General features: G+C 41.6%; 3 protein-coding genes across 3 annotated transcripts; 1 reads left to right on the top strand and 2 right to left on the bottom strand.

Annotated features, from left to right (window-relative positions):
- Positions 1 to 54761: 54761 nt before the first annotated feature.
- On the bottom strand, positions 54762 to 106892 carry LOC139443960 (DNA repair protein XRCC3-like). The gene is made up of 7 exons (XM_071224846.1): positions 106774 to 106892; positions 102340 to 102477; positions 101563 to 101649; positions 97428 to 97550; positions 66627 to 66778; positions 63539 to 63751; positions 54762 to 55255 (listed from the first exon to the last, which is right to left on the bottom strand). Exons 1-7 carry the CDS (start codon positions 106886 to 106888, stop codon positions 54989 to 54991), a joined length of 1095 nt encoding a protein of 364 aa, XP_071080947.1. The 5' UTR covers positions 106889 to 106892; the 3' UTR covers positions 54762 to 54988.
- A 3223-nt stretch (positions 106893 to 110115) lies between these two features.
- LOC139442812 (tyrosyl-DNA phosphodiesterase 1-like) lies at positions 110116 to 139408 on the bottom strand. Its single transcript, XM_071223708.1, has 16 exons — positions 139353 to 139408; positions 137423 to 138251; positions 136724 to 136900; positions 135564 to 135607; positions 134666 to 134721; positions 133653 to 133749; positions 132966 to 133000; positions 132113 to 132205; positions 120767 to 120949; positions 117688 to 117766; positions 117173 to 117349; positions 114375 to 114490; positions 113653 to 113760; positions 113208 to 113310; positions 112117 to 112228; positions 110116 to 110396 (listed from the first exon to the last, which is right to left on the bottom strand). The coding sequence occupies exons 1-16, from the start codon at positions 139401 to 139403 to the stop codon at positions 110320 to 110322; spliced, it is 2337 nt and encodes a 778-aa protein (XP_071079809.1). The 5' UTR covers positions 139404 to 139408; the 3' UTR covers positions 110116 to 110319.
- A 201-nt stretch (positions 139409 to 139609) lies between these two features.
- On the top strand, positions 139610 to 143957 carry LOC139444283 (B9 domain-containing protein 2-like). Its single transcript, XM_071225210.1, has 4 exons — positions 139610 to 139753; positions 140930 to 141017; positions 142267 to 142392; positions 143333 to 143957. The coding sequence occupies exons 2-4, from the start codon at positions 140930 to 140932 to the stop codon at positions 143644 to 143646; spliced, it is 528 nt and encodes a 175-aa protein (XP_071081311.1). The 5' UTR covers positions 139610 to 139753; the 3' UTR covers positions 143647 to 143957.
- Positions 143958 to 144179: the final 222 nt, after the last annotated feature.

Genomic DNA, 144179 nt, shown 5'->3' with positions numbered 1-144179 from the left:
ACAGTTTGACATGAATACCCCACTCAGACATAGTATACGGACTCCGAGCTGACCAGTCCTTGTTTTAGCCCCTTAATGCCGAGCGCCAGACAGGGTAACAAGTACCATCTTTTAACGTCTTTTGGTATGACGCGGCCGGGGATCGTACCCCAGACCTTCTGCTCTCTGGGCGGACGCTCTACCACTGGACCACGGACGCGGTTTGTGCCCCGTAGCACCTAGCCTAAGGTGAGACCTCTGATTTCCATCTCTGGACGAGGCTTATAACCAAGGTCACCTGACATGGATTAAGTCATAAATATAAACAACAGTCATTAATCAGTGACATAGTGTCACAGCTCATTCAGAATGGCAGACCGTCAATGTACAACAAAATTGGATTTACAATGGGGATTAGCATCTTAAAGTAATGGCTATTAAGTGATGTAAGACATATTCATGTCGTGGCTACAGGGTAATTATGACAAATGTTACATTTGGGATAACACTTTTTGAGTAAAGTACAGATTCTCGTACTTTTTTGGGTTGAGTCCCATCTGGGATTCGAACCCACACTGCCAGAGTGAGGCACCTAATCGCCAGCACACAAAGTCAGCGATCTAACCCACTCAGCCACAGAGGCTTCCACAAAAATGAAAGTCTTACGACTGGTAGTCTAGAACAAGTACTTTGTGTACCCCTCTGACAAGTGTTATTTGGCATGGCTCCCATTGCCGAAAGCTATGAACACACAAGGCCATTTAGAAAGTGATCAAATGTAACAAATGTTATATTTAGGAATAACACTTTCTTAGGTGCCTCACTCTGGGGGTGTGGGTCCGAATCCCGGACAAGACTCAACCCTAAAAAGTACGCGAATCTGTACTTGACTCAGAAAGTGTTTTTCCAAATATAACATTTGTTACATTTGACCACTTTCGAAATGGCATTGTGTGTTTACAGGGTAATTAGCCTTTGGAAATATACGATCTTTCAGACAATGGTTGTCCCCTAGTGGTCGCTATGACAGTATATGGCAGGTTAAGATTAGAATGTAGACACAATTTGATGTATTGATAACCGAGATGATGATGCTTGTTGATGAAGACACCCTAGGGATCACACTCACATCGTTTTAACGCAGTACTTATTCACATGGGAGACAGAGTGAGTGAATTGGGTTTAACGCCGCTTTTAACAGTGTTCCAGTTATATCACGGCGTGTCAGCTTAATGTAGGAGAAAAGCCCGAAGTGATGCAGGTCTAAGACGTTTACCACTTCGATGAAACCCACGAGCACGGGTATGGTGCTGACAAACTTAGAAACATAATCGGGGCGAATCGGGATTTGAACCCACAATCATAGGTTTCTGGCGTGCCCAGAGGGATGCGAATTGCAGCTCCTTAGACGACTGGGCCACCCGTGGTCCCCATGGGAGGCAGAAGTAGTACTGCTGTACCATTGGTTGTAACTTAGGGCTGGTAGAAAATTGATACCTGGGAAGAGAATTTATAGATGTCAACTTTATTATTATGAGGAACACAATCCTTCATCAAGTGATAGGAGTTAGCATATACTCCGAAACATTGTGTTCCTCATAATAAAGAAGTTGACATAAAAAAATTCTCTTCCTTATGTGTATCACTTCTAAATGCCTTTGGAATACGTAGGTACCCAGAATACTATTACCGACCTGACAATTTATATGGAAACGACATTTCAGATTTTGTTTCTTTTCTTCAAAAATCTATCTGAATACATTACAATGGATGTCATGGTTATGTTGATCTTACTGTATTACATACTGAGTGAGTGAGTATGGTTTTACGCCGCTTTTAGCAATATTCCAGCAATATCACGGCGTGGGACACCAGAAATGGGCTTCACACATTGTACCCATGTCGGGAATCGAACCCAGGTCCTCGGCGTGACGAGCGAACGCTTTAACCACTAGGCTACCCGACCGCCCTGTATTATATATATACTGAATTGGGGTAGGACATATATTGGAATTCATCAGAATAAAATATTTTTTTTTCCATTTTGTTAAGGTTAGCAAATCTATAAATTAATTTTTAAAAGTATCGCTTTAAAAAGACACACCTTGAAGGGACAAGGTTACTAATATATGTTTATGTGATCAATAGAACATGAAAAATATTAACAAATATTTTTAATCCCCCTCCTTTTGCACAAACAAGAGGAGGTAGATTAGAAATACAAATGACTCAAGTTAATAAAACAGTATTGTAGATTTGACTTCCTTGGGATACTGAATGATTCTCTGAGTCACACCAAACACTAGAGTGTTTGTATTGGCAGGCTTTGTGTGGTGAGCTTTAGCGGAGTTTGAAGGTGATATTGAAAGGGGTATAATGACATTTTGTCATATCCCATTTCAGGTTTGTCTAAAGGATGTCTATGTATTAGATCAGGCCTTTGTAAAAAGGGAAGGATTTCATTTACTGATGTACTCGTTATTGAGGGTCCTTCTCCAGTGATGTTATTGCCTTTACAACATGCGGAATACCGGAGATGATTACAAGAATTGGATACAAGGTAAACATGACAGAAAACATGCTTGACTGATGAATAGCGGGACCGAATAGCCATGGGATGGAGTCCCATCATTGTCTAATCCAGTGAGACAGATTACGATTGGTGAGTCGTGACTAGGAAGGCTTGTATGAAAATGTATTGTACATGCATCATGGAGTGAGTGAGTCAGTCAGTCAGTATGGTTTTATGCCAGAAATATTCCACCAATGTCATGGCTGGGGACACAGAAATGGGCTTCACACCATTGAGATAGGATCTTGAAGCATTAATGACATTTTTCATGTTATAGTGAGTGAGTGAGTGAGTGAGTTAGGTTTAACGCTTTTAACAGTATTCCAGTTATATCACGGCATGTCAGCTTCATGTGGGAGGAAAGCCCCAAGTGATGCAGGTCTCAGATGTTTACCACTTAGGTGAAACCCACAAGCATGGGTATGGTGCTGACAAACCTAGAAACATAATCAGGGCGAACTGGGATTTGAACCCACAGTCATAGGTTTCTGGCGTGCCCATTGGATGCAACTCTGCTCAGCGAATCGCGGCGCCTTAGACAACTGGGCCACCCGTGCCCCCTCATGTTATAGACACATGTGAATTTGAAAGTGAACCTAAATGTAACCTAATTTTTGACAAATCAGTTGTTGGTTTAGAGAGAATGTTGGATTACTCATGTTTTGGTTTAGAGAGAATGTTGGATTACTCATGTTTTGGTTTAGACAGAATGTTGGATTACTCATGAGTTGGTTTAGAGAGAATGTTGGATTACTCATGTTTTGGTTTAGACAGAATGTTGGATTACTCATGTTTTGGTTTAGAGAGAGCGTTGGATTACTCATGTTTTGGTTTAGAGAGAATGTTGGATTACTCATGTTTTGGTTTGGTCAGAATGTTGGATTACTCACATGTTGGTTTAGAGAGAATGTTGGATTACTCATGTTTTGGTTTAGAGAGAATGTTGGATTACTCATGTTTTGGTCAGAATGTTGGATTACTCATGTTTTGGTTTAGAGAGAATGTTGGATTACTCATGTTTTGGTTTGGTCAGAATGTTGGATTACTCATGTTTTGGTTTAGAGAGAATGTTGGATTACTCATGTTTTGGTTTAGAGAGAATGTTGGATTACTCATGTTTTGGTTTGGTCAGAATGTTGGATTACTCATGTTTTGGTTTAGAGAGAGCGTTGGATTACTCATGTTTTGGTTTAGAGAGAATGTTGGATTACTCATGTTTTGGTTTGGTCAGAATGTTGGATTACTCACATGTTGGTTTAGAGAGAATGTTGGATTACTCATGTTTTGGTTTAGAGAGAATGTTGGATTACTCATGTGTTGGTTTAGACAGAGCGTTGGATTACTGATGTGTTTGTTTAGACAGAATGTTGGATTACTGATGTGTTTGTTTAGACAGAACGTTGGATTACTCATGTGTTAGTTTAGACAGAATGTTGGATTACTCGTGTTAGTTTAGACAGAATGTTGGATGGTATTCAAATGTTGATTTGAACAGAATGTTGGATAACTCAGTTGATGGTTTAAACAGAATGTTGGATAACTCAGTTGATGGTTTAAACAGAATGTTGGATAACTCAGTTGATGGTTTAAACAGAATGTTGGATAACTCAGTTGATGGTTTAAACAGAATGTTGGATAACTCAGTTGATGGTTTAAACAGAATGTTGGATAACTCAGTTGATGGTTTAAACAGAATGTTGGATAACTCAGTTGATGGTTTAAACAGAATGTTGGATGTTACTCATGTTACTTGGATGTTGGTTTTAGGCAGATTGTTGGTTTAGAAAGAATTATGTATTACTCAGGTGGTGGTTAGACAGAAGGTAGGATTACTGATGTTGGTTTAGACAGAATGTTTTATTACTCATGTATTGGTTTAGACAGAATGTTTGATTACTCATGTATTGGTTTAGACAGAAGGTTGGATTGCTCAGATGCTGGTTTAGACATAATTTTGGATTACTCAGATGGTTTAGATAGATGATGGATTATTCACATGTAGGTTTGGACAGAAGGTTGGATTACTCAGGTGTTGGTTTAGACAGAATGTTGGATGCTACTTGGATGTTGGTTTGAACAGAATGTTGGATAACTCAGATGATGGTTTAGACAGAATGTTGGATGGTACTTGGATGTTGGTTTTAGGCAGGTTGTTGGTTTAGAAAGAATTATGCATTACTAAGATGTTAGTTTGGACAAAAGTTTGGTTTTGAAAGATGAAGAGACCATATTGAACAATATAATTTGATGTCATAATTAGATAATAGCATCCTGAAATAGATGTAGAACCTTTGTGAAGGAAAAGTTTCATTTTGTCATCGGAACTCCCTGTTTTGGAGCTTAACAGGACATGTACCAGCAATTCCAAGTCTGTTATTTGAAGGAGAAATGGGCTAAAATGCAACAGAATTACCAGATCAGTTCTCGAAAATATCTTGGTGAACAGTAAATATTTGATAGTGCTTGTCTGATACCTTTCACAGAGCAGGGTAGACTCAATTAGGCTTTGTGTAGCTCCAACCAGACTGGAGGCTCCAGGCTCCCCACGCTCTGTTAAAGGCACGCTCCTCAAAACATAGTGTTGTACACTTGAATCCTACTGGTGGATTATTAAAGGCATACTACTCAAAACACAGCATTGTACACTTGAAGCCTGCTGGTGGATTATTAAAGGCACAATCCTCAAAACACCGCAGTGTACACTTGAAGCCTGCTGGTGCATTATTAAAGGCACACTCCTCAAAACATGGATTTGTATACTTGAAGCCTGCTGGTGGATTATTAAAGGCACAATCCTCAAGCCACAGAAATTGTACACTTGAAGCCTGCTGGTGGATTATTAAAGGCACGCTCCTCAAAACATGGATTTGTACACTTGAAGCCTGCTGGTGGATTATTACAGACACAATCCTCAAGCCACAGCATTGTACACTTGAAGCCTGCTGGTGGATTATTAAAGGCACACTCCTCAAAACATGGATTTGTACACTTGAAGCTTGCTGGTGGATTATTAAAGGCACACTCCTCAAAACATGGATTTGTACACTTGAAGCCTACTGGTGGATTATTATAGTGAATTAACGGTTGTAAGAACATGACTATTCAGCAAAAAATGCCAAAACAGTTTTTTAAAACTTTCAGCTTACCTCATTGGGATTCCAGGTAAGGACTATGGTTCCCAGCAACTTATGCTTGTCGTAAGTAGAGAATTTATTGATATGGTGGTCAGATTTGGTGACCTTTACAGAGTGGATCGATGCTCATTATTTCAGTCACTAGATTTTCTGGTCCAGACTTGAATTATATTCCGCTGTTACCAAGTAAACTGGAAATAATTACTTCCAAAACTTAATCATTTTTCTACCTTGTGAATATTGAAAAACAGACAATAATACAGAAAATAATATTTTATGTAATGCCCAGCTGAATACAAAGCCAAGTGATTTACTGACACCTGATAAGGCTTTGGGTGAGGTTTGTAGAGCTATAAAATGACAACCTGTTAAATAAGTGGAATGGTGTAAACAAAATAGTCACTTCCCAGTTGCTGACATCATCAATTTTGAAATAAGTTGAAATAAACTTTAATGGCCTCATTATGGAAGCATCTGTTGTTTCATGACGCCTCGGGGGCGGTCGGGTGGCCTAGTGGTTAAAGCGTTCGCTCGTCACGCCGAAGACCCGGGTTTGATTCCCGACATGGGTACAATGTGTGAAGCCCATTTCTGATGTCCCCCGCCGTGATATTGCTGGAATATTGCTAAAAGCGGCGTAAAACCATACTCACTCACTCACTCATGACACCTGGCTCGATACTTATATTAACTAGGAAGTAAAATATACAGGGATTGTATTTATTGCACACAGAATTTATTCATTGAGGCAGAGGTGATTATGATGTAGTTCTTACAAATTTTGCACTAAACTAAAGGTTTTTTAATTTTCTGAACAGTTGAAAAATCAGGCTCTATTTATTTGACATTATAACATTGTTTTGTTAGATGATCATGTTATAACAAAATATGGTAACATTTTGAAACTTGTGTCACGCCGAAGACCCAGGTTCGATTCCAGGGTACAATGCGTGAAGCCCATATCTGGTATCTTCTGCCATGATATTGCTGGAATATTGCAAAGGTGGCATAAAACAATACTCACTCATTTGTACAGAGCAACACAAAATATTATGCCCTGATAAAAATAGTTTTACAGATGATATTGGCCAGTGAAGAAAACAATAGCAAAAAATGTTTGCCACGATTGTCATTTAAGGATGTCCTCTATTGAACCGTATTCTGAGATAGTTATTTCTAAGATCTTCTACATGTAAATCTAACTGTCCAAGTGACACACTTCTTCCCGAGGCAAGAGAGTTAACTGACTTTAAAAGTCCAGTTTCCACACTTGCCGAACTAGGCTGGAATTCCTGGGCTCTATCGTAGCGCCACCAGTGGCTAATACCAGTTATGTCCTTTCTATGACCCTCCTATTGACCAATCAGATTCAACCTCTCGTATCACTTGCATTTGTTTCAAACAAAACGGTGGCGCCCAGTCAAAAAGATCTGATCGATTATCAAGATCTATATTGTGATAAGACGAGTCTTACATCGCAAAGTGCATCAAATCACGTGAGCACCTTGATTAAAAACATGAAAAGATTGAGAAAATATCTGTTGACAACGAGTTAGCGGTGCACATGCTTTGCAAATCCTGCAGTCGACTGAAATCTGCATGACACTCTACGAACCGGATTTCGATTTCGGTGTGCGATTTTGATTGGACTATGCATAGACTCGTTAATCCAGCCAAAATCTAACTCCATAATACCAGCCTAGTTCGGCAAGGGTGGAAAATGGACTTTTATAGTCAGTCAACTCTCTTGCATCGGGAAGATGAGTGACACAAGAACGGGGTTAGTGTGTATTTCATTGCATTAGGCACATTTGTTAGCCACAACACTAAATTCACACTTTACCAGACACAGAGGGAAATCTCACCCCTTGAGTTTGCCTGAAAGTAAAGTTTATAGTATCTAACTTTTTAAGATATTTTATCCACATATGGATAATACATCTGTGATACAAAAGTCATAATATTTATATGTTAATGTTATGATAGAAACCTGTGTATTTAAGTATTTACCATTCAATGATGTCATGCCACATTGTTACCATACAATGACATCATGCCACAATGTTACCATACAATGACATCAGGCCACATTGTTACCATACAATGACATCATGCCACAATGTTACCATACAATGACATCATGCCACAATGTTACCATACAATGACATTATGCCACATTGTTACCATACAATTACATCATGCCACATTAATACAAAGACATCATGCCACATTGTTACCATACAATGACATCATGCCATATTGTTACCATACAATGACATCATGCCACATTGTTACCATACAATGATGTCATGCCACATTGTTACCATACAATGACATTATGCCACATTTTTACCATACAATTACATCATGCCACATTAATACAATGACATCATGCCACATTGTTACCATACAATGACATCATGCCACATTGTTACCATACAATGACATCATGCCACATTGTTACCATACAATGACATTATGCCACAATGTTACCATACAATGACGTCATATGCTTAAAGAACGTTTGCAGCTCTGTCCCCGCTCTTGTTCCTGTAAGTAATAAGCACATGTCAGAACATGGGGATTAATTTCCTTTTTTGTGTTTGATATACAATGCAGCTTCAGCACTTCAAATTGCGACTAGATTAACTTTATTATACCTGCAGACATCATTAAGAAGGAAAAGACATGTGAAGGTAATAACAATATTATTTTACAGAATGTGGAGTAGGTTCAAAAGAAATAAAAGTGGCCTTGTATAATAATGGCCATATGTGTCGACATTACATGATGAAATGGTCTGTAGCTTCAATGTGAATCTCTCGCACACAGCCAGACAGATAATTTAACCATCATATCATGTGTCTGTTAAAGTGGAATAAAACTAAACAAAAAACAAACTTTTCTTGAGTGCAATAAATTAATCAACATTTACTTAATTTTTTGTCATAGTGAGGTAAACTGACTCACTTGAAACTGCTGTAAAAAAAGTTAGATTTAATACCATCCCACGTAGACAGCCTCAAGCTGTGGAAGACGAAACTTAAACACCAGGATACAGTTATTAAACAAACACTTATGGTGATGCTTGTTAAAGTTAATGTTGTTTCTCATTGCTTGCCTGCCCTAAGTATTTATTTTCTTTTTTGAGCACTTTTAAGAAACAATTATTTCAATTCAAATTTGTTTTTGTCACCTTATTCCAACCTTTTGCGCCTTAAATTTCGGGGCGTGTCAGTATAAGGTCATGTAGATTAGAATAAGTTTTCTTCTGAGATTCTTACCTACTGAAGAAATTTTAAAATATATATATAAAACCCTCCATCCCTACCCTATGAGTTTTGAAAGAAGGAACAAACAATATTTTTAAAAGTTGACTTCTCTACATTGACTTTCATGTGGGATGTAAAAAATGTCACAGAAAGATAGATGAGGGTACATTAAACCTTTGCAAAAAATAAGATGACATCTGAGGTGAGGTGAAATGGGGTTCAACGGCGCGTCCAAGATTATTGCACTTATAAAGCAACATGCATGCACGTGTATGTATGTGTGTGGCTGCTTGTACTAGTCCGGACTGATGCCGATTTATAGTGCTAGCCCACTGAGATACCATGCCGCAGTTTAATATAAATACCCCTCTCAGACACAGTATACTGACTCCGAGCCGACCAGTCCTTGTTTTAGCCCCTTAATGCCGTGCGTCAGGCAGGGTAACAACAAGTACCATCTTTCAACGTCTTTTGGTATGACGCGGTCGGGGATTGAACCCCGGACCTTCCGCTCTCCAGGCGGACGCTCTAGGCCACGGAGGCGGTTTAGATGACATCTGATGATATATTCAGTGTGAAAAACATACATACCAGTCAGTTAATGTGAGAATCTGTATTTACAACAGACATCACCTGTCATTCAAGTCTCATGTGATCTCACGCTTGAACGATATTGCTCTGTTGGTTTGGTATGTAACAAAGCTGAAGGAGTTGTTAAATTCAACTTTTAGCATGTTAGGTGTCACCAAACTTTTTCACCCTTGATTCTTCTTTGATAGCTCACCTGGATTTGACATGTTATGTCTAGGCAGGTTGTCCATCATCTGTTTGCTGTCATCTGCAGAGACTTCTGCATGTTGTATTTATCATATAGCAAAGCCAGGTGAGCTATATGTCTCTGGGGCTAATTTGTTTTCACCCCTTCCAAAGGCATTTTATACATTAATTGTTTTGTCCATAAAATAAAAGGGCCCTGATGGGGTGTCACAAGTTAGTTGTCAGTAAAATTTTCGGCCTTTAGTCACTTGTGGTTTTTTCTTGCTTAGTGAAGAGGTAGTGAAATATTTAGTCAGTATAAAACATCGCATGCCAAAATCTAAAATTTGAAATAATCTCTATGCGGATGCAGATCGTCAGTTTGTAAGGAAAACAATGGGACAACTGGTTCCGCTTTCGTTTCATCACTGTAATCCATGTTTTGCAAACACCAAACACTGACTGGTGTTATTTCATTAAATCTAGTTATATTCGACTTTTACGAAATTTTACCTCGATTATGATAAACCGTAAAGTGAAATTTACAACAAAGTAGATTTTTATTAACCTTTTACATTAATCACTTCAACAAACATTTGATTCATCTTCTGTTTACAATAGTGTTGTAGCTGTTTTACGCTAAACAGAACACCCCGTGAGGACCCTCATTAGATACAATGGATTTGAAAACTGCCTTTATATTTTTAAACTGTGAATCCCAGCTGGATAGCAATAGGATCCAACTTAAAAAAAACATCGGCGTAATGGTAATTATTATGGGTGTTAGTGCAACGCAGGTAAGGTCATGGAAGGTCATGGAAGGTCAAGGTAACCTTTAAGTGTAACCATGCCTTAAAGTGATGAGTGAGCGTGGATGTCTTGGGGCTGATGCAACCTTGGTCTGGGCTAGGACCTGATAGCTGTTACGTTGTTCAGTAGGTAGAGTCTGTCGCCTTGTGAATCAACTACATGGCTATACCGGCTTCACACTGATGGAAAGAATAGATTTGTGTTTAATCTAGCCCTTGTGAATGACTCATGTTTTGCTGATAGGGAACAGTGTGTACAGGTACACACACTATCATCATCATCATCATCATCATCATCTTCATCATCATCATCACCACCATCATCATCATCACCACCACCATCATCATCCCCACCACCATCATCATCATCATCATCATCACCTTTATCATCACCTTCATCATCATCATCATCATCATCATCATCATCATCATCATCACCTTCATCATCATCACCACCATCATCATCATCATCACCATCATCATCACCACCACCACCACCACCACCACCATCATCATCATCATCATCATCATCACCTTCATCATCATCACCACCACCACCATCATCACCATCATCATCATCATCACCATCACCTTCATCATCATCACCACCATCATCATCATCATCATCATCACCTTCATCATCATCACCACCACCACCACCATCATCAACATCATCATCATCATCATCATCATCATCATAATGATGCTGCAATTTACCTGAACTGTTGCTGATAGGGAACAGTGTGTTACCGGTAAACACATCATCATCATCGTCATCATCATCATCATCGTCATCATCATCATCATCGTCATCATCATCATACTAATGACGCTGCGATGTACCTGAACTGTTAAGACAGCATTAAGCCCATCTCGTAATGTCAGTATTTACTGTTGCATTTGTTTTTTATATAAAAAGGATGCATGTTAATCTCAGAACACATGGTTAGGGATTTGTTATGTAGGCCAGATAAACCTAACTACTTGTAACACAGATTATCTTTGTCAACATGTCAGGAAACGCAGAACAAAATTCATGAAGTGGTTTCAGGGTTTAACTATGATTTCTGGTAATATTTTAAAAAATCTTTAAAAGTTCAACAAAAAATACAAAAATAATGTTAATAAAACAATTTTTAATTTAGTTTTATAACAAATTTTAGCTTGTCCATGAAACAAAAATATAATGTTTTGGCCTTTATGTGTTTTATTTTTTCATGGGTAATCTCTCAGACTGAATGACACAAAAATAATCTGAAAATAATTTGTGAATAGTTTCCTTGTAATTCAGTGCACAGTGAGTCAAATCGCAGTAATGGCCATTGAAACAAAATATTCTTGCCAAAGGGAAATATCGAGATATGTTCCTTTTGTTCATGTTTTTTAGCTGATCAATGTTTGTGTATGTGATATGATTATGCTGTGTAGATAGCGGCCAGGAAGTTAAACTAACATGAGGGCTGAGCAGAGACCTCAACCTGGGCAGTCCACTTTCAGCTGGAGCCTTGGGTAGGAGATGGGTGGTGGGTCAGTTGGTGACTTCTATCAGTAACAGCTCCTCTAAATATGAGCCACAGCTGTCAATCATATGCTGGGAGGACAGAGGTGCACACACTAAGGCTTTATTCCTGTCACTTGGTATATTTATTCAATTACCTGTAAATGTTCGTTCAATTACCTGTAAATGTTCGTTCAATTACCTGTAAATGTTCGTTCAATTACTTGTAAATATTTATTCAATTACCTGTAAATGTTGGTTCAACTACCTGTAAATGTTTATTCAACTACCTGTAAATGTTCCTTCAACTACCTGTAAATGTCCGTTCAACGACCTGTAAATGTTTGTGCATCACGAGAGATGTAGTGATGATCACTGGATCTTGGGTCCCAACTTAATTTTTAGAAAATTGGAAGGTTTTACTTCTTCCTTTTTTAGCAATGACTTAAGTGTTTGAGAAGAAAATCAGTGAACTAATTAAAAAATATAACACTATAACTACAACTACTACTACTACTACTACTACTTCTACTACTACTACTACTACTACTACTACTACTACTACTACTACTACTACTACTACTATTACTACTGCTACTACTACTACTACTACTACTACTACTACTACTCTACTACTACTACTACAACTACTACTACTACTACTACTTCTACTACTACTACTCTACTACTACTAATACTAATACTACTCTACTACTACTACTGCTTCTACTTCTACTACTACTACAACAACTACTACTCTACTACTACTACTACTCTACTACTACTACTCTACTACTACTACTGCTTCTACTACTACTACTATTACAACTACTACTATTACAACTACTACTACTACTACAACAACTACTACTACTACAACAACTACTACTACAACTACTACTACTACTACTACTCTACTACTACTACTGCTTCTACTACTACTACTACTACTACTACTACTACTCTGTCACAAGGACACATGGTTTAAGTCCAGACAAATAACTTGAGGTAAGCACATTTTTCACAAGTGTAAGCACATCTTTGAAAAACTGAACTGCACTAATCAGCATGTTTACCTGCCAACATTCTCTTTGTTTATTTACTGTGCTCATAACTAGCAGGATCGCCACGCCGCCAGCATGTGCGTTGTTTGTGTATCGGGGTTTACTTCTACTGATAGATCAGTTTCCTGGCTTGTGCCAGCAACAGGAGCTACCTTCCTTCTTACTCATGAACAACACTACTACTACTGCTGCTACTGCTCTTGACACTACTACTACTACTACTACTACTACTGCTACTACTACTACTACTGGTGACCCATGAAGATCCGGGGTAGAATTGGTCTTCAGCAACCCATGCTTGCCGTAAAAGCCGACTATGCATGTCTTTCGAGGTGACTAACGGGATCAGGTGGTCAGGCTTGCTGACTTGGTTGATGCATGTCATCGTATCCCAATTGCGTGGATCGGTGCTCATGATGTTAATCACTGAATTGTATTGGCCAGACTTATTATTTACTGACCACTTTCATATACCTGGAATATTGCTGAGTGCGACGTTAAACAAACAAACAAAACCACTGCTGATACTGCTACTCCCAACACCACTACCACAGCTACCACTACCACTACCACTACCACCACAACCACTACCACTACCACTACCACTACCACCACCACAACCATTACCACTACCACTACCATTACTACTACCATTGCTGGTACTGCTACTCCCAACACCACTACCACAGCTACCACTACCACTACTACTACCATTGCTGGTACTGCTACTCCCAACACCACTACCACAGCTACCACTACCACTACTTCTACCATTGCTGGTACTGCTACTCCCAACACCACTACCACAGCTACCACTACCACTACTACTACCATTGCTGGTACTGCTACTCCCAACACCACTACCACAGCTACCACTACCACTACTACTACCACAACCACTACCACTACTTCTACCATTGCTGGTGCTGCTACTCCCAACACCACTACCACTACTACTACCACTGCCACTACTACTTCTACCATTGCTGATACTGCTACTCCCAGCACTACCTAACTACCACTGTTAGGCAGTTACTCCAGCAGTGTGTCCGGCTCCACATCAAAGTGACCGAGTGGTCCGGTCAGCAGGGTCAGTATCTCCAGCCATGGTGTTCCTTTTGCTACAGCACGGCCCAGGTCAAGATCACCAGAAAATGAAGCAGATAATAGCAATACTATTACTTTAACTGATTTAATGTCAACATGGCTAAGTGTGAAACTGTTTGCACAGCTCACTAGCCTATTGCCAGCTGAGTGATAGACCGTCACGCCAACACATGGACTTGCCAGGCTGCGTGTGCTAACATCTGCCTGTTGTAACGAACTTCATCAGCTTGCTGTTTCCGATTATTTAGCTCCAGATAATTATGTACATCAGAGGCTGGGAGATTATGTGAGAAAAGTTGTAAAAGAAACTGTTTGAAAGAACTTTGAACGTCATTACCGTTTTATAGATAATCATGGTGTGGAAATATAACAACATTTTCCTAAGAAACCAACCAGTTTAAGACCAGGTAAGAGTTGGGAGGGGGGGGGGGGGGGGAGTGGGGGGGGAGGCGTCCTGGGGTGGCTGTATCGCTCTTCTTTTCAAAGAAAAACATTGTATGTTTTATGAGAAAAAAATGTTGTCGCTTAGAATACTCCAGACAATCGTACAGACAAACAAACAGACAGACAGACACGGGAACAATGTCGATGTATAGTGATTTTAGAATAGTGAAACCATGGCATGGATGTCTTCATGAAAAAAATACAACTTGGCACCACCCCAGATTCCTACTCAATCTAAACACAAGACGAACATTGCCATACCTTGCAATAACATCTTTGCTTTCATGTATAAATTGGCATCAAGCATTTAAGATAAATATTTTATAAAGTTAGAAATAAGTTCCAGCATCATAAATGAGAGTGTATTTTAGATATCATCAGACTCATATTTTTACCCATATTGAAATCTCCATCACCTTTATCAACTGGTACAGGCTTATGGTATGTCCATTCGGATTGGCAACTAATTGCAGACAGATGGCAGCAGCAGAAATGAAATAATGGCCAAGGCCTCTAGGCCTGTATGTTCCGTTCCGTACAAGGTCTGCTGCAGGGAGATGAAATCGGTCCTGTACTGTTTGGGTAAGAGCCTGAAAATCTGGAAACCAGTTAATAATCCGCATATCCACATTGAAAACTTCACTTGTTGGAGTGAAAGTTCACTATTAGGTAACAAGTAGTACACAAAATAAAATGTCATGTTTAATAGTATTTATTGATTGACAGTGCCACAATATAAACGGATCCATGCGGCCTTCACAACAGTATGGACCTGATAAGTAAACCGTGGACGCATTAGGGTTACGGATTGACTTCTCATAAAAGAAATGTCTGATGGTTCCGTGGCCGCATGGTGGCCCTGTAATAAGGGATGATTGGCGCCGCCATTAGGATTATGGAGCCAAACAAACCGGTTTCAAGATTAACAAGTAATTCCTTTAGAATCATTTCCAGTTCGTTGTCATATTCATTCAGAGGGCCAAGTCTAACAAGATCTCATTGCATCACAATGTTAACAAATAGGGTTGGTTTGGTTTGTTGTTTAACGCCGCACTCAGCATTATTCCAGCTATATGACTGCAGTCTGTAAATAATCAAGTCAGGACCAGACAATCCAGGGATTAATATCATGAGCATCGATCCACGCACTTGGGACCGATGACATGCATCAACCAAGTCAGTGAGCCTGACCACCCATTCCTGTTAGTTGCCTTTTACGACAAGCATGGGTTGCTGAAGACCTATTCTAACCCGGATCTTCATGGGTCTAACAAATAGGGATATGCTCAAGAGTTAACTTGACAAAATGGAGCTTTGGGAATTAAATAATACTTACATAGATATTTATTTTATCGGTAAAGCAAAAACTAAAAGTGCTAGCAAAAGTAACACTCATCATATTATGATTTTAAGAGTCACATAATGACAAACGACCCTCTTTTGCTTGGAAGATTTAAGGAGTAAGGAGTGTTTTGGGGGGCTAAAAATGGACCACATATCTTTTCTAAAAAATATTTTGCAATATGTTCAAAATTTCAGCTTGCATCCTTCACATCAGTCTCGGTAAAGTTTCTGATTATTTTCTCCCTTCACGTTTCAGCAGTTTGAAAGAGAATGAAATTCAGACATATGACTTTTAACTTTATAACTGTATTTCAGGGACTATATGTTATCAAGATAATATTGTCTCTTTCAGATGTGTGAAATATACACTGAATGATTGATCTACATGGATTGTCAGTGCTGATTAATAGAGAGTACTTGGTCAAAGGATCCACAGAGGTTAAGCCTGACAGGCTGTGTACCACAGTTAGGCAAATGTGGGACTGCTTGCTGCCTGGGTATCTTTGTCACACCTAGGGTTAAGGAGGGGATCAGATAAATGTGTATGTTAGTGGAAGGGTTATTGCTGGCAGGTGTTGATGTTAATGATTCCCCACCTGTTTTCGGTATTGATCAAGGCTTCAAGCTCCTTATACTGCTTGGTAAACACAAGCAAGCTGGCAGATATATGGCACAGTATGATATACAAGGCTACTGACACTGTGTAATACAACCAGACCCTGACACTGCTTGACACATATGACTCCTGACACTGCATGACACAGAGACCCTGACACTGCATGACACATAGGACTGCTGACACTGCATGACACACTGCTCCTGACACTGCATGACACACAGACTCTGACACTGCATGACACACAGACTCTCACACTGCATGACATACAGCTCCTGACACTGCATGACACACAGACTCTGACACTGCATGACATACAGCTCCTGACACTGCATGACACACAGACTCTCACACTGCATGACACACAGACTCTGACACTGCATGACACACAGCTCCTGACACTGCATGACACACAGACTCTGACACTGCATGACACACAGCTCCTGACACTGCATGACACAGAGACCCTGACACTGCATGACACATAGGACTGCTGACACTGCATGACACACTTCTCCTGACACTGCATGACACACAGACTCTGACACTGCATGACACACAGCTCCTGACACTGCATAACACACAGACCCTGACACTGCATGACACACAGACTCTGACACTGCATGACACACAGCTCCTGTCACTGCATGACACACAGCTCCTGACACTGCATGACACACAGACTCTGACACTGCATGACACATAGGACTCCTGACACTGCATGACACAGAGACCCTGACACTGCATGACACACAGACCCTGACACTGCATGACACACAGCTCCTGTCACTGCATGACACACAGCTCCTGACACTGCATGACACACAGACTCTGACACTGCATGACACACATACTCTGACACTGCATGACACACAGCTCCTGTCACTGCATGACACACAGCTCCTGACACTGCATGACACACAGACTCTGACACTGCATGACACACAGACTCTGACACTGCATGACACACAGACTCTGACACTGCATGACACACAGACCCTGACACTGCATGACACACAGCTCCTGACACTGCATGACACACAGCTCCTGACACTACATGACACAGAGACTCTGACACTGCATGACACACAGACCCTGACACTGCATGACACACAGCTCCTGACACTGCATGACACACAGCTCCTGACACTGCATGACACACAGACTCTGACACTGCATGACACACAGACTCTGACACTGCATGACACAGAGACTCTGACACTGCATGACACACAGACCCTGACACTGCATGACACACAGCTCCTGACACTGCATGACACACAGCTCCTGACACTACATGACACACAGACTCTGACACTGCATGACACACAGACTCTGACACTGCATGACACACAGACTCTGACACTGCATGACACAGAGACCCTGACGCTGCATGACACACAGACTCTGACACTGCATGACACAGAGACCCTGACACTGCATGACACACAGACTCTGACACTGCATGACACACAGCTCCTGACACTGCATGACACACAGCTCCTGACACTGCATGACACACAGCTCCTGACACTGCATGACACACAGCTCCTGACACTGCATGACACACTTTTCCTGACACTGCATGACACACAGACCCTGACACTGCATGACACACAGACCCTGACACTGCATGACACACAGACCCTGACACTGCATGACACACAGACCCTGACACTGCATGACACACTTCTCCTGTCACTGCATGACACACTTCTCCTGACACTGCATGACACACAGCTCCTGACACTGCATGACACACAGACCCTGACACTGCATGACACACTTCTCCTGACACTGCATGACAAACAGCTCCTGACACTGCATGACACACAGACCCTGACACTGCATGACACACAGCTCCTGACACTTTCATGACACACAGACTCTGACACTGCATGACACACAGACCCTGACACTGCATGACACACTTCTCCTGACACTGCATGACACACTTCTCCTGACACTGCATGACACACAGCTCCTGACACTGCATGACACACAGACCCTGACACTGCATGACACACAGACTCTGACACTGCATGACACACAGCTCCTGACACTGCATGACACACAGACCCTGACACTGCATGACACACAGACTCTGACACTGCATGACACACAGCTCCTGACACTGCATGACACACAGACTCTGACACTGCATGACACAGCTCCTAACACTGCATGACACACAGACTCTGACACTGCATGACACACAGACCCTGACACTGCATGACACACAGACTCTGACACTGCATAACACAGAGACCCTGACACTGCATGACACACAGACCCTGACACTGCATGACACACAGCTCCTGATACTGCATGACACACAGACCCTGACACTGCATGACACACAGACCCTGACACTGCATGACACAGAGACTCTGACACTGCATGACACAGAGACTCTGACACTGCATGACACACAGACTCTGACACTGCATGACACACAGACTCTGACACTGCATGATACACAGACTCTGACACTGCATGACACACAGACCCTGATACTGCATGACACACAGACCCTGACACTGCATGACACACAGCTCATGACACTGCATGACACACAGACTCTGACACTGCATGACACACAGCTCCTGATACTGCATATGAATCACACACACACACACACACACACACACACACACACACACACACACACACACACACACACACACACACACACACACACACACACACAGAAATGAGGGTACCAAAAATATATTTACAATATATTTGTTGTTTAGAGTGAAAATGAATCACCAGTTTCAACTTTTAAAGAAACAGCAGGGATCAGTGACAAAAATGACTGATTATACGTCCAATTCATAAATGAAAATATTACTAATATGATTATAAGACTACATGGTTATACAAGGATCAATCTTCCATGTACACCACAAACCACAAGGTATACTGGGTAATTTGATGCTGTTATGAACTGATATTACCGTATTCGACATAATAAGCGCCCAGGGCACTCTCAAAATTAGAAATAGGGGGCTCTTATTCGAAATATTATTTTGGTGAAAAAAACAAAGATGAAAGATATCAAATTTTAGTGCTTTATGCTGACAGCCGGACATGTATACATACAACAGACATATTTTTCCAGAATTTAATTGCCCATAATTAAGGGTGCATATAACACACGAGTGCGTGTTTTACACGAATAAATAAGTCTTGTGTACATTGATTAATTGGAAGGGGTGCTAATTGGGATTGTTCCCTAGCCAATATATTAGCAAATAGCACCGTGGACGCTTATTATAGTGGGGCGCTTATTACGTTGAGTACGGTACATTATGGTGTATAAGAACATGAAGATAGTTACTTTTGTCGTTGAGTATATGTCTCACCTGATCCTAAAGGGGTTAAAGCTGGCAGGTGGGGGGTAATATCTGGCATGCTATTTGCACACATCCTCCCAGGTGTGTGGTGGTAGACCTCAGTCCCTGCTGTTTGAGGCTTCATCCCAACTGGAACTGATACAGAGCTTAATGGCGAAATGCCCCTCTGAGACGGAGCCCTTGATGATGGTTTATCACTGGAAGCATGACCCTCTATTAACCTTGCTTGTTATGATGCTATTTGAGATAAATTCATGTGTGGTTGATTTTTACCACTAAGTATTTTTTTTTTAAATGTTTTTTTTTAACTCTAATATATGAATGGAGGTTTTTGGATATGGGCAGAAAATATTTTGCATAGATCTTCAAAATTTGAATGAATTTTGTTTAACACTGCTTTGAACAGTTAATTTCAGTTATATCACAGCATGTCAGGTTGATGTGGGAGGAATTCACGAACTGATGCAGACTTTAGACATTTAATATATAGTTTAATACATGGTTTAATGTATGGTTTAATGTAGGGTTATATATATGGTTTAATGTATGGTTTAATATATGGTTTAATGTATGGTTTAATGTATGGTTTAATGTATGGTTTAATATATGGTTTAATGTATGAGCACATCTATGATGCTGAAAAACCTAGAAAGATAATCAGGGCAAGTCTAGGATTGGAACCCATGATCATAGGATTCTGTCACCTCTAAGGGACGCAACTCTGCATGGAAAATTGTGGCATTTTGCCTGTGCCTAAAGACATGGGGCACTTTCACTCAGCCCTGTGTGGATTCTGGGTGAGGCTTGGTCCCCAGTGACCGATGCTGGTCATATGAGGCAACTCTATGGATCGAGTGGTCAGACTCGATGACTTGGCTGATAGAGTGTTTTCGCACCTGTGATAATCCTGGGTAGAATAGGTCCTCAACAACCCATGCTTGCCCTAAATGACGACTATGCTTGTCGTATTAGGCGGCTAACAGGATCAGGTGGTCAGGCTCGCTGACTTGGTTGATGCATGTCATCGATCCCAGTTGCGTGGATCGATGCTCATGATGTCAATCACTGGATTGTCTGGTCCAGACTCGATTATTTACAGACTACTGGAATATTGCTGAGGCGGCGTTAAACAACAAACAAACAAACTTTCAGGCAGCTATCATGCAGCTTGAATCTTTCTGAGTGCAGTGTTCAATAATACACAAACACTCAAAATCCCCTCCCCCCCCCCCCCAATAAATCCCCATCAATGATAGCGTAAAACTTTAACAAATAATAATTATTTTTTCTATCTTAAAGGATTCCTAACATATGTCTCATTTTAGAATGTTATAATGAATCAGACTCATTAAACATATGCACTTATGAGCGTGTGACATTTAGTAGGGGCTTCATCACAGTCTTGTCACATAACCTGCGTCGTCGGTGCTGACACCATATTCTTCCAACCAGCGACTCATATTCTACACACTGGGATTCAATTAGTGCCTTAGGCTTACAAAAAAAAATGTTGGTTCTCAGGCACCGACTGCGTCATCATAAAGTTCGAGACACGTTTCGTTTTTATTTCCATTTGAAAAAATCCACCAAAAAAATCCTTAAATATTCCAAGTCCAACGGTAGTCCAATATTGTATTCCAGTATTTTATTCATCAAGGAATACATTTATGTCGGGAGGCCCTTTCCCAGGTTGATTGTACATAACTGTTTCTGTTTATTTGGTTACACATCTGTTTATTTGGTTACACAACTGTTGATTTGGTTACACAATTGTTGATTTGGTTACACGAATGTTTATTTGGCTACACAACTGTTTATTTGGTTACACAAGTGTTTATTTGGTTACACAAGTGTTTATTTGGTTACACAAGTGTTTATTTGGTTACACAACTGTTGATTTGGTTACATATCTGTTTATTTGGTTACACAAGTGTTTATTTGGTTACACAAGTGTTTATTTGGTTACACAAATGTTTATTTGGTTACACAACTGTTTATTTGGTAACACATCTGTTTATTTGGTAACACATCTGTTTATCTGGTCACATACTAATTTGAACACCCATAAAAAAAGGACTAAAAAAGACAATGCCCGCACTATATTTTCGAAAGTCATTGCCTGAGAACCAATTCTTATATTTATTTAAGCCTTACATTCATACGTCTCATGTTTTTTTCATGAAATATATATGAACTTCCTGATTGTCAGAAATGTGATGAATCATTTTCTAGATTTGTGTAAAAATTCTGTAAGTTTTAAGTTAAGAATGTTGACCCATAGGATAAAATGTCAACTGTAGGTGCTGAATTGAATTTCTTGTTTCATTCATATATTGTCATATTTTCTTCAGTTTAATTCTTCAACCTCAAGACATTTATTGTGTTAAGACATTATTTCTCTGAAAGTAATAATTAAAAACCTATTTTAAATACTTGTACATACAGAAATTTGCTTCTGGAAGAGTGAATATTTGAAAAAAGAAATCAAGCTGTGAGGCTTTGTAGCTCACCTGATTTTTTTATGAATTAATTTAAAAATTCTTATATGAAGAGGCTGCTGGTTGAGAAGTCGTTCATGGTTTGTGCGAGTATGTATAATTTTCTTAACACCAGTCTTTGATCTTGAGCTGGAGGCAGGACCTCCTCAAACAGTGGTTGCCACCACACAAGTCCATACCAGTCTGCCGTCATGTCTTCTTCTGATTATCTCACAGCCCTGGGATGTGGCAGATGTTCCCCAGTCTGTGCTGTAAAACCCCCTACAACAGCCTCAAGGTCTGCCAATGGTTTCCATTAAACCAGACCACCTGCGTGGTCTCGCAGAAGGTCGGTGATCGATCCGCATCTGCGTCTTACCAGAAGAAAATATAGTACTGGAGAGAGGAAGGTCCGGGGTTCGATCCGTGGCTGGGTCATACCAGAAGAAAATATAGTACTGGAGAGCGGAAGGTCCGGGGTTCGATCCGTGGCTGCGTCATACCAGAAGAAAATATAGTACTGGAGAGAGGAAGGTCCGGGGTTCGATCCGTGGCTGGGTCATACCAGAAGAAAATATAGTACTGGAGAGCGGAAGGTCCGGGGTTCGATCCGTGGCTGCGTCATACCAGAAGAAAATATAGTACTGGAGAGAGGAAGGTCCGGGGTTCGATCCGTGGCCGCGTCATACCAAAACACATTAAAAGATGGTACTTCTTGTTTCCCTGTCTTGCGCTCGGCATTAGAAGATAAAACAAGGACTGGTCTGCTCGGAGTCAGTATATTGTGTCTGAGTGGGATATCCATGTTAAACTGCGGCATGGTATCTCAGTGGCTAGCACTATAAAACCACTTTTTGTCTACACTAGTACAAGAAGCCACGCACAAAGATTTGTTTAAACATACACACATACATGAATATAAATGCAATAAACTTGAGTGTGAAGTTAAACCCCATTTCACAACCTCCACTCTATCAGACAGTGTGTTGGGGTGGAAGTAGCTGTTAGGGATGTGCGGTTTTATCGGTATATTGCAATACAAATTCATCACGATACGTATCAGGATACGTTTTTGGCGTATCGGTTTTTCCCTCATTATTCAGATTGTGACTGACATGTATATGCCATGATGTATAGTCTTACCTTACTAAATCAAAACAAAGACAAAACAAATGCTTCATACTCTTTTTTTGATTGTAGATAAAAATAATAGTACAATTTATTGAAATTGGTTCATAATTTTGACCAAATTGTTAACATTGCAGCTTTCATATAAGTATTTGTCAAAGGGATATGAAAAAAAGCTTTTCTCTTGGTAGAAATTATTTCCCAATATATTGCAATTATATTGCAATATGTTTTTGAAATATTGCAATATATCGCAATACACTCTTTGGTCCAATTCCCAACCCTAGTAGCTGTAGCTAGGTGGAGTGCAAGCTTATTGCTGGTTAGAGTGAGTGAGTGAGTATTGACTTACACCTCCATCAACAATTCCCAGTGATCAGGCAGCTTATCGAATCAAGTCTCCCAGTGGTTGATACAATGAGCACAGATCCAAGCAGCAGGGGTAGTATGTCCCATTTTCATCACATATTGTTACCATGATATTTTATCTATGGCTTTCTGGTTTTGGACCCATAGTTATCCCAAGAGATGAATAAATTAAGGATTGGATGGTCACAATGTGTGACCTATGTGGGTCAATGTACAAATCAACAACTCATCGGTGTGGTCCAGACTCCGTTATTTAATAATCTCATTAAAATCCGATCTTAGTTCTCGCTACCGCTAAACAAAGATCTGAGGACATCCCATTACGGGTCACGTCAGACCGACCTTGTGCGAACTTTGACCGACCAATGGAATGACCAATCAGAAGGCAGCTTTCTCGTGCTTTATGGCACAAATTTCAAATTGGCGACCACGCTTCGAGACATATTTTGACAAATTCTCGATTACAATTTTGAAACCTGAACAAAAAAACATTCTGGAATGGCTAATAGATGTCTAGATTGTAAGGTTTAAGTCGTTAAACCCATAACTATCGTTTGGAATATCCCATGTTAAAGTTTTCAAGATTGCATGATTAGAAATCACATTCCGACTGTCACTTTCATAATCTGGTAAGCGACGCACTGATTGGTCAGATGAAAAGTCATTCTGACGTGACCCCTTATGTGCTGTCTTCGGATTTTTGTTTAGTGGTAGCAAGAACTAAGGTCTGATTTTCATGAGATTGGTTATTTAGAGGCTGCCATTATATAGCATGAATATTGCCGAATGCTAAGTAAAACATTTACTTACCGGAACATCCCGTATATAAGCCCCAGACCTTATTACGTAAAATAGCACTTTCTTATTTAAAATATTTTATCCAAAATTAATCCCTAGGCTCAATTTTAGAAGCTTACACTTTCTTACTTAAATTGGGGACGCCTTTCGCTGATAAAATCAGAAACTGTTAAGTTGTATCAACTGAGAAAATATGATCCATGGATTTTATATTTAATCAGGAAATAACTCAAAGAGTGCAGAAGTTGAACTTGCACTTACTGTTGAATATATATTAAAATTTCACATGTCTAGTGATTTGCGACGTAATAACTTTCGAAGGGAGTAAGGTATTAATTTAAGGAAGATCATTCCAAAATTAATATTCAAATTTAAGAGCTGAAATACGGAAATGAGCTAGAGTATAATTCTGCCTTTTGCCTAACTAGGGGAGTCCTGGTAACTGTTTTGTGAGTGAGCAGATTTTGTTTAACGGCAGTTTGAATATCATTTTAGTTGAATCAGGCTTGTCAGCTTGGTGCTGACAAACCGTGAAACCAGCAGGGCGAACTTGGGAGTCGAACCCATGATTATTCTTTTCTCACGTCCAAGGGACACAGCAAATTATGGTGGACGGCATGTTTAGAGATATGGCAGTATCCAAATATGTTTGTTTATATGTAGAGGGGATTAGTTGATGATATTATCATGGTATAACATTTATACTAAGTTATCCTATAATAATTAGAGGGGCGGTCGGGTAGCCTAGTGGTTAAAGCGTTCGCTCGTCACGCCGAAGACCCGGGTTCGATTCCCGACATGGGTACAATGTGTGAAGCCCATTTCTGGTGTCCCCCGCCGTGATATTGCTGGAATATTGCTAAAAGCGGCGTAAAACCATACTCACTCACTATAATAATTAGATCCACATCAAGTGCTTTTAGGAGTTATCATGGTGTAATATTTATACATCATTTCATATAATAGTTTAGCAAGTAATACTTATCATCAGGTAAAATGCATATATAAAATATCAGTAGTTTAAGCTTTTTAGATTGATGCTAGCCTAAGGTAACGGGAGCGCATCTCCTAGACATACTATTCAATAAGACAAGAGTAATGTCTACATTGTTTAATAGATTTGAAGCATGATATAACATTTATACTAAGTTATCCTATGATAATATGATGATTCAGTATTTGTGTCAAGGCTACCTCAAGTTTAAATACACTGTAAATCATGCAATTAATGTGTTGCTAAATTGATGTCGTCCCATTGCTGGAACTGCGTCATGAAATAAATGTGTGTACCCTTACTAATTTCCTATAAATTCCCATATGGTATGCGTAATAGTAGTTTGATTGAAGAATATAATTTGTGATGTTCATAAACCTATGCAAATTGGTCAGAGGTTCAAGTTGTGTTAGTGCAATCCTTTGACAATCCTCTGAAAATAATTGACCAGTGTTATGTGTGTGTATTAAACAATCTGGTCATTCATACACTGAAATTGAATTAAGTTATATCTTTATTCAACCATTTGAAAAATCAGGAGGAATGGGTGCATAGTCAGAAAGAAATGCGAACATTGGTGACTTGTAGTGTAACCATAGAGTTCTAGATAATTTTTGTCATTAAACAACATATCACGTGAATAACAACGGGTCCGGGTAGTCCTGGGGGTACCGGGTCCTACTCAGTACCCACCCGACCTGGGTACCCGAGTTACCCATCCCAGCCCTACTAACCATGGGTCCGGGTAGTCCTGTGGGTACCCGGGTCCTACTCAGTACCCACCCGACCTGGGTACCGGAGTTACCCATCCCAGCCCTACTAACCACGGGTCTGGGTAGTCCTGTGGGTACCCGGGTCCTATTCAGTACCCACCTGACCATGATACCCGAGTTACCCATCCCAGCCCTACGCCCCTCTGAACTGGGTGGCCATGATTTTCAGTAGCCATTTTACCAATTTCCAAGCCAAGCAGCCATGTTGTAAATGTTTCCTGAACCAGATCTCATGACTACAGACGCTGATTGTGGTGTTTGTGTCAGACAAGACAACCAAGAATGACTAAAAGATTGCCGGAGTGATGTGAAAGCAGCCTTGATGGAGCAATGTGGTTCCTTAATTAGACAGTGAAGTGATGGCACTCCCATCTTGATGATCCTTGTTGACTGCAGTACGTACTTGTATACCAGCTGGGAAGGCAAAAACATGTCTTTTAGGGGTTTCTGGGAATTGGGTTTTAAATGTATGCCTAGACAAGTACCTCCAGTGTGTGTGATCCCCATGAATATCCGGGCTAGAATTGGTCTTCAGCAACCAATGCCTGTCAGAAGTGGGGACTATACTTGTCGTTAGTGGTGACTATGCTTGCAGTTAGAGGCGACTAACGGGATTAGGAGGTCAGGCTTGCTGACTGGGTTGAAGCATGTTATCATATCCCAATTGCGTAGATCGATGCTCAAGATGTCAGTCACTGGATTGTCTGGTCCAGACTTGATAACTTACAGACCATGTATGTCTTGAAACATAAAGAATTAATTTTTAACATCAAACTTGCTCCCTGATAGTACCATTGATGGCTTATTGGTGTCCTGGGTGGGTTTTCTTTAGTCAAAATCGAAACTTATGAATCGAGGTGGTATTATGATAAATGAAGCCAAATCATTTTAGAAATCTGAAATCTGATGGGCCCACACTTTCTCAATTTAGATTGGGTGGTCAAAGGTCGCTCAGGTGTGACTTCCTATGGCGGTGTCCTCAGATCTTAGTGCATATCAAGCGATTCGCTGTGCAGAGTTGCGTCCCTTGGGCACGCCAGAAACCTATGATTGTGGGTTGGAATCCCGGTTCGCCCCAATTATGTTTCTAGGTTTGTCAGCACCATACCCGTGCTCGTGGGTTTCACCGAAGTGTTAAACGTCTGAGACCTGCATCACTTCGGGCTGTCCTCCCACATTAAGCTGACACACCGTGATGTAACTGGAATACTGTTAAAAGCGGCGTTAAACCCAACTCACTCACTCACTAGTGCGTATCAAACGTGTAAAAGTTCTGATTTTAATGAGATTGCAAAGAGGACACTGTGCATGCATCTAGCATATGGTAGAACTTTGTGTCAAGGGAAAGTGCCGAGTCAGCATTTGTATACCTGTTACCGCCTCCGTGGTCTGGTGGTAGAGCGTCCGCCCGGAGAGCGGAAGGTCCGGGGTTCAATCCCTGGCCGCATCATACAAAAAGACGTTAAAAGATGGTACTTGTTGTTACCCTGACTGGGGCTCGGCATTAAGGGGCTAAAACAAGGACTGGTCGGCTCGGAGTCCATATACTGTGTCTGAGTGGGGTATTCATGTTAAACTGCGGCATGGTATCTCAGTGGGCTAGCACTACAAATCGGCATCAGTCCGGACTAGTACAAGCAGCCACACACACACACACGTGCATGCACGTCGCTATATAAGTGCAATAATCTTGGACGCGACGTTAAACCCAATTTCACCTCACCTCACCTCACCAGGCTGAATGTCAGTTTGCCAGATGCTCCTAATAGATTCTCCGTGCACAGGAAACATCCACTTCATCACTGTTGTACCTTCCTTCAGTTGCTGCTGTTGGCCTGCGGAAGGGCACCCGTGAATGATCACATCATCAAAACACAAAGGCCACACATATATATATTTTCAAGATTTTCTAAAGAAAACAGATCGTGTTAGATTTAAAAAAACTTTAGACAAATTTGTATCTGAACATCTTTATTTTTGTTGGCATATCTTTGTGAGTTGTGTCAGTTGGATTAGCTTGAAAAATAAATGTGAAATCTGCTTAAAGTGTATGTTTACTCACTGTACAAGAATGGAAATCCCTAATCCCCTATTCTTATATAGCGCTAAACTCCATACTCATGTATGCTCATTAAACACATGGGGGCACGGGTGGCCCAGTCGTCTAAGGCGCCGCGATTCACTGTGCAGAGTTGCGTCCCTTGGGCACACCAGAAACCTATGATTGTGGGTTTGAATCCCGGTTCGCACCAATTATGTTTCTAGGTTTGTCAGCACCATACCTGTGCTCGTGGGTTTCATTGAAGAGGTAAACATCTGAGACCTGCATCACTTCGGGCTTTCCTCCCACTTTAAGCTGACACGCCGTGATATAACTGGAATACTGTTAAAAGCGACATAAAACCCAACTCACTCATTTAAACACATACCATTTTTACACCAAACTCAATGGATCACTGTGCACACGATTTTTCATTCTCAGCTCCCTGGGGAGTATACAACCAAGGCTGCATGTGAGGCGCTAGATTAGGAATAAGAGCTATTCCCATTCTTAATTATGCATGTGACATTATTTAAAAATTTGCTTTTAACTCCATTTTCAGCTACCTATTTTTAATGAATCCAACATATTTTCATAATATTTTTTTTTTTTTCAGGTGATGAGATTCAACAAACTACACACAAGAAGCTAGACAGTTGTCATGGTTACCTGTTCATCAGCTGATCTAAATTGAGAAAGGTAAATATAAGTGAAACTATATTGAACACACGATGCCTTTTAGAAAGTGGTCAAATGTAACAAATGTTATATTTGGGATAAAACTTTCTTGGTAAAGAACAGATTCTAGTACTATATTGTTAGTTAATATCTTCTTGATCCAACTTCCTTTTCTAGCAATACAAAATAATGGCTGTGAAAAGAGAACAGACTTGTCCATTAGAACCTGTGGTAAGAATGTAAACCCTAATTTTACAAAATGTACCGTAAAAACTAGACATATCTTACATGTCATGGAAGTGTTTGGAAATCAGTCTTCCCAAACCAAGCAATGCATAAGGCTGTTTCAGTCATATTTGGTGAGTATTGGTTGGTTTGTTGTTTAACGCTGCACTCAGCAATATTCCAGCTACATGACAGTGTTCTGTAAATAATCGAGTCTGGACCAGATATTCCAGTGATTAATATCATGAGCATCGATCCACGCAATTGGTATCGATGACATGCATCAACCAAGTCAGCGAGCCTGACCACCCGATCCTGTTAGTCGCCTCTTATGACAAGCATAGTCGTCTTTTACGGCAAGCATGGGTTGCTGAAGACTTATTCTACCTTGGGTCTTCATGGGTCATTGAGTGAGTTAGGTTTTATGCCACTTTATCAATATTCCGGCAATATTATCCTTCAGGGAATCGAACCTTGGTGATGAGCGAGCGCTTTAACCACTAGGCTACCCTACTGTCCTCATATTGTCGGTCAATGCAAGTATTACACCTGTAGAAACCCTCTGTATGTTACACAGAATAAACCATGGTTGATCTAAACATTGTGTTGGTCGTTTGTCCCGATGTGCATGACACAGTGGAGACAGGACACAGTTCCACGTAATGTCCTGGGCTCGTTCCACATGGCGATCTTAGCATTAACATGGCGATCTTAGCATTAACATGATGATCTTAGCATTAACATGATGATCTTAGCATTAACATGGCGATCTTAGCATTAACATGATGATCTTAGCATTAACATGGTGATCTTAGCATTAACATGATCATAACTCCAATGTTTTGACATAGATTAAGTTTTCCTCAACATGTATACTATCACTTTCTGGAACGAGGTCTCGGAGCTGCGTTTATCCAGAGCATCTTTCTCCTCTGCTTCTCCAATCTCATTAAAATCAGATCTTAGTTCTCGCTACCGCTAAACAAAGATCTGAGGACATCCCATTCTGGGTCACGTCAGACCGACCTTGCGCGAACTTTGACCGACCAATGGAATGACCAATCAGAAGGCAGCTTTCTTGTGCTTTACGGCACTAATTTCAAATTGGCGACTACGCTTTGAAACATATTTTGACAAATTCTCGATTACAAATTTGAAACCTGAACAAAAGAACATTCTGGAATGGCTAATAGATGGTCTAGATTGTAAGGATTCAGACGTTAAACCCGTCACTATCATTCGGAATAAAATCTTCAAGGTTGCATGATTAGAAATCACATCCTGACTGTAACTTTCATAATCTGGTAAGTGACGCTCTGATTGGTCGGATGAAAGGTCGTTCTGACGTGACCTCTAATGAGATTGCTGCTTCTCCGCAGTAATGGGAAATATAAAACGTCGACGCCAGAGAACAACCTGAGCCATGGTTATCTGCCAAAACAGATTCCACGTGACGCTAAAGACAAAATAGGACTATGAGTGATGACACTCGTGAAAAGGGTAATGGCATCCTTGCCTACTTGTAGCACCGGGTAGCAAGGCTGGTTGATTGGACAAATCTCATCCAATGGTTGGGCTTCAGGAATCCCACAGGGCACCCAGCAACACAGGGTGGGAGTTAGATTATACACTTATACACTTATACATTATCTTCTCTCCAGACATGCTTCATGGCAACAGATGGCACTCCAGTTAAGGTCAACTTGGCTTGGTGCATACTGTTTCCATGTTGTTAAACCACTTGTTAATAAATCCCTTGTTACAACTATTCATCCTTGTCTCCCACCCTATCGAACAAGCCCAGTTGTTACAGAGGGTGAGTCAGGTGAGTAGCGAGTGAGTGAGTGAGACAGGTGAGGTGGAGCGAGTGAGTGAAACAGGTGAGGTGGAGCGAGTGAGTGAGTGAGACAGGTGAGGTGGAGCGAGCAAGTGAGACAGGTGAGGTGGAGCGAGCAAGCGAGTGAGACAGGTGAGGTGACGTGGAGTGAGTGAGTGAGACAGGTGAGGTGGAGCGAGTGAGTGAGTGAGACAGGTGAGGTGGAGCGAGTGAGTGAGTGAGACAGGTGAGGTGAAGTGAGTGCGACAGGTGAGGTGGAGCGAGCGAGTGAGTGAGACAGGTGAGGTGGAGCGAGTGAGACAGGTGAGGTGGAGCGAGTGAGTGAGACAGGTGAGGTGGAGCGAGTGAGTGAGACAGGTGAGGTGAAGTGAGTGCGACAGGTGAGGTGGAGCGAGCGAGTGAGTGAGACAGGTGAGGTGGAGCGAGTGAGACAGGTGAGGTGGAGCGAGTGAGTGAGACAGGTGAGGTGGAGCGAGTGAGTGAGACAGGTGAGGTGAAGTGAGTGCGACAGGTGAGGTGGAGCGAGCGAGTGAGTGAGACAGGTGAGGTGGAGCGAGTGAGACAGGTGAGGTGGAGCGAGTGAGTGAGACAGGTGAGGTGGAGCGAGTGAGCGAGTGAGTGAGACAGGTGAGGTGGAGCGAGTGAGTGAGACAGGTGAGGTGGAGCGAGTGAGACAGGTGAGGTGGAGCGAGTGAGTGAGACAGGTGAGGTGGAGCGAGTGAGTGAGTGAGACAGGTGAGGTGGAGCGAGTGAGACAGGTGAGGTGGAGCGAGTGAGTGAGACAGGTGAGGTGGAGCGAGTGAGTGAGTGAGACAGGTGAGGTGGAGCGAGTGAGTGAGTGAGACAGGTGAGGTGGAGCGAGTGAGTGAGACAGGTGAGGTGGAGCGAGTGAGTGAGTGAGACAGGTGAGGTGGAGCGAGCGAGTGAGTGAGACAGGTGAGGTGGAGTGAGTGAGTGAGACAGGTGAGGTGGAGCGAGCGAGTGAGTGAGTCAGGTGAGGTGGAGCGAGCGAGTGAGTGAGACAGGTGAGGTGGAGCGAGTGAGTGAGTGAGACAGGTGAGGTGGAGCGAGTGAGTGAGTGAGTGAGACAGGTGAGGTGGAGCGAGTGAGTGAAACAGGTGAGGTGGAGCGAGTGAGACAGGTGAGGTGGAGCGAGTGAGTGAGTGAGACAGGTGAGGTGGAGCGAGTGAGTGAAACAGGTGAGGTGGAGCGAGTGAGTCAGGTGAGGTGGAGCAAGCGAGTGAGTGAGACAGCTGAGGTGGAGCGAGTGAGTGAGTGAGACAGGTGAGGTGGAGCGAGTGAGACAGGTGAGGTGGAGCGAGTGAGTGAGTGAGACAGGTGAGGTGGAGCGAGTGAGTGAGTGAGAGAGACAGGTGAGGTGGAGCGAGTGAGTGAGACAGGTGAGGTGGAGCGAGTGAGTGAGTGAGACAGGTGAGGTGGAGCGAGTGAGTGAAACAGGTGAGGTGGAGCGAGTGAGTCAGGTGAGGTGGAGCAAGCGAGTGAGTGAGACAGCTGAGGTGGAGCGAGTGAGTGAGTGAGACAGGTGAGGTGGAGCGAGCGAGCAAGTGAGACAGGTGAGGTCTGAGACCTGCATCACTTCAGGCTTTCCTCCCACATTAAGCTGACACGCCGCGATATAACTGATATACTGTTAAAAGCGGCGTTAAACCCAACTCACTCTCTCACTTTTGGACATAACAGATTTCAAACTATCAACATGAAAATACATGGTACATCAGGCCTTACATATTTTTAGCTTGGTCTACGAAGCTGCTGACATAAAAATTAAAAAAATCAGAAAAAAACATTAAAGCAGAAGATAAAGTTTATAAACGTTTAAAACATTTCCTGTAAAATACATTCCTCCACCCCTTCTGACCAAACTTTCACTATCAAAACCAAGACCACAAAGAAAAGTCTGTTCTGAGCTGGAAACACATCATATCTTTGACCCTGATTTGGTTGTGACCTAAATCAGTAGAACTTACTAGTGGAACTCCCCGAGTCTCAGGGTTGTACAGGGGAATATATCAAGCAACTGACGTGACTTTTCACAATAATTATGAATGACCTTGATCTTTGACAGACATGACAGGGTGTTGCTAGTTGAGATGACTTGATAATTAGTCTTCAGACTTCTAGACATTTCCTTAAAAATTGACATTCATATGACCTTTCTTGAGTGTAGAATAATGTAAAAATTAAACTATTTGCTTTTTCAAAACAGAGCCTACCGTATTCGACGTAATAAGCGCCCCGCTCTAATAAGCGCCCATGGCGATTTTTGCTAATATGTTGGCTAGTGAACAATCCCAATTAGCACCCCTTCCGATTGATTAAGGTACACAAGACTTATTTATTTCCCCTATAATATGCTCTCGAGTGTTATATGCACCCTTAATTATGGGAAATTAAATTCTGGAAAAATATATCTGTAGTATATAAACATTTCAGGCTGTCAGCATAAACCACAGAATTTATCTTTCAACTCTTTTTTCACCAAAATAATATTCTAATAACAGCCCCCTATTCCTAATTTTGAAAGCGCTCTGGGCGCATGTTGCTTCGAATACGGTATATCCCAAGAAGGGAATCACCAAGTTTGGTAAGTGAGTGAGTGAATGACATTGTTTAATGCCACAGTCAGAAACATTCTAGATCAAGCTCCTCACAGCGATAGTACGTTCCCGGAGCTCTCTATACTATCGCTGCCACCATTCAAAACTCCCCACTGTGAATAGGTGGCCACAACCATGCTTGGAGTTGAACTCGCAACCGAATGACCGTTATGTTTACAAACAAGTGACAACTGTCGTGACGCCGAATACACTTATCGCTGCTAAATTATTTTCTTCGTTTGTCAATTTGAATTTCTGTTTCATTAAAACTATCGTGTTATTGATATAGTAAGAATGTAAGGGAGAAGTTGGTTGATTTTCCGTTAGTCTGCAATCTCGAACCAATCTGATTATCAAAACAACAAAGTAAATTCATCTGGAAAACATGGTCAGTCGTAAACCTTTTCAAATTGAAATATGATGGCATTCCCAAAGACATAAACAAAAGTATCAACGTTACTACATATGGGGTTGGAGGGCAAATTTCAAGATTCTTGAAATAGCCGCGCCTACACTGGTGGCAGCGATGTTACCGAGAGTGTAAGGAAGGTGTCACGCACTGGGAAGGAGCTTGATTCTAGATGTATATCAATGGAGTCTTGATCAGACAACCAGTGGTTGACAGCATGTGTAACAATTCACGTCATCAGGTCAGAATGACACCCAATCAACCAAGAAACCAAATCTGGCCACCAAACCCACTATAGCCTGCTCTTACATCATGGGACATTTGGACATTGATGACCAGTTCTTCTGTGGCATTGAGGCCCAAGTTGGTAATAATTGCCTTGCAATAATACTGCTTAAAAAAGAGTAACCACAATTTTAGGTGAGCTTTTTCATCTAGTATCCTTGACATTTGACCTTCTCATGACGCATGTCAGAACCTTTCCCCCGGCCATTAGGAAGTTATCCAGGGAAGAATATCTTCTAATGTCAATAGTCTTTGTATGGTGCAGACAAGTCACCAGCGGCAACGTCAGCAGACTCTTTATAATGCAGTAATTAACAGCATATCATCTCAAGTTATGCTGTCCTCAGTCACATCATCTCACTCCTAATGCTAGAATATCAGAACCATTGGCGCTTGTGTTGGAAACTGGTCATGAAAACTTCAACATCCTCTATATATATCCATACATATGAGGCATCGTTTGACTTTATAATCCGTCTTTTATTGTATCAAAAATTCATATACTCATACAACAAATTTGGCATGTGATTGAAACGGATGTATGTACGGATATTAATAAATCTGATCAGTGATATGAAAAAAATGAATTATTGATAAAATGAAATTGATATAACAAATTTAATTATTTTTTCCATCAATTAATTATTTTTGGATTACACAAATTTAAAATGCATATATTGATATTGGAAAAGGTATACTACAGTAAAAAAACTATCAGTTAACAATATTTTCTGTCATGTCTCCCCCATTTCATTTTTTGGATATATTCCCTGTGTTTGTGTGTTAATTATTAAAATACTTTTTAAGACAACAACAACAACAATAATAATAATAATAATAATTTAAAAAAATATATATATAAAATAATAACAATAATAAAAACATGAAATTTTAATTTCACAACATTCCAAATCCAGTCAAGGGAGCAGTTATTAAAAGGGAATTGATGATATCACACATTTAACTGATTTATTAATTTCACCATGATTGTAAGATGTCACCAGAACGAATAATTGATATCACAAATTAAATTGAGATATCATAAACCAACAATTGATATCACAAATTGTATTGAGATATCATAAACGAATTGATATCACAAATTTTATTGAGATATCATAAACGAATTGATATCACAAATTTTATTGAGATATCATAAACGTATTTATATCCCAAATTTTATTGAGATATCATAAACAAATAATTGATATCACAAATTTTATTGAGATATCATAAAATGAATTATTGCTTCATAGTTCAGGTGAGCTTCAGAGCCTTCCTTGTGGATTCAGTTGTTATATCAATACATTTTAGATATCACAAAATGCATTTCAAAATATCATAAATTCATTTATTGACATGTAAAAATAATTATAATAAATATTTTATGATATAATACATATTTATCATAAATCAACTGGTATAATGCATTATTTGTATAATTCAATAGGGAATAAATAGTAAAATGGAACCAAATGCACATGTATCAAGAAATGTGAAAATACATGTGACTTGTACATAACCTTGTCGTGTTTATAGACTATCTGGGCCTGATGAAATGTACACCTTCATCTAACTGTTGTACAGCTATTGCAAGATTAAAAACGTTGTTTTGAAGTAGCGATTACTCATCCTTATATAGTACAGGATATAATCTATTGATCACATGAGCCTCGGGGCAGGGCTTCCTCCTTTGTCATCTGCACACACTAATGCATGGCCATGCAGCTTTCTTATAGGTGAGGTGAAATTGGGTTTAACGTCGCATCCAAGATTATTGCGCTTATATAGCGACGTGCATGCACGTGTATGTGTGTGTGTGGCTGCTTGTACTAGACCGGACTGGCGCAGATTTAAAGTGCTAGCACACTGAGATATCATGCCGCAATTTAACATGGATACCCCACTCAGACACAGTATACTGACTCCGAGCCGACCAGTCCTTGTTTAGCCCCTTAATGCCGAGCGCCAGACAGGGTGACAACAAGGACCATCTTTTAACGTCTTTTGGTATGACGCGGCTGGGGATCAAACCCTGGACCTTTCGCTCTCCGGGCGGATGCTCTACCACTAGACCACGGAGGCTGTCCAGCCTTCTTATAAGCTAGTGAGTGAGTTCAGTGGAAGCATCAGTTTCATTGTAACAGTGGTCTGGTTGTAGGGGGAGGGAGGCCAGCAACACTTCATGGAAGAGTGAGTAAGTGTGAGTTGGGTTTAACATCGCTTTTAACAGTATTCCAGTTATATCACAGAGTGTCAGCTCAATGTGGGAGGAAAGCCCGAAGTGATGCAGGTCTCGGATGTTTACCACTTCGGTGAAACCAACGAGCATGGGTATGGTGCTGACAAACCTAGAAACATAATCGGGGCGAGCCAGGATTCGAACCCACCATCATAGGTTTCTGGCGTGCACAAGGGACGCAACTCTGCAAAGCGAATCACAGCGCCTTAGACGACTGGGCCACCCGTGCCCCACTTCATGGAAGAACATGTGAACGCGTTTGCACTTAGGAATTATCTTCAATATTCATTTATGGAGGTTTTTACATAAACAATTTAAGTCATTTGTTATAAATGACATCTGTCAAAAATAATAACTTCTCAGACTGCTTATTTATTCAATAACACTAAAAAACCTGTAGATAACAATACGAAATCAGTGACTTCCTTCAGTGCAATAATGCAACAATAAGCCCCGCCCATTCCATTATCAGCCAATCAGGAAACTGTAGTCCATTTGAGGCCATGGCTGAATCCTTTTTCGTTTTACAGGAACTAAAACGCATAATTTTGCTTGGAACAAATCAACTGCCCACAGCATCATTTGCAATTTATTTATGAAGTTATGATAGTGAGACAACCGATGTAAATGTTTTTAAATGTTTAGTCTGAAACTTAGTCTTTTTTTCTTCAATGATTATATAACTGAAAAATTTGGTTGGTAGGTGCAAATACAAAATAACATAAATGCTTTCAAAAGAATTCTTGGAATGTCTTTGACATTTTATTGGGTTGGTATGTGGAAATAAAAAAGAAAGGCCTGAATGTAGTACCATGATGAGTTGAAGGCCTTAATGTAGTACCAAGATGAGTTGAAGGCCTGAATGTTGTACTAAGATGAGTTGAAGGCCTGAATGTAGTACAAAGATGAGTTGAAGGCCTCAATTCAGTAGTAAGATGAGTTTAAGGCTTCAATTCAGTAGTAAGATGAGTTGAAGTCCTTAATGTAGTACCAAGATGAGTGGAAGGCCTGAATGTAGTACAAAGATGAGTTGAAGGCCTCAATTCAGTAGTAAGATAAGTTGAAGGCTTCAATTCAGTAGTAAGATGAGTTGAAGGCCTCAATTCAGTAGTAAGATGAGTTGAAGGCCTGAATGTCGTACTAAGATGAGTTGAAGGCCTGAATGTCGTACTAAGATGAGTTGAAGGCCTGAATGTCCTACTAAGATGAGTTGAAGGCCTGAATGTCGTACTAAGATGAGTTGAAGGCCTGAATGTAGTACCAAGATGAGTTGAAGGCCTCAGTTCAGTAGTAGTGAGTGAGTATGATTTTACACAGCTTTTAGCAATATTCCAGCAATATCACGGCGGGGGACACCAGAAATGGGCTTCACACATTGTACTCATGTCGGGAATCGAACCTGGGTCTTCGGCCTGACGAGCGAACGCTTTAACCACTAGGCTACCCGACCGCCTCAATTCAGTAGTAAGATGAGTTGAAGGCCTGAATGTAGTACTTAGATGAGTTGAAGGCCTCAATTCAGTAGTAAGATGAGTTGAAGGCCTAAATGTAGTACTTAGATGAGTTGAAGGCCTGAATGTCGTACTAAGATCAGTTGAAGGCCTACAAGGGTTATACTTATTATTAGTAAGTGAATGTTGTTTTACGATGTCAGCAATATTACAGATTTATCACAGCTGTAAATAATCCTGTCTGGGCCATGAGACCAATGGGTGACAGCATGAGCATGCAGTAGTTGCTACTGACACACAACCACATCACAGACAGTAACAAGCCCATCCTTCTAAGAGATTTCTTATACTGTGCTAACCTCCACGCTACAACACATTCTCAAAGCGCTGACAACACACATACATGAGTTCACTTAAGCCAAGTTCGGGGCGGTCGGGTAGCCTAGTGGTTAAAGCGTTCGCTCGTCATGCCGAAGACCCGGGTTCGATTCCCGACATGGGTACAATGTGTGAAGCCCATTTCTGTTGTCTCCACCATGATATTGATGGAACATTGCTAAAAGTGGCGTAAAACCATACTCACTCACTCACTAAAGCCAAGTTCCTGAGTTGTCAAACAGAAATGTTTTAAATCTTGACTTGAAGGGGCGGTCGGGTACCCTAGTGGTTAAAGCGTTCGCTTGTCACGCCGAAGACCCGGGTTCGATTCCCGACATGGGTACAATGTGTGAAGCCCATTTCTGGTGTCCCCCGCCGTGAAATTGCTGGATTATTGCTAAAAGCGGTGTAAAACCATACTCACTCATTCACTCACTTGACTTGAAAATATCAAGTGATGGGACTGTTCACAGGGATACTGGAAGAATGTTCAATGTTGCTGCAGCAGTTATTTCCAAAGTTTGGGCAGTGAATGATTAAAGTTTCCATGTGTGGAGGACCATCTGAAGGACACAGGGAAGAGGTCGTTGAAATAAGACACACTTGTACGTAACCGTTAGCAACTCATCTTCCTCCTATGACACTGTGGGTCCTAGGGACCTATTCTACCCCGCAGTGAAGCACACCTGAAGTAAATTGTATGTACTGGGTATGATTTCACCTCAGTTCTGTTGTAATCAGATTGGGGTCTTACTGGTAAGCCCAAACAGTTTTATCCAGAAGACGTTGTTTAAAAGTAAGATAAAACAACATAAGATTTCACTTAGAGGACTATTAGGAACATGTAGTTCCTGTTTAAATTATGTAGGGAGATGTTTAGACAGAAATAGAAAATTTCATAAAAAATAGGGTGACATTAAATAATGGCCCAAGGGAGACAACTCCATTAACATCTAGGCTTGAATATTCTGGTCACGTTAATTGGTCATATATTCAAGAGATTAAATGAGGAGGAAAATGAGCCATAAAGGTGAAAGATTAGATATCTCTGGGAGATTACAAAACACATTTAAAAATTCACACCACATGACACACATAAATACTGCACACAACTAGGCCATCACCAGGGTGCTATCTTAGTGCAGTGTGACACATAAAACCCCACAAAGCGTGATATACTAATGAGTTGCCAGTTGAAAGACCAAGCACCTGCTGGAAGGGCTGACAGATCAAGGTCAGGGCTCAAGCTGGTTTACTTCATTAAAGTTGTCTCTGTGGCCGAGACTTACTTACCTGACTTTAGTGCTGCTTTATAAAGACCATCCTGCAGGCACTTGGTCTGAGTGGGTGAGTTAGGTGAGTGGGTAGTGGGTGAGTGGGTGGATGAGTGGATGGGTGAGTGGAGGAGTGGATGGGTGAGTGGATGAGCAGGAGTGGATGGGTGAGTGGATGAGTAGGTGAGTGGATGAGTGGGTGAGAGTGGATGAGTGGGGGAGTGGATGGGGGAGTGGATGGGTTAGTGGATGGGTGGGTGGGTGGGTGAGGGAGTGGATTAGTGTATGAGTAGGTGAGTGGGTGGGTGGGTGAGGGAGTGGATGAGGGAGTGGATTAGTGTATGAGTAGGTGAGTGGGTGGGTGGGTGAGGGAGTGGATGGGGGAGTGGATGAGGGAGTGGGTGAGTGGATGGGTGAGTGGGTGAGTGGAGGAGGGAGCGGATGAGTGGGTGAGTGGATGGTTCAGTGGATGGGTGGGTGAGTGGATGGGTGGGTGGATGGAAGAGTGGCTGAGTGGATGGGTGGGTGGATGGGTTAGTGGATGGGTGGGTGGGTGGGTGGGTGAGTGAATGGTTGAGTGGATGGGTGGGTGGATGGAGGAGTGGCTGAGTGGATGGATGGGTGGGTGGGTGGGTGGGTGGATGGAGGAGTGGCTGAGCGGATGGGTGGGTGGATGGAGGAGTGGCTGAGTGGATGGGTTAGTGGATGGGTGGGTGGGTGGATGGAGGAGTGGCTGAGTGGATGGGTGGGTGGATGGAGGAGTGGCTGAGTGGATGGGTGGATGGGTGGGTGGGTGGGTGGGTGGATGGAGGAGTGGCTGAGTGGATGGGTGGGTGGATGGAGGAGTGGCTGAGTGGATGGGTGGATGGGTGGGTGGGTGGGTGGGTGGATGGAGTGGCTGAGCGGATGGGTGGGTGGATGGAGGAGTGGCTGAGTGGATGGGTGGATGGGTTAGTGGATGGGTGGGTGGGTGGGTGGGTGGATGGAGGAGTGGCTGAGTGGATGGGTGGGTGGATGGAGGAGTGGCTGAGTGGATGGGTGGGTGGATGGAGGAGTGGCTGAGTGGATGGGTGGGTGGATGGAGGAGTGGCTGAGTGGATGAGGGAGTGGAGGAGTGGCTGAGTGGATGGAGGAGTGGCTGAGTGGATGGAGGAGTGGCTGAGTGGATGGGTGGGTGGATGGAGTGGCTGAGTGGATGGAGGAGTGGCTGAGTGGATGAGGGAGCGGAGGAGTGGATCAGAGTGGATGAGTGAGTGGATGGAGGAGAGGCTGGGTGAGTGGATGAGGGAGTGGATCAGAGTGGATGGGGGGATGGATGGGTGGGTGGATGGAGGAGTGGCTGAGTGGATGGAGGAGTGGCTGAGTGGATGAGGGAGTGGAGGAGTGGATCAGAGTGGATGAGTGAGTGGATGGAGGAGCGGCTGGGTGAGTGGATGAGGGAGTGGATCAGAGTGGATGGGGGGATGGATGGGTGGGTGGATGGAGGAGTGGCTGAGTGGATGGGTGAGTGATTGAGTGAGTGGGTAGTGGATGCGTGGGGAGTGAGGTGAGTGGATGAGTGAGGTTGGTGAGTGAGGAGGGTGAGTGAGTGAGCAATCTGGATGAGTGAGTGAGGGGTAGGCAAGTATGTAGTGTGTGAGTGAGTCTGAACTTGAAAGTGAGTAGGTGAGTGATTGTAAGAATGTTAGAGTATGTGAATGAATGAAAGTGTGAGAGTGAATGAGAGAATCGGATGGTGAATGAAAGTGTGAGAGTGAATGAAAGAGAATCGGATGGTGAATGAAAGTGTGAGAGTGAATGAAAGAGAATCGGATGGTGAATGAAAGTGTGAGAGTGAATGAAAGATAATGGGTGGGTGAATGAAAGTGTGAGAGTGAATGAAAGAGAATCGGATGGTGAATGAAAGTGTGAGAGTGAATGAGAGAATCGGATGGTGAATGAAAGTGTGAGAGTGAATGAAAGAGAATCGGATGGTGAATGAAAGTGTGAGAGTGAATGAAAGATAATGGGTGGGTGAATGAAAGTGTGAGAGTGAATGAAAGAGAATCGGATGGTGAATGAATGTGTGAGAGTGAATGAGAGAATCGGATGGTGAATGAAAGTGTGAGAGTGAATGAGAGAATCGGATGGTGAATGAAAGTGTGAGAGTGAATGAGAGAATCGGATGGTGAATGAAAGTGTGAGAATGAATGAAAGAGAATGGGTGGTGAATGAAAGTGTGAGAATGAATGAGAGAATCGGATGGTGAATGAAAGTGTGAGAGTGAATGAAAGAGAATCGGATGGTGAATGAAAGTGTGAGAGTGAATGAGAGAATCGGATGGTGAATGAAAGTGTGAGAATGAATGAGAGAATCGGATGGTGAATGAAAGTGTGAGAGTGAATGAAAGAGAATGGGTGGGTGAATGAAAGTGTGAGAGTGAATGAGAGAGAATCGGATGGTGAATGAAAGTGTGAGAGTGAATGAAAGAGAATCGGATGGTGAATGAAAGTGTGAGAGTGAATGAAAGAGAATCGGATGGTGAATGAAAGTGTGAGAGTGAATGAGAGAATCGGATGGTGAATGAAAGTGTGAGAGTGAATGAAAGAGAATGGGTGGGTGAATGAAAGTGTGAGAGTGAATGAGAGAGAATCGGATGGTGAATGAAAGTGTGAGAGTGAATGAAAGAGAATCAGATGGTGAATGAAAGTGTGAGAGTGAATGAAAGAGAATCGGATGGTGAATGAAAGTGTGAGAGTGAATGAAAGAGAATCAGATGGTGAATGAAAGTGTGAGAGTGAATGAAAGAGAATCGGATGGTGAATGAAAGTGTGAGAGTGAATGAGAGAATCGGATGGTGAATGAAAGTGTGAGAGTGAATGAAAGAGAATCAGATGGTGAATGAAAGTGTGAGAGTGAATGAAAGAGAATGGGTGGGTGAATGAAAGTGTGAGAGTGAATGAGAGAGAATCGGATGGTGAATGAAAGTGTGAGAGTGAATGAAAGAGAATCAGATGGTGAATGAAAGTGTGAGAGTGAATGAAAGAGAATCGGATGGTGAATGAAAGTGTGAGAGTGAATGAAAGAGAATCAGATGGTGAATGAAAGTGTGAGAGTGAATGAAAGAGAATCGGATGGTGAATGAAAGTGTGAGAGTGAATGAGAGAATCGGATGGTGAGTGAAAGTGTGAGAATGAATGAGAGAATCGGATGGTGAATGAAAGTGTGAGAGTGAATGAGAGTGAGTGAGTGAGTATGGTTTTACGCTGCTTTTAGCAATATTCCAGCAATATCACGGCGGGGGACACCAGAAATGGGCTTCACACATTGTACCCATGTTGGGAATCGAACCCAGGTCTTCGGCGTGACGAGCGAACGCTTTAACCACCAGGTTACCCGACCGCCCCTAGAGAGAATGAGAGAGAATGGGTGAATGAGAGTGGTGAGTGTGACTGATATAATGAATATTCAACAACCTCAAGGTAAACTCACCGATTCTGACCACCTCTTTGTTTTCATAGCCTCTTATGATGAGGTGAAATGCTTGAGGCAGGATAGCTGGAGTGCTTGAGGTAGGAGAGCTGGAGTGCTTGAGGAAGCAGAGCTGGAATGCTTGAGGCAGGAGAGCTGGAGTGCTTGAGGAAAGCTGGTGTGCTTGAGGCAGGAGAGCATGTGTGCTTGAGGCAGGAGAGCTGGTGTGCTTGATGAAAGCTGGTGTGCTTGAGGCAGGAGAGCATGTGTGCTTGAGGCAGGAGAGCTGGTGTGCTTGAGGAAAGCTGGTGTGCTTGAGGCAGGAGAGCATGTGTGCTTGAGGCAGGAGAGCTGGTGTGCTTGAGGCAGGAGAGCTGGTGTGCTTGAGGAAAGCTGGTGTGCTTGAGGCAGGAGAGCTGGTGTGCTTGAGGCAGTAGAGCTGGTGTGCTTGAGGCAGGAGAGCTGGAGTGCTTGAGGCAGGAGAGCTGGTGTGCTTGAGGCAGTAGAGCTGGTGTGCTTGAGGCAGGAGAGCTGGAGTGCTTGAGGAAAGCTGGTGTGCTTGAGGCGGGAGAGCAGGAGAGCTTGAGGAAGCAGAGTTGCTGAGCTTGAGGCAGGAGAGCAGGAGTGCTTGAGGAAGCAGAGTTGCTGTGCTTGAGGCAGGAGAGCTGGAGTGCATGAGGCAGGAGAGCTGGAGTGCTTGAGGAAGCAGAGTTGCTGTGCTTGTGGCAGGAGAGCTGGCCATCACGAGACCAGATTAACTAATGCATGAGGGTGTACAAAGTTGACAGTTTTAAGTTCAAATGAGTGTTCAAGTTCATTTCAGCTGATAGACATCCAAATCTTCTAAATCAATTGAAGAGTTTGCCAATAAATAGGCATTATTTTAAGTATTGATAGCAATTACTTGTGGAATAATATGTTTAGAATTCAAAACAGACCCTTTGTCATGTTGGATACCGAAAGTTAGCTTTGGCCATATTACTTGGTTTCCAAGGTCAAACAATTTCAGAAACAAGACCAGTACTCTCAACACAGAATCACTTATTCCCAAGTTGATGTGGTCATCAGGCAACAGTTTACACTTGACATGGATTTGGTATTTGTAACATACTTCAACAACAAAACCTCAATATTATCATTAAGCCATGTTTGTTTGTTTGTTGTTTAACGCCGCACTCACCAATATTCCAGCTATATGATAGCGGTCTGTAAGTAATCAAATCTGGACTAGACAATCCAGTGATTGACAACATGAGAATCGATTCACGCAACTGGGATACGATGACATGAATCAACCAAGTCAGCGAGCCTGTCCACCCGATCCCGTTAGTTGCCCGTTCGACAAGCATAGTCGCCTTTTACGGCCAGCATGGGTTGCTAAGGACCTATTCTACCCCGGATCTTCACGGGCCATTAAGCCATGTAATCTGCACCAGAGGGATAGTTCTATGAATCACCCAGTGACTGTCACACACATGCAATGGCAGATCTATGCATACATTATAGCCACAAAAAATGCCTGAATTAAAATGTCACACAATAATCTACACAAATAATATTCACCGACTGTGACATAACAGTATATCCTGACCAGAGGCTGCCCCAACCAGCCGTCTCCCTGGTAACCTGTGTCCAGCTTTACATCAAAGTGAACCTACTCTCAATACAGCAGTAGAGGAAGATGACCGATGTGCTCACCCCTGTACCACAGCAGTCAGCATCTGCTGAATAAGCACTTTTTACTAGGTGAATGCTGTGAAAGACAGACCGATGTGCTCCCGCCAGTACTACAGCAGTCAGCATCAGCTGAATAAGTACTTTTTTCACTTGGTGAAAGATGTGAAAGACAGACCGATGTGCTCACGCCTGTACTACAGCAGTCAGCATCTGCTGAGTAAGCACTTTTTTCACTGAGTGAATGCTGTGAAAGACAGCCTGGTGTGCTCACACCTGTACCACAGCAGTCAGCATCTGCTGAATAAGCACTTTTTACTAGGTGAATGCTGTGAAAGACAGACTGATGTGCTCACACCTGTACTACAGCAGTCAGCATCAGCTGAATAAGCACTTTTTACTAGGTGAATGCTGTGAAAGACAGACCGATGTGCTCACACCTGTACCACAGCAGTCAGCATCTGCTGAATAAGCACTTTTTACTAGGTGAATGCTGTTAAAGACAGACTGATGTGCTCACACCTGTACTACAGCAGTCAGCATCAGCTGAATAAGCACTTTTTACTAGGTGAATGCTGTGAAAGACAGACCGATGTGCTCACACCTGTACCACAGCAGTCAGCATCTGCAGAATAAGCACTTTTTACTAGGTGAATGCTGTGAAAGACAGACTGATTTGCTCACACCTGTACTACAGCAGTCAGCATCAGCTGAATAAGCACTTTTTACTAGGTGAATGCTGTGAAAGACAGACTGATGTGCTCACACCTGTACTACAGCAGTCAGCATCAGCAGAATAAGCACTTTTTACTAGGTGAATGCTGTGAAAGACAGACCGATGTGCTCACACCTGTACCACAGCAGTCAGCATCTGCAGAATAAGCACTTTTTTCACTGGGTGAATGCTGTGAAAGACAGACTGATGTGCTCATGCCAGTACTACAGCAGTCAGCATCTGCTGAGTAAGCACTTTTTTCACTGAGTGAATGCTGTGAAAGACAGCCCGATGTGCTCACCCCTGTACCACAGCAGTCAGCATCTGCTGAATAAGCACTTTTTTCACTGAGTGAATGCTGTGAAAGACAGACTGGTGTGCTCACACCTGTACCACAGCAGTCAGCATCTGCTGAATAAGCACTTTTTACTAGGTGAATGCTGTGAAAGACAGACTGATGTGCTCACACCTGTACTACAGCAGTCAGCATCAGCTGAATAAGCACTTTTTACTAGGTGAATGCTGTGAAAGACAGACCGATGTGCTCACACCTGTACCACAGCAGTCAGCATCTGCTGATTAAGCACTTTTTTCACTGGGTGAATGCTGTGAAAGACAGACTGATGTGCTCACACCAGTACTACAGCAGTCAGCATCAGCTGAATAAGCACTTTTTTCACTAGGTAAATGCTGTGAAAGACAGACCGATGTGCTCACACCTGTACTACAGCAGTCAGCATCTGCTGAATAAGCACTTTCTTCACTAGGTGAATGCTGTGAAAGACAGACCGATGTGCTCACACCTGTACAACAGCAGTCAGCATCAGCTGAATAAGCACTTTTTTCACTAGGTGAATGCTGTGAAAGACAGACCGATGTGCTCACGCCAGTACTACAGCAGTCAGCATCTGCTGAATAAGCACTTTTTTCATTGAGTGAATGCTGTGAAAGACAGCCCGATGTGCCCACACCTGTACAACAGCAGTCAGCATCTGCTGAATATGCACTTTTTTCACTGGGTGAATGCTGAGAAAGACAGACTGGTGTGCTCACACCTGTACTACAGCAGTAAGCATCTAGCATCTGCTGAATAAGCACTTTTTTCACTGGGTTAATGCTGTGAAAGACAGACAGGCTTGTGAAAGTGGGATGCATCCATATTTATGGAGAAAACATGCAAGTGTTATAAGGCATGGAATACTATACATATTACTCAAAAGAAGTTAAAGAACACCCAATGTCATGAAAAGATTTGAATGTTCTTTAACTTCTTTTGAGTAGTATATTACTTATGGAATATAAAGATTATTCATGTAAATAATTTGTTTGTTGACTATGTGGAGTTCTTTTAGTTTGTGCTTGCAGTTAAATATTACATAGATAAGAATCAACAATATTCGATCTTTTAACTTTATCTGGGGGTAGGGTGGCCCAGTCGTCTAGGGCGCCGCGATTCGCTGTGCAGATTTTGCATCCCTTGGGCACGCCAGAAACCTATGATTGTGGGTTCGAATCCCGGTTCGCCCCGATTATGTTTCTAGGTTTGTCAGCACCATACCCGTGCTCGTGGGTTTCACCGAAGTGGTAAACGTCCGAGACCTGCATCACTTCGGGCTTTCCTCCCACATTAAGCTGACATGCCGCGATATAACTGGAATACTGTTAAAAGTGGCGTTAAACCCATCTCACTCACTCACTTTAACTTTATCTTATAATCAGGGACTTACAATGGTCTAGGGCTCTCGTAATAATACATTTTGGGTGCACTTCATGCACATGGGGTCCTAAACGGTTCCTCTGTAGCATGTTAATTAATAGTAATCACTGCACATGCTCTGAAGCCTTAAGCCTACTATAGATGAGGGTTTCAATCTAACTATAGCAATCTACAATTTTGATAAATTTAATGATTCAAACTCCAATACAAGTTTGCGTCCCACAGGGCTTGCAATGAAAACTGTTTGTATATTTTCTCAATGTGTATGCGTGTAGGTCAAACTATATTGCGTTGGATAAAACCATGATATAACGGATAGTGTAATGCGATACACTAAATCCTATAAACTTGGTATCACAATCTAATAAATATGCAAATGAGGTCACCTGTCCCAACTACTTTCCATAAATATGCTCAATAAACTTTTGCCTGTCATTCATTCTAAATATAGAAAGGGGTTTCCCGATATGGTTGTGCTTATGTAAACATGCATATAATTTACTTTAGTGAATGAAAATAGACTTAAACTTAGATTATTTTACGAATGACATTACATGATGAAGAGAGTATTACCTGATTTGTTTGTTTGTTTGTTTGTTGTTCAACCCCGCACTCAGCAATATTCAAACTATATGACAGCGGTCTGTAAATAGTCGAGTCTGGACCAGACAATCCACTGATTGACATCATGAGCATTGATCCACGCAATTGGGATCAATGACATGCATCAACCAAGTCAGCGAGTCTGACTACCCAATCCTGTTAGTTGCCTCTTACGACAAGCATAGTTGCCTTTTAAGGCAAGCATAGTTGCCTCTTACGGCAAGCATGGGTTGCTGGAGATCTATTCTACCCCGGATCTTCACGGGTCGTATTACCCCAGTGTGTAACTGTGTTATAAATAGAAAAGGAAATATGTAGAATCCTTACAATAGGCTTGCATAGTACAATTTGTATTCCTAACATATAATATTAATGATACAGAAGTCGGTTAGCTAACAGCTCTCCATATTAAATGTCTCTTTAGAGCTGAACAAATGTTTTTGGCTTTTCCTTGGGAATAGGTGGTCAGCAACCTATAGTTGTCGTAGGAGGTGACAAAATGGATTGTACAGTGTTGACTTCATTCGTCACCACTCGCCCCTTTCCGTAACCTGCAAGATTTGTCCCCCTATCGATGAATGTTACGTGCGAACATACGACAAACCAATCAGAATGTGCGTATGAATTCAAGTTCTTCGTCAAAGAATCCCTCAGAAATATTTTTTGATTTTACATATGTCTTGCATCTAAAAATATACCCAAGGCACAGTTAAATGTGTTCAATCATACTGTATAATTCCGCATGTCCAGATGTGCTTTAAACTGCATCTTAGCGCAAACGGGCATACCTAAAATAATTGTCAACTCGTCGCGTTATGGTTCACATGTATTTGCCCATATATTATATATATTTCAGATCCTAAATCAATTTCCCATCAACAAAAACATTGACAACACAAAACAATTAATTATATTTCTCAATATCAATGATTGAACCAGTATTTGCACTGAAACACATTTAGATACATACCTTAACAAACCTCATGTCAATCTTGTGAATATACTACTCAAAAGAAGTTAAGCACCACCGGATTCTTTCATATTTAATTGGTCATGCCAAAACAGATTAACTATAGTAATATGAAAGAATCGGTGGTCTTTAACGCTTTTTTGAGTAGTATTGTCTAATATCTTAATTGAATAATCAGACTATTTGTTCTTCTTATTTTTTTCACTTACCATATTCAACACATATTAAGTGCCCTGTTCTAATACGCGCCCACTGCGATATTTGTTAATATATTGGCTTGTGAAAATCCCAATTAGCACCCCTTTCAATTGATCAGTGTACACTTATTCATGTATAATACGCACTCATGTGTTATATGCACCTTAATTATGGGCAATTAAATTCTGGAAAATATATCTGTCGCGTATATTACGCACAGAATTTTCTTTTGTATCATTTCAGGCTGTCAGCATAAACAACGAAATTTACGATCTTTCAACTCTGATTTTTCTCTCACCAAAATTATATTCTCTTTATTTTTTTATTTGATTGTTTTTAGAAAGACGCACCTGTTACATAAATGGGCTTCCGCCCAGGGTAGCAGAAAGCCCGTGACATAAAGCACAACATATCAGTACATCTTACTTTGTTGTTTTTTTTACAGAAAATAACATACTTCTCACTCACACATTCACTCTTGTTTTTATATCATATTGCAGTTTAGGAAAGTACATGGTCTCAAACATTAAAATCTTAAGTACAAAACTAAAATTAAATTGAAAGCTGCTCCTCATTTTCGAAAAGTCCAAAATCATATTCTAATAAGAGCCCCCTATTTCTAATTTTGAGAGCGCTCTGGGTGCTTATTACGTGAAATATGGTCTATAATTTTGTCACTTTGTCAGTTTCCTAAGCACCATGGCACTTATTATGGGGAATACGGTAGCTGAACACTGTAAATACTTTGTAGCCCTTTCACTTGAAGGCCATCCCCCGTACTTTGGTTCTTATGAATACATACAACATGGGGTTAACGTCCTGTCAGTGTACATACTTGTTAAGGGTGGCTGACATGACAGGTTAAACATACCCTCATGTCTGGCGGCCACTGTTCAATTGTCCAAAGTGCTTGTAATAATTTACATCTAAATACTCCAAGTCAGTGGGTGCCACAACCACACAGTACTTCCCACTCCTGACTTGCTGTCATTACCATGAGAATACTGTCAGTCTGTGTGTACAGTTCACGTGTACACACTCAGGTTAAACACATCGACAATAGCACTGTCACTGCAAGGTCACACCATGGACAACAGTGTTCTAGGGATTATACTCACGTTAACAGATGTTCGGATCTTGCACATATACCATATCTGTCTGATTACGTATTCATATATACTGTAAATCTTGAGATTAATGCGAGCGTGAATTAAATGCGAAAAATGCAAGTGGCCTTTGCTCGCATTATTTACCTTCGCATTTATATCAACAATAAGACTTTTTAGGTAGCAGAAATACCTACTTAGACATACGCTGAAAACAAGCAACTATGTATTCCACATTACTGTTTATTGAGCAGTATTTGTAAAAAATGTCATTCAAACTCAAATTGCATCCTGTGAATTGTCACTGCTGGGGTCATGACAAGAGTTCTACTCACTTATGTCATCACTGATCACACCTGCAAGTCCAGACAGACGCCACCCACGCAACACAGTGTCTTTGTTCTTTGCGACTGCATCAAAGGCTGACACGAGCCAGCGCGCACGTATTGTTTTAGCATAAGTCCTCTACTCAGCGCTAGTAAGCGGTGCGATTTGGTGTGTGATTGGATTAATGTAAGGTTGGATTAAAGTGAGGTTTCTCCTGTAAACCTGACTGAGGACATTTTCTTTAGATATCCATCTACTGATGCTTGAGAGGAGGGGGTGTCGCATTCATATTGAGTAGCATTTGTGGCTAGGGGCCAGCGGTCACATTCTATTGGAGGCGCTTTAATTTCACGATTTACGGTATTTGGTGTTTGTACTGAATTAATTGGTTACGGGTATGAGGTGAAGAGACAGCTAGGACATCTGACCACAGACGTGACCAAACAAACAGAGTAATAAGGTGCAGTATATTGCTTGTTCATACTCAGTAATATCCCAGCTATGTGGTGAGTGAGTAGGGTTTAACACAGCTTTTAGCAACATCCCAGCAATAATCCAGCTATGTGATGGGGGTAGTGGGTGAGTGAGTAGGGTTTAACACAGCTTTTAGCAACATCCCAGCAATAGTCCAGCTATGTGATGGGGGTTGAGGGTGAGTGAGTAGGGTTTAACACAGCTTTTAGCAACATCCCAGCAATAGTCCAGCTATGTGATGGGGGTTGTGAGTGACTGAGTAGGGTTTAACACAGCTTTTAGAAATATCCCAGCTATGTGATGGGGGTTGTGGGTGAGTGAGTAGGGTTTAACACAGCTTTTAGAAATATTCCAGCTATGTGATGGGGGTTGTGGGTGAGTGAGTAGGGTTTAACACCGCTTTTAGAAATATTCCAGCAATGTGATGGGGGTTGTGGGTGAGTGAGTAGGGTTTAACACAGCTTTTAGAAATATTCCAGCAATAGTCCAGCTATGTGATGGGGGTTGTGGGTGAGTGAGTAGGGTTTAACACCGCTTTTAGAAATATTCCAGCTATGTGATGGGGGTTGTGGGTGAGTGAGTAGGGTTTAACACAGCTTTTAGAAATATTCCAGCTATGTGATGGGGCTGTAGGTGAGTAGGGTTTAACACAGCTTTTAGAAATATTCCAGCTATGTGATGGGGGTTGTGGGTGAGTGAGTAGGGTTTAACACCGCTTTTAGAAATATTCCAGCTATGTGATGGGGGTTGTGGGTGAGTGAGTAGGGTTTAACACAGCTTTTAGAAATATCCCAGCTGTGTGATGGGGGTTGTGGGTGAGTGAGTAGGGTTTAACACAGCTTTTAGAAATATCCCAGCTATGTGATGGGGGTTGTGGGTGAGTGAGTAGGGTTTAACACCGCTTTTAGAAATATCCCAGCTATGTGATGGGGCTGTAGGTGAGTAGGGTTTAACACAGCTTTTAGAAATATTCCAGCTATGTGATGGGGGTTGTGGGTGAGTGAGTAGGGTTTAACACAGCTTTTAGAAATATTCCAGCTATGTGATGGGGGTTGTGGGTGAGTGAGTAGGGTTTAACACAGCTTTTAGAAATATCCCAGCTATGTGATGGGGGTTGTGGGTGAGTGAGTAGGGTTTAACACAGCTTTCAGCAACATTCCAGCAATAGTCCAGCTATGTGATGGGGGTTGTGGGTGAGTGAGTAGGGTTTAACACAGCTTTCAGCAACATTCCAGCAATAGTCCAGCTATGTGATGGGGGTTGTAGGTGAGTGAGTAGGGTTTAACACAGCTTTTAGACATATCCCAGCTGTGTGATGGGGGTTGTGGGTGAGTGAGTAGGGTTTAACACAGCTTTTAGAAATATCCCAGCTATGTGATGGGGGTTGTGGGTGAGTGAGTAGGGTTTAACACAGCTTTTAGACATATCCCAGCTATGTGATGGGGGTTGTGGGTGAGTGAGTAGGGTTTAACACAGCTTTTAGAAATATCCCAGCTATGTGATGGGGCTGTAGGTGAGTAGGGTTTAAAACAGCTTTTAGAAATATCCCAGCTGTGTGATGGGGGTTGTGGGTGAGTGAGTAAGGTTTAACACAGCTTTTAGAAATATCCCAGCTATGTAATGGGGGTTGTGGGTGAGTGAGTAGGGTTTAACACAGCTTTTAGAAATACCCCAGCTATGTGATGGGGGTTGTGGGTGAGTGAGTAGGGTTTAACACAGCTTTTAGAAATATTCCAGCTATGTGATGGGGGTTGTGGGTGAGTGAGTAGGGTTTAACACAGCTTTTAGAAATATCCCAGCTATGTAATGGGGGTTGTGGGTGAGTGAGTAGGGTTTAACACAGCTTTTAGCAACATTCCAGCAATAGTCCAGCTATGTGATGGGGGTTGTGGGTGAGTGAGTAGGGTTTAACACAGCTTTTAGAAATATCCCAGCTATGTGATGGGGCTGTAGGTGAGTAGGGTTTAACACAGCTTTTAGCAGCATTCCAGCAATATTCCGTCGGGTGGACACAGGATTGGGGAATAAAACCTGGGCCTTCAGCATAATAATAGGAAAATACATATCTGAACCTACATCACACAAATCAGTGGTTACCCCCACTTCTGCTTCTGTCTTATCCCTGTGTCGTGTTTTACGCAGCTCTTGGCAATACTCCAGCTATATGACAGCAGCCTGGAAATAATCAAGTCTGGACAAGACAACCCAGTGATTGTTATTACGAGCAACGAACCATGACGTTGGGTGCGTTGACACGCCATCAACCAAGACTGAAGTCAGGGAGTCTGACCACCGATCCATCTCATCGCCTCCTACAACAAGCATGGGTTGCTATGGACTTATTCTAACCTGTAATCTGAATGTAAGGGTTAGTGGAGTAGACAGGTCATTGTGTGACAAGACACTGCGAGAGCAAAGAGGTCATTCCCTGTCTGTATTGATTAGATCTGAGGAAAAGAAAAGACATGGAAGAAGGATTTCTATTCATTTATGAACCAAAGACTACCTATGTACATTGAACTAGTCACAATGTTTACAAATCAGAACAAGACTCCAGTCTCCAAGAATCACTGGAACAGATTCTTGTTTCATTTCTTGTTTAACACTTCACTTAGCCATATTCCATCTATATATGGTGGTCTGTAAATAATCAAGTCTAGACCAGACAATCCAGTGATTGACATCATGAGCATTGATCTAGGGAAGTCACAATATGTACAAATCAGAACAAAACTCAGGTCTCGAAAGTTCAACAGAAACAGATTCTTGTTTCATTTCTTGTTTAACACCGCACTCAGCCATATTCCATCTATATATGGTGGTCTGTAAATAATCAAGTCTGGACCAGACAATCCAGTGATTGACATCATGAGCATTGATCTAGGGAATTGGGATATGATGACATGCATCAACCATGTCAGTGAGCTTGACCACCTGATGCTTCTAGTTGCATCTTACGACAAGCATAGTCGCCTTTTACGGCAAGCATGGGTTGCTGAAGACCTATTCTCTACCCGGATCTTCATGGGTCAGGTTTCATTGCATGTTTTCTCACCATGAGTACTGTGAATGCACATACATAATATTAAACTTCAAAGACATGGAAATAACCAGTCTCAATTATCTGCTGAAACATATTCCATTGGGCATAAAAGGCAAAATAGAGGTCACAATTATATGAATGGATCACTGAACAATAGTGATGACACCAGGCTTAAAAACAGAAAGATAAACATTTTTAGCTGCTGAGCTGACTTAAAGATGTGGGTGGCTGGTCGATTCCATGCAGTAGAGCAGGCAGTACTTTATTCTCCCTGGAGGTGTGATTCAATTTGTTGAAAGCTACCAATTATTTTATTAAACTTTAAATGTCAAATTCTGTGTCATGAATTATGAATTTGTTTAACATCCTTGCAATTATATTTTAAGCTGAGGGGGCGGTCAGGTAGCCTAGTGGTTAAAGCGTTCCTCGTCACGCTGAAGAAACCGGGTTTGATTCCCGACATGGGTACAATGTGTGAAGCCCATTTCTGGTGTTCCCCGCCGTGATATTGCTGAAATATTGCTAAAAGCGGCGTAAAACCAAACTCGCTCACTCAATTTTAAGCAGAGGGCTTAAATATCAATAAAATATCACTCAAAAAGAATGGGTAAAACTCATGATTAAGCCCAGTATTTTAGCAGACACATTCTCAGTACACTTTAGAGGCCCATACACCTACACTGACATATAACAACAGGACTGTCAATACAAGTGGACACAAGTGGCTTTCATACACCCTCTACAGTAAATGATCACGCACACACAAGCGACACGCTGTCCCTACTCCAGCCCAGAGACACCCTGATGGTCAACAACAAAAGCACAGGCTCCAGGTGGAAGATGGGGGGCAAACATGACTTCCAACATCCTCACTGCACACTCGATGTCATCACTCTGCCGCCCCCCACTGGCTGGCTGAACTCGCACGGCCACCTTCTTGTGAGTCCGTCGCAGCATCAAGCGGCATGTGATGTGATTGGCCCAGGACAATCCCAGCGCAGGGAGGACCTGGCTCCGGCTGCTGTTTGAGGACAGGTTAGCAGACACCTGGAAAATACAAACAAAACTTAATGAATGTGGATTCTTACAATAACAAGGTGCTTTCATCGGGAGGAGCACCTGCTTGGAATCGGATTAGGCAGGATGGAGGACATTTTTTAACCTCAAGATTATTGTCCACTGTGGTTTTTGAACATGGGTAACAGTGTTGGGATTTAAGGACTGTTCTGGTGTACAATTTCTTTGACAAAAAAACAAACTGAAACCAACATGACATATATATAAGTATTGAGATAGAAAGGTAATTACAGTGTAGGGAAACAGACTCTTTTTTCTATGCACTCGATCAAATAGTTTGTTTGTTTGTTGTTTAACGCCGCACTCAGCAATATTCCAGCAGTCTGTAAATAATCGAGTCTGGACCAGTGTTTCATTTCTTGTTTGTCTGTTGTTTAACGCTGCACTCAGCCATATTCCATCCATATATGGTGGTCTGTAAATAATCAGACAATCCAGTGATTGATATCATGAGCATCGATCCATACAATTGGGATACAAAGACATGCATCAACCAAGTCAGCAAGCCTGACCACCCGAACCGTTAGTTGTCTCTTATGACAAGCATAGTCGCCTTTTACGGCAAGCATGGGATGCTGAAGATATGGTTATAGGGAGCTGTAGCGGGGACTAGGTGGGGGTCAATTCACAGTCCTGGCATGTTGGATACAAGTCAGTTACTGGTAACACCCATTCTATTTGCCTTACAGTGATCATACACAAATTGCCTGACAATTTTCCATGAATTTTCCCAGGCAATGATGCCAGTTTTCCATGACATTATGTCAATAAACAGACTTTGGGAGGTATTAAAGGTCTGATGGTGGAGTTATATTTATTTCCCTGTCGCTGATTTGTCACTAGAAAGACAAATAATAAACATTACACTTCCATGACGTTTTCATGACTTTATCACAATTTTCTAGTTTACAAAACTATTCCAGGCCTGGGAAACTCGAACTGAAATTCCATGATGTTTCCAAGGTTTCGTGACCTGTATGAACCCTGTGTCTACTAACACGCATGTTACAGATCATCCTCGTGCTACTCAGGTTAACCTGATTACACAGGCACCATGTCCCAGTTTCACACAAGACACTACAGATTGACCAACTGGAGCCTTGACCCTTGTGCCCTCGATCAGTATTATCATGTGATGTCATTCTTCACGCTTGACAACACATTATCCATTATGTATGGCCTGAAGAGGCTCTCTGGAGCTGAAAACACGATCCTATGGGAGGATTAATTTACTCCAAGTGTATATTTTGTACCTGTATACCGATTGTGAGTTGAATTTTGTAAACTTTGTTTATATACTGCTCAACATTTGCTGAGGACTACATCTTTGACTGAAGATGACATTTGGTCTTTAGCACACACTCCTATGGGAGGATTAATTTACTCCAAGTATATATTTTGTACCAGTATACCGATTGTGAGTTGAATTTTGTAAACTTTGTATATACAACTCAACATTTGTTGAGGACTACACCTTTGACTGAAGATGACATTTGGTCTTTACCACACACTCCTATGGGAGCATTAATTTACTCCCAGTATATATTTTGTACCAGTATACCGATTGTGAGTTGAATTTTGTAAACTTTGTATATATACAACTCAACATTTGCTGAGGACCAAACCTTTGACTGAAGATGACATTTGGTCCTTAGCAAATGTTGAGTAGTATATATTGTATTCCCTAGACTGTTCTACATTTGAGCGGGCGACACAAGAAATGGGCTTCACACATGGAACTAATGTGGGAAATTAAACCCAGGTCTTCGAGGTCCAGCATAAACCACGAAATGTATCTTTCAACTCTGTTTTTTCACCAAAATAACATTCCAATAAGGGCCACCTATTTCTAATTTTGAGAGCGCCCTGGGCGCTTATTACGTCAAATACGGTAGTTTGAAATAGAGTTCAGTATAGTGTCCATTGTACACATACTGTATTCGACGTAAAAGGCGCCCAGGGCGCTCTCAAAATTAGAAATAGGGGGCTCTTATTATAATTGTATTTTGGTGGGGAAAAAACAGAGTTGAAAGATAAATTTCGTGGTTTATGCTGACAGCCTGAAATGCATATATATTTTTCCAGAAATTAATTGCCCATATTTAAGGGGGCATATAACACACGAGTGCGTATTATACACGAATAAATAAGTCTTGTGTACATTGATCAATCGGAAGGGGTGCTAATTGGGATTGTTCACAAGCCAATATATTAATAAATATCGCTGTGGGCGCTTATTACGTCGAATACGGTATTCAGAAACAAAAGTGTGTAATTTTTGTAACAAATACTGTAAATTATGAATTTTTAAGTTAGGTTTACTTGTTTACAGATGAGCCTTACTCGGAGGAGTAAAATTACTCAGTTTGATTGAGAACATACATACTTTTAATTTTTTAAATGATTTTAACTTTCATTTTAAGATTTGTTATTTTTATTTTTAAAATTAAGCTGGCAGCTCTGACAATGTATTCCTACTTTTGCATTTTACCTCCTGTCTTTTGTCATTTTGTCTAAGAATATCTGATAAACAAGAACATAAATTCAGTATTTTAAACTAAGAATTAATCTGGGGTTGTTGTTATATCCCTAATGTTAAGGTATAATCTTAGGGCTTTCTACATTCCAATACACCAAACCTCACGTACCCCAAAATCCTCCTTAATGTCTAACCCTGAAACTGTTTGTTTGTTTAACGCAGCACTCGGCAATATTCCATCTATATGACAGCAGTCTGTCAATAATCAAGTCAGGACCAGACAATCCAGTGATTGGCATCATGAGCATCAATCCACGCAATCGGGATCCCATGACATGCATCAACCAAGTAAGCGAGCCTGACCACCCGATCCCATAGTCCCCTTTTGCAACAAGCATAGTCACCTCTTACGGCAAGCAGGGGTTGCTGAAGGCCTATTCTACCCCGGATCTTTACTTGTCCCCTGAAACTGGTCTAATCTAATAATCAAAATTCAAATTACTTCAGTCTCTATGACAACTTTCACAGTTACTTATAAAACTTCAGTCTTCTGTATTATTTATTACACTAGTGATACAAAACATGTATCAACAACTCTGTCTCAAAGACGTCCTTTCGACTGGTGACCTTGGAACGACAACACATGACATTTCCTGGACAAGTGCCCCTATCTGCCTACTGCTTCTCACTGCACCCAAGTGCATAACACGGCCATCAAGTCGGTAGTCGTGACACCCACAACAACGGTAGACTGTAATGACACCTGAAGGCTAGCAGCGACAGAGCTTGACAGACAGGGGCCAGAGTGACTCATTCACACTACAAATAGATGGCCAGCAAACCGATGTAAAAGGGCAAGTGTGCACAAACGTAACTTGCATGTCACTAAACTGATGTGACAGATAGACAAGGACCATTACCTATCAGTTGAATATAAACATGAAAAATGTAACAAAAATTGAATTTAACTTTTTAGGATTTAAGTGTGGAAGCCTTTTAGGGCCATTTGATTTTAAATTTTTTTTTGACACTATCTTTAAAATTTGACTTTGTATGTATCTTAAAATTTCACTTTATTTTCTTTAAATTTCAAGAAAAAAATTAAATAACAAATGGCCCTAAAAGGCTTCCGTATTAAAGATTCATGAGATCAAAATTAATTAATTATTAGATTTTCATCCACACCTGCGTCTCTGCCAAAGACTGCCTCATATTATGTTTTCAACTTGGATCCCTTGCAGAAAATGACTGTGTGTGTTGTTTGGCTATGCTAGGTACTCGTTTACCAGATAACGGGTCAGGAATAGATGGTCTCAGGTCTGTTTTTAAGGACTCAAGAACCTGGTGTTGACAAGGACATACAACTCTCGTTAGCAGTGCAGGTGACTGCGATATGCTGATAAAATGGAAAGGTTCTCTCATTGTATGGTTTCACTTTAAAAAGGATCCGTCTAAAATGAAAAGAAAATGCTGTTTTCGGACATACTGCTTAGATACACAAGAACTTCAACCAGCTCAATACGTAAACATCTTAGTTTGAAATACAAATCGATCTTTATTTCTGCCGGTCAAAGTAAGACAGAAACGCACTTTGTGACTTTGGTACATTTAAACTGAAACCACTGGACAGGAAATCCTATGAGCTTTCAAACGTCAATGCAATGCTTTTGCATGTGTGAGATCCACAGACATATCATCCCTGTCTGGTCCGAGAACAGATACATATCATCCCTTTCTGGTCCGAGAATAGATACATATCATCCCTGTCTGGTCTGAGAACAGCTACATATCATCCCTGTCTGGTCCGAGAACAGCTACATATCATCCCTGTCTGGTCCAAGAACAGATACATATCATCCCTGTCTGGTCCAAGAACAGTTACATATCATCCCTGTCTGGGCCGAGAACAGCTACATATCATCCCTGTCTGGTCCGAGAACAGATACATATCATCCCTGTCTGGTCCGAAAACAGATACATATCATCCCTGTCTGGTCTGGGAACAGATACATATCATCCCTGTCTGGTCCAAGAACAGATACATATCATCCCTGTCTGGTCCGAGAACAGATACATATCATCCCTATCTGGGCCAAGAACAGATACATATCATCCCTGTCTGGTCCGAGAACAGATACATATCATCCCTGTCTGGTCCAAGAACAGATACATATCATCCCTGTCTGGTCTGAGAACAGCTACATATCATCCCTGTCTGGGCCGAGAACACATAGATATCATCCCTGTCTGGTTCGTGAACAGATACATATCATCCCTGTCTGGTCCGAGAACAGCTACATATCATCCCTGTCTGGTCTGGGAACAGATACATATCATCCCTGTCTGGTCTGGGAACAGATACATATCATCCCTGTCTGGTCTGAGAACAGATACATATCATCCCTGTCTGGTCCAAGAATACATAGATATCATCCCTGTCTGGTCCGAGAACAGCTACATATCATCCCTGTCTTGGCCGAGAACAGATACATATCATCCCTGTCTGGTCCGAGAACAGATACATATCATCCCTGTCTGATCCGAGAACAGATATATATCATCCCTGTCTGGTCCGAGAACAGATACATATCATCCCTGTCTGGTCCGAGAACAGATACATATCATCCCTGTCTGGTCCGAGAACAGATACATATCATCCCTGTCTGGTCCGAGAACAGATACATATCATCCCTGTCTGGTCCAAGAATACAAAGATATCATCCCTGTCTGGTCCGAGAACAGCTACATATCATCCCTGTCTTGGCCGAGAACAGATACATATCATCCCTGTCTGGTCCGAGAACAGATACATATCATCCCTGTCTGGTCCGAGAACAGATACATATCATCCCTGTCTGGTCTGAGAACAGATACATATCATCCCTGTCTGGTCCGAGAACAGATACATATCATCCCTGTCTGGTCTGAGAACAGATACATATCATCCCTGTCTGGTCCGAGAACAGACACATATCATCCCTGTCTGGTCTGAGAACAGCTACATATCATCCCTGTCTGGACTGAGAACAGACACATATCATCCCTGTCTGGTCTGAGAACAGCTACATATCATCCCTGTCTGGACTGAGAACAGACACATATCATCCCTGTCTGGTCTGAGAACAGCTACATATCATCCCTGCCTGGTCCGAGAACAGATACATATCATCCCTGTCTGGTCCGAGAACAGATACATATCATCCCTGTCTGGGCTGAGAACAGCTACATATCATCCCTGTCTGGTCTGGGAACAGATATATATCATCCCTGTCTGGTCCGGGAACAGATACATATCATCCCTGTCTGTCCTGAGAACAGATAAAGATATATCATCCATCTGGTCCAACTTGTATTATGTAGTAGCTGCCATGTGTTATGTACCTAGATGGATCATTATCAAGTTTACAAAACCAGTATAGTCCAGACTCAACTATTTAGAGTGGTATGAGTGAGTGAGTGACCGAGTGAGTGAGTGAGTGAGTGAGTGAGTGGTTTTACACTGTGTTTAACAATATTCCAACCATTCAATCAGTACTGAGGCTTCTGAATTCTCAGTATGAGTGAGCATTTGGAGCAGCATATCTGATTAATGTATTTCTAAAAACAGAACTTAAATGGACAGATTGGAATGTAAATAATAAAGGCCACATCATTATATTGTTGTGAATATTGTATACACCCTCTTATCATAAGAAACATTGTTGATGCATGTTATCGTATCCCAATTGCATGGATCGATGCTCATAATATTGATTATTTACAGACTGCTGTCACATCTGGAATATTACAGAGTGTGTAGTTAAACAACAAAGAAACAAACTATATACTCCATGTTGTTTCTGAGCACAATGGCATCTACACTGAAAAGGCAGTTCCTGCCTGTCTAACAGGCTCCTTGATACATCACAAGTAACCAATAAATACAACCATGTGTCACATCCAACTTATATATACCGCCATACCATGTGTTACATAACATAAATACCACCATACCATCAGTATTATAACATATACAACCATACCATGCATTGTATAACATAAATACCTCCAACCATCAGTATTATAACATAAATACCACCATACCATCAGTATTATAACATATACCACCATACCATGTGTTGTATAACATGTACCACCATACCATCAGTATTATAACATATAACACCATATGATATGTTGTATAACATAAATACCACATACCATCAGTATTATAACATATACCACCATACCACCATTGTAAGCACTGCAACTGTCAGTCATGCAGGGCTCTCTGCTATATTTGAACATCAAGAGCTTACATCATACCAATCTGATACACTTACCCAGACCCTACATATTCTCTAGTGTTTTATTTGTATATTCTCAACTACAATTTGTCACTCAAATGGTTTGGCTTAAATATATTTTCCTTCAAAAGGTGTTTATTTCTTCAGAAAAGTACATCATTAAAAGTTTAGACAGATTTCAAGATAGATGCATGACCTTCACATATTTATTATGAGAAAAAAGATAAGAAGACCGGAATTTTTGTAACTTCAGGGGTAATTTAATTTTTCTTCTGTACTTGTGTACTTTGGGACCTTGGCCATCGTGTTCAGGCCACCCCCCTTCTATAAGGGGTCGGGTCATCAAGTTACGACTACAAAACATATCTAACGACAACGAATGGCACGTTACTACGAATGGCAAGTTGTGGCTACAAATAGCAAGTATTGGCTACGAATGGCAAGTTACGATTACAAATGGCAAGTAACGATTACGAATGGCAAGTTACAATTACGAATGGCAAGTTACGATTACGAATGGCAAGTTACGATTACGAATGACAAGTTTAGATTACAAATGGCAAGTTTAGATTACAAATGGCAAGTTTAGATTACAAATGGCAAGTTATTGTTACAAATGGTATTTAAAACTACGAATGACAAATAACATCTAAAAATGGCAAGTTACGACTACGAATGCCAAGCTACAACTAAGACTGGCAACTTATGATTACAAATAGCAATTACGACTACGAATGACAAGTTAGGACTACGATTGCTATTTACAGCTACAAGTGGCAAGAAACAACTACAAATGGCAAGTTATAATTATGAGTGAGTGAGTTGGGTTTAACGTCACTTTTAACAGTATTCCAGTTATATCACGGCGTGTCAGCTTAATGTGGGAGGAAAGCCCCAAGTGATGGAGGTCTCGGACGTTTACCACTTCGGTGAAACCGACGAGCACGGGTATGGTGCTGACAAATCTAGAAACATAATCGGGGTGAACTGGGATTCGAACCCACAATCATAGGTTTCTGGCGTGCCCAAGGGACGCAACTCTGCACAGCGAATCACGATGCTTTAGACGACTGGGCCACCCGTGCCCCCAGTTATGATTATGAAAGGCAAGTTACGATTACGAACAGCAAGTTATGACTACCAACACAGAGTTAAATATTGGCACTAGTCCTATAGTCCTTGCCAAACTGCCCAATAGTTGAGGTATCATAAGCACAAGTAGCAATTTGCCATGTTTTAGGGTTTTGCTATATGTTATCATTATAAGGAGTGAGTGAGTATGGTTTTACGCCGCTTTTAGCAATATTCCAGCAACATCACGTCGGGGGACACCAGAAATGGGCTTCACACATTGTACCCATGTCGGGAATCAAACCCGGGTTTTCGGCGTGGCGAGCGAACGCTTTAACCACTAGGCTACCCGACCGCCCCTATCATTATAAGGACTAGTGGACTAAAAGTGTTAAGACTTAGAGTGGCAAGTCCTACCTGATTGACACAGACAATGGGAACATTGTGTTGATGCCCAAGCTTGTGGAGTTGGGCTGCGAAAGAAGCCATGTGCTTGGCTCGCTTCACCGTCTCCCCCTGGCCGTACTCACAGCGGAAGAGAGCGGCGACGGAGTCGATGACCACTAACTTCACCATACCCTTAGCCAGCAGGATGGGGATCTTCTTGTGGACACAGAACATCAGCCCCTCCTGGAAGATTCAGAAACATCCAGGATACATGAACAGACGTAGCTCACGAACTGAATACCATATTCGACGTAATAAGCACCCCGCTCTAATAAGCGCCCATGGCTATATTTGCTAATATTTTGGCTAGTGAACAATCCCACTTAGCCCCCCTTCCAATTTATCAACGTACACAAGACTTATTTATTCGTGTATAATAAGCACTTACTTGTGTGTTATATGCACCCTTAATTATGGGCATTTATATTCTGGAAAAATGTATCTGTCGTATATAAACAGTTCAGACTGTCAGCATAAACCACGAAATTTATCTTTCAACTCTGTTTTTTCCACAAAAGAAATAGTCTAATAGTGAGTGAGTGAGTGAGTATGGTTTTACGCCGCTTTTAGCAATATTCCAGCAATATCTCGGCGGGGGTCACCAGAAATGGGCTTCACACATTGTACCCATGTCGGGAATCAAACCCGGGTCTTCGGCGTGACGAGCGAACGCTTTAACCACTAGGCTACCCGACTGCCCCTAAATAGTCTAATAAGAGCCCCATATTTCTTATTTTGAGAGCACCCTGGGCGCTTATTACGTCGAATACGGTATATAGCAATTCAGCCTTATGATAAATAATAAGTTAAAGCTAAAATTGGAAACACTTTTCAGGCATCAGCGCATCACTTTAAATCCTACGCGTCAGTCATTTTTATTGCCAATAAAAAATATACTTTTCAAATTTCCTGAGTTATACAATACGTTGTTATCCATTAAATAACATGCTTGACAACTGACATAGTATATCTAGTTCAGTGTGTGCCCAGTGTGTTTTTTGTTTTCTTGGTGATAAAAAATTAAAAAGTGTTCCTCTCACATCACTTTTGTTTCCAATAAAAACTAAAAGTATAGTCCTACCACCCTCAATCACTGGATTTATGGTTGCCGTTTCGTCTCACATCTCTCCCCAACTAACCCTTACATTCAGATACAGGTTAGAGTAGTCCCCAGCAACCTATGCTTGTCGTACGAGGTGACCAAATTGTTCGGTGTTTAGACTTTGTGACTCTGTCCTGGTTGCAGGCATGTTGATGTACCCAACGTTCATAAAAACAATCACTGGACTGTCTGGTCCAGGCTTGATTGTTTACAGAATTGTATCTTATAGCTGGAATATTGCTGAGTGTCGAGTTACACAATAAAGAAATAAACAAACAATTTGTAAGACATGTTAATTCTCTAAGATACAAAGTAATAATTCCACCCTATACAGTAAATGGGTTTATAACGAACACTTATAATGACCTGACGGATATAACAAACATTTTCCCCCAGCCATTTGTTGTATATATGTTATATATATGCTTCCAAAGAATTACGGTTACAATGAACTAAAATTATTTGTCCCTTTGAGTTAGTTGTAACCGTAGTGTACTGTATATTAAATATAATCAAGACCAACACACTGTAAAACACATATCATGGACATTCGTGACCAACTCGTGTTATTCCGGGAAAAGCCGAATATCGCCTCGTGCCCATCTCGTGGCCATTTTTGTGACCGGGTTCCGTCTTAGCGCAAACGGGCATACCCAAAACAATTGTCAACTCGTTGCGTAATGGTTGACATATATTTCCCCATATATTAAATATATTTCAGATGCAATTTAAAGCACATCGGGACATTATACAATATGATTGAAGACATTTAACTGTGTCTTGGGTATATTTTTAGATGCAAGACATATGTAAAATCAAAAATTATTTCGAAGGGATTCTGTGATGAAGAACTTGAAATCATACGCGCATTCTGATTGGTTTGTCGTATTTTCCCACATAAAATTCATTGATAGGGGGACGAGTCTTCTTCCAGGTTATGGAAAGGGGCGAATGATATCATGGACTCACACCTCTTAGTCTCCTATGTCACATGCAAGAATATAAATTATATTTATAGAACTTGCCCGTTTTGTTTTAACTCAGTAGAGACTGAGGTCCACTTCTTAATTGATTGTAACATGTATGGTGATTTACGTTATGATGTAATGTACGCTATGTACGCTATGTGTGAATGTATGCCAGATTTTAAAAACTTATCTTCAACTGAGAAATTTATAACATTACTCAGATGTGAATACGGGTGTTATACTCTTTGTAAGCTAATTGATCAAATGTTCCAAAGACGCTTGTCACTCATTTGATTCTGTGTGCGCTTTTCTGCATGTATGTCATTATGCTTGCGAATTGTAGTATTTCTTCTTGTGATCAATGTTATACTTGTAATGCTTATGTTGAGTGTCGGTGAGGATAAGTGCACCCCTGTGTTGTGTGGTGTGTGTGTGTGTGTGTGTGTGTGTGTGTGTGTGTGTGTGTGTGTGTGTGTGTGTGTGTGTGTGTGTGTGTGTGTGTGTGTGTGTGTGTGTGTGTGTAAGATTGTGTGCATGACTTTATAAGTAATTTGGCGTGTGTGTGTGTGCATGTGCGTGCGAGCGTGCGTGTTCATAACCCAACCTTAATTTTAAACATTGTGTTAGTATATATCTTATCTTATAATTTGCTTTTATGTCTAAGTGTCTCATAGGCGGCCATACCCCTGGTCGGATGTTATATTGTACTGTTCGTGTACGTGTTTTAGTATGAAGTGTATATAACCTGTGACACCATAATTAACATTATTCTCTCTCTCTCTCTCTCTCTCTATATATATATATATAAAAACAGCTTAGTTTATTTGTGATATGAAAACTTTACAGAATGACAGATATATGATCATTGGACCAAAAAAAGATTTAACACCATAATCTGGATTTGTTTTTGCTACAGATTTTGTACGAAGGTCTAAACAGCTAAACACTCTTGTTTATGTGATAGCAAAGCAGATAATCCTTGACCTACACGCTCGGCCACATGCTCCACGAAGATGTTATCTCCCAGATTAGCGAGATCCTGCTGCAGCCGTGGCGGCGACCACTTCCTCGTGAAGTGTTGGATCACCTGGTGTAGCCTCTTGTTGGGAAACACATCCTCTGTGCACACATACACTGCACCTGAGACAAACAACACAGTCTTTTATAACATACACAACTAACCTCTTACACAACTGTTTAAGGAGATGTTGAACTTTTTTTATACAACATGCTTTGTTGAGTGTATTACAACCCCACGTTTCATATGTCATGTTTAATTTCAGATTTCTCCACGGTCACACTGTCAGCATGATTTTTGTGAACTTTTAAAAAAACAGCGTGTTGTGATTCATCTGTGTGGTGGGTGGGTGCAAGGTGGAAGGAGGGGGTGGAGGTGGAAGAGGGGGTGGAGGTGGAAGAGGGGGTGGAGGTGAAAGAAGGGGTGGAGGTGGAAGAGGGGGTGGAGGTGAAAGAAGGGGTGGAGGTGAAAGAAGGGGTGGAGGTGAAAGAAGGGGTGGAGGTGGAAGAGGGGGTGGAGGTGAAAGAAGGGGTGGAGGTGGAAGAGGGGGTGGAGGTGGAAGAGGGGGTGGAGATGGAAGAGGGGGTGGAGGTGGAAGAGGGGGTGGAGGTGGAAGAGGGGGTGGAGGTGGAAGAGGGGGTGGAGATGGAAGAGGGGGTGGAGGTGGAAGAGGGGGTGGAGGTGGAAGAGGGGGTGGAGGTGGAAGAGGGGGTGGAGGTGGAAGAGGGGGTGGAGGTGAAAGAAGGGGTAGAGGTGGAAGAGTAGGTAGGAGGTGGGAATGCAAGCAGGAAGAGGGGGTTGGAGGTGGAAGAAGGGGATGGAGGTTGAAGAAAGGGGGTGGAGGTGGAAGAGGGGGAAGGAGGTGGAAGAGGGGGGTGCAAGGTGGAAGGAGGGGGGGTGGAGGTGAAAGAAGGGGTGGAGGTGGAAGAGTAGGTAGGAGGTGGGAATGCAAGCAGGAAGAGGGGGTTGGAGGTGGAAGAAGGGGATGCGAGGTGGAAGAGGGGGCATGTCCTTCAATAGGAAGACCATATCCACAATACAGATCAGACAGTGTTTAGTAAACAAGCTACAAGTTCCCCTCTAGAAACTGTTACTCATCAGAACATCATGTGTTTCATTATTGTAGTCACTTGTCATTTTGCAGAGACAGTGTTTTGTTTGTTTTGTTTCTCTGTTTGTTTAATGCCGCACTCAGCAATATTCCAGCTATATGATGGCAGTCTGTAAATAATCGAGTCTGGACCAGACAACCCAGTGATTGATGTGATGAGCATCGATCCATGCTATTGGGATATGATGACATGCATCAACAAAGTCAGTGAGTCTGACCACCCATTTCCGTGAGTCACCTCTTACGACAAGCATAGTCACCTTTTCCGGCAAGCATGGGTTGCTCAGTGTTTAGTAAACAAGCTACAAGTTCCCCTCTAGAAATTGTTACTCAACTCAGAACACCAAGTGTTTCATTATTATAAGTCACTTGTCATTTTCACATTTGAAACCCATATTAGGCAACACTTTTTCCAACATCAATTGCTAATACTTTTGGTAAACTTTAGAGAATAACAGAATTTTTATTTCTTAAAATAGGGGCGGTCAGGGTAGCCTAGTGGTTAAAGCGTTCGCTTGACACGCAGAAGACCCGGGTTCGATTCGTAACATGGGTACATTGTGTGAAGCCCATTTCTGGTGTCCGCCATGATATTGCTGGAATATCGCTAAAAGCGGTGTAAAACCATACTCACTCACTTTCTTAAAATATTTAATTCATTATCACAAAGTGGCTGGATAGAAAAAGTTTCAGTTTTAATTCTTACATTTTGATAGTCATGATGACCATAATTTTATATGTCACTATATATGTCACTTTAAAAAAATGATCTGGATTCAGAACTAAGTTTTGAAAGAAATTAAATTAAAACATGAATTTATAGCAGTTATATTACGGGCAGTGGCCTACATACAAATAAACACTCTTCAACTTTCAAGATAGGACCAAGAAAAAAATGAAATAGTTCTTCTTACACCAGCAGGCAAAAAATCAAATGGAAATTTCAATTCATCACAGCTATAGCCCAGTACTGGCAATGTCTGGCTTAATAATCAATGTCTTTGTGTCTAAACATATGAGCCTGTATGCTGTGACCTAACAAGCTTATCTGAACAACCTTTGTGAGATATGCTAGGTACAGAGATACCCCCAGTGGTAACACAGTCACTGCTCAAAGCCCGAGCAAAGTAAATCAGAAAAGAATTTTTTTCAGACGTTGAATTATAATTGTGTTCCATTCAGAAGATCTACATTGATAACAGAAAAATATATACATGGTTTGGTAAGACCACTGTATTACATTCCTGAATATGTAGCATTAACTTCAGTATTTTTTACCATGTTTATACGTGCATGTGACATAGATTTTGTAAAATTAGGGCTGGTGAATACCGCGAGAATAGAAGCAGATCATTCACTGCTATATCCTTATTCTACATACTACCATGGATTTCTAGCCTCAAACCATCATATTCAGTTGGGGGAAATACACGCCTACTTCAGCCTTGGAACCAGATTAAAGGATATTGCCCCAAGCTGGTATAATGAGGCAAGAGGCACTGGAGAACACATGAGGCACTGGAGACCTTATCTTACGCACAATCCTTACACACGATAAGGAAAGAAACTATGAAAATCATATCGTGCATAGTAAGCACCCTATTTGAGTCAGCTCTGAAAATAAACCTCAGGTACTTGGGACTTGTTCTCCCTGAGAATCTCTACAGTGGCTACACTTTAGGAAGAAATTAGTATCTATCAATATTTTATCTTGACATCATTATCATCATTGACCTGCGTCCAATGCTTCCTCTAGCAACCCCTCCACGGTTTGAGCCCAGCTACATGGTAATCCAATCAGTGACGCCAGCCAGGTCCCTGATGTGATCAAGATACACTCTAATCCTCCTCCCTATTGTATTTATTAGCATCATAGTGCGATCAGCCTGTCTATCTTAGACTCAATCAATGATTTCAAAACCAGACCAATTAGGCCTGTTACTTGTGACTGAGCTTGTTTGATGGTATATGGTTATAATGTACTGCTGTGGTATGAACAGCCTGTCATTGGGAGGGGGTGGTGGAAGACCCCATGTTCAGGATCTAGCAGTACCCTCACCCCCCACACACGATCAACACCACCCCATGTTCAGGATCTAGCAGTACCCTCACCCCCCACACACGATCAACACCACCCCATGTTCAGGATCTAGCAGTACCCTCACCCCCCACACACGATCAACACCACCCCATGTTCAGGATCCAGCAGTACTTTCCCCATAGACACGGTCAACACCGCCCCATGTTCAGGATCCAGCAATATTCTCACCCCACACACGATCAACACCACCCCATGTTCAGTATCCAGCAATATTCTCACCCCACACAAGATCAACACCGCCCCATGTTCAGGATCCAGCAATACTTTCCCCATAGACATGGTCAACACCACCCCATGTTCAGGATCCAGCAATACTTTCCCCATAGACACAGTCAACACCAACCCATGTTCGAGATCTAGCAGTACCCTCACCCCCCACACACGATCAACCGCACCCCATGTTCAGGATCTAGCAGTACCCTCATCCCCCCCCCCACACGTTCAACACCACCCCATGTTCAGGATCCAGCAGTACTTTCCCCATAGACACGGTCAACACCACCCCATGTTCAGGATCCAGCAATATTCTCACCCCACACACGATCAACACCACCCCATGTTCAGGATCCAGCAATACTTTCCCCATAGACACGGTCAACACCGCCCCATGTTCAGGATCCAGCAATATTCTCACCCCACACACGATCAACACCACCCCATGTTCAGTATCCAGCAATATTCTCACCCCACACAAGATCAACACCGCCCCATGTTCAGGATCCAGCAATACTTTCCCCATAGACACAGTCAACACAACCCCATGTTCAGGATCTAGCAGTACCCTCACCCCCCCCACACGTTCAACACCACCCCATGTTCAGGATCCAGCAGTACTTTCCCCATAGACACGGTCAACACCACCCCATGTTCAGGATCCAACAATATTCTCACCCCACACACGATCAACACCACCCCATGTTCAGGATCCAGCAATACTTTCCCCATAGACACGGTCAACACCGCCCCATGTTCAGGATCCCGCTCTATCTCACCCCACACACGATCAACACCACCCCATGTTCAGGATCCAGCAATACTTTCCCCATAGACACAGTCAACACCACCCCATGTTCAGAACAGGTAGAACCTTTCTGAATTTTTCTTATTCCGACACATTTTCAATACTTCTGTCTCAGCTGGTAACATTGGCTGAAGTGCTGGCATGTCTATAAAACTGCGTACAACTATGCTTGTACAGGATATAAACATGGAAAAAACATGTGGTTTGCAGTGATTGACAGCTTACATGTGGCCAGAACAGACTGTATATGTACAATGTACACAATCTGCAGGAATGAAACTGACTTGTCTATATACAGACTGTCTGGCCATAGAAATAAAAATGTACAGCTAGACTTACAGCAGGCCTCAAAGTTTATTTTTTTACCAAGTAGCTATATATGGCTACAAGTATTTTTTTCCAGGTAGCCTGTGGTAAAATCAAGAAGTCAAGCCAATATTGTAGGTAGCCAAAAGCATTTGAAAATATCTTTTATCAAATAACTATTATAATATGTACAAGTCATAGTACTAGTCTTGGAAATGTACATTAGTGGAAACTGTACTTGAGTTGTGACTTGAACAATGATGCAATTTATGTTACTAGATTATATAGGTATATCCTTGTTTATCCAATAAACTATCAACTAAAGTCAAATACTAATAAAATAATATTTATGTATTTTGGTTCATTGTTGAATTTAGGAGGAATTATTTGCAAGTACAATTAGTAGCAGACATGTTTATTTTTGTGTAGCTATAGAATTTTGTTGCCACAAGATATTTTTGAAGGTAGTCATTTGGCTAACTCTGAATTTTAGACAGTAGACAAATTAAAATTTAGGTTGCATTGGTGACCATTTTAGTCGCAACTTTGAGGGCTGTACAGCAATACAATAATAAATAATTTCCATCAAACAGACTTTAAAGTTATTTAACATATCTTTGCTTGTTCCGTTCTGCAAAAGTTATGCCAGGCTGGCTTCACATAAATTGGTCTTGCCGACCTAAAAACATAGTCGGCACAAGTGATCTCTGCTTTGTGATTCTGACAATAAACATAGTTGTCACGGGTGAGTTTAATAAAACACAAGCAATGAAACGTACTCACTAACATATTTTAGCTGTATGATGTTTATTTCAGTCATGTTCTTCCTTTGCAGGGTTAAAAAATAAGAATATGGAAGCAGCAAAAACTGAAATTCCGCATGTAGTTCTGCATGTAATTCTGTAAGTAGTTCAGCAAGTAAATCTATATAGTTCTGTATGTAGTTCAGTAAATAATTCTGCATGTAGTTCTGCATGTAATTCTGTAAGTAGTTCAGCAAGTAAATCTATATAGTTCTGCATATAGTTCAGTAAACAATTCTGCATGTAGTTCTGCATGTAATTCTGTAAGTAGTTCAGCAAGTAAATCTATATAGTTCTGTATGTTGTTCAGTAAATAATTCTGCATGTAGATCTGCAAGTAATTCTGTATGTAGTGCCATATATGTAGGTTTGTGTTCAGTTCTGAATGTAGATCTGCAAGTAAATCTATATAGTTATGTATGTAGTTCTGTAAATGATTCTGCATGTAGATCTGCAAGAACTTCTGCAAACCCATCTGCATGTAATTCTGCAAAGAACTTGCCACGCAATTCTGCATGTAGAACAACTAGTGGGTGAGTGAGTGAGTGAGTGAGTGAGTGAGTGAGTGAGTGAGTGAGTGAGGTTCAATGCGACACAGTATTACCTGGCATGTCAGTGCGATGTGGGAGGAAAGCCCGAAGTGATGCAGGTATTGGACCTACACCACTTCAGTGAAACCCAGGAACATTGACATGATGCTGACAAACCTCAAGGGGAGCTACCAGGAGCATCAGGATGATTCTTGGATTCAAGCCCATCATCCAAGGTTTCTGGCAGCCAAAGGGATGCAACTCCTCCCAGCCAACTGCAGCACCTTGGACGACAGAGCCACCTGAGCCCCCTGCAGTAGCTTAGTCACATGCCTCTGTCTGCGCTAATGCATCAAAGTTGTCACGAGCACAGCAGGAAGGTATTAACTTTGTTTCAAGTCACCATCACACTGTGACTGTGATGCATCATGAGAGCACTCCATCAACACTTGGTACACCTCCTCAACAAGTTCTGTATCTGGGCTCATCACATCCATCGGAGTCGTTTGTATTAAAATTACTGGATTTACAGTTCAACGACCCCATAATTTCACAAATGAGAGCAAAGTTATAATATCAATAACAGCCTTATCTTCTTACCATGCTTACTGTCAGATCTGTTATTAGTGATATTAAACTTCAATTTTGGCCAATAGGTGAAACGCATTAAAAAAAACCACCTTTTATCTATATTTCATTTTTTTAATTTCTCCTGGACACAGATACTGTGAGATCGAAAACAAAAATATTATTAGAATTGATAATTTGTGAGTCAGAATAGAGAGCAAAGAGGAAAACTGACCACTAATAAACAGTGAATGCTTTAAGAACACATTTTGGCAGATGAATATTCCTGGTTGTTAGGTGAAAAACCTATAATTACAGTGTGCCGTTGAGACAAACTCTTTGACAGTTGCTTAATCTGTCTGCTACACACAGAACTGGAGATGTGACCGTCTCACTATCAGGGTTGTGCATCTTGGACTGCTACATTGCTTGTCTAAAAGTCGGAACCCAATTTACAGATGAAGGACACCTTTGAGGCACCTTGGTGAGACTGTCAATCAGGGTGTCTGTGAGTCAGGGTGCTACTCAGGGTGCTAGTCAGGGTGTGAGTCAGGTTGTGAGTCAGGGTGTCTGTGAGTCAGGGTGTGAGTCAGGGTGTAAGTCAGGGTGTGAGTCAGGGTGTCTGTGAGTCAGGGTGCAAGGCAGAGTACAAGTCAGGGTATAAGTCAGGATGTGAGTCAGGGTGTAAGTCTGGGTGCGAGTCAGGGTGTAAGTCAGGGTGCGAGTCAGGATGTGAGTCAGGGTGTCTGTGAGTCAAGGCGTCTGTGAGTCAGGGTGCGAGGCAGAGTACAAGTGAGGATGTGAGTCAGGATGTGAGTCAGGGTGTCTGTGAGTCAGGGTGTAAGTCAGGGCGTGAATCAGAGTACAAGTCAGGGTGTAAGTCAGGATGTGAGTCAGGATGAGAGTCAGGGTGTGAGTCAGGGTGTGAGTCAGGGTGTAAGTCAGGGTGTGAGTCAGGGTGTAAGTCAAGGTGTGAGTCAGGGTGTGAGTCAGGGTGTGAGTCAAGGTGTGAGTCAGGGTGTAAGTCAAGGTGTGAGTCAGGGTGTAAGTCAGGGTGTGACTCAGGGTGTAAGTCAGAGTGTGACTCAGGGTGTAAGTCAAGGTGTAAGTCAGGGTGTGAGTCAGGGTGTAAGTCAGGGTGTGAGTCATGCTGCGAGTCAGGGTGCAAGCCAAGGTGCAAGTCAGGGTGTAAGTCAAGGTGTGACTCAGGGTGTGAGTCAGGGTGTAAGTCAAGGTGTGAGTCAGGGTGTGAGTCAGGGTGTGAGTCAGGGTGCAAGTCAAGGTGTGAGTCAGGGTGTGAGTCAGGGTGTGAGTCAGGGTGCAAGTCAAGGTGTGAGTCAAGGTGTAAGTCAAGGTGTGAGTCATGCTGCAAGTCAAGGTGTGAGTCAGGATGTGAGTCAGGGTGTAAGTCAAGGTGTGAGTCAGGGTGTAAGTCAGGGTGTGAGTCAAGGTGCAAGTCAAGGTGTGAGTCAGGGTGTGAGTCAGGGTGTAAGTCAGGGTGTAAGTCAGGGTGTGAGTCAGGGTGTAAGTCAAGGTGTGAGTCAGGGTGTGAGTCAGGGTGTAAGTCAGGGTGTAAGTCATGCTGCGAGTCAGGGTGCAAGCCAAGGTGCAAGTCAAGGTGTGAGTCAGGGTGTGAGTCAGGGTGTGAGTCAGGGTGTAAGTCAAGGTGTGAGTCAGGGTGTGAGATAGGGTGTGAGTCAGGATGTGAGTCAGGGTGTAAGTGAGGGAGTAAGTCAGGGTGCGAGTCAGATTGCAAGTCAGGGTGTGACTCAGGGTGGGTGTCGGAGTACAAGACAGGGTGTAAGTCAGGGTGTGAGTCAGGGTGCAAGTCAGGGTGTGAGTCAAGGTGTGAGTCAAGGTGTGAGTCAGGGTGTGAGTCAAGGTGTAAGTCAGGGTGTGAGTCAGGGTGCAAGTCAGGGTGTGACTCAGGGTGCAAGTCAAGGTGTGAGTCAGGGTGCAAGTCAAGGTGTGAGTCAGGGTGTGAGTCAGGGTGTGAGTCATGCTGCAAGTCAAGGTGTGAGTCAGGGTGTGAGTCAAGGTGTGAGTCAGGGTGCAAGTCAGGGTGTGAGTCAAGGTGTAAGTCAGGGTGTGAGTCAGGGTGCAAGTCAAGGTGTGACTCAGGGTGTGAGTCAGGGTGCAAGTCAGGGTGTAAGTCAGGGTGTGAGTCAGGGTGTGAGTCAGGGTGCAAGTCAGGGTGTAAGTCAGGGTGCAAGTCAAGGTGTGAGTCAGGGTGTGAGTCAGGGTGTGAGTCATGCTGCAAGTCAAGGTGTGAGTCAAGGTGTAAGTCAAGGTGTGAGTCAAAGTGTGAGTCAGGGTGCAAGTCAAGGTGTAAGTCAGGGTGCAAGTCAAGGTGTGAGTCAGGGTGTGAGTCAGGGTGTGAGTCAGGGTGTGAGTCATGCTGCGAGTCAGGGTGCAAGCCAAGGTGCAAGTCAGGGTGTAAGTCAAGGTGTGACTCAGGGTGTGAGTCAGGGTGTAAGTCAAGGTGTGAGTCAGGGTGTGAGTCAGGGTGCAAGTCAAGGTGTGAGTCAGGGTGTGAGTCAGGGTGTGAGTCAGGGTGCAAGTCAAGGTGTAAGTCAAGGTGTAAGTCAGGGTGTGAGTCATGCTGCAAGTCAAGGTGTGAGTCAGGATGTGAGTCAGGGTGTAAGTCAAGGTGTGAGTCAGGGTGTAAGTCAGGGTGTGAGTCAAGGTGCAAGTCAAGGTGTGAGTCAGGGTGTGAGTCAGGGTGTAAGTCAGGGTGTAAGTCAGGGTGTGAGTCAGGGTGTAAGTCAAGGTGTGAGTCAAGGTGTAAGTCAAGGTGTGAGTCAAAGTGTGAGTCAGGGTGCAAGTCAAGGTGTAAGTCAGGGTGCAAGTCAAGGTGTGAGTCAGGGTGTGAGTCAGGGTGTGAGTCATGCTGCGAGTCAAGGTGTGAGTCAGGGTGTGAGTCAAGGTGTAAGTCAGGGTGTGAGTCAGGGTGCAAGTCAGGGTGTGACTCAGGGTGCAAGTCAAGGTGTGAGTCAGGGTGCAAGTCAAGGTGTGAGTCAGGGTGTGAGTCAGGGTGTGACTCAGGGTGTGAGTCAGGGTGTAAGTCAAGGTGTGAGTCAGGGTGTGAGTCAGGGTGCAAGTCAAGGTGTGAGTCAGGGTGTGAGTCAGGGTGCAAGTCAAGGTGTGAGTCAAGGTGTAAGTCAGGGTGTGAGTCATGCTGCAAGTCAAGGTGTGAGTCAGGATGTGAGTCAGGGTGTAAGTCAAGGTGTGAGTCAGGGTGTAAGTCAGGGTGTGAGTCAGGGTGTGAGTCAGGGTGTAAGTCAGGGTGTAAGTCATGCTGCGAGTCAGGGTGCAAGCCAAGGTGCAAGTCAAGGTGTGAGTCAGGGTGTGAGTCAGGGTGTGAGTCAGGGTGTAAGTCAAGGTGTGAGTCAGGGTGTGAGATAGGGTGTGAGTCAGGATGTGAGTCAGGGTGTAAGTGAGGGAGTAAGTCAGGGTGCGAGTCAGATTGCAAGTCAGGGTGTGACTCAGGGTGGGTGTCGGAGTACAAGACAGGGTGTAAGTCAGGGTGTGAGTCAGGGTGCAAGTCGGAGTACAAGACAGGGTGTAAGTCAGGATGTGAGTCAGGGTGCAAGTCAGGGTGCGAGTCAGGGTGTAAGTCAGGGTGCAAGTCAGGATGCGAGTTAGAATGTGAGTCAAGAAGGTACTGCTGACCACCGTGAGCATCTCTCCCGGCAAATCGCGTGTCACTCTGCCCGACTAGCATCTGTTCCAGTCACACCACAAAAGCAAAAGACACATTTTCACAAACCAATCAATCACCATCGTCAATAAAAATTAGGAGTAATGACAAAAATTTCCTTTAGATCTTGAGTCACACACACATGGGAAATAACATCCACAACTGACAAAATAATTGCTTCTGAAATATTGACATGTCAGCCTTCAGGTCCCTTGCCCCGCTGATCAACAGATATGTTTATTACGTTAGCCTCATCTTGATGTACTCCAGCACACAGCATACACCACGGGGAACACACATGATCTCGCCTGTCAATCTGGCGGTGACTCATTCACACTGCAATGGTAACAACATACTTATATTCCTCACTGCAACTGTGCAGCACAAAACTCTACATGTCAACTGTCGCCCTACACATACAGGGAAGTAGGGTTTGTAACATGAATATTCCAGAAATATATTGCACGAATTCAAAGTATGAATATATCAACATCAAAGAGTGAGTGAGTGAGTTGGGTTTAACGCCGCTTTTAACAGTATTCCAGTTATATCACGGCGTGACAGCTTAATGTGGGAGGAAAGCCTGAAGTGATGCAGGTCTTAGACGTTTACCACTTCGGTGAAACCCACGAGCACGGGTATGGTGCTGACAAACCTAGAAACATAATCGGGGCGAACCAGGATTCGAACCCACAATCATAGGTTTCTGGCGTGTCCAGGGTAAGCAACTCTGCATAGCGAATCGCGGCGCCTTAGACGACTGGGCCACCCGTGCCCCCTCAACATCAAAGACATGATAACTGGTGGTGTGTTTTAATGGAAGTAATCTAGCATTATCAATATCAGGATTCCCCATTTATAAATTTGAAATACATCACCAATAAGTATTGTTTTAAAGGTTCAGCCTACAAGGGGTGCTTGAACAATGAGAGTATTGGGTGTCAAGAATACTTATGTAAATCACCAGGTAATGTACAATTTACTCAACTCAAATGATGTACATACTATTAAGTCAGTCACCATCTTTATCAAACACATTTACTATAAGATTTCAAAGAGTTGTTGGGAGGTCGGGTAGCCTAGTGGTTAAAGCGTTCGCTCGTCACGCCGAAGACCTGGGTTTGATTCCCGACATGGGTACAATGTGTGAAGCCCATTTCTGGTGTCCCTCGCCGTGATATTGCTGGAATATTGCTAAAAGCGACATTAAACCATACTCACTCACTCACTCAAAGAGTTGTTAAATGCCATGTCAGGTGACTACCAATTTTAATCTGTTCACCGAAATGTGAGTGAGTGAGTGAGTGAGTGAGTGAGTGAGTGAGTGAGTGAGTGAGTGAGTGAGTGAATATGGTTTTACGCGGCTTTTAGCAATATTCCAGCAATATATCATGGCGGGGGACACCAGAAATGGGCTTCACACATTGTACCCATGTCGGGAATTGAACCCGCGTCTTCAGCGTGACGAGCGAACGCTTTAACCACTAGGCTACCCAACCGACCGCCCCTCACCGAATTGTTCTCTGGGCCACAAGGCTGAAATTACTGAATAAACACATCTGTCTGTCAGTATTGAGTATTTATCATTTGTGTTTCAAGCAAGTGTCACAGCAATAATGACAATGACAACAAACGTAATATTATTGAACAGGTACTTTAGGACATACTCCCTTTCTTCATAATCTAAACCATTAGGCCGGCCTCATTGAGAGGCGAACATTCCCACAAGTTAACTCTCTCTTTCATGTACTGGGGTTCAATCGAGGATTCGGCAGAGGAGTTCGGCATTGTAGGTTTTGTTGAATAATGCAGGGAAATCTATGTTGTAACAATCTCATTAAAATCAGATCTTAGTTCTCGCTGCAGCTAAACAAAGATCTGAGGACATCCCATAATGGGTCACGTCAGAACGACCTTTCATCCGACCAATCAAAGTGTCGCTTACCAGATCATGAAAGTGACAGTCGGAATGTGTTTTCTAAACATGCAACCTTGAAAACGTTAAAACGGGGTATTCCGAACGACAGTTACGGCCCGTACGACTGATTCCGTCAAAATTATCGTCTGTTTCTCGCTTCTGTAGGATAAACATTTGAACGGAGGAGGCGTTACACAGTACGTGGGAAGCACTGCAATACAATCGTAACCATATATTAGACATTCCGGATTGTTCTTTTGTTCAGTTTTCAAAATTTTAATCGAGAACTGTGTCAACATATCTTTCAAGCGTAGTCTGAAATGGAAGTCGCCAGGTTGAAACTAGTGCTGTAAAGCTCGAGAAAGCTGCATTCTCATTGGCTCATATCGACTTCTTGTTATTCGTTTCAGTGGTCGGTCAAAGTTCGCGAAAGGTCGTTCTGATGTGACCCGTGATGGGAAGTCCACAGATCTTTGTTTAGCGGCAGTGAGAACTTACATCTGATTTTAATGAGATTGATGTTGTAGAAACTTAGAAGCATTTATCAAGCTATAACAATACTATTGCAATAGTTGAGCCGATACTAGAACATGTAGAACACAATAGTGTAACAAATATCATTTTGGGGGTCATACTTTTTAGGTAAAGTACAAATTCTAGTATTGGGAAATAATTTCTACCAAGAGAAAAGCTTTTTTTCATATCCCTTTGACAAATATTAATATGAAAGCTGCAATGTTAACAATTTGGTCAAACTTATGAACCAAAATTGTACTATTATTTTTATCTACAATCAAATAAAGAGTATGAAGCATTCGTTTTGTCTTTGTTTTGATTTAATAAGGTAAGACGATACATCATGGCATATACATGTCAGTCAGTTTGAATAATGAGGGAAAAACCGATACGCCAAAAACGTATCGCGATATGTATCGTGATGAATTTGTATTGCAATATACCGGTATACCGATAAAACCGCACATCCCTAGTGCCTATGTTTGATACTGTTGCAATACAGTCACAACTATCAAACACATAACTTCTATAAGTGCAGGCCTCAAAGTTTCAATTTTTACCTAGTAGCCATGTGCCTGCAAGTATTTTTTTCCAGGGAGCCAGTGTTAAAATCAAGAAGTCAGTCCAATATTGTAGGTAGCCAAAAGCATTTGAAATTATCTTTTATCAAATAACTATCATAATATGTACAAGTCATAGCACTAGTCTTGAAGTTGTATATGAGTGGAAAATGTACTTGATTTTTGTTATTTGTGACTCAAAGCAATTTATGCTACTGGAATATTTAGGTATATCCTTGCTTATCCAATGAGCATTGTCAACTGAAATAAAATACTAATTACTTTAATATTTATGTATTTCTGTTCATTGTTGACTTTAGGAGGACATACGCAAGTACAATTATTAGCAGACATGTTTTCCACAATCAGCTGTTATTTATTTTTGTGTCTTCAAATGTGAAGCAATAGAATTTAGTCGCCACAAGATATTTTCAAGGTAGTCATTTGGCTACCCCTGAGTTTTAGACAGCAGACAAATTGAAATTTAGGTCGAATTGGCGACCATTTTAGTCACAACTTTGAAGCCTGAAGTGGCATTATAAGTTGTTATGATAAACAAGAAAATAATTTGATGGATAAACAACTTCTTTATCACAATGAATGCAACATTTCGGTGTAGATACAAACACCATATCACTTGCTAGCTAACGGTGTTAGTATCTACACTGAAACATCGCATTCATTGTACCGGTAATAAAGATGATGTATATCCATGGAACTATCTCCCTTGTTTGTTAAACAGATGATCTGATAATCAATGATTCAATGGTGGTTGCAAGAATTGTTGCAAAACAAACAAAATAGAAAAAATGTGATTCAATCTAGCATACGTTTGACGTGAATCACAGCCAAATAGTGGAATTCTAGTCATAATTCTGCAGGCCATCAAGCTAAACAACAAGGGTTGTGTCTATTGGCCTAGCATCATCTCCGACTAACAGTTTGTTCCAATTTGTTTGATAGGCATTACTTAGAAGTTGACGGGTGACAAGATAGACACAATTTTATGGATAACAACTTCTTTAATACTGTAAAAAGCGACGTTTCGGTAAAGATCCTTATACAGTTGTCAAGCAGGACTAAATGAGGGTTGTTGTTGTTGCATTAAGTGTTTAAGAGGTCGCCTTCTGTCTAGGCAATTTCGGCTGACCTGTCCCTCTTTAGGACTCCTGTGTGTGAGAAGGGTACAAATATCTATTGTGAGTTCGGTGTTCACATACGTTCTGTTTCTGTATTGATATGATTTCTATTTTCTTATATTGATACGATTTAATTTTTATCCTTGGCTGCTCTGTTTATATACGTTCGAGTAGCTGTCCATCTCTCAGAAATAGAGTTAGTTTGGCCTTCGCTATTGCATCTCTTGGCTTTAGGAGATCTATGACAGATAGCGGATCTAACTGCAATTCTTGTTTTAACCTAGCCCAGCCTGGGGCATGGTCTTGACATTCTAGTAACACGTGATCAATAGTTTCAGCCTGATTGCAAGATGAACAAACCTTGTCATAGTGCTTTTTGTGACCAAGTCTGAGGCGTGAGATTTCAATTTCAATTGTCCTTTCATTTGAGTATGAGTTTGGCTTTTGTTGGACCTTGGGTTGAATTTTGTATAGCCATCTGCCGATCTTACTTGCGTCCCATCTTTCTGCTATGGAGGTAAATGAGGTACAGACTATATATAGTAGGTGGGGGAATAACGGTAGAAAATTAACAGTAACAACAATAGCATAGTGGGGTGCATGTTGATGGTGTTGATTGCCACGTCTCCATGGATAACTTGTTTGATAGGCATTACTTAGAAGTTGATGGGTGAAAAGTTAGACAAAATGTTATGGATAACAACTTCTTTAATACTGTAAATCCTGTTTGACAACGGTATAAGGATCTGTACCGAAATGTCGCTTTTTACAGTATTAAAGAAGTTGTTATCCATAAAACTGTGTCTCCCTTGTCAGTTTGTTCTAAGAGAACATGGTGTCTTTGTTTCCCAACTTCTTAAAATGACCTCACTTTCTTGTCACGTTTGACGTATTGGAGAAAACACGCTCATGAGGTTTTGGTAGACAGAGCATGCCCTGGGGAGATGGAAAGACCGCGACCCGACCCCCAGGGCATGCTCTGTCTTCCAAAACCGAGGGAAAGTGTTTTTCCATACTTATAAACCAAAAAAAGAAACTTAAAACAACATTTATCAACATTTTTATGTTTCGAACATACTTTCCATGAACCTTAAGAAACGCGCGTAAAATATCTGTTGCTGGCGAACGGATCTTGAAAAGGACATTCTAAAAACAGTGTGGCTTATCAACACCTCTGTAGCCTCGTGGTACACTCACTGGGCTACAGATATGAAGGTTGCGAGTTCGATCCTCAGGAATATAAAGAAAACATTTGTCATTTGATTTTACATTTCACTACATGTTACAATCTGAACGGAAGTTATATTAATAAAATACCCAGGACATTATATAAAATCCCTGGGATATTATATAAAATCCCAGGGACATTACAACGTCCCTGTTTATGAGATTTAACCCGACTTGAAAGTAAAACCTCACAATAGGTTTTAATGCCTACAGAAAGAAGTCTCTTACTTTAAAGCGATCCTAATGAATAGGTTTATAAATCTAGAATGAACACGGCAAAAGCACCTATAAGTGTCATGATGTGAAGAGTTGCGACATGGCAGCTTGTTTCCTATACAGACTGCAATGTAAGTCTTTAACAACAAGATGCAATGCTTTGAACGAAATATCTACTGTCAACTTAATCACCAAGGGTGGTGGAGAAGCTAGTGATATTAGGAATGACTTGTCGAAGAGCAGTGTAAACCAATACCCACTCACAGATTGAGTAATGAAAATGGACTTCATTTTTGACAAGATATTGAAATTTTTATAGGTGAAATAGGGTTTAACGTCGCATCCAAGATTATTGCACTTATATAGCGACGTGCAAGTACAAGTGTGTGTGTGTGTGTGGCTGCTTGTACTAGTCTGGACTGATGCTGATTTATAGTGCTAGCTCACTGATACCACGCCGCAGTTTAACATGAATACCCCACTTAGACACAGTATACTGACTCCGAGCCAACCAGTCCTTGTTTTAGCCCCTTAATGCCGAGCGCCAGACAGGGTACCATCTTTTAACGTCTTTCAGTATGACGCGGCCAGGGATCGAACCCGGGCCTTCCGCGCTCGGGGCGGACACTCTACCACTAGACCACGGAGATGGTCAAATTCTTAAAGAAACTAAAGAGAGTAACATATTTGAAAATTATCAGTTTTCATCACTGACTGTCGCTACACTGATAATGATGTACTGCGAAGTCTACATCACCTGCGATTTTATCCCCAGACAATGGACATATGTGCAATAGTCCTATTGATCTGGTTCCTTCTGTAAACACATTCTGCAGTTGACAGGCACTTCCACTGTGAACTACAGCAGGATGATTCTCATTATAATAAAACATTATGTGAGTGAGTGAGTGGGTGAGTGATTTGGTGGGTGGGTGAGTGAGTGAGTGAGTGAGTGAGTGAGTGAGTTGCGTTTAATGAGCTTCAACAGTATTTGATTCATATTAATGATGAGTCAGCTTTATGATGAAGAAAATTCTGAAGTGATGCAGGTCTTTGACGTTTAACATGTTGGTGAAACGGGTAGGGTGCTGACAAACATAGAATCCTAAGAGGGTGAATCTGGGATTCAAACCCACGATCACAGGATTTGGGCTTGTCTAAGGCACACAACATTTTGTTGTTGTTGTAGTTGTTTAACGCCCCACTCAGGAATATTCCAGCTATATGATGGAAGTCTGTATAAATAATCGAATCTGGACCAGAAAATCCAGTGACTGGCATCATGAGCATCCATCCACGCAATTGGAATACGATGACCAAGTCAGAGAGCCTGACCACCCGATCCCGTTAGTTGCCTCTTACGACAAGTATAGTCACCTCTTACGGCAAGAATGGGTTGCTGAAAACCTATTCTACCTCTACCCCGGCTCTTCACGGGTCCCACATAAATGAGTTGTAGACAACTGGACTACCCCTAAAACACATGATGCATGTTGAATAAATCATAATCAAAGAGTTGAAATAAACACTGGCACATGAATAAATGGCACATATTCATACAAAAGAAGTGAGTTATCATTTTGTCATAGCAACTGATTTACAACACCCATTGTCTGAAGAACATTTGATTTAAATGGCTAATTACCCTGGAGCCATGACATCTATATGCCTTGAAACATTTAATTGCTGTTATTTATAAGATGCTAATCCTAATTGTTAATCCCCATTTTTGTGTACATCGACCGTCTGCCATCCTGAACAGGATGTGCAAGTATGTCACTGATGATTTACTGTTTACATTTATATTTATTACTTACTAAATGTCAGGTGACCTTGGCTATATAAGCCTTGGTCAAGAGAGATTGAAAAAAAAAAGAAAGGTCTTACCCTTAGCCTAGCTAGGGTTAGGCTGGGTGCTCCACGGCACCTAGACAACAACCACTACCACCATGTGCTGACCTGGCACATAGTGTCTTTTGTATGTATATATCTGCATGTATAAAGTAAAACTGTATATACCGCAAGCCATCGTCTCCAAGTTGTCACTTCCTACTGAGAACCATACGTCAGCCCCTTGCACATATACGAGTATGCAAATTATTCATAAATCAACATCAGACCGACACGCGTTGTTTATTTTATCACGATGTCCAATTAATGGCAGCCATAGAACAATGTAACACTTACCAGTATACAGTCAAGTCTTGTTAATCCGACACTCGTTAATCCGACACTCGTTAATCCGACACTCGGCTTTATCCGACACAAATGATGGGAACCGATTGATTCAGTGCTATTTAGTCCCGTTAATCCGACATTCTCGCACTCCGACTCCGACACACCTAATTTGCAACGAATTGCCAAAATCACTCATTAATCAGTCTCGTTAATCCGACACAGTGATCAGCGTACTCCGTGGTCATCTGACCGCGAGTACACAACCCCGTGTTTTGACACGCACTGGCTGCAGAGATTAACTTAACAATTAACAGGAAAAGCTATTCAAACCTGTCGACACGACTAAAGTGAAATGTCACTTTTTGCCACCAAATACAACAGCGCACATTCAACACTGAAAGACTATTTTAAGTAGATGAAGCAAGTTGTCAAGACAGTAGCACTTGCATTTACACGAGGAAACGTGTGTCGTTGATGTGATAAATTCAGTGAGTAATGTCTCTATTGTTATGTATAAATGGGAACATTATTATTATTTTTGCACATTCATTAATTATAAATTAAGGAATGAATGAATAAACAACATAACAATATTAATATTTCTTTTTTAATGATTTTATTACAAGGTACACACGGTTATTATCTATCGTGAAGACGTCCGATTTTCGATCACAAATCACTTAATTTCGTTAATCCGACATACTCGTTAATCCGACACAATCATGTGCAACCAACGATGTCGTATTAACGAGACTTGACTGTATTAAAGGTTAAGTTGCCCTGTAGCCATGCTAGCTTAATACCTAGAATCTAATTTACCGTATATGACCGCGGATAAGCCGACCCTGTAGATAAGCCGAGGTGTTAACTTGACCATCGAAATACGAAAGAAAATGATATGACTCACAGATAAGCCAAACCAGGAAGTGAAAGGCAAAAAACACTGCGAAGTCGCACTGCAAGACATGTGCCGGTACTCACAGATATTAAAAAATATAAGATGAAAAACGTTCTAACAAAGATTTAACAAACCAGTCATCCACTTTCATAATGTGGGAAGCTCTTTCTCTTGTTTTTTTTTTAATCTCATAATGATCGTTATATGTTGCCATCAACAACGAAGCGCCATTTTGTGAATCGGTGTATATACGGTCCTCATCAGTTACTAATTGGTATTATTTATACCAGATGCTAGTCCCTATATGAACTTGGCTGTTAATCCTATCTGCATAAAGTGCATTGTCTTGTATCTCAGCCATCCTTTACAAGCTTGGCAGCTCCATCCTGATAGTTAGAGGAATGTTTATGTTAATCAGGGTTAGAAATTGGCACTAGTCCTGTAGTCCTTGCCAAACTGACCATTAGTTAAGGTATCATAAGGACCAGTAGAAATTTGCCATTTTGAAGGGTTTTACTATATGTTATCATTATAAGGACAAGTGGACAAAAAATGTTAGTTTCTACCGCTGTTAATGACTTAATGGTGGTCGTGTGCCTGTGGCTATATAAGCCTTGGTCCAGATTGACTTCATCTTCCCGAGGCAAGAGAGTTAACTGACTTTAGACCAATCAGATTCCACCTCTCGTATCACTTGCATTTGCTTCAAACAAAACAAATCGATAATCAAGGTCTATATTGTGATAAAACGGGCCTTACATCGCAAAATGCATCAAATCACGTGAGCACCTTGATTAAAAACATGAAAAGATTTGAAAAATATCTGTTGACAACGAGTTGGAGGTGCACATGCTTTGCAAATCCTGCAATCGACCAAAATCTGCACAACAGTTTACGAACCGGATTTCAATTTCGTTGCACGATTTTGATTGAACTATGCATAGACTCGTTAGTCCAGCCAAAATGTAACTCCATATTACCAGCCTTGTTCAGCAAGGGTGGAAACTGGACTTTTAAAGTCAGTTACTCTCTTGCCTCAGGAGGCTGGATTTAGTTAGGAACATAGTGAGAGATAGAGAGGTCAGGTCTCATCCTTAGCCTCGCTCGGGTTAGGCTTGGTGTTCTGGGTACCCACTATCACTACCAGGATGTGCTGACCTGGCACATGCTTGTTATTGTGCATACGTAAAAAGCGTCCAGGACTCTCTCGAAATTAGAAATAGGGGCGTCTTATTAGAATGATATTTTGGTAGAAAAAACAGAGTTGAAAGATAAATTTCGTGGTTTATGCTGACAGCCTGAAATGTTTATAAATGACACATATATTTTTCCAGAATTTAATTGCCCATAATTAAGGGTGCATATAACACACCAGTGCATATTATACACGAATAAATAAGTCTTTTGTACATTGATTGATCGGAAGGGGTGCTAATTGGGATTGTTCACTAGCCAAAATATTAACAAATATCGCCGTGGGTGCTTACTAGAGGGGGCGCTTATTACGTCGAATATGGTAGTTGTTCATACGATGTAGGTAAACCTATGCACTAATCTAACCTGATGTGCTGCGATGTCTCTCAAAACCATTGAACCATGTGACATATTACTTAGGCATTCTTTTCTTATATTTGCGCATGCATCACATATTGGGATAATTATACAGGGAAACTTCAAAGCATGAATCTTTTGTTAAATTACAGCCTTTAATCATTGCAAATCATTATATCTGAGTTTTCATAATTCAAGTCTTACACACATGCTCTATTTTAGTACAGGAGTATTATACATATATCTATTTTAGACTGCCATGGCTACATTTTGATATTTTAAAAAAACTAAAAGCATACATCGTTGTGGGAATTGATGTCATGAACACTCCAAAATGTGAAAGCAAATTGTTAAATTGTTTGGCGGGAGAAGAAAATTGTGTGATGACTGTTTGCTTCATCAAAATGTATTGTGTCGGCCATTTTGAATTTTTGAAATAAAATGTTAATTTTACTTTGTTGTAGCATGTGACATGCAGAACTTGTTTTCGGAATATATTATTGAAATGTTCAATAGTTTTAAGGAAGAAGAGTCTTTAAGTTCAGTGCTAACGGAAGGATGACTGGACAACAGACAGACCCACGAAGGACCCCCAATGGACCCAGAAAGACACTGATTCAGTAATCTGTGATCTGATGTGCAGGCTCCTGATGAAACAAGAGAATGGAATTACAATAACACTGTTTGTGTGTAATACATGTGCTCTTTCCGCTTGTCATTTTATCAACTTGACTGATGACATTTCCTGAATGACTGACGGAAAATATGGCAACATTAAGACCTCCTCAAGTTATAATCTAACGTTACCTTGCTGTTGTTAAATTGTAAACCTTGGTTTAATGTTAGTGTTCGCCACTTCAAAAAGAAACATACCTTTTTTTTACCCAGACTGTCAGCAACAGGTTTGTTATAGCACAGGTATCAGAAATTCAATTGCTCTATTTCTAAAAAGTTGTTTGGATTTTTCTACCATGGATATGAAAAAGGTTTTGTAGAATATTAGGTCATACTTTGCTTATTCCTTGGTTTACAGATATTTTGTGAAATATCATTGGAGGTAGGTGGGGAAAAATAAATAAAAATATATGTTTCAGATTATTATTTTTTTTGTAAAACTATTAAAATGAAAGCTGTATCATGTGTGAAGTGTCTTATCATTTAACCTATCCTTACCTATTGTCTTGTAGTCAGATCTGTTGTCTGCAGAATAATTTGTGGACATGCAAACTTTCATTTAGTTGAATATCATTTCATGTTTTAAGGGAAAAGGGGAGTTTTTTGGGTTAAATACTCCCTGAAAAAAGCGAATATCTAGCATTTCTGTTATGAATACCTGTGTGTCGTGTGTCTCTTTTGCTCCATGCCATTGCACATTTTTACACAGTTTTTTAATACTTGTCTATGACATCAGCTTCTACACAATGTGCTGTGTATAGGGGAGTCTGCTGGTCTGAGGCTAGTACTAAACAATCAGGATTTGTCGGATGACATAAAGTTTCAGATGTCAGGGTGTGAAATCCAGGTTTGAATAGAAGAGAAAACCCTGGAAGATAGATCAAATTTAATGCTGCAATCAGCTTCCCTGCTGCCTTACATATACGACAAAACATCGTCTCTGTTTCGGACTCGTGGCGTAACCATTTAAATTCATTCAACCAGTCACCGTGAAATTTCCTGATTTTTGTCATTTTACCATTTGTGGCAGTTTTGGACGAATTAATCCCCCCGTCACAATCAGTACTATCACTGGATGACTTTTCTAATTCATCATTTGTACGTTTGCGGGGATTCTCGGGGTTGCCACCGAAAAAATTTAAAAGCTTCGTCTGCTTTGATGACGCCATATTACATAATCTCGGAGCACGTGGTTTGAAATGACATTTCACTTTGGTTCGAGACTAAGTCGCTAAAAATAGATATTTAACCTCCAAGCAAAGCGTAATGTTATTTCCTGGCTTTAAAAATAGACAACAGGGAAACCCTGCTGATTAGAGACAAGCTGGCTTCGTTCGAAAAATATACTTTATTCAATATCGCCGATCTTTTGTTCAACAAAAAAGATTTATAAGGTACTTTTTGCCGGTCCACTGGGACTGGCAGGCATATGAATTAACAGTCCTAGCATAATTTTACCGGTAAAAAAACCCGGTAATTACAGGTAAACGGGAACACTGAAATGCTATAAAATACTTTCAATAAAGAGTCCCTGCCAATGAGAAAATGTATCTTCAGCCAGTCCAATGCGAAAAAAAAGTAGCCCTACACACAGAGCCTTAACAGCTCAAGTACGTTTAGAGGTATCAAAAGATACATTTAAGATTTTTTTAGGTATGTGCATGCTTGCGTGGATGCAACTGGCTGCTTGTACTAGTCCAGACTAATGTCGGTCTTATAGTGCTAGCTCACAGATATACAGTGCCACAATATTTTACATGAATACCGAGACGACCAGTCCTTGTTTTATCCCCTTAATGCCAAGCAACAGGTAGGGAGACAAGCTCTCTCTTTTAGCTTCTTTTGGTATCATGGGACCAGGGATCGTGCCACCTAACTACCTTTGCTCTCGGGGCAGATGCTCCATCCAGAGTGGACACGGCGGGGGACACCAGAAATGGGTTTATGGGCTTCACACATTGTACCCATGTCGGGTCTTCGGCGTGACGAGCGAACGCTTTAACCACTAGGCTACTCGACCGCCCCTAATGATTGTGGTATGTCTATCCATTTTTAAAAAAATGATAATATCTTTTTCAGGGTTAAGCTAAGTTTTGAGTCAATAACTGATGATAATTTGTCAGATCCTTGTTAATTATTGACTATTAATATTTACTGTTGTACCCAGGAATAGAGGACATGCTTTTAAAAATTAACTTAATCATTAATGAAAAAATGTTTGATGAGTTGATGCTAAATGTTTACATATTTACTCAATCACTGCATTATGATTTGTTGTTGACCCTTTGATGTACCGGGGAATGCCTCCATGATGTTCTGGATGGAGGGGCGGTCGGGTAGCCTAGTGGTTAAAGCGTTCGCTCATCACGCCGAAGACCCAGGTTCGATTCCCGACATGGGTACAATGTGTGAAGCCCATTTCTGGTGTCCCCCGCCGTGATATTGCTGGAATATTGCTAAAAGCGGCGTAAAACCACACTCACTCACAATCGTTAGTTTTCCCAATTCTGTAAAAATGTTTCTATTTTTACCGTCTACATATGGATTACTTAGCACCATCACTAATCAGGTCAGGCTCGCTGACTTGGTGGATGCATGTCATCGATCCCAATTGATGTCCTTAACTGGATTGTCTGGTCCAGACTTGATTATTTACAGACCGCCGTCATATAGCTGGAATATTGCTGAGTGCCGCGTCAAACAACAAACAAACAAACAAACTAATCCCCTCATTAAAATAACTAAAGTCTTCCCGTCACTGAGGTACTGTAAATACAGGCTGGTGGTGTAGCTGAGAAGTCAAGGGTCTCAGCACACACAGGCCGAGTGTACAAGTATAAGGGTCGGGGTGATCTTACCGACTGTTGTGGTAAACATGGTGCACCATCATCAACAGAAGAGGACATTAATTACATTGATACTGTTGTCATAGCGACTGATTTACGACATCCATTGTCTGAAGAACATTTGATTGCAAAGGCTCATTACCCTGGAGCCGTGACATCTATATGCCTTGAAACACTTAATAGCAGTTATTTATTAGATGCTAATCCTATTTGTTAATCCCCATTTTTGTGTACATCGACCGTCAATGTGCAAGTATGTCACTGATGATTTACTGTTTACATTTATATTTATTACTTACTAAATGACAGGTGACCTTGGCTATATAAGCCTTGGTCCAGAGAGATTGAGAGAAGGGGTTTGACTCTCTTACCAAGCAGATCTCTCTCCCACAGCCCAGAGTGTTGTACCCACTCTCTGTGGCACCCTCAGCTATATTCTAAGATATTGTTACTTGCTCATTGTTAATTGTTCTTGTAAATAAAATTGTGATTAGTCTCCTGTGACTCCGGCTCTTTGCTGACTAATTCCCCAAGAAATCCAGCACGCCATTTGGAAGGTATTGTTCTCACAGAACAGTTCCATGATACTGTACCCAACCAGCTGTGGGGAACCTTGAACAATAAATACTGTAAACACTTCAATGATGGAACAAATATATCATGCATCCATCAGCTCCAGGAAACATAACATGGAAGTAGAGTGTTGACACGTGACCAGTGCTATGATGGACGTATTCCTAAATTCTGAATCCTGTATATACCATATTTACTCTAATAAGTGCCCAGACATATGATCAACCGGCTACCTCACCTGGTTGTCAATAGAGGACTACAAAGGTTTTAGCCGATACAGAAATGTGCAATCCAGTATACACAATTGTACAGAATGGGCCCAGAAAAAAAATATTGCATCCCGTGGGACCCACAATGTGCCCAATTCTTGACCAGAAATTTAGCTCTTGTAATTTTCAAATCTTACAGTACCAGCGGTAGAAACTAAAGTACTCACGGAAATGAAAAAAAAACTCGACCTCAGATCTTAAATTATTGCAGTTAATATACAAAATATGTAAATATTTAAACAACTAAATTAGTACTAATTGGGCCGTGGCACAAATACAGCGTATCAAATGTTTTTATGCCTTTATACACGTAAAAGTGTGTAAAAATGTGAATAAAACAGACTATTGTGAAACAGGGCATAACCAGGTGTAAGTAGATCAAGGTGACCTATGACACCTTGACGACAGGTGAGAACAGGTGCGTAATGCCTATAGTCTGTTTCTGCTATGTCAATTTAGACTTAGTTATATTTTTGAATGTTGAAAATACCGACAAATTACCTCCTGTAAAGTACATTTTGTATTGTTCACTGATATCAAACTAGCAAATCCAGACTAGTACTTTTCGAGTTGTTTTGTGATTTCGTATTTACAGCTACGTAACACTTTGTGTCGATTTTTAAATTGAGAAAAACAGTTTTTTTTCATTTCCGTTAGTACTTTAACAACTAACTCTAGTCCTTATAATGATAACATATAGCAAATCCTTAAAATGGCAAATTTCTACTAGTCCTCTTAGCAATTTTAGTCCACTAGTCCTTATAATGATATCATATAGCAAATCCTTGAAATGGCAAATTTCTACTAGTCCTCTTAACAATTTTAGTCCACTATTCCTTATAATGATATCATATAGCAAATCCTTAAAATGGCAAATTTCTGCTAGTCCTCTTAGCAATTTTTGTCCTCTAGTCCTTATAATGATAACATATAGCAAATCCTTAAAATTGCAAATTTCTACTAGTCCTCTTAGCAATTTTTGTCCTCTAGTCCTTATAATGATAACATATAGCAAATCCTTAAAATGGCAAATTTCTACTAGTCCTCTTAACAATTTTAGTCCACTAGTCCTTATAATGATAACATATAGCAAAACCCTTAAAAGGAAAATTTCTACTCGTCCTTATGATACTACAGGACTAGTGCCAATTTCTAACTCTGAGTACTGTTCACAACACCATTTCATAATTTGACATTCTCTCCTGTGAGGACCCTTGAAATTAATTATCAGGGGTCGCTGTAACCCTAATTTTGTAGGTGAAGGTAAAACCCTGGCACAGGCTCTTTATAAGTAGAGACCATTGAATTTCACCTTATATTCATTCCAGAGACAAGACACATAAATCTAATGTATCTGGGGCTTATTGGAGATCCAGCACTGATTATAAACCCAGTGTTTTATTTGTATTAAAGTTGCTTCATTCACAGCACTTATTGGAGGAAATATAGAGACGAATATGTATCTGATCAAGGAACAAGCCAGGCGACTTCCATGCTGAGCTGGGGGCTTCTGTGGTGCATGACTCATAGCTCGCACAACCACATAAAGTGTCACAGCATTCGCAAACCTTAATCAAATACACTTACTTCCTACATTTTGGTGTTAAAATGCCAAACAAGCAAACAGACACTCTCTTGACATTGACATTAACTCAAGTAAGAACCTGAAAAACTGGAACTAAATTGAGTTGATCTGAAAAACTGAATGTAGGTTATTTTTTAAAGGTGGAAGGGTCATAAATGGATGAGTTTTTGTTGTGTGTGCCAGTAAGGGTCATCAGTACAGCTATTACAGTGTGCTGTGTTTGTTGTATGATTCTGCACTCAGCGATATTCTGGTTTTATGGGGTGGCCTGTAAATAATCTTATCTGGGCCAGACAATCCAGTGATTGATATTGTGAGCAACGATCCATGGTTTTACGGTACAATGACAGGTGATCAGCCAAGTCACTGAGCCTGACAACCCTGTCCACAGGGTCGCCTCTTATGATCAGCATAGGTTGTTTGAGACATATTCTAACCCCATAGGGTCGCCTCTTATGATCAGCATAGGTTGTTGCAGACATATTCTAACCCCACAGGTTCGCCTCTTATGATCAGCCTAGGTTGTTGGAGACATATTCTAACCCCACAGGGTTGCCTCTTATGATCAGCATAGGTTGTTGGAGACATATTCTAACCCCACAGGGTCGCCTCTTATTACAGCATAGGTTGTTGGAGACATATTCTAACCCCAAAGGGTCGCCTCTTATTACAGCATAGGTTGTTGGAGACATATTCTAACCCCATAGGGTCGCCTCTTATGATCAGCATAGGTTGTTGGAGACATATTCTAACCCCACAGGGTTGCCTCTTATTACAGCATAGGTTGTTGCAGACATATTCTAACCCCATAGGGTCGCCTCTTATGATCAGCATAGGTTGTTGGAGACATATTCTAACCCCATAGGGTCGCCTCTTATGATCAGCATAGGTTGTTGGAGACATAATCTAACCCCACAGGGTCGCCTCTTATGATCAGCCTAGGTTGTTGGAGACATATTCTAACCCCAAAGGGTCGCCTCTTATGATCAGCATAGGTGGTTGGAGACATATTCTAACCCCAATGGGTCGCCTCTTATTACAGCATAGGTTGTTGGAGACATATTCTAACCCCACAGGGTTGCCTCTTATGATCAGCACAGGTTGTTGGGAAAGGAAAATCTTACAGGTGGGGCCGCTTTATAGACGGCGATATACGGTACCACATACATACGTAGGCGAGTTTGTCTTAAACATTGTCATGATTGTATACATTTACTGGTGTTTGTGGAAACATAACAAGAAATTCATATACAAACACTTTCTCGGTTCTTCAAGGAAAGATGCTATCCTGACAAGGCTCCATACTCGTTAGTGTTCACTGAATAGTTAGGATATAGATAATACCCTCTTCAAATTCTGAATCAGAAGGTTTATCTTGTCAATTATAGTGTGCAAAAGCAATTTCATATGATTTACTTTCTAAATGATCGAATCTGGACCAGACAATCCAGGAACTAACATTATGAGCATCGATCCACGCAATTGGGATACGATGACATGCATCAACCTAGTCAGCGAGCCTGACCACCCAATTTTCCGTCAGCGCTTCTTACAACAAGCATAGTCGCCTTTTACAGCTGGGTTGCTGAAGCCCAATTCTACCTTGGAACTTCACGGGTTGAAACAGGTCATGAGAAACAAGAAGCTGGCCAAAAGTTTCACGTAATTGTAACCTGAGTCATGTAGTACTTGACAGTTAAACCCACACACAAACCCAAATTTACTCCTAAACACGTAACCACAAACATGACCTACTGTGTCGCAATGTAACGAGTATACTAGGGCTGGGACGGGTAACTCGGGTACCCGGGTCGGGTGGGTAATGAGTAGGACCCGGGTCCCCACAGGTCTATCCGGACCCGTGGTTAGTCACGTGATACATTGTTTAATGATAAAAACTATCTTGAACTCTATGGTTACACTACAAGTCACAAATGTTCGCATTTCTTTCTGACTATGCACCCATTCCTTCTGACTTTTCAAATCTTTGACTACAGATATAACTTGAGTCAACTTTCAGTGTATGCATGACCAGATTAATACTTGTATGTTAATACGTTTTGCCAGTGCTATGGTAAAAGAAATGCCCATTCGGACATTTTGTACCTATCTCTTGAGACCTACAGTGGGTACCCGGGTAGGGTCGGGTAAACACGGGTGGGTACCCGGGTAGTAAATTCGGACTCGTCCCAGCCCTAGAGTATACTGTGTAGTGCCTGAAATGTCACTGACAGGCAATAAACAATAAAAAATCCACATTGGTATACACATGGTATAGAATGTTGTGTGTACTCCTCACACAAGGAACATAAGCAATGATCGACGGTTGTAAAATTGGAATTATTTCATTGTTGTTAGCTATACTACCATGATAGTGCTGATTTAAACAGGCGTAAAATATGTCCTAAGAGCTCTCCGATACATGGCAGTTTGAGTTGCGCACTGAACACACAAAGCCTACATGCAGATTACCTTCAGAACCGACACACAAAAGCCATTGTGTAAGTTTGACACAGCTATCTTAATGGTTTAAGAAACTTCAGACAACGTGTGTTTGTAACATATTCTGTAACTTATATCAACTATGTATGATCCATATCATTCAAGCAAAGTGTCTACTGTCTGTGCTTTTTTTGAAGGAGATCTATAAATATTGAGGATCTTTCTTTTACAAAAAGAAAATAATTTGCAATTTAGGCCTTTTTATTATTATTTGGTTTATGGATCTGCTGACCCCAAACAGAATATATTATATAAAAACAGAAATTATTTTTTGTTTAAAAAATATTTGTCACCGCCGACCTAAAAACTTTTGGAAAGAATAAAAAATATATTTCTAGGATCTTGTAAAGGAGTAACGAGACAGCTTTGCTGTCAGTTTGTACTTATACCTGCTAACTGTTCTGATTTCTGACCAAAGTGCTAGTAAAACACAATTTGTTATTTTTTGGGGGGATCATACTCAAACCAACTACAAAAAAAGGAGAAAGCCTTAGATGCCTTAAACAAATTGAACCCTCCATGTAAGTTCAATAATCATGAACGTAACGTTTAACCCCATTTCACCTCATCTCACCTTACAATACCTCTAAAAAAAAGGAGAGAAATCAACCAAGAAGTTTTTTATCATCTCTCGGCTTGATCAGCATTATCCAGTGTTTAATATCTCAATTTTATCATGATGAATGCTTTTGACAAATTAGCCACCATAGATTTGTATGAAAAGTGACGTCACCACCTTCACCATTAGTTTAACTTACTTAGCTCCGAACACTGGTCATGATACGATATGTAGCACTAGGACTATTGCAAGCCGATGTTAAGGTGGGGCTGTATGGGTGCTGCGTCCATCTTGGCTCCACACCGGTGTATCCCCATGGGGAATCTGGGTTACAAGATGTACCCAGCACGCCTTGCTTGTCGTACTGACTGACTGACTGAGTATGGTTTTACGCCGCTTTTAGCAATATTCCAGCAATATCACGGCGGGGGACGCCAGAAATGGTCTTCACACATTGTACCCATGTCGGGAATCGAACACGGGTCTTCGGCGTGACGAGCGAACGCTTTAACCACTAGGCTACCCGACCGCCCCCTTGCTGGTCGTAAGAGGTGACTCAAGGGATCAGGAGGTCAGACTTGCTGACTATTGTGGAGATTGTAATGTCAATCCCTAGATTGTCAGTTCCAGACTCAATCATTTGGAAACGGGGCACCTCCGTGCTTTAAAACATAGATGCACACACACACACACTGGTATTAGTCACTATTGCACAGCTAGTTCCCACCAACGCTAGAGGTGAAGTTGGGAGATTTTACGAATGTTACCAGTAGATCTGATTTCACAGATGCAAAGTTTTCATTTGAGGAGTCTTTGGGTTGACTTTAAGCAGAGCTCCAGATAAGCTTTTGGTGTTGTGGGTATTTTACCCATGCATTTTAAAATCATTGGGTATCAGTAATTCTATCTGTTCTTGCTAATCGACAAGTTGGATGTGGTGTGGCCAATCAAATTGCGTTTTGATGTCAAGTGATATTTGTTTACACACAAGCGGCAAACATGGCTGCGTCTGCTGCGAAGAAACTACGCCTAGACTTTTCAAGAGAGGAAACCGAGCGTTTTGTGGCTCACGATCTGAGTCACAAAAGCCTGTGGAATGTCTCAAGCAAGGACTATTCCAAAAGAGAAAAGAGGAACGCTGCATTGCCGTCTTCTTCACACAATATCGCGCAGCAGGTCTGCTTCAGACATTTTGATACCATGGACACGAATTATCGTGAGATATCATGAGATCGGCACTCAATCAGCAGATCGAATCGTGTGAGTGGTAGCAAATCGATTAGTCGATATTCGTTACAATCATCGAACAAGTTGTACAATGTATGGAAATCGGCATGTGGTTACGACGTGTCGACCCGCATGAGTCTCGCTTAAGGTTCAGTATTGATTACAGTTACAACATTACAAAATTCTAACTCACCACCACCCAGGCCGCCATGTTCCGGTGGAAGCTGCGATGTCAGACAGAGCTGTAGACAGAGTTGAGTCTTTCCGCTCGCACTCTCCCCCGATATCTCTGTAATACCACGTGATAATATCCCCCCTGCAAATAATATGATAATAGTCAACTGCGGACCTGTTCAACCGAAATGTCAGCCACTAAAGATGTTCGAAATCCACCAGCTCACAATGTAGTAATTTTCTTTTGAATTGTTCTCTAGTTTGGGGTAGGAGGAGACTAGGAGGTTTAGTTGGTCAGACTCATTGACTTGGTTGATACATGTCATCGTATCCCAACTGCATAGATCGATGCTCATGATGTCAATCACTGGGTTGTCTGGTCCAGACACGATTATTTACAGACTGCCGTAATATAGATGGAATATTGTTGAGTGCGCCATCAAGCAACAAACAATAAAATCAAATTGGGGTATGTCATCTCTCCTTGACAACCCGATTATTCTAATCTGATGTCTAATTTGACCTGACTCATATTCAACCCTGAATTTTGAAATTACTCAAATCACAATAACCACCACTGATTAAAACAGCTGATTTGAAGATTGCATCATAACAAAGCTAAGATATTTAGAAAAGTACTTCTATCTCAGTCCAATCTCATTAAAATCAGATCTTAGTTCTCGCTATCGCTAAACAAAGATCCGAGGACATCCCATTAAGGGTCACGTCAGAACGACCTTTCATCCAACCAATCAGAGCGTCGCTTACCAGATCATGAAAGTGAATGTGTTTTCTAATCCTGCAACCATGAAATATTTAACATGTGTTATTCCGAACGACAGTTACGGGTTTTATGATTATATCTATACAATCTAGGCAATCTATAAGCTATTCCAGAATGTTCTTATCAGTTTTTAATTTTTTTAATCGAGAATACGTCAAAATATGTTTTGAAGTGTACTCGCCAGTTTGAAACTAGTGTCGTAAAGTTCAAGAAAGCTGCCTTCTGATTGGCTAATGTCGATTTCTTGTCGGTCACTTCATTGGTCGGTCAAAATTCGCGAAAGGTCATTCTGACGTGACCCGTAATGGGATGTCCTCAGATCTTTGTTTAGCGAAAACTAAGATCTGATCTTAATGAGATTGATCTCAGTCATTGTCGCTTGGTATTTTTTAATAACAATATTATAAGTTGTAGCAGGATCACTCAGGGTACAGGGGTTTTATGCATCCCACATTAGGTTTTATTCATGAGCAGGAGGTGAGTGGTATAAAACCTAATACAGGACGCATATAACCCCATGTACCCTGTGTGATCCTGCTACAATGAATTTATCTTACCGACATGTTTTAATATGACATTGCAAAAGAAATAACACTTATTCTAAATTCATAGAAAACAGCTGTTCGATTGAGCTGAGGTTAACTTGTGCTATGTCACGTGATTTTCACTGACTCGGAAAAAGCGTGCGGCTTTTTGCTTTGAAGCTGGGTATAAGGGATTTATTCTCCCTCTGAGAAATCCTCGTGCAGCCTGTATTGCTCAAGGCGGGGTATAAGAGATTATTCCCTTGCTAAAAAATTTATTACCCTCCAAGGCGGATTACACAGTATTTTATCAAGATCATGTGGACCAATCAGATCTCATCATTCGGACATGGAGGTATGATAAGTGGAGTTATAATTTACAAAATGCAGAATCGCAGTTACTACAATATTCTAAGTAGACGTGGCAATACATTTTGGGCATTACATGATAGGAATTGACTAAGAGTGTATTTCAAGTTCCAGCAAGTTTAGGGAGTTGGAATAGTAACTGGTGGGATTAGTAATTGTGGTTGGACTAGTAACTGTGGTTGGATTAGTAACTGTGGTTGGATTAGTAACTGTGGTTGGATTAGTAACTGTGGTTGGATTAGTAACTGTGGTGGGATTAGTAACTGTGGTTGGACTAGTAACTGTGGTTGGATTAGTAACTGTGGTGGGATTAGTAACTGTGGTTGGACTAGTAACTGTGGTTGGACTAGTAACTGTGGTTGGACTAGTAACTGTGGTTGGATTAGTAACTGTGGTTGGACTAGTAACTGTGGTGGGATAAGTAACTGTGGTGGGATTAGTAACTGTGGTTGGATTAGTAACTGTGGTGGGATTAGTAACTGTGGTTGGACTAGTAACTGTGGTGGGATTAGTAACTGTGGTGGGATTAGTAACTGTGGTGGGATACAGACAGAATCACATACAGATGGAATCACATACAGATGGAATCACATACAGACGGAATCACATACAGATGGAATCACATACAGACGGAATCACATACAGATGGAATCACATACCGACGGAATCACATATAGATGGAATCACATACAGACGGAATCACATACAGACAGAATCACATACAGACAGAATCACATACAGATGGAATCACATACAGACGGAATCACATACAGATGGAATCAATCACATACAGATGGAATCACATATAGATGGAATCACATACAGACGGAATCACATACAGATGGAATCACATACAGATGGAATCACATACAGACAGAATCACATACAGACAGAATCACATATAGATGGAATCACACATAGGCAGAATCACATATAGATGGATTCACATACAGACAGAATCACATATAGGCAGAATCACATACAGACAGAATCACATACAGACAGAATCACATATAGGCAGAATCACATACAGACAGAATCACACATAGGCAGAATCACTTACAGACAGAATCACATACAGACAGAATCACATATAGGCAGAATCACATACAGACAGAATCACATACAGACAGAGTCACATACAGACAGAATCACATACAGACGGAATCACATACAGACAGAATCACATATAGGCAGAATCACATACAGACAGAATCACATACAGACAGAATCACATATAGGCAGAATCACATACAGACAGAATCACATATAGGCAGAATCACATACAGACAGAGTCACATATAGGCAGAATCACATACAGACAGAATCACATATAGGCAGAATCACATATACATGATATAGGCAGAATCACATACAGACAGAATGGCATACAGACAGAATCACATACAGACAGAATCACATACAGACAGAATCACATACAGACAGAATCACATACAGACAGAGTCACATATAGGCAGAATCACATACAGACAGAGTCACATATAGGCAGAATCACATACAGACAGAATCACATATAGGCAGAATCACATATACATGATATAGGCAGATCACATACAGACAGAATGGCATACAGACAGAATCACATACAGACAGAGTCACATATAGGCAGAATCACATACAGACAGAATCACATATAGGCAGAATCACATACAGACAGAGTCACATATAGGCAGAATCACATACAGACAGAATGGCATACAGACAGAATCACATACAGACAGAATCACATACAGACAGAGTCACATACAGACAGAATCACATACAGACAGAATCACACACAGACAGAGTCACATATAGGCAGAATCACATACAGACGGAATAACATATAGGCAGAATCACATAAAGATGGAATCACATACAGGAAGAATCAGATATATAGGCAGAATCACATGCAGACGGAGTGAGTGAGTGAGTATGGTAACACCGCTTTTTGCAATATTCCAGCAATATCACGGCGGGGGACACCAGAAATGGGCTTCACACATTGTACCCATGTTGGGAATCGAACCCAGGTATTCGGCGTGACAAGCGAACACTTTAACCACTAGGCTACCGGACCGCCCCACATACAGACATAATCACATACAGGCAGAATCACATACAGACAGATACTATTATTCTACTTTTAATGTATTATCAATTGAGGGTGTAAATTATGGACAAGGTGTGTCAATACTCAATCTAGTTAATCACTTGCTGTCAACATTTATTGCAGTCCTTGTTTTAGCCCCTTAATGCCAAACGTCAGGCAGGATAACAAGAAGTATCATCTTAAACATCTTTTGGTATGACGCGGCCAGGGATCGAACCCCCGACCTTCCGCTCTCCGGGCAGACACTGTACCACTAGACCACAGAGGCAGTCACCCTACTACCACCCAATCTACAACTAATATAGGTCATAAGCGGCAACTCTAATATTCAAGTTATTCTGTATCACATTTTTATTGTATTTACCTTTCAGATGCTTGTCTATAATTGGACAGCCAGTGCTCAGTTTCCTGATGGGAACAGCACTGCCAGAGCCTCTCAATAAGTCTAAAGCTGGAAACACAATGATAAATAATACATTAACATGAGTGAGTTTGGTTTAACGCCGCTTTTAACAGTATTCCAGTTATATCGAGGCGCGTCAGCTTAATGTGGGAGAAAAGCCCGAAGTGATGCAGGTCTCGGACTTTTACCACTTCAGTGAAACCCACAAGCACGGGTATGGTGCTGACAAACCTAGAAACATAATCAGGGCGAACCGGGATTCGAACCCACTATCATAGGTTTCCGGCGTGCCCAAGGGATGCAACTCTGCACAGCGAATCGCTGCACCTTATACGACTGGGCCACCTGTGCCCCCGTAGTCAGTATATTGTGTCTGAGTCTAATAATAGTCCCCTATTCCTAATCTTTAGAGCGCCCTGGGTGTTTATTACATCGAATACAGTATATCGCGGCATGTCAGCTTCATGTGGGAAGAAAGCCCGAAGTGACGCAGGTCATAGACATTTATCACTTCGGTGAAACCCACAAGCACGTGTATGGTGCTGACAAACCTAGAAACATAATCAGGGCGAACCAGGATTCGATCCCACAATCATAGGTTTCTGGCGTAACCAAGGGACGCAACTCTGCACAGCGAATCGCAGCGCCTAAGACGACTGGGCCACCGGTGCCCCCCTGATGGGTTGGAAGACATTTCATCCCCATGTGTTGTCAGATGAGGGTTAACAAGTACTCTACCTGTGACAACTGGTGGCTTTGGAACAGCTTCAGCAACAGCTTGCTTTAGAATACTGACATCACCAGCAGACAGGCCTGTAGCTCGCTCAATGTCAGCTGAGGACAGGCTTAAAATTGTTTCAAAACTGTGAAAACGACCTATATGGAAAAAAAGATAATAGAAAATTACAACCTATTTCTTCATTCTAAGATGGATAAAACTTATTTGGATTTACACTATAGTGTCATTATTGAACTTGAGTCTATTTTGCCATACAATCTGCTTTGTCTTCACAATAAAAAAAAGCATTTTTTTCACATGATGCTTACTAATGAAATTACTAATGATCATATCACAAACATACCAGGAACAAAAACAAAATACCGTATCAGCAATAGAAATTAACAGGTTTCGCACACTAGTCCTTATAATGACAAAACCCTTGCAAGAGACACATTTCAACTAGTCCTTAGGATACCATTACCATTGGGCAGTTTGACTCGTGCCAATTTCTAACGCTGACATAATCACCATATTAAGAACTCCACTCCAAAAAGCGCCCCATGACAGACTTTTAGAGCAAACTGCAAGTAATCTTTATGTGCCAACGTGCACAAACATTTATGTGACAGTCCACATTTCTCACAGAAAATACAACAATTTAAAAAAAAGAAATGCTTCCCATAATCATGATACTGGAAAACACAAAAAGGTATTTTAACTAAGTTTGTTCATCCCCAATCCATCCCTGACCTCAAATGTCCGTGTGTGTTTCTTATATGTAATTGTTGTTAAAAGTTGAGTTGAGCTGAAATTGGGTTTAACGTCGCGTCCAAGATTATTGCACTTATATAGCGATGTGCATGCACGTGTGTGTGTGTGGCTGCTTGTACTAGTCCGGACTGATGCCGATTTATAATGCCAGCTCACTGAGATACCATGCCACTGTTTAACATGAATACCCCACTCAGACACAGTATACTGACTCCGAGCCGACCAGTCCTTGTTTTAGCCCAGACCCAGACAGGGTTACAAGAACCATCTTTTAACGTCTTTTGGTATGACGCGGCCGGGAATCGAACCCCGGACCTTCCGCTCTCCAGGCGGACGCTCTACCACTAGGCCACGGAGGCGGTCTGTTGTTAAAAGCCACATTCAGCAGTGTTCCAGCTATAGGATGGTGGAAAGTAAATGATTAATTCTGGACGAGATAATCCAGTGATTGATATTGTGAGCCTCAATCCATGCTTTTGGAGCATGATGAGAAGCAGCTGACAAATGAATGCATTAACAACCCTTAACATATATACAGGAGTCATCAGGAGATGACAAATGCGAAAGAACAAATCATCTGACTGTTACTGCCTGTCCGTATACAAGAGTAGTTATTGAGCTATGAGTGAGTGAGTTGGGTTTAACGCCGCTTTTAACATTATTCCAGTTATATTCCGGCGTGTCAGCTTAATGTGGGAGGAAAGCCCTAAGTGATGCAGATCTCATACGTTTACCACTTCGGTGAAACCTACGAGCACGGGTATGGTGCTGACAAATCTAGAAACATGATCGGGGCGAACCGGGATGGGAACCCACAATCATAGGTTTCTGGCGTGCCCAAGGGACGCAACTCTTCACAGCGAATCACGGCGCTTTAGACAACTGGGCCACCCGTGCCCCCATATTGAGCTATGAAAACAATACCATGGAATTGGGATTTGTAACTTGTGCTTCTGTCAGGTACACATCAATATGAACAGAGTCAAAGTCAAACTTGATGCTGTTGAAATTGAATCAAATATAAGTTCCAAACACCCCTAAATAGCAAAAGGCACCATTTGACACCCTGGTCTTGTTTTTGCAAAGTTCCATGAAAGAATACCTAGAAGTTTGAGAGTTATGGTCCGGACGAACATACCACTATCAACAGAGTCAAAGTCAAACTTGTTGCCATCTGGCCAATGGAAATAGAAAAAAATGTACATTCTAAAAATCCCTAAACAGCAAAAGACATCAGTTGACAACCTGATCTTTGTGTGTGCAAAGTTTCATGAAAAAATATTTATTAGTCTTAGAGATATGGTCCAGACAAACACAACAGTCAAATTCAAACTTGCTGCCATGGAAACAGAAAAAATATAAATTCTAAAAATCCCTAAAAAGCAAAAGGCACCAGGTCATAACCTGGTCATTTGTGTGGGCACCTATTAGTTTTAGTATTAGTTTTAGTATTAGTTTTAGTATTAGTTTTAGAGATAAAGTCAGGACAGACACACCACAATGAACAGTCAAACTTGTTGTCATGGAAACACAAAAACATTCAAATTAAAAAAATTCCTAAACAGCAAAAGGCACCACTTTAGCTCCTGATTAATACATGTACCAATTTGGGATGAAAATGCCTTCACTGCCAACTTTTTAAGTTGTGCTCCAGATTATATCACAGCGCAGGAGTGTGTGAGTTTGGTTTAATGCCACTTTTAGCAATATTCCAGAAATATCAAAGCAGGGGACACTAGAAATGGGCTTCACACATTGTACCCATGTCGGGAATCAAACCCGGGTTTTCGGTGTGATGAGCGAATACTTAAACCACAAGGCTACCCGACCGGGTTTTATGCGACACAGAAATGTACGTCCAGTATACACATGTTGAGTTGGATGCCCAAAAAGAATACACTGTGTCCAGAAGTGTCTGTCATTTCACCCATCAATCATGACTGCTGTCCACTTGATCATCTATTCATTCCAGGCTCTATGTAATTATCAAAATGTAAAGTACGCTACACCGTTTCATAACTTTACAGGACCCTCATAGTGCCAGCTAGGGCCCTCAAAATTAATTATTGCGGGGCCCCTTGACCCACACTTTTGCAAATCAAGGTTTTGTTTGTTTGTTACAATCAAGTGATTGATATCAACAGCACCGATGTACACACTTAAGATAAGATGACATGCATCAAACAAGTCAGACTGACCACCCGACCCCGTTAGTTGCCTCATACGACAAGCATAGTCACCTCTTACGGCAAGCATGGGTTGCTGAAGACCTATTCTACCCTGGATCTTCATGGGTTGTAAATCAAGGTAAAACCCTGATGTTCATAGGTGAATTTAGAGTCGATGCTTAACGACCGACACGGTCAAGTGAACCACAGGACCATGTAACTAATGAAAATAATAAACAAACTCGCAAAAAAATCATAGACGAGGCCTTAGTTATTATTAGTTTGGGTAACCTTTGGGACATGCTAATAACTGTAAACACTGTAGTAAAGCGGACATTAAATAATAACTAACAAAATAGAATTAAATTCAACATTCCAGCAATTGTTCAAATTACTTGGCTCTAAACGAAAACGATTTGCACTATATCAACATACAGAGCTCGGATTGCGGTTATTTTCAAAACTCAAAGAAATTCACACCCCTAGAAATTTCGTACCCTAAGTAATTCTTTACCCTAAAAATAAGAAACTTTGTAACCCTATTAGTTATTTCTAAATGTTCCTTTATATATCGATCATCGTTGGATTATATGTTTCCAAACATTCATTTCAGACAAAGTGTGAAGCCAATTTCTACTGTAACCCGCTGTGATATTTCTGTAATATTGCTAAAAGCGACATCAAACCAAACTCACACACTCCTACGCTGTGACATAGTCAACATCTGGGCAGTCTGTCCATCTGTATTTCGTTTCTGGTGCATAACTTTAAAACAGTGAGGGCATTTTCATCCAAACTTGGTACATGTATTAATCAGTGGCTGAAGTGGTGCCTTTTGCTATTTAGGATTTTTTTTAATTTGAATGTTTTTGTGTTTCCATGGCAACAAGTTTGATTGTTCATAGTGGTGTGTTTGTCCAGACTATATCTCTAAAACTGTACTCTTTCTTGAAACTGTTCCCACACAAATGACCAGGTTATGAACTGGTGCCTTTTGCTTTTTAGGGTCTTTTAGAATTTATATTTTTTCTGTTTCCATGGCGGGGGCACGGGTGGCCAAGTCGTCATATTTTTTCATGAAATTCTGCACACACAAAGATCAGGTTGTCAACAGTGTTCAGTTTCGTCGATCGATGCTCAATCACTGCATAGTCAGATCCAGACAGCCCTAAGGTATTGTGTTTCGTATCGTGACTTAGATATCGAGACACAGATGTTGTAAACAAATTATCGTTACCGTTAGGCTACATCAATAGCCTAGATCTATGTTGAAATTTACGACGGGTCTATCTAGCTTTCCATATTATCGGCTATTCGGGGTTAGAAATTACTTAATATTTTCTCAAGTCCGCAAAAAATGATCTGCTACAGAGCGCCATCTACTAAATGATAAGAGTTAGCGGTCCAGGAAACATATCACTTATCCTTTCTGAATTTGACATGTCCCGGACGCGGACGAACGAATGGACTAAGTCACTGGTATATAAAACAATATTGTCATCATTATTTTACCTTTTTTTAATGATCCAATAATCCTAGGGTGTATATCCAAATCATTAATCGACATTGAGATCAATGTGTGATCAATGTTTGTAATGTCAAATGAGTCTGACGGCATATATCCCATACGAATTCACATTTACCGCCATTGATTATTGTTGACGTAATGCATAATGTCCTCACGTAATCAATATTTCAACTAATATCCTAACCGTTTTTCGGGTATTTCCATAGCTGTGAGAACTTCCCGCTAACATAATATAAACCTAGATAAAACTAATTTTAAACGACTTCGACTACGTAACAGTTATTGCTACGGGGGAGCATCACGATTGCGTTAGCGGACTGGTCAAGCTCCTCACAGCGATAATCCGTTCGCGGAGTTCTCTATACTACAATACCGAGAATGTAACGAAGATATTACGCGCTGGGAGGGAGCTTGCGGACTGGTGCTCTAAGGGAGGCTACTCCGTTTTTAATCTGATGTGACATTTTTTTCAAATCGCCAAACGAGACAAGGTTAGATCTAATCCAGAGAATCATTCAATAACAATATGCATTTTTGCTCTTAAAACATCAAAGCATTATCAATAGATCACTGACTGAAACCTTCCATGTCATTGTAAACGTTAATTCTCTTAGGACATGTCTTAAATTAAGCATGATTAATGCACTATGTGTAATGCTATGACCTGTTGTCTTTGGCTGAGACGGACAACAGGCTGTAAGACATGTTTGGAAATCAATTCTTCTGTTGGCAAATAAGCCCTCATTACCAATCAAGTAACAGACACAGATTCCATATTCTGATCCATAAAAGAACATCTTCCCGAGGCAAGAGAGTTAACTGACTATAAAAGTCCAGTTTCCACCCTTGCGGAACTAGGCTGGTATTATGGAGTTACATTTTGGCTGGACTAACGAGTCTATGCATAGTCCAATCAAAATTGCGCACCGAAATGGTTTGTAAACTGTCGTGCAGATTTTAGTCGATTGCAGGATTTGCAAAGCATGTGCACCGCCAACTCGTTGTCAGCAGATATTTTCCAAATCTTTTCATGTTTTTAGGTGCACACCTGATTTGATGCATTTCGTGATGCAAGACCTGTTTTATCACAATATAGATCTTGATTACCGATCAGATCATCCTGACTTAGCACCACCATTTTGTGAGAAGAAAATGCAAGTGATGCGAGAAGTGGATTCTGATTGGTCCATAGGAGAGGCTAAAAGGGACATAACTGGTAATAGCCACAGGTGGCGCTATGATTGTGCCCAGTAATTCCAGCCTAGTTCGGCAATGGTGGAACTGGACTTTTAAAGTCAGTTAACTCTCTTGCCTCGAGAAGATGTAAAAGAATGACCTTGCAGTGTAGGGCTGGGACAAATCCAAATTTACTACCCGGGGACCCATCACCCTATTACCCGACCCTACCCGGGTACCTGCTGTAGACAAATAGAGAAAGGTACAAACTGTCCAATGTTGAAAAGTTTGACCATAGCCCTGACAAAAATGTATTTAGATACACATGTTAAGCGATCTGGTCATGCATACACTGAAGTTTACTCCATGAAGTTTTATCTTAATTCAAACATATAAAAGTCAGACGGAATGGGTGCATAGTCAGAAAGAAATGGGAACATAAGTGACTTGTAGAGTATCATACAGTTTTAGATAATTTTTGTCATCAAACAATATATGACATGACTAACCACGGGTCCGGGTTGGTTGGTTGGTTTGTTGTATAATGCCGCACTGAGCAATATTCCAGCTATATGATGGAGGTCTGTAAATAATTGAGTCTTGACCAGACAATCCAGTGATTGACATCAAGAGCATCGATCCACGCAATTTGGATCAATCACATGCATCAACCAAGTCAGCGATCCTGACCACCCGATCCCGTTAGTCGCCTCTTACGACAAGCATAGTCACCTTTTACAGCAAGCATGGGTTGCTGAAGACCTATTCTACCCCGGATCTTCACGTCCGGGCAGTCCTGTCGACCCAAGTACCTGAGTTACCCGTCCCAGCCCAAATGAAGTGTCTGTGGTGTGATGTCACTCTTTTGTCCTTGCATTGACCATCAAATAAATAACTAATGAATTTCAAATGTCAAATATTTTATTGCATTTATTTTACATAAACCTTGATCTTACTACCCAGTCTTGAAACTATTTTGCAGACAATTTTTATAATGTACATGTTTTCTTTTCTTATTCCATAACCATGATAATAATCTGTAGAAATGCAATAAGAATGATGTACTTTTTTCTGCAGAAGACACTTTTAAACAATACATGTTCTTATACTGAATAATGTATCAAGATGAATAAATTAAACATGACCCTGCTCAAAAACAATATCAATGTTAAATCCAATAAGTCATGCTAAAGCAAATAAATACTAATGGTAAAATACGGAAGACAATATGTTTAGTTTCAACTTGATTTGGATTATATATACATGTGTATATCGTGTGTTATTTGACATAAATTTCAAGTCAATAAAACTTAAATAAGTACAATTTTCATAAAATAAATCCTTACCATCTGGCAAACATAAAATGCTTGGAAATGTACAGCATTCCTTCACAATAAAATTGTATTGCACAGTGTTGCTGAATCTAACCTCAAAGCTTATCAATCATTTCTCGTACACAAATGTTTTTGTATCCTACACTCAGTAACATACAAAACTTCAAAAGAAGATCTACAGTAGTATACATACACTAACCATGCTGACATATGTACATGTAAACATTAAAGAGTCTCCTAATAGTAAATGTACAATAAATTAAGCTATGTCATTTTGTGTTTGATTTTCCTCCTGTTTCTTATAAAACCACAATTGGTTACACAGTCTATCGCTGATACAAAAAAATCCATAGAATGTGACACCACATCTTGTCATCAGTGTAGACTTAATTTTCATACTTCAGTGGCCATGTTCACAAAACAATTTCTATGGCAGGGTGTTTTCACTCAAGACACAAGTTGTCAATTGTGTCTGCAGCTGGTAATTTTCACTCAGTTTTCACTTGGCTGACAGTGTCTTGAGATAAGCGTCATTTGTTCCTGGAATATAATGACTACAGAAGGGTTAACACAAGTTGTCATTGGTTCCTGGGGCATGATGAATACAGAAGGGTTAACCCAAGTTGTCACTGGTTCCTGGAGCATGATGACTACAGAAGGGTTAACCCAAGTTGTCACTGGTTCCTGGAGCATGATGACTACAGAAGGGTTAACCCAAGTTGTCACTGGTTCCTGGTGCATGATGACTACAGAAGGGTTAACCCAAGTTGTCACTGGTTCCTGGAGCATGACTACAGAAAGGTTAACCCAAGTTGTCACTGGTTCCTGGAGCATGATGACTACAGAAGAGTTAACCCAAGTTGTCTTTGGTTCCTGGTGCATGATGACCACAGAAGGGTTAACCCAAGTTGTCACTGGTTCCTGGTGCATGAAGACTACAGAAGGGTTAACCCAAGTTGTCACTGGTTCCTGATGACCACAGAAGGGTTAACCCAAGTTGTCACTGGTTCCTGGCGTTGCCTACAGTGGGGGACACCACATGTTGCCGTTAGTGTCTGGAGCACGAACACATGGCACATCCATCATCCACGGACGATCTACAAGTGGAAAGTAGAGATTATTTATGCATGTAATATATTAACAGTTACTTGATAAAACATAAGCTCTGGACTAACAAAAGAGTAGCTTAATGGAAGACAGATGCTGTAATCTAGAAAAGACATAAACTGAGCACCTCCGTGTGTAACAAGAGGAAAGATTAATGCTGATTACGAGTGAGGAGAACCGAGGAGTCGAGGACACACATAAACTGAGCACCAGGCTAGAGTGAGTGAGTGAGTGAGTGAGTGAGTGAGTGAGTATGGTTTTACGCCGCTTTTAGCAATATTCCAGCAATATCACGGCGGGGGACACCAAAAAAGGGCTTCACAAATTGTACCCATGTCGGGAATCAACCCGGGTCTTTGGCGTGACAAGCGAACGCTTTAACCACTAGGCTACCCGACCGCCCTGCACCAGGCTAGACAGGAATACACTGACAGTTTGTGCTACAGAAGTGTGGGTTGACTCACACACCACCCATCCAGCTCTGCCAGTGCCATGTCTTAAATCGAGACTGAGGTAAGCTTTCTGTTGCTGCTGAGAATGCTGTGGACCCACAAGCATGCTAATTGCTATACATACCGCCTTTGACATAGGGAGTGAAGCCAGCACAAGTACGCTATACATACCTCCTTTGACATACTGAGTGAAGGCAGCACAAGTAGGCTATACATACCTCCTTTGACATACGGTGTGAAGGCAGCACAAATACGCTATACATACCTCCTTTGACATTCGGCGTGACAGGCAGCACAAGTACACTATACATACCTCCTTTGACATAGGGAGTGAAGGCAGCACAAGTACGCTATACATACCTCCTTTGACATAGGGAGTGAAGGCAGCACAAGTATGCTATACATATCTCCTTTGACATACGGCGTGACAGGCAGCACAAGTACGCTATACATACCTCCTTTGACATACGGCGTGACAAGCAGCACAAGTCCGCTATACATACCTCCTTTGACATACGGAGTGACGGCAGCACAAGTATGCTATACATACCTCCTTTGACATACCGAGTGACGGCAGCACAAGTATGCTATACATACCTCCTTTGACATAGGGAGTGAAGGCCGCACAAGTATGCTATACATACCTCCTTTGACATAGGGAGTGAAGGCCGCACAAGTATGCTATACATACCTCCTTTGACATTCGGCGTGACAGGCAGCACAAGTACGCTATACATACCTCCTTTGACATACGGAGTGACGGCAGCACAAGTATGCTATACATACCTCCTTTGACATACGGAGTGACGGCAGCACAAGTATGCTATACATACCTCCTTTGACATACCGAGTGACGGCAGCACAAGTATGCTATACATACCTCCTTTGACATAGGGAGTGAAGGCCGCACAAGTATGCTATACATACCTCCTTTGACATTCGGCGTGACAGGCAGCACAAGTACGCTATACATACCTCCTTTGACATACGGAGTGACGGCAGCACAAGTACGCTATACATACATCCTTTGACATACGGAGTGACGGCAGCACAAGTACGCTATACATACCTCCTTTGACATACGGAGTGACGGCAGCACAAGTATGCTATACATACCTCCTTTGACATTCGGCGTGACAGGCAGCACAAGTACGCTATACATACCTCCTTTGACATACGGAGTGACGGCAGCACAAGTACGCTATACATACCTCCTTTGACATACGGAGTGACGGCAGCACAAGTACGCTATACATACCTCCTTTGACATACGGCGTGAGCGGCAGGTCATACGGCAGAGGGAAGACAACCTCATCACTACGTGCAACTGCCTCCTCTGCATCATTTGTTGCTGGCAATGTTTCACAACCCTAGATGACAAAATTGGAATTGTTTCAGTGCCATGATATTTCCACTTCTTATTGTATACAGTTAACTATAAAATTTAACAAAGACTGATATAGTTCAATATAGGCTTGAACAAACTCAATTGTAGCTCCCATGCAAATAGCTAATTTCAAGGAAACAGTCATGGATGCCTATTTGTAGAGTAGAGACTGAAAAACACATGGAAATGGCCTATAGTATTAGAGAGCAATATCAAAATATTTTTCTACCTGATGAAACAAACTGATTCTTAAACATGTTAAAGTTGATTGTATCTTGATTTGACTCCAAAATCATTTCATTAACCAAACATGATGTTCATATTGTTTGTCACGACTCTGTTATGTCAACGTTTTTGTTTTGAAGGCTTTTATTATCCACATTACAGATGTGATCGAAGCTTCTTCCGAGGACACTAGGCCTGTGTAACTTGGGTACCCCGGTCGGGTGGTTACTGAGTAGGACCCGGGTACCCACAGGACTACCCGGACCCGTGGTTAGTCACGTGATATATTGTCAAAATGTCAAAAAATATATCTAGAACTCTTACACTACAAGCCACAAATGTTCGCATTCCTTCTGACTTTTCATATCATTGAATAAAGATATAACTTGAGTCAACTTCAGTGTATGCATGACCAGATTGTTTAATACATGTAACTAAATACGTTTTGCCTTTGCTATGGTAATAAAATGCCAATCGGATATTTTGTACCTATCTCTTGAGACCTACAGTGGGTACCCGGGTAGGGTCGGGTAATAGTGGGGTGGGTACCCGGGTAGTAAATTCGGACTCGTCCCAGCCCTAGTGGACACCTACATAAACTTGAAGTAAATGAGGACACCATCTAAATTAGAAGCGATCCTGTTTGTTCTCAATTTCATGGCAAATAGGAATTATTGATGCTTCTGCAAACAGATGTACCCCAGTATCTTTTTTATAAAAGCTGGAGATATCCTTACAAAATGTGAAGGAAGGAACAGGACACCAATTTCATAGGACCTGATCATCAGTTGGCTGCCATTCTTTTCAAACGCTCCCCAAGCTGCCTTGGACAAATTGGCACTGGAAACATAAAATATATTCATTGTGGATAACATGAAAGAAATATCCTTAACATCTGAACATGCTGAACAAATTAGGGAATAATCAATGAGCTATGTTGAAATAATGAATTATCTGTCCATTCACGAGGGACAGATTATCCGTAATTCCGAGTATCCAGGTTATGCTATATAATTACTCGTTATCATATTAACGAGGAAATTGATGAAAATAGTATGAAATGTCAACCCTACAGAGAAACGTCCCTGATGTCAGCCTTTACGTGGGCATTTTCACTATGGCAGTAGAACGCATCGGTGGTTTGACCAGTCGTTACATCTGTGTTACCATGCACAGGCTCACCTTGTTACGAGGAACCAGGCTAACTCGGTACTGTCTGGTGATGGGCGAACATAAGTCTTGATGTGGGGACACGCTCGACTTCTTCCACGCCCCTCAGATTTCCACTGTCTGCAATGTGAGCAAGAATACTTTCATGAGTAACACTCCCCGAATAAATGGGACCGCCTCCGTGGCCTAGTGGTAGAGCATCCGCCTGGAAAGCGGAAGGTCCAGGCGCTCAGCATTAAGGGGCTTAAAACAAGGACTGGTCGGCTCGGAGTCAGTATACTGTGTCTGAGGGGGGTATTCATGTTAAACTGCGGCATGGTATCTCAGTGAGCTACGCGCACACACACACACACACACACACACACACACACGGATGTTGCTATATAAGTGCAATAATCTTGGATGCAACGTTAAACCCCATTTCACCTCACCACCGAATAAATGGATAATAGATATGACTGTTGTTTTATGGTACACATTTTTTTAATCAGTCAAAGTTGATTACCATCACAACCGGTAAGTAATTGTGTCTTGACCAGACAAACCAGTGATTGATATAATGAGCAACACCCAACACCGTCATGGACATAGGTACAATGACCTGCCACCAACCATCCTCCGAGTCTGACCATCCTAACCAACATAAAAGTTGCCTTTTATGACCAGCATAGGTCGCTGGGGACTACTTCTAACTCGGAGTTCCACAGGGTAGATTTGTATAAAGCCTTAGCTACCTGAAGTGCTGGTGTATGTACTTCTGCTTCTGGGCCGTCTTCATGGTGTATGGGACCGACGTGCCAGCGGGATACCCCTCCAGGCTGACACGCACATTGTCCACGGACGGGAACACCTGGAGACACAGGACCGAGGATTTGAGAAGAACATTCTTCTGGCAAACAAAGCTGGCTTATTCTCAATCTCATTAAAATCACATCTTAGTTCTCGCTACCGTTGAACAAAGATCTGAGGACATCCCCTTCGGGGTCACGTCAGAACGACCTTTCATCCAACCAATCCGAGCGTCACTTACCAGATCATGAAAGTGACAGTCGGAATGTGATTTTTTATCATGCAGCCTCGAAAACTTTAAAACGGGGTATTCCGAATGATAGTTACAGGCTTAACATTCAGAGTTCGCATAAGGTCGGTCTGACATGACCCGTAATAGGATGTCCTCAGATCTTGGTTTAGCGGCAGCGAGAAATAAGATCTGATTTCAGTGAGATTGGCTTACTTTTATATGATCTAACCCTCCAAAAGAATCAGTACCTATTAGTGTCTTATCATAAACTTTAAAAACAGAGTCTAATATATCTCCCAAGGTAGACACAATTTTATGGATAACAACTTCTTTAATACTGTAAAAAGCGATGTTTCGGTATAGTAACAACAATTGCATACAAGAGTGGGATAACAGAGTAAGTGTTGACAAGAGAAGGATAATACTGTCCACCTATGTGTTCTCTGTCTATCGTGTTCTGACAGTATTATCCTTCTGTTGTCAACACTTACTCTCTTATCCCACTCATGTATGCAATTCTTGTTACTGTTAATCCTCTACCGTTAATCCTCCACCTACTATATATATTCTGTACCAGGTCCCTCATTCAGTTTGCTTGACAACGGTATAAGGATCTATACCGAAACGCCGCTTTTTACAGTATTAAAGAACTTCTTTCAGTGGCATTTAGAAGTTGGAGTGATGAAGTAAGACGAGTTCTATGGGCTATTGCTTGATAAAGGTGTTAGAATCTACACCGAAACGTCGCACTAATTGTAATAAAGAAGTTGTTCATCCATAGAACTCGTCTTAGTATTAAAGAAGTTGTTATTCATAAAATTGTGTCTATATGGTCACGCGTCAACTTCTAAGTAACGCCTATCAAACAATTCAAACAATTTAATATATCTCCTCTGTTCTCCGAGACTTGATTACAAATAAAACTGTCTTCATAGGGTAGGCCACGATTCACAAAGTATTCATAGACAGCCTAAGCATATGATCAACCATACAGTTACGTAAGGAAGTAGCACTACGAAAGCATTGTGGAACAGGGCCCTGTTTGTGTGTGTATTACATGCCAGTTGTGATAACTGCTTAGGTTATCAAGGAATCCACAGGTTCTGAGGTTATTTCATCATTATAATAACATACATACCGTATTTCCTCTATTAGACGCCCGGGCTTCTATTTATTTCGGACAAGCCTTTGACCCGGCGTCAATTAGAGGCCGGGCGTCTATTGGAAGCCCGGCTTCTACTAATACCCCCATTTCACTATGACCACGAAGGTCCCGAATTGTCACGAAACATCCCGAATTCCCGAGAAAGGGAGTCCTCATTATGTAATTTAGGTCCCAAAAAGGGATCATTAATTGTATCAATTGATCGACCCGGCTTCTATTAGAGGCCCGGCATCTAATAGAGGAAATACGGTACATTTGTAATTTGACATAATCTTGTCAGGTAGGAATATAAAATATGTTAGTATAAGCAAGTTCAGTCTGTTCAAGTTTATTAGTTTCACTGATGATAAAAAATAAGGTCCAGTTGGTGAAGCCCAAGTATGTACAGTTATATCGACATGTCATGGTTAAAAAAATAAAAAGATGTCTGTTGTCAGTTGGACTGCTGTTTCAGAATATACCAGCTTCATGTACCTTTGAGGTATAATAGCTAAGGTGTGGTGAAATGGGGTTTAACGTCGCGTCCAAGATTATTGCACTTATATAGCGACGTGCATGTACGTGTGTGTGTGTGTGGCTGCTTGTACTAGTCCGGACTGATGCCGATTTATAGTGCTAGCTCACTGAGATACCATGCCGCAGTTTAACATGAATACCCCACTCAGACACAGTATACTGACTCCGAGCCGACCAGTCCTTATTTTAGCCCCTTAATGCCGAGCGCAAGACAGGGTAACAACAAGTACAATCTTTTAACGTCTTTTGGTATGACGCGGCTGGGGATCGATTCCCGGAATTTCCGCTCTCCGGGCGGACGCTCTACCACTAGACCACGGAGGCTGTCCTAATAGCTGAGGACATTTCAATGTTGGTATGAACCATGTTGACATTTACCACACTGGTGAAACTGACACGTATGGGTGTGGAGTGACTGCTATCTCTATAAGCCTCACGACATTTATCAACAAGGAAGGCCTTTTTGATTCACAGCTAATCCTAAAGTGTGTATAAAGAAAGAATTAGATCAGTGTCAATCTGACAAACAAGCGACTGTCCTGACTGATGTCCTACCGACCCGTGAAGATTCTGGGGTAGAATAGGTCTTCAGCAACCCATACTTGCAGTAAAAGGCGACTATGCTTGTCTTAAAATGGGATCGGGGGTCAGGCTCGCTGACTTGGTTGATACATGTCTTCGATCCAAATTGGGTGGATCGATGCCCATGATATTAATCACTGGATTGTGTGGTCCAGACTCGATTATTTACAGACCGCCGTCATATAGCTGGAATATTGCTGAGTGCGGCGTTAAACAACCAACCAACCAACCAACCAATGATGTCCTACCAGTGTCATATTGGCCTTTGGTGTGACCGACATCCCTCGCGTGGAGGAGAGCGACTGCAGCCACTCGTTACACACCCACGACTCCGCCGTTGGACCCAGTGAACCGATACTGGAGAACTGACCAATCACTGGCCACAATTTCACACGACTAGCATCAGGACCTTGTCTCTGAAGAACCTGCATCCAAAGAAGAAATCATTGCTACATCACCTACACTGTCCCAATGAGCCATCACTATCCCATCAAGTTCTTATACTACCTGGGTTAGACGATATATGTTTCATAGGCCACAATGAATTAATTATTCGTTTTTTTATCCAATTTGTATCATAAATGGGGCAATGGCATTTTAATTTTCATATATATTTTTTAAACAAATAATTCAAGGCAACACGTTAAGTAAATATTTTTTTCTTTGTAACTGCTTGGAGCAATAAAATGATATGAATCAGGGTGAGGTGGTCAGGGATAAAGTCATGCTCACATTAATTTCAAGATTTACAGTACTTAATTACCTTTCTGAGTTTCATGTGACCCCAGCAACTCTTCTGATCTCCGATGTGGCGGCCTGGCACTGACCCAATTATATGAACCCTGAGGAAAATGTTCACGCAAGTTATTAATAACATAAAGACCCTCCATAACACCTTATCAGTGATTTATAAACCTCCACTGACATCATCCTATTGTTCTCCAATCTGGTTAAATCTCACAAACTAGGATGTTATAATATCCCAGGATTTTATTAATACAACTTCTGTTTAAGATTGTAATATATGAATGTTTCTCGCTATAAATTTATTCTGCATTTGAAGTCAAAGTAATGAAATGAAAATCAAATGATATATTCCCGCAGATCGAACATGCAACATTCATATCTGTAGCCCAGTGAGTGTACCACTAGGCTACAGATGCGCATCACAATGCTTTTAAGAATGTCTTTTTCAAGTACCTCTATGCCAGCAACAGATATTTTACACCTGTTTCTAGACTAACATATAGTCTCTGAAATGAACATATCATACAGAAAAAAACAGTTGTTCAGTTATCTTAATAAAAATCTAATAAAAAGGGAGCCCAGTGATTCTCTTCATTTTCATTTTCCTGATACTGCAGTAATCTAGACTTGCCAAACATTATAGACTTGCATGGGCTGTAGTTGATATAAATGTATCAGGGTCTGTAAGACAGACTAACCTGTTTCTTAAGGTTCATGGAAAGTATGTTTGAAACATCAAAATGTTGATAAATGTTGTTCAATCTCATTTAAATCAGATCTTAGTTCACGCTATTGCGAGCAAATGCAAGTGATACAAGAGGTGGAATCTCACTGGTCCACAGGAGAGGCTTAGAGGGGACATAAATGGTAATAGCCACTGGTGGCGCTACGATCGAGCCCAGTAATTCCAGCCAAGTTCGGCAAGGGTGGAAACTGGACTTATAAAGTCAGTGAACTCTCTTGCTTCTGGAAGAACTCCACCCTATAACCCAACACTACTCGGGTACCCATTGTAGGTCTAAAGAGAAACAAAATGTCCGATTGCAATTTCTATTTTTTACCACAGCAGTTGCAAAACATATTTAGATAGATGTATTAAACCATCTGGTCATCCATACACTGAAGTTGACATAAGTTATGTCTTTATTCAACCATATGAAAAGTCAGAAGGAATGGGTGCATAGTCAGAAGGAAATGCGAACATTAGTGACTTGTAGTGTAACCATAGAGTTCCAGATAATTTTTTGTCATTAAACTATATATCACATGACTAACCACGGGTCCGGGTAGACCTGTAGGTACCCGGGTCCTACTCAGTACCCACCCGACCCGGGTACCCGAGTTACCCGCCCCAGCCCTACCACTGACATGCAAATATGGTTAAGGTATTTGATTTGCCAATATTGAAAATTCTAACAAATGAAAAGTAAAGTGAGTGAGAGAGTGAATATTGTTTTTCACCCCAGTCAGAAATATTCCAGTCTGGACCAGGCAAACCAGTGGCTGATCGACGAGCACGTTCCACCATGAGGGGGCACGATGATACACCAGCATGAGTGAGTGAGTATGGTGTTACGCCGCATTTAGCAATATTCCAGCAACATCACGGCAGGGGGCACCAGAAATGGGCTTCACACATTGTACCCATGTCGGGAATCGAACCCGGGTTTTCGGCATGACCAGCGAACGCTTTAACCACTAGGCTACCCGACCGCCCCACACCAGCATGCGGTACTGGGAGTCTCGTTGGGTTGGTAAGACAGCATGCGGTACTGGGAGTCTCGATGGGTTGGTAAGACAGCATGCGGTACTGGGAGTCTCGATGGGTTGGTAAGACAGCATGCGGTACTGGGAGTCTCGATGGGTGGGTAAGACAGCATGCTGTACTGGGAGTCTCGATGGGTTGGTAAGACAGCATGCGGTACTGGGAGTCTCGATGGGTGGGTAAGACAGCATGCTGTACTGGGAGTCTCGATGGGTTGGTAAGACAGCATGCGGTACTGGGAGTCTCGATGGGTTGGTAAGACAGCATGCGGTACTGGGAGTCTCGATGGGTTGGTAAGACAGCATGCGGTACTGGGAGTCTCGATGGGTGGGTAAGACAGCATGCTGTACTGGGAGTCTCGATGGGTTGGTAAGACAGCATGCGGTACTGGGAGTCTCGATGGGTGGGTAAGACAGCATGCTGTACTGGGAGTCTCGATGGGTGGGTAAGACAGCATGCTGTACTGGGAGTCTCGATGGGTTGGTAAGACAGCATGCGGTACTGGGAGTCTCGATGGGTGGGTAAGACAGCATGCGGTACTGGGAGTCTCGATGGGTGGGTAAGACAGCATGCTGTACTGGGAGTCTCGATGGGTTGGTAAGACAGCATGCTGTACTGGGAGTCTCGATGGGTGGGTAAGACAGCATGCTGTACTGGGAGTCTCGATGGGTTGGTAAGACAGCATGCTGTACTGGGAGTCTCGATGGGTGGGTAAGACAGCATGCTGTACTGGGAGTCTCGATGGGTTGGTAAGACAGCATGCTGTACTGGGAGTCTCGATTGGTGGGTAAGACAGCATGCTGTACTGGGAGTCTCGATGGGTTGGTAAGACAGCATGCTGTACTGGGAGTCTCGATGGGTTGGTAAGACAGCATGCTGTACTGGGAGTCTCGATGGGTTGGTAAGACAGCATGCTGTACTGGGAGTCTCGATGGGTTGGTAAGACAGCATGCTGTACTGGGAGTCTCGATGGGTGGGTAAGACAGCATGCTGTACTGGGAGTCTCGATGGGTGGGTAAGACAGCATGCTGTACTGGGAGTCTCGATGGGTTGGTAAGACAGCATGCTGTACTGGGAGTCTCGATGGGTTGGTAAGACAGCATGCGGTACTGGGAGTCTCGATGGGTTGGTAAGACAGCATGCGGTACTGGGAGTCTCGATGGGTTGGTAAGACAGCATGCGGTACTGGGAGTCTCGATGGGTTGGTAAGACAGCATGCGGTACTGGGAGTCTCGATGGGTGGGTAAGACAGCATGCGGTACTGGGAGTCTCGATGGGTTGGTAAGACAGCATGCTGTTACGGGGGGATGTATGTAGGAAGTATACTAACTTTGCTGTTGACATGTCGTGAGCTTTGATGTGTTTCTCCCACACTGTCAGTTTGTGTGCTCTGTACGCGGCAATATACTGCAGCAAATCTTGCTTGAAGTGACTGGGCGAGTCTCCTTGGACCTTGCCATCACCTGTAATCTGGTCAGCTGGGAGTTTAGGAAACACAGGGCTCACCCAGACACTGAAATAACCAAGGAAACACATGACTCACCAAGACACTGAACGTAACAAGGAAACACATGACTCACCCAGACACTGAAATAACCAAGGAAACACAGGGCTCACCCAGACACTGAAATAACCAAGGAAACACATGACTCACCAAGACACTGAACGTAACAAGGAAACACACGACTCACCCAGACACTGAACGTAACAAGGAAACACATGACTCACCCAGACACTGAAATAACCAAGGAAACACAAGACTCACCCAGACACTGAACGTAACAAGGAAACACATGACTCACCCAGACACTGAATGTAACAAGGAAACACATGACTCATCCAGACACTGAAATAACCAAGAAAACACGACTCACCCAGACACTGAACGTAACAAGGAAACACATGACTCACCCAGACACTGAACGTAACAAGAAAACACATGACTCACCCAGACACTGAACATAACAAGGAAACACATGACTCACCCAGACACTGAACGTAACAAGGAAACACATGACTCACCCAGACACTGAACGTAACAAGGAAACACATGACTCACCCAGACACTGAAATAACCAAGGAAACACATGACTCACCCAGACACTGACATAACCAAGAAAACACATGACTCACCCAGACACTGAACGTAACAAGGAAACGCACAACTCACCCAGACACTGAATGTAACAAGGAAACACACAACTCACCCAGACACTGAAATAACCAAGGAAACACATGACTCATCCAGACACTGAAATAACCAAGGAAACACATGACTCACCCAGACAATGAACGTAACAAGGAAACACATGACTCATCCAGACACTGAAATAACCAAGAAAACACATGACTCACCCAGACACTGAAATAACCAAGGAAACACATGACTCACCCAGACAATGAACGTAACAAGGAAACACATGACTCACCCAGACAATGAACGTAACAAGGAATCACATGACTCACCCAGACACTGAATGTAACAAGGAAACACATGACTCACCCAGACACTGAATGTAACAAGGAAACACATGACTCATCCAGACAATGAACGTAACAAGGAAACACATGACTCACCCAGACACTGAATGTAACAAGGAAACACATGACTCACCCAGACACTGAATGTAACAAGGAAACACATGACTCATCCAGACACTGAATGTAACAAGGAAACACATGACTCACCCAGACACTGAATGTAACAAGGAAACACACAACTCACCCAGACACTGAAATAACCAAGAAAACACATGACTCACCCAGACACTGAATGTAACAAGGAATCACATGACTCACCCAGACACTGACATAACAAGGAAACGCACAACTCACCCAGACACTGAAATAACCAAGAAAATACATGACTCACCCAGACACTGAACGTAACAAGGAATCACATGACTCACCCAGACACTGAAATAACCAAGAAAACACATGACTCACCCAGACACTGAAATAACCAAGAAAACACATGACTCATCCAGACACTGAACGTAACAAGAAAACACATGACTCACCCAGACACTGAAATAACCAAGAAAACACATGACTCACCCAGACATTGAAATAACCAAGAAAACACATGACTCATCCAGACACTGACATAACAAGAAAACGCACAACTCACCCAGACACTGAAATAACCAAGAAAACACATGACTCACCCAGACACTGAAATAACCAAGAAAACACATGACTCACCCAGACACTGAAATAACCAAGAAAACACATGACTCACCCAGACACTGAACGTAACAAGGAATCACATGACTCACCCAGACACTGAACGTAACAAGGAAACACATGACTCACCCAGACACTGAACGTAACAAGGAAACACATGACTCACCCAGACACTGAAATAACCAAGAAAACACATGACTCACCCAGACACTGAACGTAACAAGGAAACGCACAACTCACCCAGACACTGAAATAACCAAGTAAACACATGACTCACCCAGACACTGAACGTAACAAGGAATCACATGACTCACCCAGACACTGAACGTAACAAGGAAACACATGACTCACCCAGACACTGAAATAACCAAGAAAACACATGACTCACCCAGACACTGAAATAACCAAGAAAACACATGACTCACCCAGACACTGAACGTAACAAGGAAACACATGACTCACCCAGACACTGAAATAACCAAGAAAACACATGACTCACCCAGACACTGAACGTAACAAGGAATCACATGACTCACCCAGACACTGAACGTAACAAGGAAACACATGACTCACCCAGACACTGTACATAACAAGGAAACGCACAACTCACCCAGACACTGAACGTAACAAGGAAACACATGACTCACCCAGACACTGAAATAACCAAGGAAACACATGACTCACCCAGACACTGACATAACAAGAAAACGCACAACTCACCCAGACACTGAAATAACCAAGAAAACACATGACTCACCCAGACACTGAAATAACCAAGAAAACACATGACTCACCCAGACACTGAACGTAACAAGGAAACGCACAACTCACCCAGACACTGAAATAACCAAGAAAACACATGACTCACCCAGACACTGAACGTAACAAGGAAACACATGACTCACCCAGACAATGAACGTAACAAGGAATCACATGACTCACCCAGACACTGAACGTAACAAGGAATCACATGACTCACCCAGACACTGAACGTAACAAGGAAACACATGACTCACCCAGACACTGTACATAACAAGGAAACGCACAACTCACCCAGACACTGAAATAACCAAGGAAACACATGACTCACCCAGACACTGAACGTAACAAGGAATCACATGACTCACCCAGACACTGAAATAACCAAGGAAACACATGACTCACCCAGACACTGAACGTAACAAGGAATCACATGACTCACCCAGACACTGAAATAACCAAGAAAACACATGACTCACCCAGACACTGAAATAACCAAGAAAACACATGACTCACCCAGACACTGAAATAACCAAGAAAACACATGACTCATCCAGACACTGACATAACAAGAAAACGCACAACTCACCCAGACACTGAAATAACCAAGAAAACACATGACTCACCCAGACACTGAAATAACCAAGAAAACACATGACTCACCCAGACACTGAAATAACCAAGAAAACACATGACTCACCCAGACACTGAACGTAACAAGGAAACACATGACTCACCCAGACACTGAAATAACCAAGAAAACACATGACTCACCCAGACACTGAACGTAACAAGGAAACGCACAACTCACCCAGACACTGAAATAACCAAGAAAACACATGACTCACCCAGACACTGAAATAACCAAGAAAACACATGACTCACCCAGACACTGAAATAACCAAGAAAACACATGACTCACCCAGACACTGAACGTAGCAAGGAAACACATGACTCACCCAGACACTGAAATAACCAAGGAAACACATGACTCACCCAGACACTGAAATAACCAAGGAAACACATGACTCACCCAGACACTGAACGTAACAAGGAATCACATGACTCACCCAGACACTGAAATAACCAAGAAAACACATGACTCACCCAGACACTGAACGTAACAAGGAAACACATGACTCACCCAGACACTGAAATAACCAAGAAAACACATGACTCACCCAGACACTGACATAACAAGGAAACACATGACTCACCCAGACACTGAAATAACCAAGAAAACACATGACTCACCCAGACACTGAACGTAACAAGGAAACACATGACTCACCCAGACACTGAATGTAACAAGGGAACACATGACTCACCCAGACACTGAACGTAACAAGGAAACACATGACTCACCCCGACACTGAAATAACCAAGAAAACACATGACTCACCCAGACACTGAAATAACCAAGAAAACACATGACTCACCCAGACACTGAACGTAACAAGGAAACACATGACTCACCCAGACACTGAAATAACCAAGAAAACACATGACTCACCCAGACACTGAACGTAACAAGGAATCACATGACTCACCCAGACACTGAAATAACCAAGAAAACACATGACTCACCCAGACACTGAACATAACAAGGAAACACATGACTCACCCAGACACTGAAATAACCAAGAAAACACATGACTCACCCAGACACTGAACGTAACAAGGAAACGCACAACTCACCCAGACACTGAAATAACCAAGAAAACACATGACTCACCCAGACACTGAACGTAACAAGGAATCACATGACTCACCCAGACACTGAACGTAACAAGGAAACACACGACTCACCCAGACACTGAACGTAACAAGGAAACACATGACTCACCCAGACACTGAAATAACCAAGAAAACACATGACTCACCCAGACACTGAACGTAACAAGGAAACACATGACTCACCCAGACACTGAACGTAACAAGGAAACACACGACTCACCCAGACACTGAACGTAACAAGGAATCACATGACTCACCCAGACACTGAACGTAAGAAGGAAACACATGACTCACCCAGACACTGTACATAACAAGGAAACGCACAACTCACCCAGACACTGAAATAACCAAGGAAACACATGACTCACCCAGACACTGAACGTAACAAGGAATCACATGACTCACCCAGACACTGAAATAACCAAGAAAACACATGACTCACCCAGACACTGAACGTAACAAGGAAACACATGACTCACCCAGACACTGAAATAACCAAGAAAACACATGACTCACCCAGACACTGACATAACAAGGAAACACATGACTCACCCAGACACTGAAATAACCAAGAAAACACATGACTCACCCAGACACTGAACGTAACAAGGAAACACATGACTCACCCAGACACTGAAATAACCAAGAAAACACATGACTCACCCAGACACTGACATAACAAGGAAACACATGACTCACCCAGACACTGAAATAACCAAGAAAACACATGACTCACCCAGACACTGAACGTAACAAGGAAACACATGACTCACCCAGACACTGAATGTAACAAGGGAACACATGACTCACCCAGACACTGAACGTAACAAGGAAACACATGACTCACCCCGACACTGAAATAACCAAGAAAACACATGACTCACCCAGACACTGAAATAACCAAGAAAACACATGACTCACCCAGACACTGACATAACAAGGAAACACATGACTCACCCAGACACTGAAATAACCAAGAAAACACATGACTCACCCAGACACTGAACGTAACAAGGAAACGCACAACTCACCCAGACACTGAAATAACCAAGAAAACACATGACTCACCCAGACACTGAACGTAACAAGGAAACACACGACTCACCCAGACACTGAACGTAACAAGGAAACACATGACTCACCCAGACACTGAAATAACCAAGAAAACACATGACTCACCCAGACACTGAACGTAACAAGGAAACGCACAACTCACCCAGACACTGAAATAACCAAGAAAACACATGACTCACCCAGACACTGAACGTAACAAGGAATCACATGACTCACCCAGACACTGAACGTAACAAGGAAACACATGACTCACCCAGACACTGAACGTAACAAGGAATCACATGACTCACCCAGACACTGAACGTAACAAGGAATCACATGACTCACCCAGACACTGAAATAACCAAGAAAACACACGACTCACCCAGACACTGAACGTAACAAGGAAACACATGACTCACCCAGACACTGAACGTAACAAGGAAACACACGACTCACCCAGACACTGAACGTAACAAGGAAACACATGACTCACCCAGACACTGAACGTAACAAGGAATCACATGACTCACCCAGACACTGAACGTAACAAGGAAACACATGACTCACCCAGACACTGAACGTAACAAGGAATCACATGACTCACCCAGACACTGAACGTAACAAGGAAACACATGACTCACCCAGACACTGAAATAACCAAGGAAACACATGACTCACCCAGACACTGACATAACCAAGAAAACACATGACTCACCCAGACACTGAACGTAACAAGGAAACACATGACTCACCCAGACACTGAAATAACCAAGAAAACACATGACTCACCCAGACACTGAACGTAACAAGGAAACGCACAACTCACCCAGACACTGAAATAACCAAGAAAACACATGACTCACCCAGACACTGAACGTAACAAGGAATCACATGACTCACCCAGACACTGAACGTAACAAGGAAACACACGACTCACCCAGACACTGAACGTAACAAGGAAACACATGACTCACCCAGACACTGAAATAACCAAGAAAACACATGACTCACCCAGACACTGAACGTAACAAGGAAACGCACAACTCACCCAGACACTGAAATAACCAAGAAAACACATGACTCACCCAGACACTGAACGTAACAAGGAATCACATGACTCACCCAGACACTGAACGTAACAAGGAAACACATGACTCACCCAGACACTGAACGTAACAAGGAAACACACGACTCACCCAGACACTGAACGTAACAAGGAATCACATGACTCACCCAGACACTGAACGTAACAAGGAATCACATGACTCACCCAGACACTGAACGTAACAAGGAAACACACGACTCACCCAGACACTGAAATAACCAAGGAAATACATGACTCACCCAGACACTGAACGTAACAAGGAAACGCACAACTCACCCAGACACTGAAATAACCAAGAAAACACATGACTCACCCAGACACTGAACGTAACAAGGAATCACATGACTCACCCAGACACTGAACGTAACAAGGAATCACATGACTCACCCAGACACTGAAATAACCAAGAAAACACACGACTCACCCAGACACTGAACGTAACAAGGAAACACATGACTCACCCAGACACTGAACGTAACAAGGAAACACACGACTCACCCAGACACTGAACGTAACAAGGAAACACATGACTCACCCAGACACTGAACGTAACAAGGAATCACATGACTCACCCAGACACTGAACGTAACAAGGAAACACATGACTCACCCAGACACTGAACGTAACAAGGAATCACATGACTCACCCAGACACTGAACGTAACAAGGAAACACATGACTCACCCAGACACTGAAATAACCAAGAAAACACATGACTCACCCAGACACTGAACGTAGCAAGGAAACACATGACTCACCCAGACACTGAAATAACCAAGGAAACACATGACTCACCCAGACACTGAAATAACCAAGAAAACACATGACTGACCCAGACAATGAACGTAAGAAGGAAACACATGACTCACCCAGACACTGAAATAACCAAGAAAACACATGACTCACCCAGACACTGAAATAACCAAGAAAACACATGACTCACCCGGACAATGAACGTAACAAGGAAACACATGACTCACCCAGACACTGAACGTAACAAGGAATCACATGACTCACCCAGACACTGAAATAACCAAGAAAACACACGACTCACCCAGACACTGAACGTAACAAGGAAACACATGACTCACCCAGACACTGAACGTAACAAGGAATCACATGACTCACCCAGACACTGAACGTAACAAGGAAACACACGACTCACCCAGACACTGAACGTAACAAGGAAACACATGACTCACCCAGACACTGAACGTAACAAGGAAACACACAACTCACCCAGACACTGAAATAACCAAGGAAACACATGACTCACCCAGACACTGAACGTAACAAGGAAACACATGACTCACCCAGACACTGAAATAACCAAGAAAACACATGACTCACCCAGACACTGAAATAACCAAGAAAACACATGACTCACCCGGACAATGAACGTAAGAAGGAAACACATGACTCACCCAGACAATGAACGTAACAAGGAAACACATGACTCACCCAGACACTGAACGTAACAAGGAAACACACGACTCACCCAGACACTGAAATAACCAAGAAAACACATGACTCACCCAGACTCTGAACGTAACAAGGAAACACATGACTCACCCAGACACTGAAATAACCAAGAAAACACATGACTCACCCAGACACTGAAATAACCAAGAAAACACACGACTCACCCAGACACTGAACGTAACAAGGAATCACATGACTCACCCAGACACTGAAATAACCAAGAAAACACATGACTCACCCAGACACTGAACGTAACAAGGAATCACATGACTCACCCAGACACTGAAATAACCAAGAAAACACATGACTCACCCAGACACTGAACGTAACAAGGAAACACATGACTCACCCAGACACTGAAATAACCAAGAAAACACACGACTCACCCAGACACTGAACGTAACAAGGAAACACATGACTCACCCAGACACTGAAATAACCAAGAAAACACATGACTCACCCAGACTCTGAACGTAACAAGGAAACACATGACTCACCCAGACACTGAAATAACCAAGAAAACACATGACTCACCCAGACACTGAAATAACCAAGAAAACACACGACTCACCCAGACACTGAACGTAACAAGGAATCACATGACTCACCCAGACACTGAAATAACCAAGAAAACACATGACTCACCCAGACACTGAACGTAACAAGGAATCACATGACTCACCCAGACACTGAACGTAACAAGGAAACACACGACTCACCCAGACACTGAAATAACCAAGGAAACACATGACTCACCCAGACACTGAACGTAACAAGGAAATACATGACTCACCCAGACACTGAACGTAACAAGGAAACACATGACTCACCCAGACACTGAACGTAACAAGGAATCACATGACTCACCCAGACACTGAACGTAACAAGGAATCACATGACTCACCCAGACACTGAAATAACCAAGAAAACACATGACTCACCCAGACTCTGAACGTAACAAGGAAACACATGACTCACCCAGACACTGAAATAACCAAGAAAACACATGACTCACCCAGACTCTGAACGTAACAAGGAAACACATGACTCACCCAGACACTGAAATAACCAAGAAAACACATGACTCACCCAGACACTGAAATAACCAAGAAAACACACGACTCACCCAGACACTGAACGTAACAAGGAATCACATGACTCACCCAGACACTGAAATAACCAAGAAAACACATGACTCACCCAGACACTGAACGTAACAAGGAAACACACGACTCACCCAGACACTGAAATAACCAAGGAAACACATGACTCACCCAGACACTGAACGTAACAAGGAAATACATGACTCACCCAGACACTGAACGTAACAAGGAAACACATGACTCACCCAGACACTGAACGTAACAAGGAATCACATGACTCACCCAGACACTGAACGTAACAAGGAATCACATGACTCACCCAGACACTGAAATAACCAAGAAAACACATGACTCACCCAGACTCTGAACGTAACAAGGAAACACATGACTCACCCAGACACTGAAATAACCAAGAAAACACATGACTCACCCAGACTCTGAACGTAACAAGGAAACACATGACTCACCCAGACACTGAAATAACCAAGAAAACACATGACTCACCCAGACACTGAAATAACCAAGAAAACACACGACTCACCCAGACACTGAACGTAACAAGGAATCACATGACTCACCCAGACACTGAAATAACCAAGAAAACACATGACTCACCCAGACACTGAACGTAACAAGGAATCACATGACTCACCCAGACACTGAACGTAACAAGGAAACACACGACTCACCCAGACACTGAAATAACCAAGGAAACACATGACTCACCCAGACACTGAACGTAACAAGGAAATACATGACTCACCCAGACACTGAACGTAACAAGGAAACACATGACTCACCCAGACACTGAACGTAACAAGGAATCACATGACTCACCCAGACACTGAACGTAACAAGGAATCACATGACTCACCCAGACACTGAAATAACCAAGAAAACACATGACTCACCCAGACACTGAACGTAACAAGGAAACACATGACTCACCCAGACACTGAACGTAAGAAGGAAACACATGACTCACCCCGACACTGAACGTAACAAGGAATCACATGACTCACCCAGACACTGAACGTAACAAGGAATCACATGACTCACCCAGACACTGAAATAACCAAGAAAACACACGACTCACCCAGACACTGAACGTAACAAGGAAACACATGACTCACCCAGACACTGAACGTAACAAGGAAACACACGACTCACCCAGACACTGAACGTAACAAGGAAACACACGACTCACCCAGACACTGAACGTAACAAGGAAACACATGACTCACCCAGACACTGAAATAACCAAGAAAACACACGACTCACCCAGACACTGAAATAACCAAGGAATCACATGACTCACCGAGACACTGAAATAACCAAGAAAACACATGACTCACCCAGACACTGAACGTAACAAGGAAACACATGACTCACCCAGACACTGAACGTAACAAGGAAACACACGACTCACCCAGACACTGAACGTAACAAGGAAACACATGACTCACCCAGACACTGAACGTAACAAGGAAACACATGACTCACCCAGACACTGACATAACCAAGGAAACACATGACTCATCCAGACACTGAACGTAACAAGGAAACACATGACTCACCCAGACACTGAACGTAACAAGGAATCACATGACTCACCCAGACACTGAAATAACCAAGAAAACACATGACTCACCCAGACACTGAACGTAACAAGGAATCACATGACTCACCCAGACACTGAAATAACCAAGAAAACACACGACTCACCCAGACACTGAACGTAACAAGGAAACACATGACTCACCCAGACACTGAAATAACCAAGAAAACACATGACTCACCCAGACACTGAACGTAACAAGAAAACACCAAAGAGAAAGAAACACAGAAAAAGCACCTGTGAAATCATTGATGATGTAGCCTGACAATTAAGGTTAGTTTTCAGCCATAATAAATAATCAAAATAATAAAACCTGAGGAGTCAGTGATTGATATTATGAGCAACAATCCACACCGTTTGAAAAAACACACAACTACCATAATCAAACTCTCTTGATCACATCTCATGCAAAACCATTCAGAAATTGATTGTATGGATAAGATACCTGTTTGCACATATTTTCTCGGCAGTGTATTGGAAAGGGTTTTTTCTAAAAAAGTGTCCTTATAAAACAGACAAACAAAAGATATGAAGCATCATGGAGTTGCAGTTGTCATGGTAACTTGCTATATGTGTCCTTGGGAGTGATCACGACCCTCTGTTCCCTGCTAGGGGAACTGCGATCACTCACCCCTGACTCTTCTGGTACCAGTCCCGCTCTATAAGGTTGGCGGTGTGGATGACGACACGCAACCCCTCATCATACAACAGCAACATCATCTTCCTGCAAATAGAAACCCTTCCAGATCCAGGACAGAGAAACATATATATAACAGGTTCTCAGGCTATTTTGCCTGGAATATTGGCAACAATATATAATATTTTTTTTAATGTGACGTTTACACGATATACAGTTTGTGACTGGTGTCACTACCCGACTGACAAATCACTGATGTTCTGACCTAATATATATTAGTGCATTCCAGGAAACTTACAACACTTTGTTAATATCAGGGGTGGGGGGGAGCAGTCGTCTTAAGACACCACAATTCGCAGTGCAGAGTTGCGTCCCTTGGGCATGCCAGAAACCTATGATTGTGGGTTCGAATCCTGGTTCGCCCTGATTATGTTTCTAGGTTTGTCAGCACCAAACCCGTGCTCGTGGGTTTCACCAAAGAGGAAAACGCCTGAAACCTGCATCACTTCGGGCTTTCCTCCCACAATAAGCTGACACGCGGCGAAATAACTGGAATTCATAATCATAGGTTTCTGGCTACCCAAGGGACGCAACTCTGCACAGCGAATCGCGGCGCCTTAGACGACTGGGCCACCCGTGCCCCCTCCTTTCAAGAACAATGCGTAGGAGAATGTATGCGGTTAACAATGCTCTTAGGAATATTCCAGCCATACGACTGGGTACTCCAGAATTGGGCTTTACACATAGTACCCATGTTGGGAATCACCAGTTCTTCGGCGTGACGAGGCAATGCTTTAACCACTAGACTCAGTAAACTACAGACCAAATAAAAGATATTATGGCTTACGTGTGATGTGTGCCATACATTATATCCAGTTTGGCCTGAAAAAGTATAAGACAAAAATCAACAATACAATCAAACATCAAACAATTTACATAGCATACAAAACCAAAAAGAAATACGGGGCCAAAGCATTTTGTTTTCTGGCTTTGTGGACAAGCTTCCTTAAATTCTTTATTTCTTTTCTTTTCTGTATTTTTAGCAACTTAACATCAAATGGACCAGACAATATTCTTCATAATTTCTTTATCTCCTGTGCATGCTGTGCCCTGACTAGCAACTCGGTAAAACAAGCAATTGTAATGGTTTGGCCCAATAAGAAATATATTTATATGCATTAGATGCCGTATGCATTAGATGCTTGATAAAGGTGTTAGGATCTACACCGAAACATCGCACCAATTGTAATAAAGAAGTTGTTCATCCATAGAACTCGTCTTACTTCATCACACCAACTTCTAAATGCCACTCAAAGAAGTTGCATTAGATGCCTTTTGGGTTGGGTTGTGTTGGGTTGTGTTGGGTCGGGTTGGGTTGGGTTGGGTTGAGTTGGGTTTGGGTTTGGGTTTGGGTTTGGGTTTGGGTTTGGGTTTGGGTTTGGGCTTGGCTGGGTGTGAGAATAGAAACAACCTCACAGGTATTATTGGTGTATGGAGTGGTGTGATAAGAGCAGTGACAGTTTGTGAGGCTCACCTGGCAGCAGGTGATGTTGGGGTATGGAGCTGTGTTTGCCAGGAGTGTGGCCAACCCTCCTCTCTGTTCCCCGTGTACCAGGGTCAATGGCTTCTTCCTGGACAAAACATAACATGCATGTCAACCTCTCACACTAGACAAACGTTTCATAGTATTAACTCACAAGGAAATTCACAAGTGTCAAAGGGTGTGGGTCTTTTTCTTTGCTGCTTCTCCTTTCAGACAAATGTTTGTTTGTTTGTTGCTTAACACCGCACTCAGCAATATTCCAGCTATATGACGGCGGTCTGTAAAGAATCGAGTCTGGACCAGACAATCCAGTGATTAATATCATGAGCATTGATCCACACAATTGGGATCTATGACATGCATCAACCAAGTCAGTGATCCTGACCACCCGATCCTGTTAGAAGCCTTTTACGTCAAGCATAGTCATCTTTTTACGGCAAGCATGGGTTGCTGAAGACCTATTCTCCCCAGGAATCTTCACAGGTCTTCAGTGCACCTACATTTCACAAAACAAGTCCATTTTTTCACTTGTCTCTTAATTCTCTGCCTAGTTATGAAACACAAAGGTTTCAAAGAAAAATGTAAAGCAATTGTTGACTTTTACTGAGTGTTAATGGTAATTAAAACTGTATTCAGCTTTTTCTACAGTCCAGACTAGTCACTCACATAGTACAATTAAATATATGTTTTGCCCCATGAAGATCTGGGTAGAGAATAATTTTCATCAACCCATGCTTGTCGTAACAGGCCACTAACGGAATCAGGTGGTCAGGCTTACTGACTTGGTTGATGCATGTCATTGTATCCCAATTGCGAGGATCGATGCTCATGATATCAATCACTGGACAGTCTGGTCCAGACTCAAATATTTACAGACTGCTATCTTATAGATGAAATATTGCCGAGTGGTGTCAAACAACAAACAAACAAGCAATACATGTGTCATCCTGTTGTCTGAGGTAAGTTAATATCGTCAAAGCCGCCATTTTCATCAAAACACTCACCTAAATTCAGCAGGGTACTGGCTCATAATCCAATCCACTTCAAACATAAAGTTGAACTGAAAAGAGCGTAACTCATTTAGCAGAAAGATACAAATGATTTTCACTTGGAATACCAATTAAAATACCAAAAAGTTATTGGCCAGTGCCATTTGAAAAATTGGTGTGGTGGGTTACAATCTCATTAAAATCAGACCTCAATTCTCGCTACCGCTAAACAAAGATCTGAGGACATCCCATTAGGGGTCACGTCAGAACGACCTTTCATCAAACCAATCAGAGCATCGCTTACCAGATTAGGAAAGTGACTGTCGGAATGTGATTTCTGATCATGCAGCCTCGAAAACTTTAACTCTGAACGATAGTTACGGGTTTAAAGACTGTATCCATACAATCTAAACCATCTATTAGCCATTCAAGAATGTTCTTTTGTTCAGGTTTCAAATTTGTAATCGAGAATTTGTCAAAATATGTTTCGAAGCGTAGTCGCCAATTTGAAATTAGTGCCAAAGCACGAGAAAGCTGCCTTCTGATTGGTCATTCCATTGGTCGGTCAAAGTTTGCGCAAGGTCGGTCTGACGTGACCCATCATGTGATCTGTGTTTAGGGGTAGCAAGAACTTAGATCTGATTTTAATGAGATTGGGTGGGTTATTTTATTTAATGAGAGGGGTGGGGACACAAGGAATGGGTTTCACACATTGAACTTGGGTCTTCAGCATGACCAGCCATCATTTGAACCACAAGATTCCCCAATTCTCTTTTCAATATTTCTTTCTCTAGTGTTCAAAATGCAACCAGACGGTCAAAATATTTTGCCTCATTGCAACATGTTGCAAAAAACATGTTTTGTTGTTGGATTATTTGGGGCATGTGTTGTGCTTGACAAAGCTGATCCTCACCTGACAAGAGGCCTCTAAATTCCCCATGCTAGCCGACAAGATATCTGTGAAAATAATGTACATTCCTCACACTTTATTCAACACAAGATCAAGTTTCATCTCTCTACAAGTCAAACACATTGGACCTGATGACTCGCAGTGGGATAGCTGACTCAGACTACAGTACTGTATTCGACGTAATAAGCGCCCACAGCGACATTTGCTATATTATTGGCTAGTGAACAATCCCAATTAGCACTCCTTCCAATTGATCAATGTACACAAAACTTATTTATTCGCGTATAATACACACTCATGTGTTATATGCACCCTTAATTATGGGCAATAAAATTCTGGAAAAATATATCTGTTGTACAAAAACATTTCAGGCTGTCAGCATAAACCACAAAATTTATCTTTCAACTCTTTTTTTTTCAACAAAATAATATTCTAATAAGAGCCACCTATTTCTAATTTCGAGAGTGCCCTGGGCGCTTATTACGTCAAATACGGTATTTGGTATTAATACATTCATTGAGCGAGTGAGGATGGCTTTACACCATGTTTAGCAATATTCCAGCAACATCTCGGCAGGCGACACCAGAAATTGGCTTCACATATTGTACCCATGTCGGGAATCGAACCCGGGCTTTCGGCGTGACAGGTGAACGCTTTAACCACTAGGCTACCCCACACCCTCACTCCCATTCAAAGTACTAAACATGCAAAATACATCCCAAAAAATGTCAAGTGGTGAGCTACAAGTTGGCAAACCCTTAGATTAATAAAGCATTCAAATTCAGGGAGATTAATAACGAATGACCTAATGATATATTCTGTATATTAACATGAGAATTTGGCTCAGCTTGACCAAAACTGAAAACTTCAGGACACTTACGAAGCTAACAGTCTCATCTTGATTAACATGTTAAATCATGTATTAATTATTTTTTAATTATTAATAATGTATCATTGTTCCCACTGGCTTTTGAAACTGTCAGTACTTGTGGACTGGCAACTCTAAAAATTACCAGCCCCCCCCTAATTTTTGCCAGTCCAAACTGAGGCCTAGTTTAAACAGTGAAACTAATATTTTTTTTCAAACTTCAGTTTAGAACAGAAGATTACAGCTGCCATATGCTGCTGGGCAATACTCGTCACTTTCAATAACGTTGAATTACCTCGAATATTGATGGATCCATATGCATTATAAATGTCATCAATGCCTGTAACCTTGGTCATGTAGAAACTCAGGGGCTGGTTTTCTCTGAAGATTTCTTGGCCAGTCTTTTTAACATTCACAGGAGAACGTTTCTTTGAGAAATGACTCTTCATTTTACCATTGCTGTTATCAGCATCTATAAATATGAAATCATTCAGGAATTTGAGAAGACATCGGTGAAAGTACCTTACAAATGATCATTCTGAAGTATTGGTTGGTTGGTGGGTGGGTGGGTGGGTGGGTGGCTGTGCGTGCGTGCGTGCGTGCGTGCGTGCGTGCGTAACGCTGCTTTTAACAGTATTCCATCCATATCATGGCGGGGGACACCTGAAATGGCCTTGACACATCGTAGTCATGTGAGGAATTGAACCAGGGTCTTTGGCATCACAAGCAAATGCCCTAACCACTGGGCTACCCCTCCGCCCTCAGATGGAGAATAAGCAAGACAATAAACATGATAAAAGCATATATAATATAAGCTTTTGGTATAGAAATGAAGAGGGGGGTGGGGTTGGATTATATTTTTCAATTTTCACCTGGATCTGCCACTTAGCAATATTCCAGTAATACCACAGCTACCAGTGAATAATCTAATCAGTACCAGGCAAAACCAGTGACTGAAGACATGAGCAACCATCAAGGACAAACATTTTCTTACCTGAGTGTCGGAATTCTGCTTGATGAGATGCGTTCCTTCTGAAACACTCCTTTCCATATTTACACAAGGGCTTCTCATCTTGTGACAATATATCTTTGGCTAATTTAAGTGAATTCGATTTTTTAAATGATGGGCTGGAACGACTAAGGATTGGTTCTTTTTCCGAAGCATGTATCACACCTTTCACTTCAGTGTCTGAATCACTCTCTGACAAAGCATGAGTCACACTAGGTATTTTCTTCACACTGGGAGATGGGCGTGATGTTTTTGGACTGTCCAGTTTAGAACTAAGAGACAGAGTTTGTGATTTTTCTGTCTTCAGGTTGTTTGAAGTTGAACTCTTATATTTGGAAAATATACTGTAACTTTTTTCACTGTCAATACTTTCCGAATCACAGAGGCTTTTTCTCTTTTTGTTAGATGAAGGCTGGTCATTTTCTAGTTTTCTTTTTTTCATGGTTGGGGATGGTGCTGATGTTCTTGAAGTTATATCTTTTTTGGAATGTATTATCTTTCTCGTATCTTCATCAGATTCACTGTCTGATATATCATGAGTCTTGCTCACTCTTTTATGAAGTAATTTGGGAGACCTACTGCTTGACATGTCTGTATATCTGCTCTTCTGTGCATCTTCTGAATGATGGCTGGTCTTTTTGGAACATTCTTCTTCCTCGGCAAACAAATCTGGGGAGTTGTCTCTCACCAAATCATCTGGATCTATTGTGGCATCGGAATCAGAATCTGATATACTGTGTATCTTTGCATATGCCATTGCGAGAGTCCTATCTTTTTCTTCTGAATCTTTTCTCACAGATTCCTCTTCATCAAACTGAAACAGGGATTAACATGATTTAACGAATGAAAGTAAATTAGAAAGTCAGAATTTCCTGTACCTGTTCCCTCGTTCTGTCCCAAAATTGTGTCACTTTCCGCAACGGATGTCTTTTTCTGCATAACATTTATGTTGTTTTAAATTACAGGAGTAGTGGACTTTACCAGGCGCACTTTTTCAGATCAAATTAGCGCTGTTGGGGCTCAAACGCGCTCCCCGGCTTTGCTAATTAATGCGTTAATTAGCCGACGTTCTACCACTGGACCACAGGCACTATCACATGTAATCAGTGCTCGTTTAACGGATCATTAGAAACCCCATTGACATGCATGCTTAATTCAGTAAACAATGAATCGCGCATGCATGTGACGTCACAGTCCGCTCTCCCATTCATCTTTTCTTGAAACCACACCCGCAATTGTTTATGTCAACATGACCGACCAATGGGATTAACCGGATTAACGCTTGAAAAGGTAAGAATTTATGGCTAACCCTTGCCCAAAGCAAGCTAACCCTAATGACCGAAAAGCGGTTTGGGATCGTAAAGACGAGTAAGTTTCCCTAAGACCGAAAACAGGTGTTGGATCGTAAAGACGTGTAAGTTTCCCTAAGACAGAAAAAACGAATGTTGGACCGTAAAGACGTGTAAGATTCCCTAAGACCGAGAACGGGTGTTTGATCGTAAAGATGTGTAAGTTTCCCTAAGACCGAAAACGGGTGTTGGGCCGTGAAGCGAGTGTTACCAGAGCGTGAGGCACGGTAACGGTATAACGAGACAGCGGTGGCACTAAAGCGCGATAATTGAGCGGATGGTAGAGCTCGGGGTGCGCCAGGTAAACTGCATTGTTGCCTAAATTATATACACTTTTACTGCTCAATAAATGTCCCTTTCCTGTTTTTTTTTGGTTTTATTTTGACTGGAAAATGAAAGGAAAGTAAAAATTTAAAGACAGATTACAAAGTTTTAGAGCGTATATATGAATGAAAAAGCTCATTTACAGCATGTCGTTCAATACTGTGCACATCTAGAGGTATATATGCGTTCTCATATACGATCAGCTACACCCAATCTCGTGAAAAACGGTGAAAAATAACTACTTTTGCTTGCAGCTTCTTTGCAATTTCTTCGTCACTGAGAAAAGCCGCCATCTTCCCACATCAACACAGTCGGATTTTCGTATTAATCGAGACAAACACCTCAACCTTAAACGAAAATGCATGAAGGGAAAAGATTCGTATGACCATATTTTTATTATTAAATCTGTCATCGCTATAACTTAACCCGTATAAAATTCATATTCAACTACGAAACATTTAAAAGAAATTGCTAACTTCCGGTAACATTCCCAGGGAAAATGGCGGCATAAACAATAATATTTCCAAGCACCTGTTAGGCCTAACAACACAATTGTTAGAATCGTGGTGACGTTAGTTTAGTCGTAATTGTGTTGGCAGTTACGTGGAGAAACTGGGTTCAAAGACAGTGATTCTCACCAAAGGTACGTACGTTTTTGTTATTAAATATTCTGCCAAACGTGACTTCTGTTCAATGACCATGTCCAGGCATGTATTCTCGTTTTCATTCTTACTACATATGGGCATTCTATTCCTATCTGTATGAAATAAACATTTCTCATAATAGGGGCCTTAAATTTTGATAGAACTTGTCTTACTGGTGTTCTGGTAGTTTACATAAACAGTCATGATCTTCATTTTGTATTTTTAGCAAAGAAACCAGAAGTGCTAATTTTTCATCTTAGTAATTTCAGACATCCGCTGGTCACTGTCGTTTGTTATGTCATTGCTACATTAAGGCCTAGTCATATTAAATGTGTTCTAATCACCCTCTTTCCTCCAATTGCATTGGATATACATGTTGAGGGTTATAGCTAAAACGGCACCGAGCGAAAACGTCACCTTATAATGCCTTATAATATTTTTCACCTTGGTACTGAAATACATGAAATTAAACTCACATGGTCACTTGCAAACATATAATTGTGAATTGTTAAAAAAAAGTTTACCTTTGAAACTAGCCTCTACTTGTCAAATCTGATTTGGAGGCGCAACTGAACTTATTGTGAAAACATTACATGCTTTGAAGTAAAATAAAATGAAATTAAACTCACATTGGCAATTGCAAACTTAAATAGTAGTGAAATGTTAATCGCCTTAAAACAAGTTTACGTTATAAATAAACCTCTACTCCAATTTACTCATCGACTCTGATTGGGAGGCGCAACTGAACTTATTGTTTAAACATCACATGTTTTGAAGTTTTAAGTACCTTTACCCAAATTAACTCAATGTCAAGCTGAAACTGAGTGAAGAAATTGGACTACAGGTATACTGTATAAACTTATCATGTAAACATGGTAAATAAAGCATATATGCTACTTCATAAATCATTCTTATTGTTATTAAAGTAGAGTTATTGTAGAGGCGCCGTTTTCGCCTGAGAAATCGGTAATGTTTTGCTGAGGTGCATTTTTATCTGGCAGACAGTTTACTATTGTATCCAAATCTGTGTTCAGAGCTGGTGTACAGTTTATCTAAAGTTAAATATCAGCATCTGTACCCACAGACACGTATGCCTCTTCACAGAAATTATTTATTAAGATGCATATTGAACTTATGATGAATTAATCTGCACCTATCGTATTTGTGACTTTCAGATGGCAGAAGTTCATGTGGTTGGACAGATTGTTGGTGCAAGTGGATTTCCTGACAATAGTCTGTTTTGTAAATGGGGTATTCATACAGGTAAATTAAACCTCTTTTGTTAGTGACAATTATCATTTCAAAGTGAAAAAGTTGCTTCCCTTGGGCATGCCAGGATCCGCTCACATTGAGCTGACACAATAAATGAGATACAGTTCAAAGCAGTATGGAGTGAATGCACACAACAACACCCTCTCATTACACTCAGTACTCATTGACCCGTGAAGATCCAGGGTAGAATAGGTCTTCAGCAACCCATGCTTGCCATAAAAGGCGACTATACATGTCTTAAGAGGCAACTAAAGGGATCGGGTGGCCAGGCTCGCTGATTTGGTTGATGCATGTCATCATATCCCAATTGTGTGGATCGATGCTCATGGTTTTAATCACTGGATTGTTTGGTCCAGACTTGATTATTTACAGACTGCCGTCATATAGCTGGAATATTGCTGAGTGGAATTAAACAACAAACCAACAACAGCAGTACTCACTATTCGGTATTTCTTCAGACCGCCTCTGTGATCTACATGGTCTTTTGGTAAAGCGTCCGCTCTGAGAGCGGAGGGTTGGGGGTTCGATCCCCAGCTGCGTCATACCAAAATATGGTTCTTGATGTTACCCTCTCTGGCGCTTATCATTAAGGGGCTTAAACTGGTCAGCTTGGAGTCCGTAGATTGTCTGAGTGGGGTATTCATTAGGGCTGGCTATTGATATAAATTATAGAGATTGATAACTAAGTATCGATCAGTTATAGATAAATATTGGAGAAGTAACTATGCAAATATGCACAAAAAACCCAAAGAAATCAACATATTTCACACCACTGGTGAGCAGTGACACATTTATGCATGGACTACTTTGTGGACAAAAACAGATGCTTTTCATCTTCGACAATTGACATGATTGACAATAGCAAGTCTGTTTTGGTAAATCTAAACTTTATTTCATCACAATAGTTATATATGTAAGTTATTGTTGATGACAATATTTTCATATCGATAATCGTTAATATGTCTTCCCATCGACGATAATTCGAATTCTTTTAGCAAGCCCTAGTTTTCATTTTGAACCGCAGCATGCTGAGCATGGTGTCTCAGTGGGCTAGCACTATAAAATCAACATTAGTCCGGACTACTACAAGCAGCCACGCACGCACACACCCACGCACATGCATGCACGTCGCAATAATCTTGGACGCGACGTTAAACTCCATTTCACCTCAGTACGTGTGAGCACTAGTTAACCAGTGCACTTGTTCTAACTTTGACAGTATTTGCTATTCTTTGAACAGGTGGTGCATGGAAAGTTTTGGCTGGTCTCCGTGAAGGACAGACCCAAGTGGACAACCCCCAGAATCACGACACAGCTTACTGGAGCCACCCAATCGATATTCATTTTGCAACCAAAGGCATCCAAGGTCCTTTTTATTTAATTTTTACATTTAAAAAAAATGAGTTTTACATGTGGTTCTTGTGTTACAAAAACAATGAGAAAATACATGACATAAGCAATTTAGCTCCACTGATAATCATGATAATGTATAGTGGAATAAATCAAATAATCTTAAAGTCAAGTGCTTTTCCTTTGTTAGGTGTCTTAATAAAATTATGTATACGAGTATTTCAAATAGTACAGCACAAAACCTCAACATGCTCGAAGACCCGAGGACAACCCTTAATTTATTACACTTAAATTTATCAAATCATTCATGAACAGTCATTTTTTGTACTCGATTTCACATGTTTCATTCCCTGTGAAGACCTGGGTTACAACTGGTCTTCAGCAACCCATGCTTGGTGTAAGAGGTGACTAATGGGATCGGGTGGACAGACTTGCTGACTTGGTTGATGCATGTCATCGCATCTAAATTTTGTTTATTGATGTTCTTCTCTGAGTCTCTGGATGTCAATCCAGACTTGATTATTTATAGACTCTGTACATAGCTGGAATATTGTCGAGTGCAGCGTTAAAAAACAAACGGGGCACGGGTGGCCCAGTCGTCTAAGGCGCCGCAATTCGCTGTGCAGAGTTGCGTCCCTTGGGCACGCCAGAAACCTATGATTGTGGGTTCGAATCCCGGTTCGCCCCAATTATGTTTCTAGGTTTGTCAGACCATACCCGTGCTCGTGGGTTTCACCGAAGTGGTAAACGTCTGAGACCTGCATCACTTCGTGCTTTCCTCCAACATTAAACTGACACGCCGTGATATAACTGGAATACTGTTAAAAGCGGCGTTAAACCAAACTCACTCACTCACTAAAAAAACAAACAAAAAATCATGTTTCATTTCAGATGTAGCACAGAATTATTAATAGCACAGGTGACAACAGTAACTGTTTCATGTGTTTTTTTCACAGGTTGGCCAAAAGTTCACTTCCAGGTGTGGCATCAGGATAGTTTTGGTAGAAACGAGCTGTATGGTTATGGTTTCTGTCACATCCCAACCTCCCCTGGCAACCATGAAATAGACTGTCCCACATGGCGACCCTCAGGGTCATTCCTGGAGGGCGTGTCTCAATGCTTCCTCGGGGGAGGGCCACAGTTGAAGAACCCAGATCTTGTCTACAGTGGGGCTCAGAGATACAAGTTGCACACTGTTGCCATGGGAAAGGTTCACTTACGACTTGGGATCATTCTGAGAAACTTTGATAAATTTGGAATTGAATGTTGAGATAATTTCAAGTTTTAAATTGTCCGTCCATGTAAATTCTACTTGTATAGTTCCAAATGATGTAAATATGTGTATGCAAATAGTTCATAAAAAGTTGTGATGTACTGTTTAACTTTTGCAAGGAATGTCAGTCGAAGCAAATAATCTGGGGGAATTGTTCAAGCATCATACAAAAGTAACTGATACAGGAGGTGGGCTTAGTGAGGTCTCTGCCTAAATGAAACAATCGTAGCAAATGGGGCAAGGGTATTGATCATAATGCAGATATTATATACTATAAAACAGGAAATTAATGCGAGCAGAATATTAATGCGAATGACAGAAGGTCGTATTAATTTTATGCGCATTAATTTTGTACCATCAAAATAAGGAAACAATCAACAAACGAAATAAATCACTTCAGTATTATTTACTAGTATTACATCAAAAACAATGATATCAGATCAGTACAAGTTGATAGCAGCCACTAACAACAATCAGTCACAAAGGCAAAAGATAAATAAATTACTAGACAAAATAACAAAGTCACCTAC

The sequence above is a fragment of the Haliotis cracherodii genome, unplaced genomic scaffold (assembly GCF_022045235.1).
Source record: "Haliotis cracherodii isolate W230 unplaced genomic scaffold, xgHalCrac1.p SCAF_5, whole genome shotgun sequence".
Classification (NCBI taxonomy): Eukaryota; Metazoa; Mollusca; class Gastropoda; order Lepetellida; family Haliotidae; genus Haliotis; species Haliotis cracherodii.
Note: the sequence above shows the minus strand (reverse complement) of the source record. Positions and strands in the feature narration are given on the sequence as shown.

Bases quoted from the DNA above. Each gene is read 5' to 3' on its own strand.
- LOC139443960 (XM_071224846.1), bottom strand. From the start codon at position 106,888: ATGGGATATATGCCGTCAGACTCATTTGACATTACAAACATTGATCAC. The intron at 101,650-102,339 runs GTAGAGTACTTG...TTGTGTTTCCAG, and splicing joins AAAGCCACCAGTTGTCACAG to CTTTAGACTTATTGAGAGGC. The intron at 97,551-101,562 runs GTAAATACAATA...TATTATTTGCAG, and splicing joins TATAGACAAGCATCTGAAAG to GGGGGATATTATCACGTGGT.
- LOC139444283 (XM_071225210.1), top strand. From the start codon at position 140,930: ATGGCAGAAGTTCATGTGGTTGGACAGATTGTTGGTGCAAGTGGATTT. The intron at 141,018-142,266 runs GTAAATTAAACC...TTCTTTGAACAG, and splicing joins TAAATGGGGTATTCATACAG to GTGGTGCATGGAAAGTTTTG. The intron at 142,393-143,332 runs GTCCTTTTTATT...TTTTTTTCACAG, and splicing joins TGCAACCAAAGGCATCCAAG to GTTGGCCAAAAGTTCACTTC.
- LOC139442812 (XM_071223708.1), bottom strand. From the start codon at position 139,403: ATGGCGGCTTTTCTCAGTGACGAAGAAATTGCAAAGAAGCTGCAAGCA. The intron at 117,767-120,766 runs GTTAGTATACTT...CATTTTCCTCAG, and splicing joins CACGACATGTCAACAGCAAA to GGTTCATATAATTGGGTCAG. The intron at 114,491-117,172 runs GTAGGACATCAT...CTGTGTCTCCAG, and splicing joins CAAAGGCCAATATGACACTG to GTGTTCCCGTCCGTGGACAA.